The sequence below is a fragment of the Nomascus leucogenys genome, chromosome 17 (assembly GCF_006542625.1).
Source record: "Nomascus leucogenys isolate Asia chromosome 17, Asia_NLE_v1, whole genome shotgun sequence".
In the NCBI taxonomy this organism is placed as follows: domain Eukaryota; kingdom Metazoa; phylum Chordata; class Mammalia; order Primates; family Hylobatidae; genus Nomascus; species Nomascus leucogenys.
The window spans coordinates 87,588,104-87,706,055 of record NC_044397.1 but is presented as its reverse complement, the minus strand read 5'-3'; the positions used below and the strand labels follow the sequence as shown (position 1 = coordinate 87,706,055).

Here is a 117,952-nt window from a genome sequence, read left to right as displayed (position 1 = left end):
TCACACAGCCGTTCACAGGGGCTTTCTGCCAGTTTTTGGAGGCACCAGCTCAGGGGCTTTGCATGAGCCATTCCCTCTCCTTAGAACCTTACTCATGTAATCTCAAAGTTGACTGTATCTTATTATTTTGGCTTAATTCACACACTTCACCACATCAAAAAGGCCTTTTTTTTTTTTTTTTTTTTTTTTTTTTTTTTTTTGTGACAGAGTCTTGCTCTGTCGCCCAGGCTGGAGTGCACTGGCGCAATCTCGGCTCACTGCAAGCTCCGCCTCCCGGGTTCACGCCATTCTACTGCCTCATCCTCTCCGAGTAGCTGGGACTACAGGCGCCCGCCACCACGCCGGGCTAATTTTTTTGTATTTTTAGTAGAGACGGGGTTTCACCGTGGTCTCGATCTCCTGACCTCGTGATCTGCCCGCCTCGGCCTCCCAAAGTGCTGGGATTACAAGCGTGAGCCACCGTGCCCAGCCCAAAAAGGCCTTTCTTAATGCCTGCTGCAACTCAGTTCCCCACCTCTTTGCTAGCAAGCCACACTGTTTTGTTTTCGTTACATCATTTACCGCTATTTTAGATGATTTATTTATTTGTCCACTTGTGTTATCTGTCTCTCTCTCCTTAGTTCCACCTCTCTAACTTGAATATCAGATCCAGGAGGGCAGGGATGTTGTCTGTCCCTAATGACAACAGTGCCTTGCACATAACAGGTGCTCAATACATGTTTTTGTTTTTGAGACGGGGTCTCACTCTGTCAGCCAGGCTGGAGTGCAGTGGCACGGTCATAGCTCACTGCAGCTTCAACCTTCTGGATTCAAGCAATAATCCTGTCTCAGTCTCCTGAGTAGCTGGGACTACAGTCTCACACTACCATTCCAAGCTAATTAAAAATTTTTTTTTGTAGAAGTAGAGTTTCACTATATTACCCAGGCTGGTCTCAAACTTCTGGGCTCAAGTGATCCTCCTGCCTCAGCCTCCCAGAGTGCTGGGATTACAGGCATGAACCACCTAGCCAGCCTACATGTTTTCTTTTTAGTGAATAAATGAATGAAGAGCAAGTGAGTGAAATGGGAGTGTTCAGACTTGAACTCAGATCTTTCTGACTTAGAAGCTCATGCTTTTCCCTCCCGGAGAGGTTCAGGTTCCACCCAGGGGTTAAGGTTCACCCATGAGTCTCTAATAATAGTCGTTATCAGGTGACACAGTTATTTCTTTATTAGCATTTGCTAAAGTGCCTCTTTTATGGTTGGTCTGAAGGCCTCTGCTGGAGTGATTAGCTAGGTCAGGAGACCACTGTAGGCAAAAAGTAAATATTTGCAATGCAATTAATAACCATTATGTTGTAAGGATTCCGGGGTTTCTACCCAGCCGGCACTCTCTTTTATCCAGGTAACAGCACCTGGAGTTCTCTTTTGGAAACCAACCTCCTCATGGCCCCAGGGAGGTGAGGGGCCCAGGACTGGTCAATCAGAGCACTTCATCCCCTGACAACAGTAATTTCTGGAGACCTGGGCGTGGCACCCAGAACAGGCCAAGGAGAAGCAATCTCTTAGGGATTTTATTGGAACTCTGGGGAATAAAGCAATTTTTCTTTTTTCTGTTTTTAAAATTTTATTTATTTATTTAGAGACAGAGTCTTGCTCTGTTGCTCAAGCTGGAGTGCAGTGCCGTGATCTCTGCTCACTGCAACCTCCACCTCTTGGGTTTAAGAGATTCTCATGCCTCAGCCTCTGGATTACAGGCATGTGCCACCATGCCCAGCTAATTTTTTCATATTTTAAGTAGAGACAGTCTTTCACTATGTTGCCCAGGCTGGTCTTGAACTCCTGGCCTCCAGTGACCCACCTGCCTCGGCCTCCCAAAGTGGTGGGATTATAGGCATGAGACACGGCACCCAGCTTAAAAGCATTTTTTCTTGCTTCTGGGTTTGCTGAGATGAAGAGATCTCAGTGTGCAGCTGCCGGGGGCAATCTTTCTATCATGAATAGAGAGGTTGCCTAAAAACAAGGCCAGCACATATGAAAGCATAGTCAGTGCACAGAAAGAGAGATTTCTAACGGCATCATTTAAACACCTAAATTCAGCTGTGCCTTCTGCTGATCCTTCATGTCCATATTGATCCTTCAGCTTGTGTGCTGTGCTGGTCTGTGTATTCTCATTGTTTCCCCTGAAGTCAGTTTGTTTTGGGATTCAGTTACTTTAAATCCCAAAAGAACTTTGATTGAGGTCGGGCACGGTGGCTCATACCTGTAATCCCAGCACTTTGGGAGCCCGAGGCCGCGGATCACTTGAGGTCAGGAGTTCTGGACCAGACTGACCAACATGGAGAAACCCTGTCTCTACTAAAAATACAAAATTAGCTGGGCGTGGTGGTGCATGCCAGCTACTCGGGAGGGTGAGGCAGGAGAACCACTTGAACCTGGGAGGCGGAGGTTGTGGTGAGCCGAGATCACGCCATTATACTCCAGCCCGGGCAACAGGAGTGAAACTCGGTCTCAAGAAAAAAAGAAAAAGAAAAAAAGAAAAAAAAGAACTTTGATGGAAAGGAAAGATGAAAAACAAAGCTTTATTTTTTTTTTTGAGACGGAGTCTTGCTCTGTCACCCAGGCTGGAGTGCAGTGGCACGATCTCAGCTCGCCGCAACCTACGCCTCCCGGATTCAAGTGATTCTCCTGCCTCAGCCTCCTGAGTAGCTAGGATTACAGGCATGCACCACCACGCCTGGCTAATTTTTGTATTTTTAGTAGAGATGGGGTTTCACCATGTTGGTCAGATTGGTCTCGAACTCCTGACCTTGTGATCTGCCCACCTCAGCCTCCCAAAGTGCTGGGATTACAGGCATGAGCCACCATGCCTGGCCGGAAATTCTTTTTTTTTTTTTTTTCGAGACAGAGTCTTGCTCTGTTGCCCAGGCTGGAGTGCAGTGGCACAACCTTGGTTTCACTGCAACCTCCACCTACTGGGTTCAAACAATTCTCCTGCCTCAGCCTCCTGAGTAGCTGGGACTACAGGTGCGTGCCGTGCCACCACACCCGGCTAATTTTTGTATTTTTAGTATACACAGGGTTTCGCCATGTTAGCCAGGACGGTCTCAATCTCCTGACCTCATGATCCGCCCGCCTCCGCCTCCCAAAGTGCTGGGATTACAGGCATGAGCCACCGCACCTGGCCACGAAATTCTTAACACTTGGGACCCTGCCTTCATCCTTAACACCTGCATCATTAGATCCACCACCCATCACATATTTAATAAATGCGGGCTGAACCAGATCCTGCTCCAGGAGTTACAGTGTGATTATGTAGCAGGACAATCTGGTTCAACTTTTATGTAACAAAGTCGTAAGCTGTTTTTAGGTTGCCATGGGCCCTCAGGTCACATAAACTGAGCATGCCCAGATGAACCAAGTATACAACCACAGGGGAACCTAAGCGTTTGGACCAAGGAGCAAGGACAGAATTACGAAGTAGACATAACATGGCAGGATCCAGGAGCCAATCAGATCAAGCCCTGGCATCACCCCATCATGGCAGGATCCAGTCAGATCATGCCTCCTGGCATCACCTCATTGCAAGATCCAATCAGATCATGCCTCCTTACCCTATGCTTATAAAAATCCTGACCCGGCCCCCAGTGTTGGGAGCTGAAAAGGCCAAAGGGATCGTGACCAACTCAGCATTCCACTGGAGGCTATATGATCAAATAGCAAACTGTTTATCACGAATGCAGGATGTGGGCAGACTCACACTGCCCTGCCACCAAAAGGTTTGCTGAGGGACATCACTGCCTGGCGCCGGGCTCCTTGAAGGTATCTACTGAGAATATTACTGCCTATTGCTCAAATGATGCAGTCTCGAAAGCCTGCTGTGAACCAAATGCCCGACTGACAATTACGTGACAATCACCCCCACTTTCTTGCTGTCTCTTTTGCCTAATAAATACGGAGGGCTGTGTAAAGCTCAGGGCCCTTGTCCACTAGAGGCAAGGTGCCCCCTGATCCCTTCTTCCAAATATACTCCTTTGTCTCTTGTCTTTTATTCCCATGTTTGCCCCCCTTTGTTCAGTCCAATAGGTCCGCGGCACCCCAGCTCAGAGAGGTTACTGCTTTGGGAACTATCCCTAGTATGCTCTTTACTTGTTGCAAGTAATAAAATCCCCATGCTAAATCCTCTTTGGTTGCAGTCATTGGGTTGATACCTGCCAAGTGACTGAACCCACCTGATGCGTGGGTAGTAACAACTGTTGTCAAATGTGTGAGTCTCTTGGGAAGAGCAGGGAACACTGAGCTGGTGGGCAGTGGTTGCCTGACTTTATCTTCTCACCCCTGAAATCCACCCCCTCACTTATTTCAGTGATTTGAAGTGTCATGAGCCTCCCACCACTGGGCCTTTGCTTACACTCTTCTCTCCATCTGCAACACTCTTTATGTCAGGTGGGGATTTGGTTCAGCTGCATAAAATAGAAACTCAAATAACAGTGGTTTAGTTAATAAAGGAGTGTAGTTCTCTCTCATGTAAAATAAGTTGTGGTTGGTTGATCACAGACATGGCTCTGATTCTCTGCTCTCTGTATCCAAGCACCTTGTAATGTGACTTTACAGCTTCTCCCACAAACAGGTGGAGCCTGTTTTCCTGTACCCTTGAATCTTGGTTAACCTCATGACTTGCTTTGACCAAAACAATGAGGTAGAAATAATAAAGTGGTAGTCCTGAGCCCAGGCCCCAACAAGCCTTGTGCATTTTTGTCTGTCTCTTGAAGTTCCTAGGTTTTAGAGAGGTTTGTTACATGGTGATAGGTAACTGATACAGACATCTCAGTGTGGTCTGGTGTGGTCACTGGGTACCCATGCTGCGGGATAATTAAGGAATCAGAGAGACTAAGGGGTTGAGGGGGAGTTATTTATTCAGGTGCACCAACCCAGTCGGATTAACATCCAAAGGAGTGAGCCCTGAACAAAGAGTCAAGCTACCTTTTAAGCATTTCGTGAGGTAGGGGGAGTTCTGTGCAGGGGGAAGCATATTAGAGAAACAAGAAACAAAGACAGTTATTCAATTAAGACACGCATTACATTATTTCTTACTTTTCAAGGAACAACATGTTTTACGACTTGAGATTATCTGTCTAATGACCTTGCAGCTGCACAGCTAGAGAAACAAGAGTCTTCACAATGCCTGGGAAAGGGAGAGATAAGGCTCACTAGCCACAGACAGAAAAACAGGCAGTTAATTTTAAAGGACTCCAGCTGTTTCTCTTCCTCAAGGGGAATCAGGTTTTCTTACATACAACTGAGTTTTTGCTTACACAGTCTTTAATTTCCTTTATTCCTGTTCCACCCAAGCTCCTTCTATGTTTCTGTTCCATTGTACCACACATAGCTTGCTTCCTTAAGTCAGTTCATCCTTCAGAATGGCTGCTGGAGCTCCAGTCATTACACTCTTCCTCACTCTGTCTACTCAATTCTCACCCATCCTTTAGGTCACAGATGAAACATCAGATCTTCGGAAGAACATCTCCAATTCTCATAGCATGATGTATTTTTCCTACATACCACTTATCCTTGAAACCAGGGTAACTTGCAGGGTGACTGGCTCTGTCATTTACTAACTGTATGACTTGAACAAATGACTCTCCTTCTCTGAGGGTCAGTTTTTCTATCTATAAAATGGGGACAGCAAGAGATCCTGCTTCATGGAGTGAGAATTAACTGAGATAATTCAGTGCATGCCCGGCAACAGTAAGTGCTGAACAACTGGCAGGTAGAATAATGTTTCCAAATTTGAGAGGTAAAACAGTGGAATGGGAAGGAGCGTGAACAGTGAATCCAGCCTGCAAAGGTTCAAATCCTGATTCTGCCTCTGTACCAGCCATGTGACTCTAGGCCAGTGATTCTGTGTCTCAACTTCTCTATATGATAAATGGAGATGATGATAGTTGTATCTAACTTCTAGGACCGTGGGAAAGATAAAACGCATTCACCATGTAACAGAGCAACACCTGGTCATTGGTGAGCAGTTCTGTTGTTGTATTATATATATATATATACACCCACACACACACACACACACGTATATACACACACACACAGAGAATAGATTGCTTCTGTTTCTCTGTAGAACAGAATATATGTTGTTTCCACTTTATTTCCTGCTATAAACAATGCTGTCATGATTATCCCAGAAGTAAATATGTTCACATATCTATAATGATTGTCTTAAGATAAATGTAAGAGGAACGGTGGGGCCAAAGAGAGTGTACATGTGTATGTTTTTTGATGCATCTTGCAAAACTGTTCTCCAGAAATTGCTAGCACTGGGTGTCGTCATTTAAAAATTCTAGGTCGGTGGTTTTCAAACTTCTGTTTTCTTTGTTTCTTCCATATTCATCAAGCAGTACATATTTGTCAACTCTCTCTGCCCCTGTACCTTGCTTTCTAAGTGGACTGCAGACTTTGAAGACCAAGGATCAAGGTGATTACCAAGTGTCCCTTCAGGAGGTTGCTTTCCTTGTTCATTTTGGGCCTTTGGACCCTGCTGGTGGAAATTGCTGCCATGCAGAATCTGAGGCAAAGAGGCTACTTTGATCTTTTATCTTGCTGTCACTTGTTCTGATAAGCTCATGTCCACGTCCTTCAAGGCTGTGCAATATCAACCCCTCCACACTGGGCTGCAGGCCCTTAACAAAAATTAACCTGGAGACCAGGCTGGTGTCAATACCTCTGTAACCCCACCTAGGACCAGCACTGCATGCCTGGCGTCTCAGGTGGCAGAGGGAACCTCTGGAACCAGCGGAGGCTGCCTCACCCACCTCTGGGATAAACACAGGCCACGCTCCTTGTCAGCAAATGCATTGCCAAGCATTCTTTCTGGCCAAAGCAGCACTGGGGCTGGACCTCCTGTGATGGCAGAGCCTGGAGGAATCTGTAGGATTGGTTAAGACCCAAACTGGTGCCAGTGGACCCTGCCCCAAACTCTCAGTGTGGAATCAGGGGTGAATGGGAATGGGATCCAGGGAGCAGTACTGATGGGCTGTCTTCAGGGAGGAGGTAGAACCAAAGACCCTACAGAGGGCGGGGCTTCTCAGACACTGTTGAACTTCCCCTAGGCCTGGCCTCCAGCTGGGAGGAGGCAGAAGGACAGCTAGACTGGTGAGGCATCAAAGAACCATAGCTGGCCCCTTGGAAGGTCCCTGCAGAGGTGGTGGGCTTTGGACATGGCTTTGTCTTGCAGGTGACAGTTACAGATCATAATTTCTGATTTTCTTCCCCACTGATATCTCTCGCCTGGATTGTTGCAGTCACCTCCTAAATGGTGTCTCCTGCTTCTGCCTTGCCTGGGGTCACCACGTATAGCTGTATGGGTTGTGTACTGCACAGTTGCTGAAAATAGCATCTGCATTAACTGCAATGTGAATGGCCGCTCACTTCGTGGAGCCGAGCAATGTTCCAACTCTATGCTTGAGCTCCAAAATCAATGAAATCTGCCGCCAGAATGATCAGAATATGAGGTACATCGTGTTAATCTTTAACTCGAAAGTCTCCAGTGGTTCTCTGGCTCCCTCAGAATACAATGAAAAGTCCCTTACAGGCTGGTGCGGTGGCTCATGCCTATAATCCCAGCACTTTGGGAAGCCGAGGCAGAAGGATCACTTGAGCCCAGGAGTTCAAGACCAGCCTGGTCAACGTGGCGAAACCCTGCCTCTACAAAAAAATATAAACATTAGCTGCGCATGGTGGCGCATGCCTGTGGTCCCAGCTACTCGGGAGGCTGAGGCACTACAATCACTTGAACCCAGGAGGTGGAGATTGCAGTGAACCATGATCGTGCTGGCACACTCCAGCCTGAGTGACAGAGTGAGACTACGTGGCAAAAAAAAAAAAAAAAAAAAAAAAAAAAAGCTCGTATAATCATCTACAAGAGCCTGCATGATGTTCCAAACCAGAGCTAATACTGCCCCCTAGCGGGTACTTGGCAATGTGTGGGAATGTTCTCTGGTTGTCTCAATGCCTGGAGGGAGCTGCTGCTGCTGTAGTAGGGAGAGCAAGTGGTGTTAAACTCCTTGCAATGCACAGGACGGATCCACAAGATGAATAATTGTCTTGCCAAAAATGTCAGTGCCAGTTGTAAGTGTGATCTGTCTCTCTTACCTCTCTGACTTTATCTCTTACCTCTTTCATTTTCACTTACTCAACTCCAACCACACTGGCTTCCCTGCTTTCCCCTCAAAAACAGTGATCTTCCTCCTGCCTCGGGGCCTTTGCACATGCTCTTCCCACTCCCACGGTTTAACTCCGATGAGTGAGACTCTAGCAGTGGCTGAGTCTACTGTTGAATGCTGCTAAGTGGCCTCTGTGATAGTGCTCTTTGCTTCCTCCCTTAGCCTTCTTCCTGAGCCTCTGCAAGAAGCAGGTGTCTGCTCAGCTGACGATCACATCCATCCCTCCCTGGGCCATCGAGGGGGGCAATGTCACCCTGTCTGTCCAGGGGATCTCTCAGAATTTCATCTCCTATTGGCTCCGAGGAGCAACCACCAATCAGGTTACCCGGATCCTCAATTTTAACTTCTTCAGCCGTGGCTACACCCCAGGACCAGCCCGCACTGGGAGGGAAACAGGCAGTGCTGATGGTTCCCTGACCATTATTGATGTGCGTGCATCTGACAGTGGCATCTACACCCTGCATCTCATCTCTTCTGGTGAAAACAGTTGCCAGCATGCTATGCTACTTGTCTCTGGTAAGGATCACCCTTGGGAGGCAGTGGGGAGGCTCTCTGGTAGCAAAATTAATAATAGCATTTAGAAAGTGCTTTCTGTGTACCAAGTATTGTTTATCCTTTGCAGATAGAATGTCATGGGCTCTTCACTACAACTTTTAGATAAGATTTATGAGTAGGGGAGCTGAGGCTCAGAGAGTGTAACAACATGGCCAGTGGCACCTATGGAGCTGGGATTTGAACCCAGTCTCTGCTTAACCCTAAAGTCCATGTTCTTGAGTACTACATTAGAGTGTTACTACATTTAAGTATTTAAATATTATCACCTCCACCTCATTATTAAAGTGACAATGCTCAAAGCATCCTTCTTCTGAGTAATTATTCTGTTTCCTTCCCTGTACTAATCCTTTTATTTAATTATCATGTAAAATCCTTGTATAATATATACAATATATAAAGAGTTTTTACAAATCAATAAGAAAAAATACTTCAGTAGAAAAAAACAGGAGAAAGATTTGGAAATCAGTTTGCAGAGGAAGAAATATAAATGGTCAATAATGATATGAAAAGAAGTTCAATCTCACTAATAATAAAGGCAATCCCTTACTCATAAGCCTGTTAAAACTTTTCAAGTGTGATTCTAATCAGTGTTGCCAAGGGTGTGGGAAGTGAGCACTCCCAAGTGGTTGATGGGAGTGTAGGGGAAAAACATTTTCTGAGGGCTACTTTGTCTTTTCTATAATAACATTTTGAAACAGTTTATTTGGAAATAATTTCAAATTTTAAAAAAGTTGCAAAAATAAAGAGTACAAAGAACACCCATATGCCCTTTATTCAGATTCGTCTAGTGTTAATATTTGTTCTCATTTACTTTATCATTTGTTTTCTCTCTCCCCCTTCTGTCTCCCCCTCCCTCTCTCCTTCCTTCCCTCCATTTGATAGTACATTACAAACTTCATGGCTCTTTACCCCTAAATACATCAATGTGTATTTCCTAAGAACAGAGATATTCTCTTACATACCCACAGTTATCACCTTCATAAATGTCCAGGGATAAAATACTTTTATGTACTCTATCATCCATATTCCAACTTTGTCAATTGGCACAATAAAATCCTTCATAGCCTATTCCCCCATCCAGTACAGGATCCAGTCTCTAGTCAGATACTGGATTTTGTGTCCTCTTTACCCTCTTTTCATCTGAAACTTTCCCACAGTTTTTCTTGTTTAAAATTAATCTTTTTAATTTTTTGTTTTTGTTTAGAGATAGGGTCTTGTTCTGTCAGCTGGGCTGGAGTGCAGTGGTACGATCACAGCACATTGCAGCCTCCAACTTCTGAGCTCAAGAGATCCTCCTGCCTCAGCCTCCTGAGTAGCTGGGACCACAGGCATGCACCACCACACTCATCTAATTTTTAAAAGTTTTCTTTTTTCAAATAATTTTTATGTTTGAGACGGAGTCTTGCTCTGTCACCCAGGCTGGAGTGTAGTGGTGCTATCTTGGCTCACTGCAATCTCCACCTCCTGGGTTCAAGAGATTCTCCTGCCTAAGCCTCCTGAGTAGCTGGGATTGCAGGTGCCCACCACCACATCCAGCTAATTTTTGTATTTTTAGTAGAGACGGGGTTTTGCCACGTTGGCCAGGCTGGTCTTGAACTCCCGACCTCAGGTGATCCACCTGCCTCAGCCTCCTAAAGTGTTGGGATTACAGGCATGAGCCACTGTGCCCAGCCAAAATTTTATTTTTCATTGACATGTGGTCTCGCTATATTTCCCAGGTTGGTTTCAATCTACTGGTCTCAAGTGATCCTCCTGCCTCAGCCTCCCAAAGTGCTGGGATTACAGGCGTGAGCCACCATGCCTCTACAGCCTCTACGGCCTTTCTTTATCTTTAATGGTGTTGCCATTTTTAAAGAATATAACTCCCCATTTAAAAATTAAAACTATCTATCATCATCTACCTATTATCTATCTATTATCAGTAAGGACTCGTTACTTTCTATTTTCTAATGGTTTATAACTTGTTACTGTACTTAATATATGGGTGCTTAAATTATTCTGAAGTTGACTAGTGGGAGCCCTTTTCATCTCCCTTAGGACATGCTCATTTTTTAAAAGCACTCCGTGCTTGGCATAATAAGATATTCAGGGCTCATGTTGTACATATTCTGCTCCTCTCCTGGAATAAGTCATTTCTCTGGAGAGCACTGCTTCCTTTTAGATGGAATGGTATTAGAGACCAAACATCTAGGAGCTAGGTGCTACTTGCGTGTCTTTGCTTTTAGTCTCTTTCAGTGGACAGAACTAGAAAAATGTGTGCATGTGTACACACAGACATACACATATGCCCACATATGCACATAATTATGCATATTTTAGAAATCATGCATTTACACCACCACTCCTAATTCCAGGTTCTTTTTTGCTTTTCCCATTTGCATGTCCCTTCTTCCACAGTGAGAATCCTGGCTCCCAACATTAACACATTTACTCATTTGCTTAATATAATAATTTGATATATCTATATACATTATAACAATATAATACATTTAACATAGTCTTACAATTGCATCACCCATACCGCTACAAAAAACAGTTCTACTAAAATGAATTCAGGATTTGTTTGCAGTTCCCATCCTCCAACCCTGTTAAAGACTGTGGGTATATAGTAAAATATACACAAATTACTAGAGTTAGTCCTTTTATTACCCTCTCCTTCCCTGTTTCCCTCCCTCTCACATTTCCTTCCTTCCTTCCTTCCTTCCTTCCTTCCTTCCTTCCTTCCTTCCTTCCTTCCCTCCTTCCCCTTCAGTGTAATTATAATATTCATTTGAAATACAATTAGGTTAATTTGCTTTAGTTTGTTTTTCTGTTTAATTTTATTTTTTGAACATTTAGAATATTAACGTGCTTTCAAAAGTCAAACCTCGTTATAAAGACATTTCAGAGAAGGGTCACTCCCTCCCATATTCCTTCCACCTTATTTTCCTCTCACCTCTTACGGGTAACCAACTTCATTTCTTCCTGGTTTATCCTTCGTGTGTGTGTGTAAAGATAAATAGATATGTGTATGTTTCATTGTTCCTTCTTACACAACAGATAGCATACTGTATATGCTCTTTTGCAATTTGCTTTTTTCGCTTGACAGAATGTCCTGCAAAGCACTTCTTATCAGGCCATGGAGATCTTCCTCATTCTTTTGTTACAGCAGCATTCCATTGTGTAGAGGTACCATAATTCATTCAGCTACTCTCCTATGCTGGGCATGTTGGTGGTTTCCAATATTCTGCAGTGACAAACAGTGTTGTAATGAATAACTTCGTGGACATGTGTTTTCATATTGCCAGAGGTGTTTCTTCAGGTGAACTTCCTAGAAATAGGGTAACTGGTTTGAAAAGCAGATCCATACATAAATTGTTAGATATTCCCCATCCCCGCTGCATTGTGATGATACCATTTTGCATTCCTACCAGCATTGTGAATAAGTGTCTGTTTCTCATGGTTTTTTTTTTTATTGTTGTTGTTGCAAATGGTTGATGCTTGCCGCATGACTCAGAAGTCCCTAGCTAGGAGATGCTCTGCTCTCCCCACTTCCTTCACCTGTGAGGCCATCCTCCTAGGGCTATCTTAGGAGAGGCCATCCCCTGTGCCATCACTGGAGGGGAACATGTAAGCAGCTGAGTAGACCTCTCATGACCATGGTTTGAGGAAGATTTTTTTTTTTAAATTACTGTGATAAAAACAAAGTAACATATATGTTCATTGTAGAAAATACTTGCATGCAAAACAGAAAAATCTCATGTACTTCCACCTCCCCAAGAGGCAATTATTAACACTTAGTTTATTTCCTTTCAGATTTAATTTGTAAAATCTTTAATTTTGCTTTTCTTTTTAAAATTTGAAATAATTATAGATTCACAGGAAGTTGCAAAGAAATTGTATCATGGAGAGATCCCATGTGCCCTTCATCCAGTTTCCCCCAGTGAATACATCTTATATAACTATAGTTCAACATCACAATCAGGAATGATACTGGTACAATGTGTGTGCGTGTAGTTCCAACTGATCACATGATCATGTAAACGCCACTGCAGTCAAGTTACAAAACTATTTTATTGCCACAAAATTCTCCCTGGTGCCACCTTTTCATAGTCACACCCACTTCCCTCTTTTCCCCCATCCTTAACCCCTGTCAGCCACCAATTTGTTTTCCATCTCTATAATTTTGTCATTTCAAGGATGTTATATAGATGGAATTGTACAGTGTGTGACCTTTTGAGAGTGACTTTAATATTTTTCTCATGCATAATGCCCTTGAAATCCATTCAAATACAGTTGGTGCTTGCACAATGTGGGGATTAGTGGTGCTGAACTCTGCCCAGTTGAAATTAATTTTTGAGCCCCCAAAATTTAATTACTAATAGCTTATTGTTGAATGGAAGCCATATTTTGCATGTTCTATGTATTATGTACTGTATTCTTACAATAAAGTAAGCTGAAAAATGTATTAAAATCATAAAAAAGAGAAAATATGTTTACTATTCATTAGGTGGAAGTGGATCATTATGAAGGTCTTCATCCCCGTTGTTTTCATGCAGAGGAGAAGGAGGAAGAGGAGGGGTTAGTTTGGTTGTCTCAGGGGTGGTAGAGACAGAAGAAAATCTGCTTATAAGTGGACCTGCACAGTTAAAGCCTATGTCGTTCAAGGGTCAAATGTAGTTACATATCAATAGTTTGCTCCTTTTTATTACTGAGCACTTTTCCATGTACTATAGTTTGTTTAATCATTCAGTTATTGAAAGACAACTTGGTTGCTTTTGTTTTTTAGGTATTACAAATAAAGCTATTATAAACATTCACCTATAGGATTTTGTGTGGACCTGCTTTTTTTTTTTTTTTTTTTTTTTTTGAGACAGAGTCTCACTCAGTCACCCAAGCTGGAGTGCAGTGGTGCGATCTCTACTCACTGCAACCTCTGCCTGCCGAGTTCAAGCGATTCTCCTGCCTCAGTCTCCTGAGTAGCTGAGATTACAGGCACCTGCCACTATGCCTGGCTAATTTTTTGTATTTTTAGTAGAGATAGGGTTTTGTCATATTGGCCAGGCTGGTCTTGAACTCCTGAGCTCAGGTGATCCACTGCCTCGGCCTCCCAAAGTGCTGGGATTTCAGGCGTGAGCCACCGTGCCTGGCTTGAGTTTCTATTTCTTTGAGATAATGCTCCGGGGTGCAATGGTGCAATATGCTAAGTGCCTGTTTAGTGTTTTAAAGAAATTGCCAAACTGTTTTCCCTAGTGGCTGCACCATTTTACATCTCCATCAGCAAGGTGTGGGAGATGAGGTGTCCCTGCGTCCTCGGCAGTGTTTCGTATTGTCGCTGTGATTGTTTTCAAGTTTAGTCATTCTAATAGGTATGTAGCTAGTATTTTATCGTGATCTTACTTTGCTTTTCCCTAATGGCTAATGATGTCGATTAAATATCTCTTCCTGTGCCTATTTGCCATTTGTGTATCTTTTTCAGTGAAATCTCTCTTCGATGAAGAGAGATTGTGTGCAAAGGAAAAGAACTGAATAACTAAAACAATTTTGAAAAAAAAGAATAAAGTAGAAGGTAGCACTCTCCCTGATTTCAAAATTTATTATATAGCTATAGTAATCATGACTGTGTGGTACCGTGAAGAGAGATTTCACTGAAAAATATGGATTGTTGTTGTCGTTTGGTTTTGTTTTTGCTGTTGAGTTTTGAGAGTTATTTGCATATTCTAGATAGGTGTCCTTTATCAGATTTATGATTTGCAAATATTTTCTCCTAGTCTGTAGCTTATATTTTCACATTTAATTTTTTTCTTTTCTTAATTTTTTTGTTTCCGTAGGTTTTTGGGGAACAGGTAGTATAAGTTCTTTAGTGGTGATTTGTGAGATTTTGGTGGACTCATTACCGGAGCAGTATATACTGAACCCACTTTGTAGTATTTTATCCCTCATCCCCTTCCCACCTTTCCCCCATCCAAGTCCCCAAAGTCCATTGTATCATTCTTATGCCTTTGCATCCTCATAGCTTAGCCCCCATATATCAATGAGAACATACGATGTTTGGTTTTCCATTCCTGAGTTATTTCACTTAGAATAATAGTCTTCAATCCCATCCAGGTTGCTGCGAATGCATTAATTCATTTTTTGTGGCTCAGTAGTATTCCATCACATATATATATATATCACAGTTTCCTTATCTACTCGTTGATTGATGAGTATTTGGGTTGGTTCCACATTTTTGCAATTGGGAATTGTGCTGCTATAAACATGTGTGTGCAAGTGTCTTCTTTGTCTAATGACTTCTTTTCCTCTTGGTAGATACCCAGTAGTGGGATTGCTGGATCAAGTGGTAGTTCTCATATGAAACTATTGAGGCCTGGAGATTTCCTTTTCAGGAATTTTAAAATTTAAAAACCAGTTTCCTTAATAGTTGTAGGGTTATTCAGATTCTCTATTTCATACTGGGTTAGTGGTGGTAGTTTTTGCTTTTTTGAGGAATTAGTTCTTTTTACGTAAATTATCAAATTTATGTGTGTAGAGCTGTTTGTCGCAATCCCTTATTATCATTTTGTTGTCAGCAAGGCTTGTAATGATATCCACTGTTTCTTTCCTGACATTGGCAATTGATTAATTTTCTGATAAATTGGTGATAAGTAATTTCATTATTTTCTTTCTCAATAATGCTAGAGGTTCATCAATTTTGATTGTTGTGTAAGAACCATCTTTTTTAGGGGGAGGGGATCTTACTCCGTTACCCAGGATGGAGTTCAGTGGTGCAATCACTGCTCACTGCAGCCTCAGCTTCCCAGGCTCAAGTGATCCTCCCACCTCGGCCTCCCGACTAGCTGGGACTACAGGTGTGAGCCACCGTGACTGGCCAGAACCAACTTTTTGTTTCATTGGTTTTCTCTATTCAAATTTATTGATTTTTGCCATTTATGATTTTATTTCTTTTGTTTGATTTGGGTTTCTTTTGCTTTTTTTCTAATATCTTGAGTTGGGAGCTTAGATGATCAATTTGACACTTTCCCTCTTGTCTACCGTAAGCATTTTTGTGCTATAAACTTCTCTCTAAGCACTGCTTTAGTTCCATCCTACAAAATTTGATGTGTTGTCTTTTCTTTTTCATTCAGTTCAATGTATTTTTGTTTTCCCCCAAGACTTTTTCTTTGACCTGTGGCTTAGTTAAAAGTGTGGTGTTCAGCTTCCAAGTATCTGGAGATTTTGTTCTTATCTTCCTGTTAGTTATTTCTAGTTGGATTCCACTGTGGTCAGAGAACACACTGTATGGTTTCAATTCTTTTAAGTTTGTTGAGGTTTTCTAGCCCAGGACACGGCTTATTTAGTCTATGTTCTGTGAATGTTTGGAAAGAATGTGTATTTCGCTGTTGTTGGGTGAAATGTCCTATCAATGTCGATTAGATCTTGATTGCTGGTGGTGCTGAGTTCTTCTGTCCTTGCTGATTTGTTTTTTGTCTAGTTATTCTATCAATAGTTGAGAGTAGTGCTGATGTCCCAAACCGTAATTGTCAGTTTATGCATTTCTCACTTCAGTTCTGTCCATTTTTCCTTCCCATATTCTGTAGTTCCGTTGTTTGGTGTGTACACATTTGGGATTGCCACGTCTTCTTGGTGGAGCGATTCTTCTACCATTATGTTCCTCTCCGTCCCTGCTAATTTTCTTTGCTCTGTTCTTTATCTGATGCGAATATAACCATTCTTGCTTTCCTTTTATTAATATTGACATAGTATATCTTTTTTTATCCTTTTCAACCTATGTGTATGAGTATATTTGAAGTAATTTTGTTGCAGCTATCATTTAACCGGCTCATTTAAAAAATACAATCTGTAAATATAAGTCCTTTAATTGGTATATTTAGGCTATTAAATTTAATGTAATTATTGTTATGTTAGGACTTAGGTCTGCCAATTCATTTTTTTTTGTCTTCTATTTGTTTTTTGGTTTTTTGCTTTTCTGTTTCCTTTTTCCTGCCTACTTATGGGTCACATCAACATTTTTTTAGAATCTCATTTTATTTATCTGTAATGTTTTTGAGTGTGTCTCTTTGTATAGACTTTTTAGCAATGGCTGTAGGTATTACGTATAGAGTTTATCACAGCCTATTGGTTTTGACATTTTACCAGTTCAAACGAAATATAGAAGCCTTACCTCAGGGCCAGGCCCAGCACAGTGGCTCACACGTCTAATCCCAGCACGTTGGGAGATCGAGGCAGGCAGACCACTTGAGGCCAGGAGTTCCAGACCAGCCTGGCCAACATGGTGAAACCCCGTCTCTACTAAAAATACAAAAATTAGCCAGACACGGGGGCGCGTGCCTGTAGTCCCAGCTACTCAGGAGGCTGAGGCACGAGAATCTCTTGAACCCGGGAAGCAGAGGTTGTAGTGAGCTGAGATCGTGCCACTGCACTCCAGCCTGGGCAACAGAACAAGACTCAGTTAAAAAAAAAAAAAAAAAAGAAACCTTACCTCCCTTTAATACCATTATCTTCTCCCATTTATAATCATTTATAATATTATTGTCTTAATATTTTCTTTACATACATTGAGAATTACATCAGACAGTGTTACAATTTTTCCTTTAACTATTAAATGTAATTTAGAAAATTCAGTTAGAGGCGTGAAGATCCTCTGGAAAAAAAGGGAAAGAAAACTCAAGAAGTAAAAGAAAACCCCTTCCTCTCTCCTCTCCTCTTTTTCTGTCCTCTCCTCCTTACCCCCTTTCTCCTTTTCTTCTTTGCTTCCTTCTCTTTCTTTTCTCCTAATGTTCCAGATTCCTTCTTTTACCATTCTTTTCTGTTTTAATAACTCCCTTTCTCTATTCTTTAAGGGTAGGTCTGCTGGCAACAAATTCTCTTAGTTTTCCTTCATCTGAGAATGTGTTAGTTTCTCCTGAATTCTTTTATTTTATTTTTAAAAATTTGTTTATTTTAATTTTTATGGGTACATAGTAGGTGTATATATTTATGGGGTGCATGAGATGTTTTGATACAGGCGTGCAATGTGGAATAATCACATCATGGAGAATGGGGTGCTCATTCCCTAGAGCCTTTATCATTTGTATAACAAACAATCCAGTTACTCTTGGATCCAATTTACAATTAGATCCAATTTCCAATCCAAATGCAATTACAATTCAATAACTCTTTTAGTTATTTTATTTTATTTTATTTATTTTTCGAGATGGAGTCTTGCTCTGTTACCCAGGCTGGAGTGCAGTGGCTCGATCTTGGCTCACTGCACCTCCGCCTCCCAGGTTCAGGCAATTCTCCTGCCTCAGCCTCCATGCCTGCCTAATTTTTGTATTTTTAGTAGAGACAGGGTTTTGCCATTTTGGCCAGGCCAGTCTCGAACTCCTGACCGCAAGTGATCTGCCCGCCTCAGCCTCTCAAAGTGCTAGGATTATAGGAGTGAGTCACCTGACCCAGCCTCTTTTAATTATTTTAAAATGTACATCTCTCTCATTCTTGAATGGTTATATACGTAATATACACATATAATAGTATATACATTTATATACATATTTTATATGTATACATATAAATGTACATCTTTTTCATTCGCTGGTTATAGAATCCTGGGTTGACAGTTCTTTAGCACTTATAAAATGTTGAGCTTCTTTCTTCTGGCTTTCATAGTTTCTGATGAGAAATCTACTTTCATTAAAATTGTTTTCTTCCTATGGGTAAGGTATCATGCGTCTTTCACTGCTTTCAAGATTTTAAATTCATCTTTAGCTTTCAACAGTTTGATTATGATATGTCCTGGAATAGATTCATTTGGGTTTATTCTGTTTGGGTGTATTAGTTTTTTTTTTTATTTATTGCTGCCTAACAAAATTATCACAAATTTGGAGGCTTAAAATAACATTTATTTTACTATTATTTCTTAATATATCAACTATTTTCAATCATAAAGGTATATCACAAAATCAGTTATTACATCAAACACATATTTTCCATCTATACTCTGTCCTGTAGATGAGAGCCCAAATGAGATTTTCACTGAGACATTTATTTTTTGTTTTTTTTTTTATTTTTTCTTGTTGGTCTTTAATGAAGGCTAGGCATAAACTGAATTGACTTTCATGCAGTTGATTTTCATTTTTCATTTATCATTTTCTTTTTGAGACGGAGTCTCAATCTATCGCCCAGGCTGGAGTGCAGTGGCACGATCTCGGCTCACTGCAGCCTCTGCCTCCTGGGTTCAAGCGACTCTCCTGCCTGAGCCTCCCCTGTAGCTGGGATTACAGGCATGCGCCACTGTGCCTGGCTAATTTTTGTGCTTTTTAGTAGAGATGGGATTTCGCCATGTTGGCCAGCTTGGTCTCGAACTCCTGACCTCAGGTGATCTGCCCACCTCTGCCTCTCAATGTGCTGGGATTACAGGCATGAACCATTGCGCCTTACCATGATTTTTATTTTTCGTTAGTGCTCATGGTATGTGCTGCCCAGTGAGTTGTACCAACTGCATTATTGTAACATCTGAATCAACTGTGGGCTACATTGTTTGATCAAGATTGATAGATTGCTTTATTTATTTATTCTTCTTTTACAACTATAGCCTACAGGTAAACAACCATTATTATAGAGATTAAACTTGATTATGCTACATGTCATATTACATGAATCACTCTGTGTCTACAAAGGCAAACTGATTGGATAAAATTCATTAAGATGTAATGCCAAATAATTGCTTTATTATGATACAATACAATACTCATGTCTCACTTCCTTTTTTTTTTTTTTTTTTGAGATAGAGCCTTGCTCTGTCACTCAGGCTGGAGTGCAGTGGCAGGATCTCAGCTCACTACAAGGTCCGCCTCCTGGGTTCAAGCAATTTTCCTGCCTCAGCCTACTGAGTAGCTGGGATTACAGGCACACACCACCACGCTTGACTGATTTTTGTATTTTTAGTAGAGACGGGGTTTCACCATATTGGCCAGGCTGGTCTCGAACTCCTGACCTTGTGATCCACCCACCTTGACCTCCCAAAGTGCTGGGATTACAGGTGTGAGCCACCGTGCCTGGTGTTTTTTTTTTTTTTTTTTTTTTTTTTTTGAGACAGAGTCTCCCTTTGTTGCCTAGGCTGGAGCGCAGTGGTGCAATCTCAGCTCACTGCAACCTCCGCCTCCAGGCTCAAATAATTTTCATGCTTCAGCCTTCTGACGAGCTGAAATTACAGGCATGCACCACCCCACCCAGCTAATTTTTGTATTTTTAGTAGAGACGGGGTTTGGCCGTGTCAGCCAGGCTGGTCTCAAACTCCTAGCCTCAAGCAATCCACCTGTCTCGCCCTCCCAAAGTGATGGGATTACAGGTGTAAGCCACCGTGCCTGGCCAGGTCTTACTTTTAAATTGGTTAAAATAACTCATTTATAGTATGTAACATACTATAAATGGGAAAATCATGCTTCTGCATTTTTGGGTTTTACTGAACACTAAATTAGCTGCTTAGGAGTTGATCTTTGACAACTCAGTTATCATATTTTGTCCTGTCTTTTTTTTTTCCTATAATTTTTCTACTAAAATTATACCAGACTAATCATTCAATTATAATTTGGTGAGGGTTTACCTTGAGAAAATATATTTCTTGAGATTCTGTTTTTTCTTTGATCTTACTTTGATATGCCCTGACTGCTACAAAACAAGTAAGTGCTGTTGCTATACCGATAACAGAGATTTATTTGGTCCCTCAAGCTGATCAACTGAGGGATTTAGGTCTGTAACCGTGTCTAGAAAAAATGCAAATGTGGGTATTTGATAATTTTTTCTTATTGTCAGTATGCATTTGGAAAGCATTCAGCATTACTTCTTTGAGTTAATTGTTGTATAGAACTAATTATTAAGGTTTTAAGACCTCTTTGCGTAGATGTTGTTTTATTTTTTAGAATAAATTTATTCCTACACCTATTTTCCAGAAAGACACTGGTAGAATCATTCTAATAATAAGATGGAGTGGAATGAAGGGGACAGTAATAGAAAATGAAAGGCCATGAAATGGAAATGTACGCCTTCCTTTCAGTGGGTGTAATTTAATATTGACACACAGGACTTTTAGGATGACTGAATGAGGAAAGAAGATAAATTCTCAAAATGACTGAAAGAGAGCGGTGAGTACTTCCCCAACCCCCTCCATGAGTGTCTGTGCCTCTCTGATTTCTCTGAGTACAAGAGGATGCAAGCCCCAACTGAGGGCAGGCCAAAAATGTCAGAGAAATTAACATCCTGGGAGTGACCACTAACTAACACCAAGAAGGAATTGGTAGATACATTCCCCTGAACTTAGGGAGAACAACTCAGAGGTGGTTTTTTGTTGTTGTTGTTGTTTTGTTTCGAGATGGAGTTTCGCTCTTGTTGCCCAAGTTGGAATGCAATGGCACGATCTTGGCTCACTGCAACCTCCGCCTCCCAGGTTCAAGTGATTCTCCTGCCTCAGCCTCCTGATTAGCTGGGATTACAGGCATGTGCCACCACGCCGGGCTAATTTTGTATTTTTGGTAGAGAGAGGGTTTCTCCATGTTGGTCAGGCTGGTCTCAAACTCCCGACCTCAGGTGATCTGCCTGCCTCGGCCTCCTAAAGTGCTGAGATTACAGGCGTGAGCCACTGCGCCTGGCCCTCAGAGGTGTGTTTACCAGTTTTCAGAGGTGAGCTCCAGTTTTCTATAGAGCTAATTTTTCTGTATGGCTTCCTTCTTTTCCCTTACTTACTTTCCCACACCTCTGCCAATGCTTTCTCCAAAATAAACTAATTGCACTCAGGCGCGGTGGCTCACGCCTGTAATCCCAGCACTTTTGGAGACTGAGGCAGGTGGATCACGAGGTCAGTACGTCAAGACCATCCTGGCTAACACGGTGAAATCCCGTCTCTACTAAAAATACAAAAAATTAGCCGGGCGTGGTGGCGGGCACCTATAGTCCCAGCTACTCGGGAGGCTGAGGCAGGAGAATAGCATGAACCCAGGAGGTCGGGGTTACAGTGAGTGGAGATCACACCACTGCACTCCAGCCTGGGCGACAGAGCGAGACTCTGTCTCCAAAAAGCTAAATAAATAAATACATAAATAATAAACGAATTGCACTTACATTCTAGTGCAGAGTCTGGGTGAACTAAGACAGTGAATAACATTTACTATTTCAGTTTCTGTACCTCAGATGTCCAAGTGTCCTCAACTGGGTTCTCTCACCAGGCCAAAATCAAGGTGTGATGTGAGTTGGCTGGGGTTTACCTGTAGGCTTCGGGAAAGAACCCATGTCCAAGCTCATTCAGATGGTGGCAGAATCCTGGTTCTTTTTTTTTGAGACAGAGTCTCGCTCTGTCACCCAGGCTGGAGTGCAGTGGGGCGATCTCAGCTCACTGCAAGCTCTGGCACCCGCCAGCATGCCTGGCTAATTTTTTGTATTTTTAGTAGAGACGGGGTTTCACCATGTTAGCCAGAATGATCTCAATCTTCTGACCTCATGATCCATCTGCCTCGGCCTCCCAAAGTGCTGGGATTACAGGCGTGAGCCACCATGCCTGGCCAGAATCCAGGTTCTTACAGTTGTAGGACTGAGGTCCGTTTCCTTGCTGGCTGTCATCTGCGGGTGCTCTAAGCTCTTGCAGGCCACTCTACCCTGCTCACACATTGACCCCTGCATCTTCAAAGACAGCAAGGAGGCATTGAATCCTCCTTGTGTTTTGATTCTCTGATTTTCTCATCTGCTCTGCTTTTAAAAGACTCACCTAATCAGGTCAGGCCCACCCAGATGATCTGTATCTTAAGATCAGCTGACTTTGGGCTTTAATTACAAAATCCCTTCAAAGCAATACCTAGATTAGCATTTGATTGAACAATCAGGAACAGAAATCTGGAAGGACTATATTTAGAATCCTGATTACCACATTGGCATTGGGGTTTACTCAGTTTCTTGATTCCATAGATATATGTCTTTTACCAGATTTGGGAAATCAACCATTATAGCCGCTTCCCCCTTTCCTTCTGGGTCTCCGATGACATGAATGTTGGCTCTTTTGTTAAAGTCCCACAGGTCCCAAAGTTCTGTTCTTCATTTCTTATCAGTCTATTTTCTTTCTGTTGTTCAGATTTGGTAACTTTTATCTGTACCCATTTTTCTCTCTGTCATCTCCATTCTGCAGCTGGGCTCAAACATTAAATTTTTTAAAAATTTCTGTTATTGTGCTTTTCCATTCTAAAATTTCCATCTGGTTCTTTTTCATATCTTCTATTTCTTTGCTGAGACTTTCTGGTTTTACACTTATTTCAAGTGTTTGTAACTGTTCATTGAAGCATTTTTATGTTGGCTGCTCTAAGATTCTTTTAAGACAATTCTAACATCAGTGTAGTAAATTCTTATAATTTTATAGAAAATCAGTATCCATTTTTGAAATTTTATTGTTTTGAGACAGGGTCACACTCTGTCACTCAGGCTGGAGCGCAGTGGTGCAATCACGGCTCACTGCAGCCTCGAACTCCTGGGCTCAAGTGAACCTCTCATCTCAGTCCCCCGAGTAGCTGGGACTATAGGCACGTGCAACCACACCCAGCTAATTTTTTGAAATTTTATTTGTAGAGACGGAGGTCTCACTATGTTGCCCAGGCGGATCTCAAACTCCTGAGCCCAAGCAATCCTCTTGTCTCAGCCTCCCAAAGTGTTGGGATTACAGGTGTGAGCCACTGTGCCTGGCTCAGTATCTATTTTGAATATAAGCTGGACTCTCTCATACCGTAAGAAAAGCTTAGTCACCCTTGACACAGTTTCCAGGTCTCCACCTCCCCCCAGATCCTTAATGTGGCAGATCCAGATATCTGCCTTACACTACCACTTCCTGTTAACCACCTCCTTACGCAACAGCTAGATACAACTCACCTGACTGTCCCCCCGACCCCCAGACCCTGCATAGGCTGTGCGGATATGCCACAGTGATCACCTCCCAGTCAGTGTGACTCCATGCAACTTGTGCCTGCTGGCTCTAAACCCAGTTAGAATTCTCTGTGGAAAACTGCCTGAGCAGTTTCCTTAGACCCCAATAAAAGCATCAGCCCACAGGTCTCTCACTTTCTGTTTCTTGCTCCCTACCCGCTGGTTGAGTGTGGGTGTCCCAGACAACTCCCTTCTTCCTGTTGGCTCTGTGAGATGTGCTGCTCTGTCTTCTCCGGAATCTGTGAGTAATAAACTGCCCCTGTTATTTCATGTGTTTTGTTGTGCTGCCTCCTGTGTGTCTCACCTGACTGACACATCCAAACCTAACGTCTTTCCTGGTCAGGGCTGTCCTAAAGCATGGCTCTCTTTGTAGAAATAAACTGGTCACAGGTCAGACAAAAGCCTTAAGAATGTCTGCCATTATAAACAAGTGTACTGTGGGCCAGGTGTGATGGCTTATGCCTGTAATCCCAGCATTATGGGAGGTTGGGGTGGGAGGATCCCATGAGGCTAGGAGTTCAAGATCAGCCTGGCCAACATGGTGAAACCCCATCTGTACTAAAAAAAAAAAAAAATTAGTTGGGTGTAGTGGCACACGTCTGTAATCCCAGCTACTCAGGAGGCTGAGGCATGAGAATTGCTTGAACCTGGGAGGTGGAGGTTGCAGTGAGCCAAGACCATACCACTGCACTCCAACCTGGGTGACAGAGTGAGACTCTGTCTCAAAAACAAACAAACACACAAAAAATAAACAAGTGTACTGTGAGAGGGACACCTGGTCACAGGTCAGACATGTAGGCATTAGGCCGACCACCAAGATAAAGAAGTAACCAGTGAAAATTACACTTTAAACATCTACAACTAAATCCCCTAGAAAACTCAAGACCAAGTTAGAAAACATCAACAACAATCCGTGTCATCTCTATTAATTGTCTTTCCTCATTTAATTTCAGGAATGTCTTTCTCATTCAGTCAATTTTTTTTTTTTTTTGTAGAGATGGAGTCTCACTATGTTGCCCAGGCTGGTCTCGAACTTCTGAGCTCAAGCAATCCTCCCGCCTTGGCCTCCCAAAGTATTGGGATTACATGTAGGTGTATGACAAGTGATTTTCAACGACACCGTGGACATTTTGGATATTATGAGACACTGGATCTCATTTAAATCGTCTGTTATAGCAGGTCTCCTCTGACATCTTGCTGCAAAAGGGGTACCATCTTGTTACAGCCAGTGGAGGTGGAGGTCCAGGTTCCCCATTTGGCCTCTGTTGACATTCCAGGTGGGGCGGGGCAACTGTTACTCTGGGCAGTTAGGAGAGTTCAGGCTTCCCACTGAGACATCCTCTGATACCATCTTGCCCAGAAGGGGCAGAGACGCCTCGTTACTGCTCCCTAGTGGCCTCAATGGACACTGCAGGGTCGGTGCTCATTAATGCTGGGCAAGGATGACAGTTCCAGCTGCTTATTCAGCCTGGTGGAGGGGATGGGTGTCTCCGTACAGCTGGCAAGGGTAAATGTCCAGGCTTTTCTGTGGGGTATTACAGCAGCAAAGTGATTATCTTCTAAAGATTTGGTGTCTTTAGCAAATCTTGTCAGGCTGCCTCTTCCTGTCCTTTGGCTAGAGCAGGCTTTGCTTGAGCCTTTTTTGGATCTACACTCATTGGCATTTCTAGATTGCCAGGTTCTCCAGCTCCCAGTCTGGCATCTGTGAGGCGCAAAGAAAGTCTAGAAAACTCACCACCATGTCCTTTCTCCGGTCTTGAGATCCGCAGCCAGTCTGCCATATTCTCTCCTCCTTTCCGAGTCATCTATTTGTTTGTTTGTATTTATTTATTTATTTATTTATTTATTTATTTATTCTTTAGTTACACCTGTGATAGACTGCTTTATATTAATCCCATAGAACAATGATGTTCTGTTCATATTTTTGAGACTTTTTCTCTATTGCTTTATTTTATTTTATTTTTCCATAGGTTATTGGGGTACAGGTCGTGTTTGGTTACATGAGTAAGTTCTTTGGGGTTGATTTGTGAGATTTGGGTGCACCCATCACCTGAACGGTATACACTGCACCCTATTTGTAGTATTTCATCCCTTGCTCCCCTCCCACTCTTCACCCCAAGTCCCCAAAGTCCATTGTATCATTCTTATGCCTTTGTGTCCTCATAGCTTAGCTCCCACATATCAGTGAGAACATACGATGTTTGGTTTTCCATTCCTGAGTTACTTCACTTAGAATGATAGTCCCCAGTCTCACCCAGGTCATTGCAAATGTTGTTAATTCATTCCTTTTTATGACTGAGTAGTATTCCATCATTCATATATATATATATATATATATATATATATATATATACACACACACACACACACACACACATATATCACAGTTTCGTTATCCACTCATTGATTGATGGGCATTTGGGTTGGTGCCACGATTTTGCAATTGTGAATTGTGCTGCTATAAACATGTGTGTGCAAGTATCTTTTTTGTATAATGACTTCTTTTTCTCTGGGTAGATACCCAGTAGTGGGATTGCTGGATCAAATGGTAGTTCTACTTTTAGTTCTTTAAGGAATCTCCACACTGTTTTCCATAATGGCTGTACTAGTTTACATTCCCACCAGCAGTGTAGAAGTGATAATATCCAAGGTTTTTAACTGTGCTCAGGGAATGGAATAGGGAAAACTGTGCCTGCTTCATTTTCTGAGATTTTTTAAAAATAGATTTTTCTACATAATATTTATTTCACAGTGGTTATGAAGTTTGGAGTCATATAGCCCTGAGTTTAAAAATGATTCACCCACTTACAACTTGGTTTTTCACAACTCACTTACCCAACATAAACCTCAGTTTACCTATTGTAAAATGGGATATTAATAGTCTTTACAGCACAGGGTGGTACCAGTAGTACATGAGATAAAGCTTGCAGTGCAAGCAACGCAAGCAGGCATCCAGCAGTTTTTTTTTCTTTCTTCCTCTTTTTTTTTTTTTTTTTTTTTGAGATGGAGTCTCACTCTGTTGTCCATGCTGGAGTGTAGTGGTATGATCTCGGCTCACTGCAACCCCCACCACCCAGGTTCGAGAGATCCTCCCACCTCAGCCTCCCAAGTAGCTGGAATTACAAGCGCATGCCACCACCCCTGGCTAATTTTTGTATTTTTTAGTAAAGACGGGGTTTCACCATGTTGGCCAGGCTGGTCTCAAACTCCTGACCTCAGGTGATCCACCTTCCTCAGCCTCCCAAAGAGCTGGGATTACAGGCATGAGCTACCACACCCAGCCTGTGATGGATATATTAATTACCTTGATTGCAGAGATCAACTATCAAAGCATCAAGTTGTACACTTTGAACATATAACATTTTTATTTGCTTATTATACCTCAATAAAACTTTAAAAAAGTGTACCGTTGGGTCAAAAGTCATATAAACATGTGTAACTTTCAACCTGTATTTCTAAGTTGACTTCAAGAAAGATATTTACTGCCTGTCATCCCAGCACTTTGGGAGGTCAAGACAGGAGGATCACTTGAGCCCAGGAGTTTGAGACCAGCCTGGACAGCACAGCAAGACCCCACTCTACAAAAGTTTTTCAAAAGTAGCTGAGCATGGTGACATGCATCGATCTCAGCTACTCAGGAGGCTGAGGCGGGAGGATCGCTTGAGCCTGGGAGGTCGAGACTACAGTGAGCCGTGTTAGTGCCACTGCACTGAAGCCTGGGCAACAACAGAGCAAGACCCTGTCTCAAAAAAGAAAGATATTTACTAATTTGTAATCTAGGTAAAAGATTCCTCACTTGAAATCTAAAGTTGGTCTTTAGAGTGACCCATAACCCCTTGAAATTATATACCAATGTCTAGGTGTTCGTGTGGTGTGCGTGTTATTGGGTGTGTTTCTGGGGAGAGGATCTGGGATCTCTAGACACTTAAGAACTTCTGGAAGTAGAGCTGTTGGCTGTGTGTGTGTGTGTGTGCGCGCACGCTCTAATTGGTCATCTTGGAAACAGCAAAGCCAACAATGGTGTTTCCAAGGTCCCCAGCCTATTCCTGCTGCTGATGACTCCTAGGGTTCCAGATCCTGCCTTGTCCTATAACCCATTCTTTCTCTTTCCTTCTCACCAGAGAAGCTGCACCAGCCCCCGGTGGAAGCCTAGAACTTGGCCCCTGTGGAGCATACGGACTCCTTGAATTTGACATGCATTTCTCCAAACAATGACGGGACATTCCAGTGGTTTCTGAACCTTGATGTGATTCAGGAAGGGGATGGACCAGTAATCTCCAGAGATGGCAGGGTCCTCACCATCCCCACAGTCACATGCAATGACTCCGGCACCTACCACTGTGAGATCAGGAACCACCTGGGATCCAGGCTCAGTGAAGCCCTTGTGGTTGGCGTGGCTTGTAAGTCTGGGTTTCTCTGCTCCGACTCACCTCTGATCCACACAGAACCTCCAGCCCAACCATCTACTGGTTCATCCATGATTTATAGCTTAGCGTTTAAATCAGGGACTCTACAGACTGTCTTGGTTCAAATCCTAGTGCTGCTATTTCTTTTATTTATTTATTTATTGAGTCATGGTCTCACTCTGTTGTCCAGGCTGGAGTGCAGTGGCTGGATCATAGCTCACTGCAGCCTTGCCCCTGTGGGCTCAAGCAATCCTCCTGCCTCAGCCACCCGAGTGGCTGGGATCACAGGCACATGCCTCTATGCCTGGCTAATTTTTAAAAGTTTTGGTAGAGACAAAGTCTCACTGTGTTGCTCAGCCTAGTCTCGAACTCCTGAGCTCAAGCAATCCTCCTGCCTCAGCCTTCCAAAGTGCCAGAATTACAGGCGTGAGCCACTGTGCCCAGCCGTCCCTGCTATTTCTTAGCTAGGTGTCCTTGGGCAAGTCACTTCACTTTTCTACGTCCTCAGTTCTCTCATCTGCAAAGTGAGAATCATAATATTATCTATCTCATTGGGCGATTATGAGGATTAAGTGAGTTGGTTCATTTAAAGAACTTAGAATAGTGCCTGGAACATAGCAAGGACTTCTTTTTTTCTCTTTTTTTCTTTATTCTTTTCCACTACTCTGCACACTAAGTGCTTAATAGACGTTTACAATGACTATTCTCTCAAAAGTTCATCATCATTTATTTATTTAAGGGGCATTTATTGAGTTTCTACTATGTACCCAATTAAGGACTTTCAGACCCATTCAATCTCAGGTACAAAGGTAGATGGAGATTGTAGGAAGCCAAGATCCCAGAAATTCCAGACTGGACAACATAAATATTTGCAGGACTGGAAGGACTTTCAGAGACACCACATTTTACAAACAAGAAAACTGAGATTAAGAAAGGGGAAGGGCTCACCCAAGATCTCACCGTGGTCGAGAAGAAAGATAAGAACTTGAACCCACGTGTTTTTCTCTCTCTGCCCTCCTGTCTCTCTACTTTTGGGAAAGCATCTACTGAGCATCCACTGTGTGCTGTGCGTGTTGGGTGTTATTTCTAGTCAAAGCAGTTAACATAACTGACAAGCATATCCCTGTCCTCATGGAGCTGACAGTCTTCAAAGATCAAGGAGGGTAATAGACACAAGAGGGAGGCTACCACCAGCCTGGTTCGTTCCTTCCTTCCTTCCCTCCCTCCCCCCTCCCTCCCCCCTCCTCCCTCCTCCCTCCCTCCTCCCTTCCGCCCTCCCCCCTCCCCCCCTTCCTTCCTTCCACAAACTTTTACATTGTGGTGCTGTGTGCTTCCCTCAACGTGTCAGGCTTCCAACACTGAGCTGAAATGCACAATCTAGGGCGGTGGTCCTTACTTCTCATGCTCTTCCTAATTAGGAAGTCTTTCTCCTTGTTCAGACGGCCCAGATACCCCCATTGTGACCGCACTGGACCCAGATTTTGTGATTGGTTCCAACCTCACTCTGGTCGGCTTAGCCTCCTCCCACCCTCTTGCCCAGTACACATGGAGCTTCAGTGGGGTCGCCATGTGGGAGGGCCAGACCCTCTTCATGCCCAGTCTCTCCAGGGCACACTCAGGGGTCTACACCTGCAAGGCCTCCAACTCCATTTCCGGCTTGCACAGCAGTGTGGACACCATCATCACTGTCTCAGGTATGAAGCCAGAGTTGAGGGTTATTGGTTAATGGTAAAATCCTCAAAATCAAAAAAAAAAAAAAAAAAAAAAGAAAAAGAAAAAAATAAGAGAAAAATTCTTCTCTGCCCCAGGACTTCATTGGTGAATTTGGGTTTGGTTTTGTTTTTTAGAATTCTTTTCTTTGCTGTTTCACTTCTTTATATATTCAGCAAGATTTTTCTAACCTGTGTTATGCAGAATAAATTTTTACATTCTTTAACCAACAAAATGACTTTTCATTGATAGGATTGCTTTAAAAATATTATATGCCACCTTTTTCATATTTTAAATAAATTTCACAACAATTGTAGAAAAAGTAAATCATATAGATGGGCAAGAAGGCAAAAAATGTTGTCCACAGTAAGCCTCCCAGAAAAAGTCACAGGGCTTCTGTAATTCCTCTGTTTTTGTATATACATTCAAATATATGTGTGTGGTCTTTTTTTTTTTTTTTCTGAGACAGGCTCTCACTCTGTCTGCCAGGCTGGAGTGCAGTGGTTTGATCTTTGCTCTCTGCAGCCTCAACCTCCTGGGATCAATTGATCCTCCCACCTCAGCCTCCCAAGCAGCTGGCACTACAGGCACATGCCACCATGCTGGGCTAATTTTTGTCCTTTTTGTAGAGCCAGGGTCTTGCTGTGCTGCCCAGACTGGTCTCAAACTCCTGGGCTTAAGTGATCCGTCCACCTCGGCCTCCAAAAGTGCTAGGATTACAGGTGTCAGCCGTTGTGGCCGGCCAAATATATGTATTTTTAAACAACAAATAGTATTAGACTATACTTATTATTGTTTAAACTGTTTAAATTTCATCTTTTAATCTTTAATATCTTTCTGTTAATTAATATAGAGCCATATTACATCCTACATTCTGGTTATTTCTTTATTGAACACATACTGTATATCCAGTGTAAGAGAAATTACCAATACAAATATTTTTTAAAAGGAAAAGGGTAAAAACTCTACATTCAAATGACCACTGCTAATATTTTATTATACCCTCTTACAGGTTCATTCCTAGTACCTATTTTTCTTTTTTTCCTTCTCTCTTTTTTTTTTTTTTTTTTTTAAGACAAAGTCTCACTCTGCCACCCAGGCTGGAGTGCAATGGCACGATCTTGGCTCACTGCAACCTCCGCCTCCTGGGTTCAAGTGATTCTTCTGCCTCAGCCGCCTGGGATAACAGGCATGCACCAGCACATCTGGCTAATTTCTGTGTTTTTAGTAGAGACAGGGTTTTGCCATGTTGGCCAGGCTGGTCTCGAACTCCTGACCTCAGGTAATCCACCCGCCTTGGCTTCCCAAAGTGCTGGGATTACAGGCATGAGCCACTGTGCCTGGCCCCCAGTATCTATTTCTTATAAATTACTGCATACGTATTTTCCTTTAAAAGGAAGAGTTGTGCTATCTTGCTCCAAATTTTTTTTTTTTTTTTTTTTTTTTTTGAGACAGAGTCTCGCTCTGTCGCCCAGGCTGGAGTGCAGTGGCGCAAGCTCCGCCTCCCGGGTTCACGCCATTCTCCTGCCTCAGCCTCTCCGAGTAGTATCTTGCTCCAAATTTTTAAAAATATTGGTATAAAAGTTATTTAGGGATGAAAATTTTTGCTTTCAATGGTTACCCTTCTGAGATCCTTTTCTTATTTGTATGGTGTGATTATGACTTAGGAGAATAAAAGGATGTTATAGCACAGTGCATCTCAACACCAAGGTGATTCATAGGAGCTACAGAGGGTACAACTCAGCTGTGCGGGAGATCACCCTGGGTGTAATGCAGGTCAGGGAGAAAGGAAAGAGGCAGGCAGATGGGCAGCGTGAATCCCATTTGCCCCAATTGATCAATGTCCTCATCTTGGGTTAGTCATGGATCACCCCTGAGCCTCAGGTTATTCATTTTCCAAATGGGGATTTACAGGGTTGTTGTGAAGTCTAATGAATCACACACATAAAACATCTACTACAAAGTAAGTGCTCAATTGATGAAGGTTCTTCTTATTGTTTGCTCAGTTTTATCACCTGTGAAACGGGTTAAAATCCACTCTTCTCTTGAAATATAAGCATGAGAATATAAGATTGTGTCTGTAAAGCATTTAGCACAAAGCCTGGAGCATATTTGGTGCTCCAGAAGTGTTAATTTATTAAGTAAACAAACAGAAGGGAAGATCAATGGATGGATTGGTGGATGAATGAATAGGTGATTGGGTAAACGAAGGGATAGATGGATGAGTGAATTTAGGTGGGTGGTAAGTGATTGGAAAAGATGATTGGGTGGATGAATGAGTGAAAAAAATGTGAATGATTGAGAAGATGGGTGCATGTATGCACCCTGGGCGGGTAGGTAGATGGGAAGATAGATTTATGGATAGGATGGATGGATGGATGGATGGATGATGGATGGATAGATGGGTGGATTGAAGGACAAATGCGTGGTTGGATCAATAGAAGGGTGACTGGAAGAGTGAACAATTGGGTGAATGAATGTAGGAAAGGCTGAGTTGGTGGAGAGTAGATGGACTTATGGACAGGTGCATGGATGGGTGATTGGCAAGTGTGCTGAATTCCTTAAGCCCTAAGGGTGTTCCCTAAGGGTGTTCTTCTCTAAGCCCACGATCTGGGCAGGACTCAGCATTTCTACCTCTTTCTAACTTTCCTGCAGAGACACTTCCTCAGCCCAATGTCACAGCCAGTAATTTAGCCCCAGTGGAGCATGTGGCTTCCATCAGTCTGCATTGCCTTTCTCTAAGGAGCACTGTGGCCATCCACCGGTACGTCAATGGCCAGAAGCTCTTCGTTGGTGGCCACAGGGAGGTGTCCCTGGACTGCAGAACACTGACTCTGTGGAACATCACCAGGAATGACACGGGGGTCTATCAGTGTGAGAGCTGGAACTCAGCCACCAGCAGCATCAGCAACCCCACTCTCGTCAAAGTTATATGTGAGTCCAGGGCCTGATAAAGGATGGGTGGAGATGTGCACAGGAATGTGGTTGAGGGGTGAAGCAGGGGCTGAAGTTTAGCTGGTTCTGTTGGCAAAGCTGGAAGTGTCTGCCCTGGACAAAGTGAGGGAGGGCACCAAGGGGAGATTTTGTGGAAGGGAGACTGCAAATGCCAAGCCTGGGGTGGGAGTGTGCTTTTCAGAGAGGAGGTCATAGTGGCTGAAGTAAAGGGAAGGAGAGTGAGGAAGAAGAGGACTGTCTTGCCCCAAGAGAGGTAATGGGACAGGTTGTGCAGGGCCTGTGGGCCACGGTGAGGGCTTTGGCTTTTACTCTGCATGAGACAGCAGCCAAAAAAGGGTTTGTGCAGAGAAGGGACATGATGTGACGCAGGTTGAACAAGCTTTGAAAAGGATACCTCTAGCTGCACAGTAGAAGTTGAGAATATGGTATGGGGAGGTGGTGGTGGTGGTAGAGGGCAAGAAAGCAACTAGAAGGGAGATGGCCAACAGCGTCGAATGCAGTTATGCACTGGAGGGGGATGGAAGAGTGTCATCCGAGACAATGGCCAATGCGTTGTGATACGGACAAAGGCCTTTCCTCTTCCCTCTGGCCTGACCTTCTCGATTCTCTGCAGATGGCTCAGACCCTCACATGGTCAACCCTCCAGACCCAGAGGTCACAGCTGGGGCAGCCCTCACCCTGTCCTGCTTTGCTGACTCAAACCCCCCTGCCCAGTACCACTGGGAGATGGACAGAAGGCCAGGCCCTGCCACCCAGCACCTGGTCATTTCTGAGGTCACTCTGGACCAGGAGGGCAGGTACACGTGTGAGGCCTCCAACAGCCTCACTCACCTCCGCGGCTCAGTCAATGGGAAGATCTGGATCTCAGGTGGGTGTCGAGATGCTATGGTGACAGTGGCTCAGAGTCTCTTGCCTGATATAAGTGGGTTCTGGGGCTTGGGTCAATCATATAGTACCTCAACAAAGTTGCATAAAATGACCCCCCCAGACCCAGTGGCTCAAGACAATAAGAATTTGTTATAGCTTGTAAGTCTGCAGGTCAGTCGGGTGGTCCTTCTGAACTTGGCTGTATGTTTTTTATTAGAGACGGGGTTTTGCCATGTTGGCCAGTCTGGTCTTGAACTCCTGACCTCAGGTGATCCACTGGCCTTGGCCTCCCAAAATGCTGGGATTACAGGTGTGAGCCACCATGCCAGGCCCTAATTATTACATTGAATATTCATCATCAATCTCTCCATCTAGGGGGCCAGATCTATGAGGGTTGAGACCTTGTCTGTTTTGTTGACTGCTGTGTCATCAGTGCCTAGAACAGTTTGCTGAGTGAATAAATGAATGAATGAATGCTGGCCACTTTGCTCAGGAGACTCACCCCTCTACTAGCTGATCCTGGACTTGTCTTCTGGATCTCAGCTTAAATGTCACTTCCTCCAGGATGTGTTCCCTGATTTCCCCAGACCAAGTCTGGTCCTCCTGTGAGATCCTCGAATAGCATCTTATTCTACTCCTTTATAATGCTTGTCATCACTTTATATATTTGCTCCATTGTGTGTGTGTGTGTGTGTGTGTGTGTGTGTGTGTGTGTGTGTGTGTTTTGACAGAGTCTCGCTCTGTTGCCCATGCTGGAGTGCAGTGGTGAGATCTTGGCCCACTGCAACCTCTGCTTCCTGGGTTCAAACGATTTTCTTGCCTCAGTCTCCCAAGCAGCTGGGACAACAGGCGCGTGCCACCACGCCTGACTAATTTTTTGTATTTTTAGTAAAGACAGGGTTTCACTGTGTTAGCCAGGATGGTCTCGATCTCCTGACCTCGTGATCTGCCTGCCTCGGCCTCCCAAAGTGCTGGGATTACAGGTGTGAGTCACCACACCTGGCCTTTGTGTGTTTTATGTCTCAGTTCCCTCCTAAAGTGTAAGCTCTAGGACATCAGGAATTTTGTCTGTTCTGTTTTCTGCAATATCCCTCGAGTGCCTAAAAAGGTGTCTGGCACACACAGTATGTGCTAAATAAATGTTTGTTGAATGAGGAATGGATGAATATGATCCTCAGAGGCCACATAGTGCAGAGGTTCAGAGTGTAAGCTCTGGCATCAACATGTTTCAAACTCTAACTCTACCCCATGTGTGATGGTGGAGGGGTAGTTTAACCTCTCAGTGCCTGTTTCTTTAATGGGGATATTAACAATGCCTACCTCATAGGGTTGTCTTGAGGAATAAATGAGATAATATAGTTTACCAGACATTATTCCTGTCATCTGTGAGTGTTATATTTATTATCTGGTCCAGACTCTTCCTTTCCCTGGGCCTCAGTTTCCCAATCTGTAAAATGGGGGGAGAGGAGGGTTCGAATTGAGCACATGGAGGGAACAGCTCTGAGGACCTGAAACCCAGAGCCCCAGCACTGACACCTCTCTCTTCCTCTCCCTCCCTCTGTCTCTCTTTCTAGCTCTCTCTTTCTCCCTCTCTCTCTCTTTCCTGCAGAGGTTCCTGGGGATGGCCTGCAGCCGGCCTTACTCAGGGCCACCATTCCTGCTGGAGGCATCGCAGGGATTGCTTTGGGTGTCCTGATCAGCGTGGTGCTCACAGGGACTGCCGGCTACTTTGTTGGGGTCATAAGGTCCCAGGTACCAGCTCTGGGCCCCTCAGAGGTCATGGAGCCAGGACTGAGTGTCTGGGGATCCCAGAGGGAGCCACTTATCTGGGAGCTGCAAGCTTCACTGGCAGGGACCAGGGGCACTGAGGACGAGTGGGTGGGTCTGCAGGGGAAGAACCTGCTCAGGAACTGGTGGTCAGCACTGGTGCTGGGGCACCACCCATTTGTCCTGAGTTCGATCCTGGGCTCTCGAGTCAGATGGAAGTGAGTTCAAACCCCTCTGTCACCAGCTCCTTGCAGTGGCAACCTTGGAAGGGTGTGACTTGCTCCTCCTTGCCTTCTGCCATGATTGTGAGGCCTCCCCCGTCATGTGGAACTGTAAGTCCATTAAATCTCTTCCTTTTGTAAGCTGCCCAGTTTATCAGCAGTGTGAAAACGGACTAATACAGTTACAAACTTCAAAATAAGGAGATTATCCTGGATTATCCAGGTGGGTCCAGCCTAGTCACTCAAGCCCTTCAAAGCAGATAACTTTCCCCAGCTGGAAGCAGAAGAGAGACGCCGCAGACAGGGGGCCTGGCGCAGTGGCTCATGCCTGTAATCCCAGTGCTTTGGGAGGCCAAGGCAGGAGGATTTCTTCAGCCCAGGAGTTCAAGGCTGCAGTGAGCTATGATTGCACCATTGCCTGGGCGACAGAGGGAGACCCTGTTTCTAAAAAGAAAAAAAAAATTGTGAAGAGATGTAGCAGACAGGGAATCCAGAGAGATTCCAAGCCCGAGAAGGATTTGTTGTGGCGTTGCTGGCTCTGACATGTACAGGCTCAAAGGCAAGGACAGGAGAGAGGCCTCCGGAGCTAAGGGCAGCTGGCAACCATTGCAGAAACAGGTTTCCAGCCTCATAATACTGAGGACTTGGATTCTGCCAACCACAGCCTGAATGACAGCTTGGAGCAGATTCTTCCCGAAGCCCCCCCATTAAGAGCTCAGCTGCCAACACCTTGATTTTAGCTTTATAAAGCCCAGAGCAGAGAAGTCATTTAGCCATCCTGGACTTCTATCTACAGAACTGCAAGAGGATAAACTTATGTTGTTTTAAGCTGTCAAGTCTGGAGGAATTTATTGTGGCAGCAAATAGGAAACTCGGTTATTTAAATGCAGGAAGCAGGGAGTGGCTCCTTGGGAAGCTGCGTGCATTTTTTTTTTTCAGAAGTGAATTAATTTTTAGAAACCTCCAAATGTATGTATATTTTGCCCCCTCACCTCCTTCAAGTCATTGCTTAAAACCCCATGGGGCTACCCAGACTGCCTGCTTTAGCATTGAATCCTGTGTGCCCCTGACGCTGCCTGCCCTCATCCCCCATGGCACCCATCACTTTCCAACATCATAGATAGTTTAGTAATTTGCCACTTATTTATTCATTTATTTATATTAGAGACAAAGTCCAAGCTACTCTGTCACCCAGGCTGGAGTGCAGTGGCATGATCATAGCTCACTGCAGCCTCAAACTCCTGGGCTCAAGTGATCCTCCTGTCTCATCCTCCCCAGTAGCTGGGAGTACAGGCACACATCACCATACCCAGCTAACTTTTTGATCTTGTGTTGAAATGGGATCTCCCTATGTTGCCCAGGCTGGTCTTGAACTCCTGGGTTCAAGCAATTCTCCCGCCTCAACCTCCCAAAGTGCTGGAATTACAGTCATGAGCCACTGTGCCTGGCCACATTTCCTAATTATTATTATTATTTTTTAATGTTTTTGCATTCTTAAATTTTTTAAAAGCATTTATTTATTTACTTTGAGGTGGGATCCTGCTATGTTGCCCAGGCTGGTCTTAAACTCCAGGCAGGGATCCTCCTGCCTCAGCCTCCTGAGTAGCTGGGAGTACAGGCACACACCACCATACCCAGCTAACTTTTTGATCTTATGTAGAGATGGGGGTCTCCCTATGTTGTCCAGGCTGGTCTTGAGCTCCTGGGCTCAAGTGATTCTTCCACCTCAGCCTCCCAAAGTGCTGGGATTACAGGCATGAGCCACTGTGGCTGCCTACGTTTTCTAATTTTTTTTTAAATTATTTTTAATATTTTCACATTTTAAAATGTTTAAAAAAGCACATTTATTTATTTACTTTGAGATGGGATCTTGCTATGTTGCCCAGGCTGGTCTTAAACTCCTGGGTTCAAGTGATCCTCCTGCCTCAGCCTCCCGAAATGTGAGATTACAGGCTTGAGCCACTGATCCCAGCCAGTTATTTTCCACATATGTCAATTATTATCTGTCTCCCTCTTCCCCTCCCAGCACTCATAACACGTCCTTCCTATAAAGGCAGAGATCTCTATTTGTTTCATTTGCTGGCATGCCCTGATACCTGAAACAGTGGCTGGCACATAGTAGGGCCATACAAATCTTTGCTGAGTGAATGGACTCAGTGAGGGCACAGTCACAGGGTAGCAGCCTGGGCTGGGAGGTCAGTCCCACCTGAGAAGACACCATTTTGAGCCAGCCTGCATGGCTGAGACCTGGTAGGTGAGGGTGGGAAGTGGAGAGGAACTGGTTTATTTTCACCTGTTGGAAATAATTGGAAGTTGTGCTACAGGGAGGGGCCCAGAAAGTCCCTTTCTTTCCTTGGGGCAGCAAAAGACAGAATCTGCCCTGGTGGCTGAGTGGGTGAGTTGGTGGGAATTTCAGGGAGGAAACCCTGCCTTTGCATGAAGGGGCAGATTTGGGAAGTCCATTCCAGCAGCAGCTCTGTTGTCTTGGGTGGGGAGGAGGGGAAGAGGGGAGAGTGCCTCAGGGGGGAGGTGGTGGGGAGGGAAGCTGGCTTAGGAGAAGGTGGGTGGTCAGAAGGTTCAGACATTCTGGGAAGAACGAGGTGGGTGGCAGAGGCCTTGAATGCTGGGCTGGTCTGGGTCAGGCGCCTTCAGTACAGGGACCTATAGAGTCTGAAGGCGTGGTGGGGTGATGTAGCCACATTGGTGTTCACTGATCTGGGTGTACAGAAAGGTGGGGCTGGGGGAAGTGAAGGGTCCTTGGAAAAAGGCACACGCACACGGAGGTTGAGGGCCAGGGCCTGAGATGCCCTGTGATTTTATCCAAGTCATCTCACCTCTGTGAGCTTCCGTGCTTTTAACTATGGGATGGAATAATCATATTCCTTACCCCACTCTTTTTTTTTTCCTTCCTTCCTTCCCGTCCTCCCTCCCTCCTTTCTCTCTCTCTCTTTCTTTCCTTTCTTTCTTTCTTTCTTTCTTTCTTTCTTTCTTTCTTTCTTTCTTTCTTTCTTTCTTTCTTTCTTTCTTTCTCTTTCTTTCCTTTCTTTCCCTCTCTTTCTTTCTCTCTCTCTCTTTCTTTCTTTCTTTCTTTCTTTTCTTTATTCTTTCTTTCTCTCTCTCTTTCTCTCTTTCTTTTTTTTTTTCAGAGTCTTGCTCCATCACCCAGGCTGGACTGCAGTGGTGCGATCAGGGCTCACTGCAGCCTTGAACTCCCAGACCCAAGCAATCCTCCCTCTTCAGCCTTCTGAGTAGCTGCAACTACAGACACGTACCGCTATGCCTGCTATTTTTTTATTTTAATTTTTTTGTAGAGATGGGGGCCCAGGCTGGTCTCAAACTCCTGGGCTCAAGCAATCATCCCACCTTGGCCTCCCAAAGTGTTGGATTTACAGGCGTGAGCCACTGCACCCGGCCTCGTCTGATGGTCTTGTTACCTGCTATGTCCCCAGCACCTAGAACAGGCACAGTAGGCACTCAGGAAATATATGTTGAATGGCTCTCAGTCAGTTCGGGCTGCTAGAACAGACCACAGAGTGGGTGATTTGTAAAGAACAGAAAGCTATTTCATGCAGTTCTGGAGGCTGGAAGGCCTATATGAGGGTGCTAGCTTTGTCAGGTTCTGGTGGGGGTTCTCTTCTCGGGTGACAGACTGCCGTCTTCTTGTTGCATTCCCCACATGGTGGAAAGTGAACAAGAGATCTCTCTGAGGTCCCTTTTATAAGGGCACTAATCCCATTGGGAGGGACCTGATTACCTCCCAAAGTTTCTGCTTCCTAAAACCATCACATGAAGGGTCAGGATTTCTTCAACATCTGAATGGCAGAGGGACAAACATTCAGTCCACAGCAGTGACAGAGTGAGTGGATGCGTACCCCCTCACAGGGCTGCAGTGAGATTACGATGCAGGGCAGTCATGACATCCAGTGGGAATTCGCATTTGTTGATGGCTTATGCTGTGCCAGGCGTTGCTCTGAGCACTTTCCTGACACTGACTCATTCGATCCTCACAACCGTCTTGTGCAGGGAGACTGTGATTTCTCCCAGTCTGCAGATAGAGCACACGGAAGCATGCAAGGGTGACAAATTTTTCCCAATGAACCATGGCTGGGATGTAAAGGACTGTCCTGCCAGCACAGGCAGTCAGCCTTGTGCTTGTAACTGGTGCTACAAGCCAGGATGACAGATGGCCTGGCACACTGAAGTCAGGTGCTCATAACCACAGAGCTTCCTAGGAGGCAAAAGCATCATCATCTACTTTGCTGTATTATTTTATTTTAATTGAGATGGAGTCTCACTGTGTTGCCCAGGCTGGTCTTGAACTCCTGGGCTCAAGGGATCCTCCCACCTTAGCCTTCCAAAGTGCTGGGATTACAGGTGTGAGCCACTGTGCCTGGGCATCATCTCCATTTTAGAGCTCAGGAAAGTGGTCCCTAGAGAGGCGAGCTGACCTGCTGACCACTTAGCAAGATGGGGAGTCAGGATTTGAACCCATGCACTCTGGCTCCAGAGCCAGCTGGCTCAGCCTTATGCTTTATCAGGGCAGATACTCTGTGACTGCCCGTAGCAGGACTAAGACGCAAGCAGGGCAGCAAAACGAGGCAGCGGAGTGAGTCACGATCTCTTTCTTGCAATGTCAAGCTGCCCCTTATACCCTAAGTAACAGTTCCAGAGTTTTCTAAGCCTCCTGTTGAATCACCCATCCTCTCTCACTTCCTCTATTCTAGACCCATCTGACCTTCCTTCTGTGCCCCAATTTCAAAAACTTTTCACATGCTGCTCCCCCTGGCTCACCCCTATGCCGTTCAGGTCTCAGCTACCATGTCCCCTCCTGCAGGAAGCTCTCCCTGATCCTGAAGCTGAGCCAGGTGAACCCTTTGAATTCCTCCATCCCAGCCCTGCCCACTCTGGGTTGTCACTGTCTGGGGACAGGTCTGTCTCCCCCACTGGACTGTGAGCCTTTGTGAGAACAGGGTTGGGGCTGTCTTAGTCAGTGCGGTATCCCCAGTACCACCAGGAGCAGGGGTCAGCACACAAGAGAATTCAGGACTGGGCGTGATGGCTCACGCCTATAATCCCAGCACTTTGGGAGGCTGAGGCGGGCAGATCGCTTGAGCTCATGAGTTCAAGACTAGCCTGGGCTGCATGGTGAAATTCTTTTTTTTTTTTTTTTTTTCCTTGAGACAGAGTCTCGCTCTGTTGCCCAGGCTGGAGTGCAGTGGCACAATCTCGGCTCACTGCAAGCTCCGCCTCCCGGGTTCACGCCATTCTCCTGCCTCAGCCTCTCTGAGTAGCTGGGACTACAGGCGCCCGCCACCTCGCCCGGCTAATTTTTTGCATTTTTAGTAGAGACGGGGTTTCACTGTGGTCTCGATCTCCTGACCTCGTGATCCGCCCGCCTAGGCCTCCCAAAGTGCTGGGATTACAAGCGTGAGCCACTGCGCCCGGCTACATGGTGAAATTCTGTCTCTACTAAAAATACAAAAATTAGCTGGGTGTGGAGGCGCACGCCTGTAGTCACAGCTACTAGGCAGGCTGAGGCAGGAGAATTACTTGAGCCTGGGAGGTGGAGGTTGCAGGGGGTGGGAAATCGTGCCACTGCACTCCAGCCTGGGCAACAGAGCAAGACTCCATCTCAAAAAAAAAAAAAAAAAAAAAAGGAAGAGAATTCAGGAAGTATTTGTTAAATAAATTAATGGATGGATACACGGATTAGCTTCTGTAAAATCTTCTAGGTCTGGGTCTATATACTCTCAAAGACCAATAGCTTGTCTTGCTCATAGATATTTTTTTAAAAGTAACTTTTATATATGGAACCTTCTCCAAGTTTCAGCTCAGATGTCCACTCCTCCAGGAAGCCCTCCCTGCCCCTTCTTCCAAGACCACGTCAGGCTTCTCCTGGAGTTCTCCCAGTCCTGCTCAGTCTGTGATTCCTGCCGGTCTGACTCCAGAGCTTTTGTTTATGACCAGGATCTATATCACAAGCATGATTCCAGCTCATTTAATATTTATTGGCTGCTTATAATGAACTTGGCACTGGGCCTGGTTATTAAGCTCTCGGGGACAAGGAGCTGGTCATTGTTGTTTTTTATTATCATTGCTATCGACCATCGTAATCTCAGTTCCCGGTCTCCAGGGTTCCTGGACTTCCCGCTCTCTGTGCTGGGCAGGGAAGGAAAGTGAGCCCTGGGGGTGGAGGGCAGAGGTGGGGTCAAAGTTACTTCCCTGCCACCACCGCTGTCTGTCCTGGAAGCCGCAGTTACTGCAGTGTGTGTGAGTTTGTAGCAGGGTGGGAGAGGAGAGAAGGGAGGTGGAGGGGCTGCAGCTGGAGTGAGGACTGTATCTGTGTGTGCAAGCTGGGGTGACAGACGGCCTGGCACACTGAAGTCAGGTGCCAGGACCCATGGGGCCTGCTGACTTATGGGGACACCACTGGATGGGAATCCTGCTCTCAGGTGAGTGCCCTGCTTCTTTCAGATGGGGGAGGAGGGAGGTTGTATGCATCTATTTGTCAGTGGTGCGTGTGTGTGTGTGTGTGTGCACTCGAGGAAAGAGATGGAGGCAGAGGAAAAAAATAGAGACACAGAGACAGAGACAGAAATAAAGACAGATACAGATATAAAGATAGGGCCGGGTGTGGTGGCTCACATCTGTAATCCCAGCACTTTGGGAGGCCGAGGTGGGCAGATCACTTGGGGCCAGGAGTTCGAGACCAGCCTGGCTAGCATGGCAAACCCCGTCTCTACTAAAAATACAAAAATTAGCTGGGTGTGGTGGCACACTCCTATAGTCCCAACTATTTGGGAGGCTGAGGTAGGAGCATAACTTGAACCTTGAACTCGGAGGTGGAGGCTGCAGTGAGCTGAGATCACACCATAGCACTCTAGTTTGAGTGACACAGCAAGACCCTGTCTCAAAAAAAAAAAAAAAAGAAAGAAAGAAAAAGAAATAAAGAGAAATACAGAAATAAAGATACAAAAGAGATTGACAGAAGGAGACATAAACAGACCAGAGACAAAGAGAGAGACAAAGATATATGTATATTTGTCAGTGGTGTGTGTGTGTGTGTGTGTACACTTGAGGAAAGAGAGACAGAGGCAGAGAGAGAAACAGACAGAGAGACAGAGACAGAAAAAAATACAAATGCAAGAGACTGACAGGAGACATAAACAGAGACCACAGACAAGAGAAAAAGACAAAGACGTGTGTTTGTGTGTCTGGGTACACAGAGAAAGAGAGAGAGAGAGAAAGATGGAGTCACAGCCACAGAACCAGAGACCCAGGGAGAAGAGATACACAGAGAGACAGAGACAAAAGGTGAAAAAATAACCTTAGAAATGATACCAGTGGGGGCCAGGCACAGTGGCTCATGCCTGTAATCCCAGCACTTTGGGGGACCGAGGTGGGTAGATCACACAGTCAGGAGTTCAAGACCAGCCTGGCCAAGATGGTGAAACCCCATCTCTACTAAAAATACAAAAATTAGCTGGGTATGGTGGGTGGGCACCTGTAATCCCAGCTACTCGGGAGGCTGAGGCAGATAATTGCTTGAACCTGGGAGGCAGAAGTTGCAGTGAGCCGAGATTGTGCCATTACACTCCAGCCTGGGTGACAGAGTAAGACTCTGTCAAAAAAAAAAAAAATGAAAAAAAAGAAAAAAGAAAGAAAGAAAGGATACCAGTGGGAAAAACAGGGAGGGGCAGAAAGAGAGGGAGACAGAGGACAAAGAGACAGGGAGAGAATTGTGTAAAGACACATCCAGAAATAGATTCAGAGACACAGGGAGAGAGTTGGAGTATCACAGAGATTCAGACAAGCAGATGAGAGACAGGTGGAGGGAGGCTGTGCCAGCCCTGAGCAGCCAGGTCCACCGATCAGGATGGGGATGGATGTGAAATTTCTGCCTAAAAGGCATCTGAGACAAAAGGCAGAAACTAGAATATTTTGGTGAAAAAAGTATTTTGGAAGTGAGGACATGATTTTGAAACAGGTCATGTGCAGAGGTGAGGGCTCAGCCCAGCCTTGCTCTGTGTCTCTGAGACCAGCTTCTCATTCTCTGGGTCGGAGCTTCCTGGCTAACCCTGGAAGGGTGCAGGGGCTGTGTAGTCCTGGGAGGCTGAGAGTTATCAGCCGCATCCACAGTGAGTCTATAAGCGTTGCCTCTTCCTGGTGGGACAAAGGCAGGACCCTGTGAGAAGAAAGCCAGAGGGAAGGGGCCGTGGCAGGCTTTCCACAGAGGCTTCCTGTCTCGGGTGGGTATGATGAGGCCCCCATCAATGCTTTTGCTCACATCATTTCATTTATCCTTATGACAGTTAAGTGAGGCTGGAACTGTTACTACTGCCGTTTTTCAAATGGGGAAACTGAGGCTCAGATAGGGAACATCACTTGCCCAAATAAATGGCAAAGATGAGATTCAAACCCAGGTGGTCAGGCTCTGAGGCTGTGAGCCTAACCTCTAATAGGATTTGAGGCAGAGAAACCACAGACACAAGAACTCATCATCAAGACCACCATCATCATCATCATCGTTGCCATCATGGTGGCTGAATATTTGCTCTGAACTGTGTTAAGCATGTCACATTTGATATCTCACTCAGACTTCACAACCACCAGATGAGCTGAGTTCTACTATTATCTCCATTTTTCAGTTGAAGAAACTGAGGCTCACAAAGAGAAAGTCCCTTACCCATGATAGTAGGGCTAGTAAGTGACAGAGTTCATATTTGTTCCTAAGAGCTCGTGCCCTTATTCACTCACTGGGCAGGGAATTGGGCAGTGTTTGGGCCACATTGGGGCCCTTTTGAGAGGTGCAGAGGGACTGTGTTAATTGAGCTCATGGGAGAGATGAGGTCAGTTGCGTGTGAGCACAGCTGCTGGCGTTGGGCCCCAGCAAAGTCTTGTTTTTTTTTTTTTTTGAGACAAGGTCTAGCTCTGTCACCCAGGCTGGAGTGCAGTGGCAAAATCTCGGCTCACGACAACCTCTGCCTCCTGGGTTCAAGAGATTCTTGTGCCTCAGCTTCCCAAGTAGCTGAGGTTACATGTGCACGTCACCACACCCGGCTAATTTTTGTATTTTTTTGTAGAGACGGGGTTTCACCATGTTGACCAGGCTGGTCTCGAACTCTTGGCCTCAAATGATCCACCCACCTCGGCCTTCCAAAGTGCTGGGATTACAAGCATGAGCCACCGCGTCAGGTCCCATAGTCTCTTGCAGCCCCCGTAGTGGTGTGCAGAATGATCAAATGGAAAACTGGGAACTCATTTTTTTGTGTGTTTGTATTTTTTTTTTAAGACAGGATCTTGCTCTGTCACCCAGGCTGGAGTGCAATAGTGCAATCATAGCTCACTGCAGCCTCAAACTCCCAGGCTCAAGTGATCTTCCCATTTCAGACTGTAGCTGGGACTACAGATGTGGGCCAACACCCCCAGCTAATTTTAAAAATTTTTAGTAGAGACAGAGCTTCACTATGTTGCCCAGGCTGGTCTCAAATTCCTTCGCTCAAGTGATCCTCCCACTTCAGCCTCCGAAAGTCCTGAGATTACAGGCATGAGCCTCCACACCCCCCTGAAAACTGGAAACTTCTGCTATCTTGTTCTCCTTTCCTCCCCATGCAAGTGAAATCTTGCCTAAGGGCACATCAGAGGAAATACCAAAAGTCAGTATTTTTCACCAAGATCACAGTAGAAGTACCCATTAATCAAGGGTTGGCTCTGTGGCCATCTCTGGTCTGACAGGAGGAATTACAGTGTTGAGAGCACAGTCTTCAGGGCCTGGCAGGCCAGGTTCAAGTTCAGCTTCTGCCATTGCTAATACCATCTTGGTGAGTGACATCACCTCTCTGAGCATCGGTTTTTCCTCTATGTGGAATACAGGGACCATCACGTGTCTCCAGTAGAGGGCGCATGACTGGAGAGAACACAGTGACTATCAGGGGGCCCAGTCAAAGTTTGCCAATATTCATTACCACCCCCACAACAACCCTAGGAAGCAGGTGATAGTATGCCCATTTTACAGTTGAGATTGAGGCTCAGAGAGGACAAAAACACGCTGCAGCTGGGCACAGTGGCTCACGCCTGTAATTCCAGCACTTTGGGAGGCCGAGGAGGGCCGATCACTTGAGGTCAGGAGTTTGAGACCAGCCTGGCCAACACAGTGAAACCTGGTCTCTACTAAAAATACAAAAATTAGCCAGGCATGGTGGCCTGTGCCTGTAATCCCAGCTACTTGGGAGGCTGAGGTTGGAGAATCTCTTGAACCTGGGAAGCCGTGATTGCAGTGAGCTGAGATTGTGCCACTGCATGCCAGCCTGGGTGACAGAGCCAGACTCTGCCTCAAAAAAACAAAAACACATACACAAACAAAAACCAAACAAACAAGAAAACATGCTGCAGGTCACATAGCTGTAAGTAACGAGTAGGACTCAGGTCTCTATGGGTGGAATGCCAGCCCTATGGCCTCAGAGCTCCCTGTGCTTCTGAAGACCCTAGCCAGGCACCCCCCAACACACCTCTCCCTCCATGAATGCCTCCTCTCTCCCCTTCTAGCCTCGCTTTGGACCATATGGAGTCCTCCAGCTGCAGCCCAGCTCACCCTCAATGCCAACCCACTTGACGCCACCCAAAGTGAGGACGTTGTTCTGCCTGTGTTTGGGACCCCCAGGACACCCCAGATTCATGGCATATCCAGAGGTGGGGGCCAGAAAACAAGACGGTCATTCTGATCTCTGCCTCCATGGAGATCCTCTATCCGAGCCTCACCCCCAAAGTCCCCAGAGGACGAATCTGATTGGCTCAGCCAGGGTCCGGCAATAACTGGTCCAGTCAGCTGTGCCAGGGGTCAGGGGTAAAGAGGGAGGGCTGTGGCTGTCATGGCTGGGGTGGGCAAAGTTGGCTAAAAGGTGGGTAGGGGGGCTGGGTGCCGTTCCTTACACCTGTCATTCGAGCACTTTGGGAGGTTGAGGTGGGTGGATTACTTGAGCCCAGGAGTTTGAGACCCACCTGGGCAACATAGGGGGACCCCATGTCTACAAAAAAAAAAATTCTCCAGGTATGGTGGTGCACACCTGTAGTCCCAGCTATTTGGGAGGCTGAGGTGGGAGGATCGCTTGAGCCCATGAGGTCAAGGTTGCAGTGAGCCGTGATTGCACCACTGCACTCCAGCCTGGGTGACAGAATGAAACCCTGTTTCAATAAGGAAAAAGAGTGGGTAGGGGGCCCTTGCTGGCACTCATGTCATAAGCTTGATTGTCATTGCAGCTGACATTGATTGACTCCTTGTCAGGTCGCAGATCCTCTGCTTCACTTGCGCAATCACTTTCAATGGGGCTTGGAGAGGGGAAGTAACTTGCCCAAGATGACACCTAGAATGAGCAGTAGATCCAGCATCCAAGCCCCAGCATCCAACTCCAGAGTGTCTTCTGGCAATTCCAATCCAGTCCTGTTTCTCTGGGTCCCTCTGTGACTATGTCTTGTTTGTTCTTCCTCTCCCTGTGTCTCTGCCTCTGTCTCCCTTGCTCGCTTTCAGAGCTGGCCAAGCCCTCCATTGCAGTCAGCCCAGGCACTGCCATAGAGCAGAAGGACATGGTGACCTTCTACTGCAACACCAAGGACGTCAACATTACCATCCACTGGGTTTCCAACAACCTCTCCGTCGTGTTCCATGAGCGCATGCAGCTGTCCAAGGATGGCAAGATCCTCACCATCCTCATTGTCCAGCGGGAGGACTCGGGGACTTACCAATGTGAAGCCCGAAATGCCCTTCTGAGCCAGAGCAGTGACCCCATCTTCCTGGACGTGAACTGTGAGTCCCTTTCCATTCTCTCCAACCCCTCACTGACACTCACCTCCTTAGTGCCTCGTTCAGTCTCACAGCTTGAAATACCATCCAGATGTGGACTTGTCTACCTTTGAACTTCAGACATAACTGTTTGACATCTCTACTTGGATTCTACTGGAAACCTCCAACTTAATGTGTCTAAAATTGAGCTCCCAAACCTCAGACATTTGATCCAAAACCTTGCCTGGATAGGGGTGAGCAAAGAGCATTAGCTGGCTGACTTCATTCATTCATTCATTCATTCATTTGAGACAAGATTTCACTCTACTGTCCAGGCTGGAGTGCAGTGGTGCAATCATAGCTCAATGCAGCCTCGACTTCCTGGGCTCAAGCTATCCTCCTGCCTCAGCCTCCCGAGTAGCTGGGACTACAGGCATGAGCCATTGCACCTGGCTAATTTTTAAATTTTTTGTAGAGATGGGATCTTGGTATGTTGCCCTGACTGGTTTTAAACTCCTCGCTCCAAGCAATCCTCTTGCCTCAGCCTCCCAAAGTGCTGGGATTACAGGTGTGAGCTACAATAACCATTCAGCTGGCATACTTTAGACGTGTCTTTCAATCTTGCTTTACCCAGGGATGAGGCTGAAGTTTCATCTCCATCTGACTACTGTACCTCGTTTGCAACTGATCTAGCCTTTGAGTGGGGAGGAGGGAAACAAAGTATTTATTGATCTGTTAAAGACCTCCGTAAGAGACCTGTTGCTGATGCTATTGTTACTGCTGTCATTGTTTCTGTCCTCTCAGATGGTCCTGATCCTGTTGAAATCAAACTGGAGTCTGGTGTTGCCAGTGGGGAGGTGGTTGAGGTGATGGAGGGCTCCAATGTGACCTTCTTGGCGGAAACAAAATCTCACCCACCCTCTGCCTATACCTGGTTTCTCCTTGACTCCATTCTGTCTCACACCACGAGGACATTCACCATCCATGCTGTGTCCAGAGAACATGAGGGCCTGTACAGGTGCTTGGTGTCCAACAGTGCCACCCACCTGTCCCGCCTGGGTACTCTGAAGGTCCAAGTCCTTGGTGAGTCTCCTTTCCCGGTTCCTCTCCTTCGTTCTTCTGAGAGTCAGATGCTGGCCATGTCAGAAGGAACCAGGAGTTCTTAATCCGGGGCCTTTGGATACTGTGTGAGGGAGAAATCCCTGCATGACATTGAGTTGCATGCAAAATGTTTGTGCTGTGTTCTGGAGGAAGCGTCTAGGGTTATCATCAGAGTTTTGAAGGGATCTTGGAAAAAAACCTTAAGAGGCCAGGCGTGGTGGCTCACGCCTGTAATCCCAGCACTTTGGGAGGCCGAGGTGTGCAGATCACAAGGTCAGGAGATTGAGACCACCCTGGCTAACACGGAGAAACCCCGTCTCTACTAAAAATACAAAAAATTAGCCAGGCGTGGTGGTGGGCGCCTGTAGTCCTAACTACTCAGGAGGCTGAGGCAGGAGAATGGGGTGAACCCGGGAGGCGGAGCTTGCAGTGAGCCGAGATCGAGCCACTGCACTCCAGCCTGGGCAACAGAGCAAGACTCCATCTGAAAAAAAAAAAAATCTTAAGAGCCAGTGAGCTACACCAATACCCCAGAGTTTGAGGAGGACCCAGGGGGATTTCCAATGCAGCAGGGCTCTGACTGCTGGGAAGGCTGGGCACACTGGCTCCTTTGCCTGGCTTGGCACATCCAGCACGAGGCCCCGGTGGCTCTCTAGGGGTTGCCCATGATTTGATTATCTGGAGGTGGGGGGTTTAACTGTCTACATTTAAAAACACTAACACAACATTCACACACTCCATACACACACAGATAATATCCCCACAGGCACAGCACACTCACGCACATGTACAACACACACAGTAAACACAACTCATATATAACATGTACACAACTGTGCAATACCACAGACATACAACACACACTCACACAAAACATACACACATATAGCATGCACACAACAGAGGTGTACAACTCACTCATCACAAAGTACATAACACATCAGACATACAAGACATACACACAAACCCACAACACATACAAACCCACAGCACATACACACATACACACAGCATATACATACAAACCCACAACACATGTACACAAACTCATAACACACACACAAAATGCTCACACATACAACACATATACAACACACATGACATACAAAACACAGACATACATATCTCACATACATCTACACAACAAACAAGATCACATATACATGACACACTCACATAAAATATATATACACCTAATATGCACTAATAGACACACACAACACATATCATTGACATTCAGCACCCACTAAACATTACAACCATTCAACATCACAGACACTCAAGATGGACAACGTGGAAAACACACCATATACCATACAGTCAACACCCTCAACACATATATACAACAGACACACAATGCACACACAAAATGCATACACATGCCACATGCAGCACATACTCAGAGCATATGCACACATCACACAACACAAACACATAACGCAATACCACAGACACAGAACACACACTCATATACAACAAATATATACACATAGCATATACCCACATACAAAGTGCATATGAGTCCCACACACATACTTCATATTCAACACATACACCCAACACACACAAGAGACACAAAACGCACACACATCACACGCTCTCCATACACACAAAACTCATTGCGTATTCACATAATAATCACACAACACACATTCATCCACAAAAGACATACACGTACCCCACACACCAGCATTATGCAAATCATATACACATATACACCACCCACAACACACACACAGACACACACACACACACACACACACACTCCTGGAAAAACTTGTGGGCCCCACAAGGGTAGGAGATGGGGGAAATCTCCCTGAACCTGACTGTGTATCTCTACGTGTTTCCAGAAACACTGACCACGCCTCAAGTCGTGCCTTCAAGCCTGAACCTTGTGGAGAATGCTAGGTCCGTGGATCTGACCTGCCAAACCATCAATCAGAGTGTGAATGTCCAGTGGTTCCTGAGTGGCCAGCCCCTCCTGCCCAGTGAGCACCTGCAGCTGTCAGCTGACAACAGGACCCTAATCATCCACGGCCTCCAGCGGAATGACACGGGGCCCTATGCCTGTGAGGTCTGGAACTGGGGCAGCCGGGCCCGGAGTGAGCCCCTTGAGCTGACCATCAACTGTGAGTCACCTGGGGCCTGGACCTTCCCCTTCTCCCTGCTTCCCTCCTTCTCTTTAAATTCTTCCTTCTGGTCATTCATGCTATGATTATTGAGCTCCTGCTCTGTGTTGGGCATGAATCTGGGCACTGGACAAGGCCAAGTGCCTGCCCTCAGGGGGCTTATGTTCTAGGGGAGAAGCCAGACCATAAACAGAGAAGCAGGTGATAAGGCTTAGGGACACCACCAGATTTAGGCTTTCACAGGGTCTCACTGGCCTTTGTCTACAGGGAGGCAAACATAGAAGCGGGGGAGAGGGGGAGTGAGAGAAGGAGTTGTGTTTGTCCGGATCCTTGGAGAAGCAGACCCCTAGGTGGGATTAACGGGATTATTCATGCAAGGGTTTTATTAGGGGAAATGCTTCTGTGAGGATAACTAGGGAGGCAGCTGCAGGGAGGCTGGGAGAGCCATTAGACTGAGGGACTGAGATGCAAGTGTGACCCCGAGTGACAGGGAGAGGGACAGAGACTTGAATGGAAGCACCTGGATAACGATGCACTTGAAGGAACACCCATCAAGGCTGTTGGGACCTTCCATGTCTCCCAGGAAGAACCCTGCCTTAGTTTCCTGGATGCACTCAGGGACTGGCAGGGTGCAGCCTGTGGAAGGGCTGGGAGTAGATTTGGGGGCACAGCAATTGGGCCCTTGGTCAATTACATTTCTGCCATTGGAGGTCTTTGAAGAGCTTCTCCTGGTGGCCACAATTGCACAGCAAGAGATGATAGGGCTGGACCAGAATGGCAACTGTCGGGTGTTGAGAAATGGTTGCACCGTGGATGTATTTTGAATATGCTGCTGACTGATATTAGGTGAAAGAGAAAGAAAGGAGTCACGAATTACTCTAGGGTTTATTGCCTGAGCCACTGAAAGGATGTAGGAGTCATGAACCAAGATGGAGAAGCTTGGGGGAAAAGAGGTTTCTACAGGGAGAGAAAGGAGGGGTGCACTTTTGCACATGCAAAGTAGCAGGGAACACAGAGGTAGGGGTTAAGTACATGTCTTTGCTCCTCTTTACACTTCTCTGTTGCTCTCTCCTCTTTCCTTCTCAATTCAGTCATTAAACCAAAAATATATACTTTGTGCTCTCTCTGTGCTAAGCAATATGTTGGGCATTTGATACTTGCCATGATTTTCAGCTTTCACAGCTGCTGGGGATGGGGAGGTCACTAAGCAGGCAAATAAAACACAGCACGATAAATGGGACCTCGGGGGACAAAGGGAGGGTATGGGGAGCCCAAAGGAAGCCTCCATCAGGGGAATGTTGCAAAGGGTCATCATGAATGGGGATGTCCGCCCTAAGAGCTGAAGGATGAGAAGGAGTAGGCTGCTTAGAGCAGAGTCAGGGAAGAGCATTCCAGGCAGAGGGAAGAGAGCGTGCGATGGCTTTGAGGCAAGAGATAGTGTAACAAGGATAGAATCTCTGAGTGGGATTTAATTCCTGAGTGAGAGCAAGAGGTGTGGAAAGGTGGGGCTGGAGGAGGTCTGTAAGAATCAAATTGTAAATGGCCTCATCAGCCATAGGCTTTGTCCCAAGGGCACTGGGGAGCCACAGAGGGTTCTGAACACAGGAGGGACAGTGACAGTTTAGTACTTAGGAAGACTTCTCTGGCTGCTGTGTGGAGGATGAGACTGGGATGGGGAGACGAGGAGGGGCTGGGATGCAGGTGAGGGATCCAAGTGGCCATGGGGTCAGGATGGGGAGAAATGAACAGGTTCAAATGATGCTTAGGAGGGAGCAGAGTCGGAGTATTCCTCCCCTCCTAGAATGTCTCGATTAGCAACCTTTTGCATCCTTTCCAGTATTTTACATTAATTTAAATAAAGTATGACTCTTAAACTCTTTTAGGTTTTTTTAAAAATAGAGACAAGGTCTTACTATGTTGCCTAGGCTGGTCTTGAACCCCTGAGCTCAAGTGATCTCCCTGCCTCAGCCTCCCAAAGTACTGGGATTACAGGCATGAGCCTCGGCCCCAGGCCTAAACTCTTTTAATTTATATGAGAAATCCAACAACTACTTTCATTTATTTCCTTCTTATATGTGGTGGAAGAGAAAAGTGACAATGATCCCCTCTGACATTACAAAGAAAATTTGCACGTGTTTATACCATTGAGAATACACAGTACTAGAAGTTAGGGATTATATACACAGGACACAGCCACAATTTCCTTCCTTTCCTTTCTTTCTTTCCTTCCTTCCTTCCTTCCTTCCTTCCTTCCTTCCTTCCTTCCTTCCTTCCTTCCTTCTCTTTCTCTCTCTTTCTTTCTTTCTTTCTTTCTTTCGCCTCACTCTGTCACCTAGGCCGGAGTGCAGTGGCACAATCTTGGCCCACTGCTACTTCTGCCTCCCAGGTTCAAGTGATTCTTAGCCACTCGAGTAGCTGCAATTACAGGCATGTGCTACCACATCCAGCTAGTTTTTATTTTTATTTTTCAGTAGAGACATGATTCGCCACATTGGTCAGGCTGGTTTTGTACTCCTGGTCTCCAGAGTTCCACTCACATCCACCTACCTCGGCTTCCCAGAGTGCTGGGATTACAGGTGTGAGCCACTGCACTTGGCCTAGCAACAATTTCTGATGCCTGGGTGACCTAAAACACTTCTTTGAATTAACTTTTGCAAAGGCAGTTTTTTTTTTCTTTTTTTGCTTTTTTGAGATGGAATCTTGCTCTGTCACCCAGGCTGGAGTGCAGTGGCATGATCTTGGCTCACTGCAACTTCCACCACCCAGGTTCAAGCAATTCTGCAGCCTCAGCCTCCCGAGTAGCTGGGACTACAGGTGCGTGCCACCACGCCCGGCTGATTTTTTGTATTTTTAGTAGATACGGGGTTTCACCGTGTTAGCCAGGATGGTCTGGATCTCCTGACCTCGTGATCTGCCCACCCTGGCCTCCCAAAGTGCTGGGATTATAGGCACGAGCCACCGTGCCCAGCCCTTGTTTTTGTTTTGATCTCCCCCACCCCCAGTGTTGTGGACCACACTCTGCTTGTCAGACAGCTAAGGAGGAAAAAGGAGCATGTTCTGTTTATTTTACTGAAATTCCAGGGTGAAAGTGAACGGGGCAGAATGGGATAACTCGCTGATGGGGGCCACGGTGCATCATGTTTGGCTTTCACACAGATGGTCCTGACCAAGTGAACATCACCAGGGAGTTAGCATCTGAGATGATCAGCACCATCGAGGCAGAGCTCAACTCCAGCCTGACCCTGCAGTGCTGGGCCGAGTCCAAGCCAGGCGCTGAGTATCGCTGGACTCTTGAACATTCCACCGCAGAGCACCTGGGTGAGCAGCTGATCATCAGGGCTCTGACCTGGGAACATGACGGGATCTACAACTGCACAGCCTCCAACTCTCTCACCGGCCTGGCCCGCTCCGCTTCAGTCCTGGTCAAGGTGGTGGGTGAGTCTCTCAGGGTTGCCTTCTCCTAGGACCTGAGGGGCCTTTCCTGGTGCTGGTCCCAGCTACCTAGTCTACCCCTACCGAGGGCTGGAGTGTGGCAGGCTCCACACTGCCTGAGCAGGTTCTCAGTCCACAGCTGTTGAATCCCAACCCCTAATGCTCAGGGGAATGTAGAACCTGTACTTCCTGCTGTGTTCCCTGGAAAACTCTCCAAGCTGTTCTGAGTCTCGGTTTGTTTGCCTGTAAATTGGGCTTGTGATGTGTATTAGTCTGTTTTCACGCTGCTGATAGAGACATGCCCAAGACTGGGTCATTTATAAAGAAAAAGAGGTTTAATGGACTCACAGTTCCACGTGGCTAGGGAGGCCTCACAATCATGGTGGAAGGCGAAAGGCATGTCTTACGTGGTGGCAGACAAGAGAGAATGAAAACCAAGCAAAAGGGGAAACCCTTTGTAAAACCGTCAGATCTCATGAGACTTATTCACTACCATGCGAACAGTATGAGGGAAACCGTCCCCGTGATTCAATTATCTCCCACCAGGTCCCTCCCACAACACTTGGGAATTATGGGAGCTATAATTCAAGATGAGATTTGGGTGGGGACGTGATGCCTATCTTCCAGAGTTGTTTAGAAGGACAATGAGTCAGAGACATACTCAGTGAGGGAAGGAATGAGCTATATGGGGAATCAGAAATGATGTTAATAACAACTGGACATGACTGGCAGGGAGTCCCCATATCTCTGTCTTCAATTCTTGAGAAGGCAACAGTGTCACTGTTCACTGGGATTCACATCCTTCTCCAATGCTTGTTAGCTGTGTGACCTTGGGCAAGTTACTTACCCTCTCTGGGCCTCTGATTTATTAGCTGTAAAACATAATAATTCTGCCTATTTCTTAGTGTTGTTGAAGATTGTTAACATTTGTAAAGTTCTTAGGGCAGTGCTTGGCATATTGTGTTTGTTAAACAAATAAAATTATTCATTTTTTTGTGTGTGGCATGATCATGGGTCACTGAAGCCTCGACCTCCCAGGCTCAAGCCATCCTCTCACCTCAGCCTCCTGAGAAGCTGGGACTACAGGTGTGCACCACCACACCTAGCTAATTTTTTGTTTATATTTTTTTGTAGAGACGGGGCCTCCCTATGTTGCATAGGCTGGTCTCAAACTCCTGGGCTCAAGTGATTGTCCCGCTTCAGCCTCCCAAAGTGCTGAGATTACAGGCTTGAGCCACCAAGCTCAGCCTAAAATTATTATTTATTGAGCCTGTACCACATGTCTGAATCCAACTTTCCCATATATAATATCAGCAAACACTTCGTGGGTACTCTCTGTCAGCCAGTTTTGAGGTGAGCCTGTTGGTTTCTTCATTGTACCAGAAGGGAAACTGAGACCTATAGACTCAAATCCTGTCACTGGGGTTTGAAACCAGGCTGGCCTCCTCAAGTTGTTCACTAAGCCTAGGACACCATTTATATCAACTTCCAAATTACCTCATTTAGTCTTCGGAACAATCTTGTGGTCTTGTTAAGACCATTTGATGGATGGAGCAACAGGCTCAGGGAGGGAAGCAGTGAGTCCAGTTGATGCTCATGGGGATATTGTAGGATTTGAATGAGATCATGTATGGAGGTCTCTTGGTGCTTAGAGCTTGCTAGATAGCAGCTTCTATCATCATCATCATCATCATCATCATCATCATCATCATCATCACCATTTGTCAAGCATCTGGTATGTATCAGGCACTGTGCTGGTAGTTTTATACATGATCTCATTAATCCCTTCAAAAGTCTACAGAGGCCGGGCACAGTGGCTCAAGTCTGTAATCCCAGCACTTTGGGAGGTTGAGGCAGGTGGATCACATATGGTCAGGAGTTGAAGACCAGCCGGAGCAACATGGTGAAACCCAATCTCTACTAAAAATACAAAAATTAGCCGGGCGTGGTGGTGGGTACCTGTAATCACACCACTTGGGAGGCTGAGACAGGAGAATCACTTGGGAGGCAGCGAGATTGCAGTGGTTGCAGAGGAGGGAGAGGTTGCAGTGAGCCAAGATTGTGCCACTGCACTCCAGCCTGGGTGATAGAGTGAGACTCCGTCCCCAAAATTTTTTTAAAAAGTCTATAGAGTTTGGAATTCTTATCCTTGCTTGACATATAAAGAAATGGAGATGCGGCCAGGTGTGGTGGCTCACGCCTGTAATCTGACCAGTTTGGGAGGTCGAGGCGGGTGGATAACCTGAGGTCAGGAGTTTGAGACCAGCCTGGCCGACATGGTGAAACCCCATCTCTGCTAAAAATACACACACACACGCACACAAATTAGCCAGGCATGGCAGTGCACACGTGTAATTCCAGCTACTTGGGAGGGTGAAGCAGAAGAATTGCTTGAACCCGGCAGGTGGAGGTTGCAGTGAGCTGAGATCGCACCATTGCACTCCAGCCTGGGCAACAGAGCGAGACTCCATCTCAAAAAAAAAAAAAAGGACATGCAGAGAATGAAACTAAGAATCCCTGAAGCACCCTGGGAAGTTCCCTCGCACCCCTCTGAAGCAGAGCTCCTTCCTCAGCCTCCTGATCCTTGTAGCTGTGTTCTTAACTCAGAGGCACAATTTCACCCTTTTGAGAAAGGTTCAGCCAGAAGTGAGATGGGCAATCGGCGGGCCAATATTAATGAAAACAATTGCTGTTTATTAATCACCTAGTATGTGCCAGGTGTTAACATTCATGATTTCATCTCATCTTTGCAAACATCCTGTGCTATTTACGGATGAAGAAATAAGACTCAGAAATGAATTCACTTGTCCAGGGTCACACGGCCCCAGCGAGTCAAGTGGCTCTAAGTGAAAGCCGGGTTTCTGGTGGCCAAAGCTCTTTTCTCTGGTCTGTGCCTCTTTTCTGGGAGGAATAAAAGGCAAAGCCATATTTGATCCATTATCCTAATTGGCGTTGTCATAATGGCCAACATTTACTGATCACTTTCCATGGTTCCAAAGAAACACTATGTATACGCAAAATGAATACGTATATGTTTAATCTTTCCAGAAGCCCTGTAAACCCTGTTGTTCCCATTTTACAAAAGAGACAACTGAAGCCTAGAGAGGTTAAGTAGCATGCCAAAAGTCACGCTGCTGAAATTTGGACCCAGAAACTGGATATTTTAGTTTACAAATGATGCCGTTAATACCAGAGACTGAGGTCAGGTGCGGTGGCTCCCACCTGTAATCCCAGCACTTTGGGAGGCTGAGGCGGGCGGATCACTTGAGGTCAGGAGGTCCAGACCAGCCTGGCCAACATGGTGAAACTCCCCCTCTCTACCAAATAATACCAAAAATTAGCCTGCATGGTGGCTGGTACCTGTAGTCCCAGCTACTAGGGGAGGCTGAGGTGGGCAGATCACTTGAACCTGGAGGTTGCAGTGAGTTGAGGTCACGCCACTTCACTCCAGTCTGGGTGACAGAGCAAGACCCTGTCTGGAAAAAAAAAAAAGCAAAACCAAAAACCAAAAACCACAATCTGATGTCTCCCAACGACTGGAAAACAAGTGCTCACAATATATCAGTAGAGAAAAAGCTGCAAGCTTGGGAATGGGCTGGGGACAGGGATGAGGGTGTGTCAAGCCTGGGTCTTGATTCTCTCTCCTTGTCCAGGTCCCCAGTCCTCCTCCCTGTCCTCAAGGGCCATCGCTGGTATTGTCATCGGGATCCTGGCTGTCATTGCTGTGGCCTCAGAACTGGGCTATTTTCTCTACATCAGAAATGCCAGACGGTAATACAGGGATACAGGGTGGGGGGGGGAAATGGGAGTGTAGCCAGCAGGGGGCGCTTGCCAGGTGTGTTGCTGACCATGGCGCTGAGTCTTGTGTGGCACCTGGGGAATTCAGGGGGTTGTGGGCATTGTTCAAGAATGGACATGGGATATGGACAGAACCTGTGGAGATGGGCAAGGACTAGAGGCACAGAAGAATGAGGGCTTTGGGGTTTCAGGCCCTCAAGGAAAACAACAGAGGACCCCAGTCATGAGACCTCACAACCCACCCCGGAGGAGGAGCACCCCACAGAGCCCAGTTCAGGTGAGTGACCCTATGGTGGCTGATGCCTGGGGCAGGGGTGAGGGCTGGGGAAGAGGCTGGTGCTGGGGGCTCCCAGCTTCGCCATCAGGTCACTGTATGATCAGGGCAAGCCCTGTCCACTCTGAGCCTCTGTGTTCCCATCTGGAATATGGATGAGATTGTAGTCAAGCCCTCTGACGGGTTCTGCCTGTTCCAACAGTCACAGCAAAAGCAGGACAACATGCTGGACTTCTCTCCTTTCTCAGTCTCAGAAAACTTTGTTAACTAATTGTTGTAGACAGAATGAATCAATCACAACACTCCTTCCTGCTGAATCCAAATCTAGCCTCATAACATATCTCAATAGAGTGCCTCGAGTTATGGGTTAGAGTTAACCAAAGACAAAATGAAACATACTTGCCATCTCTGGGTCTGGGATTCTGGAAGGATAGGCCTTTTGATATGGAAGGCTTTTTAGAAACTGTCCAATCCAGCCCCATTTTACAGAGAGGAAAACCAAGGCCATTAGGGATAAAGGGCTAAACCCAGGCTACAGAGGATCCAGTGTCAAAACTGGGGCTAAAATTTAGATTTCTCACCTCTTCTGTGTCACCAAACAGCCTTACCTAACCCAGAACTTGATTTCCAGGACATTCCTGGTCAAGCTCACTGGAAATATGACAGGGAGTCCTGGGAAGGGAGATTTCTGCACTTCCTTCCTGGGGCCAGGGGTCCTGGAAAAACAGCCCCTTGCCCCATATCTCTTTCGAACTCCAGCTCCTGACTGAGATTCACTTTTTCTAGAAAGCCTGAGTCCTGAGTATTGCAATATATCCCAGCTTCAGGGACGGATCAGAGTGGAAATGGTGAGTGATGCTGCAGAGGGACCCTCCTTGATCCTCTGACCAGGCCGCTGTAGGCTTACTTCTTAGGGTGGGGGCTATCATGATCTTTTGAGAAAACCCAGTGCCAGGTTAAGTCTCTCCGCATCTCCTCCTCTGACTTCTCTGAGGATCTCAAGCCTCTCCCGGGTTTTTTCATCTCTTCTCCTCGTCTTCTTACTCTTTGGCATGACAATTCCTAGCTTGGAGCCCTCTGGGAATCAGAAGCGCTATAACTGCCTCTGAGGCCAAAGCTATTTCTGAGAATCTCTTGCGGTAGCCCCTGTTCCAAGCCCTATGACCTCTCTGTAACTTTGTTTTTCCCCAGATGCGACCACCAGACCTTCCAGAGGAGACCTATGAGGTACCTTGGCCCTGCTGGGTTTGGTTAAATAATCTATGGAGGAAAGATAATCTGAGAATTTTATATGTGATAAGCCTGAGAGATCATCTTGTCTAAACCTTTCATGGCACATCACAGGGCCAGGGATGGGAAGAGAGTAGCCTAAGGCCTCACAGGGAGCTGGGTCAGATGCCAAGACCCTGGATCCTCTTTTGTTCCTTCCACCTCCAGGGCTTGGAATTGGATTGCCAATGAGGTGGTACTGGACCAGCACATGCTGGGGTGAAAAGGAAGCTGGGAGTAAAGGTTGCAGATCCAGCAGGAAAAAGGAGAGTTCTGGGTCAGGGCAAGGGCCTGGGTTCTAACCCTGCTTCCACCTCTGATTCTCTGCAAGAACCTGAACAGATTCCTTCCACTCTCTGGGTCCCTGAAGAGTATAAGTTGGTACATTCCTGGCAATCTGTGTCTGTGGGCCCTGCCTAATTTCTCTGCTTACTTGCAGACAAAGCTGCCTTCAGCAAGCCCTGGAGGCAATTCTTTCAGCCCCTGGAAGCCACCACCCAAACCTCTGATGCCCCCACTCAAATTGCTCTCCACTGTGCCAAAAAACATGGAGTCAATCTATGAGGTATGTTTATGCCACATTGAGTCTTTGGACAGGTGGAAATCTGTCACCAATCTGCTTTTTCTTCCCTACTAAAGAGTCTGTAGGATGAACTATGAAGAAAATTTCCCTTTAAAAATCTTCTTAATTCCATCCTATCCATTTCCATCGTGTCATTTTCTGGTTAGTTTTACTTCATTCCTTTCCAATGCACTCCGTTTTATTGCATTCCATGTTTCACTCCACCCATTTCCTTTCTATCCATTTAGCTTTATTCATTTTCTGTATTTCTATATCACTTCACTCTGCCATTTTCTTTCCATCCCATTGGGTTTTATTTCCTTCCACTCTATTTCCCCCCATCCCATCTCTTCCCATTCACTCTATTCCATGCCTTTTATTTTCTTTCTTCTTTCTTTCTCTCTTTCCTTTCTTTCTTTCTTTCCTTCTTTCTTTCTTTCTTTCTTTCCTTCCTTCCTTTCTTCCTTCCTTCTTCTTTTTTTTTTTTGGATACACGGTCTTGCTCCATCACCCAGACTGGAGTGCAGTGACTCAATCTCTGATCACTGCAACCTCCGCCTCCCAGGTTCAAGGGATTCTCCCACTTCCGCTTCCCGAGTAGCTAGGACTGCAGGCATGAGCCATCACACCCAGCTAATTTTTGTATTTTTTGGTAGATACGGGATTTCACCATGTTGGCCAGGCTGATCTTGAACTGCTGACCTCAACTGATCTGCCCGCCTTGGCCTCCCGAAGTGCTGAGATTACAGGAATGAGCCACCCTGCCTGGCTCGTTCTATGCCTTTTCATTCCATTCCACTCAGCTCTGTTTGATCCCTTTACATTCCTTTCCATCGCTTTCTTATTTCATTCCTTTTCATTCTTTTCCTTTCTTTTTATTACATTTTATCCATTTTTATTTTTTCTTTTAATTCTTTTCAATTCATTTATTTTACATTCCGTTCACTCTATTTTATTCCAGCCCACTCAATTCCCATCCCATGACTTTATTTCATTTCCACTCTTATTCTTCCTATCCCATTTCAGTCCTCTTATTTCCATCCATATATTTAATCCATTTCATCCGTTCTATTTCCCACCTCTCCATTCCTTCCTGGTCAATGTCCCTATTTACATTCATTTCCATTTGATTGGTTTTCATTTCATTCCACTGCATTCCAGTTCTTATTCTTTATATTTCTTTTCAATTCACTTTTTCTTTTTTCCCATTCCCTTCTTTCTTTTCCATTCACTTTCTCTTCTCCATCCCCTCCCCTTTCATTCAATTCTATTTCACTGTTTTCCATTCCTCTCCATCTGTTCTCTTCAATTCCTTTCCCTTTTCATTTCTCTCCAATCCACCCCACTCTATTCTATTCCATTCCATTCTACTCCATGTTTTCTCACTTCATCCTCTCCCTTCATGCCCTTTATGGCACTTCATTCCTTTGTCTTTATTACTTTCCTTTTCAAGCTTTCCATTTAATTTCTTCTTTTCAAGTCATTCCATTCCACTCCTTTTCATTTCATTTAAGTTCTTTCCATCTCTTTCCAGTGCTTTGCATTTCCTACTCTTCATACCATTGATTTCAGTTTCATTTCATTTCATCATTTTATATTCCATGGCATTCCATTTCACCTCTTTTCTGTTTTTTTAATTTTGTTGCTTTATTTTTATTCTTTAATGTTATACTTTCCTTCTACTATATTACTTTTCTCTCATTTCCTCTCCATTTCTGTCCCCTCATTACCTTATTTTATTACTCTCTTTTCTGCTTCATTTTATTTCTTTTCTGCTTTTTTAATTTTTTAAAAAATTGCCTTATTTTATTACTCTCTTTTCTGCTTCATTTTATTTCTTTTCTGCTTTTTTAATTTTTTAAAAAATTGCCTTATTTTATTACTCTCTTTTCTGCTTCATTTTATTTCTTTCTCTCCATTACAATTTTCCTTTTCATTTAATTTCTTTCATTTGCCCTTCTTTGGACATCATGCCATTTTATTTCACTCCATTCTCTGCCTTTAATTTTTATTGTATTCCTTCCTGTCCTATTCAGTTTCCCTCCATTTCATTTATGCCTTTGCCATCTCTTTCAGTTACATTCCTAAAGTCTATTCCTTTTCATTCATTTCCTTTCCTTTCCAATCTTTCATTTCATTCATGATATTTACTTCCCCACATTTTTCTCATGGGAGATTTGAAGCAGTTTTTCTCATGGAAGATTTGAAGCAGTTTATATACAACACTACAAAATGGTGTTAAATTAGAAATAGAAATTACAATCAGAAAAAATATTTTTAACAATAGCAAGAAGTCAATATATGGGTAAAAAGTAAAAATATATGCTGTACCTACATGATATCTGCCACGATATCTCTTATATGTCTCTAAGCTTCCTGGTAACAATAAAACAGAGAGGTATGATTAGTTACATCATTCAAAAAGAAGAAAACTGGGCCAGGTGCAGTGGCTTACCCCTGTAATCCCAACACTTTGGGAGGTGGAGGCAAGCAGATCACTTGAGGTCAGGAGTTCGAGCCCAGCCTGGCCAACATGGTGAAACCCTGTCTCTACTGAAAATACAAACATTAGCTGGGCATGGTGGCAGGCACCTGTAATCCCAGCTACTCGGGAGGCTGAGGCAGGAGAATCACTTGAATCTGGGAGGCAGAGGTTGCAGTGAGCTGAGGTCGAGCTACTGCACTCCAGCCTGGGCAACGGAACAAGACCTTGTCTCAGAAAGAAAAAAATAAAAAAGAAGAAAACTATTAGTTCATCCAGGCATAAGCAAAATTCCAATAACAAGTTTAGAGCAGTCAAGTGATGGCTCCATAGTTCTAAGGACTAGTAGAATTACTTTAGAGAATGCAAGTGATCTCAACCCTGTCATCAGGACAGCCAGGTTACTCCAATTCCAAGAATGGACTTCAGATTCTATATTCTGAACAAGGCAGTGACCAGTCAGAGTTTATCCAGAGGAGGAATAAGAGAGAGGCCAGAACAGGGGCTCAAATCCATGTCCTACTGACAGGATTTTATTGGGTTTGGAAAAGAGAAAGTTTAGGGACAGAGAACTCCAATATTTTAGTGTCTGACAGGCTTCAAGTAGAGGGATAAATGTGTTCCTTCTTGTTCCAGAGGGCACATAAATTACCATGGAGGATAGGTAAAAGAGGGGTAGATTTTAGCCTAACAGACAGATGAACTATTCTTGAAAAATGTGAATATCCTATATACCTTTTTATTTTTTTGAGACAAGGTATTATTTCTCTTTCGCCCAGGTTGTGTGCAGTAGTGCGATCATGGCCAACTGCAGCCTCAGATTCCTGGGCTCAGGTGATCATCCTACCTTGGCCTCCCAGAGTGTTGGGATTACAGATGTGAGCAACTGCACCTGGCTGAATGTTTCATATACTAATATCTTAGTCAAGAAATTTTAATGTTAAGAAAGTTAAACCCTTTGAATGTAGTTCAAATGGGGATTAATTGAGAGAACACTGAGAAATATCAGATAACTCAATTTCAGAAATTACTCCTGGGCCTCTTGGCGACTCGAATGCTATCAAGAAGCTGTTTCTCTCTTATTATACAGTTTCTCGTTTTCACTAATCTATGAATTCATCTCATCCTTCTCAATCCAGATTGAATTTCTATGTAAGTCTCCTGGTCATTTCTTCTCTATAACTTCAGAGTATATATAACAAGATCTTCTGCTGCCCTTTAAGCGTTTCTAGGTTCAAATTCTCCATAGGAGAATCAGATTGGTTCAGGCCACGGTATGGATCATGTTTAGGTTTGTCAGCTCTCTAATCAGCTTTGAACTGGTAAAAACTTAGACACCTAAGTCCCTCTCTTCACCAGTGTCTGCGTAGGGAAGCCATGTTTGTTTCCTATTATTAGTCGGTCAAAAGGTCTTCCCAGAAATCCCAACCAGTAAGCTTCCTCTTATATCTTATTAGCCAGAATAAAGTCATATGGTGCTCCTTGTAGCAACAGAGGCTGAGAAAGTGGTACATTAACATTCCCAGTCTCTTCAATAGAAGCAAGCAAGGGAGGTGGTGTGGGGAAGAAGGTTAGGTCAGTCATCTCAGTGTCTGCTACATTCTGGAGGGATTAGAAGGAGCAAACCATGCAAACAGTATGGAAGGAAACATTCCAACTTGAGAGGCATCAGTAGAAAAGGCCCTGAAGTTGGTGTAGAGTTATCAGTTGCTGTATAATGAATTACCACAGACTTTGCAGCTTAAAACAACGTGAATTTATTATCTCACAGTTTGTGTGGGTCAGGAGTTCAGGCATTGCTTAGACAGCTCTTCTGCAAGGCTCTATAATCAAGGTGTCAGTCAAAGCCCAGGTCTCATCTGAGGCTTAACTGGGGATGGATCCACTTCCAAGCTCATGTGGTCATTAGCAACATTCAGTTCCTTGAAGGCTGTCATAATGAGGGCCTCAGTTTCTTACTGCCAGCTGGAGGTCATCCTCAGTTCTTTGCCATGTGGCCCTCTCCATAGGCAGCTCACGACATTGCATCTTGCTTCTTCAAAGCCAAGACAGAAGTCATAATCTTATGTAACAGGATCACATACATGCAATCATGTATATCCTTCCACCTTTGCCATATTCTATTGGTTAGATGCAAGTCACAGATCTTGCCCTCAAGGGGAGGAAATTACATAAAGGAAAGAATACCAGGAGGCAGGGATTATGGGGACCACTTTAGAGTCTGTTTACCACAGTGGGGAAGTACATGGGCCATTCCAGGAACAGAGATGTGCCAGTGTTACTAAAGTGTGATGAGAATGGAGGAAGACTTTTGGAATTTCCAAAGAAAGGAAAGTTCCAGTCTGTTTGGGCCCCAGACTACAGTGAGTAGACTGGGGGGTCCACCTAGAAACTGGAGCTCACATTTTCTCTTTGTTTAACAGGAGCTTGTGAATCCAGAGCCCAACACTTACGTCCAAATCAACCCCTCGGTCTAACGGAAGCAGAGATCTTTTCTCCAGGAGTCCTAGAGAAACCATGCTTGATCATGTATTTAATGACATTTATTAAGTGCATATTATAAGCCAGTCATTCTCTGTCATCTCTGTAGACCTTGTGATGTTCTACTGCAATGGGTTGGTCAGGCCCTGGTTCCCATAGAATCTTAGATTTTTGACTCAGATTTTTTTTCAAAGCGACAGTCACGGTAAAAATGACAGCCCGTGGATCTAGAGTTGGAGGACCAAGGTTTGAGACTGAACAGCTTAGGATATCATAGTTGCAGGCTGAGGATGAGCAAACACTGGACTCCAGAGAGAAGAGTGAGTCTGAGTCAGCCAGAGAGGAGCAGGGGACAAAGGCAGGGGTCAGAGAAGTGGCTTTTCAAATCATGATAGAAGATAAGGAACAAGGAGCTGTTAGGAAATTAAGACCTCTTAATAAAAGGAGAAAACACGTAGTGAAGTGAGGGATTGAGGCTCCTGAGGAGAGGTAGGCATGAAATGCTTAGAATCCTGAGAATTGCAGGGGTGGAGAGAGTCAGAATGAGATTTGCTGAAGGTAAAGAGAGTGAGGAGACAAGGATATCTCCATGGTTTCTTGCCAGGGCAACTGGATGATTGGCAGGTCACTTTCTGAGCAACTTTGGGATAAGGAGAGAAATAAAGAATTCGCTTCATGTCAAGAATTTAGACATGTCAAGAATCAGTTGGAGAATCAAGTAGGCAATTGTTCATAACAATCTAGACAGGTCATGGCTGGAGATACACATTTGAGAGTTGTCAGTGGGACTTAAAATTATGGGGCTGGATGAGCTCCTCTGTCAGGGGGGTCCCCAAGACCACCTCATGCTCAAAGATTTTCTAGAGGAATTCATAGGACCCAATTGTTATACTCATGGTTATAGTTTATTACAGCAAAAGTACGGAGAATAAAATTAGCAAAGGGAAAAGGCGCATGGGGTGAAGTCTGGAGGATACCCTGCACCAGCTTCCAAGTGTTCTCTTTCAGTGGAGTCACATGGTGTATTAGTCTGCTTTCTTTTGCCTATAACAGAGTATCTAAATCTGGGTAATTTGTTTTAAAAAGCAAATTTATTTCTTACAGTTATGGAGGCTTAGAAGTCTAAGGTCAAGGAGTTGCATCTGGTGAGAGCCTTCTTGCTGGTGGGGACTCTCTGTAGAGTCCTGAAGTGGTGCAGGGAATCACATGCCAAGGGGACTGAGTGTGGTAACATCTTAGTTCATGTTTCTCTTTCTCTTCTTATGAAGCTACCAGTTCCACTCCCGTGATAACCCGTTAATCCGTTAGTCCATGAATGGATTAATCCATTCATGAAGGCAAAGCCCTCATGAGCCAATCACCTCTTAATATTGCCCCACCTCTCAATATTGCCACACTGGGGATTAAGTTTCAACATGAGTTTTGGAGGAGACAAATATCCAAACCATAGCACAAGGGAACCCCCCCAGCAATGATGTGTGACAACGTGTGTGAAGCATTGCCATCGAGGGAAGCTCACCTAAACCTGGGTGTCCATGGTTTTTATAAAGGGTCAGTCACTGAACCTCCAGACTCCTAGAAGGAAAGCAGATGTTCCTAGATAAATTACATTGTTAGTATAAACCATCTGGATAAACTGGTACAGTATGGCTCAAGGCCTCAGGCAAACAAAAGCATTCTTACCAGATAGAACATTATGAAGCTCAGTTCCCAGAGCTGCCCAAAGTCTAGTCAGGAAAACAGGACCTTCTGGGGAAATTACAAGGTTTGAGCAATAGGCCTGTTATGTCAACACCAAGCAGAGTGGATGAAGACAAGGCAAGGGACAGGCTGACAGCTGATTCCTGGGTTCCTCCGATGTTTACAGGAGAGATCAAGCAAAGGAGACAAAAAAGGACTGTTAACACAGGGGGGAAACCAACACTGAAAACTCCTGGAAATGAAGACAGAGTTTTCAGAATGGGTTGTTGCTATCCTTGGAGCTGAATGGCTATCATAATGATGATAACGTTAATTCAGATTTTAAAAATTAATCATTAGATGTGATACAAGAGACCGGAATTAGGATCTTAAGGGTTGCACTCAGTAGTACCAGAAACACCACCCTATTTGAACCCTGGGAACTTTCCTTTTCCCTGCCAAGAAATGTCCCCCTCCAGATCATGCCCTTCTACCCTCTCGTGACTCTTACTTTTGTTTTCTAGTATTTATAGTAAATGGATTCATAATCTTCTTGCTCTTCACTGTATCTTGAGCCCTTACCCAATTCATGGCCAATAAACAGAACCTTAATATAAACTTTGGTCTCAGCTCTTCCTGACAGTTGACAGATAAATCTCTAGATTAGATGGGCATCTTTCTAGAATGTTCCTGAGTGGTAACTCTTTTTTTAAATTTTTATTTATTTATTCATTCGTGTATTTATTTATTTTGAGACAGGGTCTGGCTCTGTCGCTGAGGCTGGAGTGTAGTAGCGTGATCTTGGTTCACTGCAACCTCCGCCTCCTGGGCTCAAGCAATCCTTCCTGCCTCAGCCTCCTGAGTAGCTGGGACTACAGGCTTGTGCCACCAGGCCCAGCTAATATTTGTATTTTTTGTAGAGACGGAGTTTCACCATGTTGCCCAGGCTGGTCTCAAACTCCTGGGCTCAAGTAATCCTCCTGCTCCGGCTTCCCAAAGTGCGGGGATTACAGGCGTGAGCCACTGCGCCCAGCAGTGGTAACTCTAAAGTCCCTGTAATATTCAGGTTAAGTCAGGATTTATAGGTTCCTGGAAGTAAACATTACCACCTTGTTCATTCTGAAAGAAAATGAGACAGACTAAACAAAAGACAGATAAACAAAGTCAGTTTTACATTATATAGTACTAATGCTTTATTTTCTGAAAGTTTTTTTTTTTTTTTTTGAGATGGAGTCTCACTCAGTTGCCCAGGATGGAGTGCAGCAGCATGATCTTGGCTCTTTGCAGCCTCCGCCTCCCAGGTTCAAGCGATTCTTCTGCCTCAGACTCCTGAGTAGCTGGGATTACAGGCGTGCATCACCATGCTTGTCTAATTTTTGTATTTTTTAAGTAGACACAGAGTTTTGCCATGTTGGCCAGACTGGTCTCGAACTCTTGACCTCGTGATTGGCCCGCCTTAGCCTCCCAAAGTACTGGGATTGCAGGTGTGAGCCACTGCACCTGGCCTATTTTCTGAGTATCTTAGACAATTAGCAGAAAAATAAATGAAGTGAAAAAAGGAAGATGACCTAACACTCAAAGCATCCCATTCTGATTTTGTCATATATGTATTTGCAGATCAACCTGCAAGATTTTACATCTTTACACAACACAGCTAGTAACATGGCATTTCTATTTGTCCATTTTCTCTCTCAGTAAGGTTTTGAGGGTTTCTTCAGATTACTTATATTTATCTTCCTAAATTTATTTATAAGGGTTTTTTTTTTTGCTTTTTTGTGAATACATATGAACTTTTTCTGTTTTGTTTGCAAACTTAGTATTGCTTGCATGTAGAGGAAAGATATTGATGTGTAGACAAGGGGCAACGTAATTTAAAAGTTAAGAGCATGGACTCTAGAGTTGAACTTCTTGGTCTCAAATTCCAACTCTATCCTAATACAGTCTAGGGTAAGTTACTTATCTCTAGGCTTCAGTTTTATCTTCTGTAAAATGTAAATAACACTCTCATTTCACAAGAGTTGTGGTGAGGACTAAATGAGAAAAAAATATATATGTTATATATATTAAATATATAATACGTATTATATATTATATATAAAATATATATATCTCACAAGACTGCTTAGCACAGAGTTTCACATAAAAGTTTATTATTATTAACATAGAGTGTTACATAAATGTTTATTATTACTTGTTTCACATTTAATTACTTTTAAACTCTCCTTGATGTTAATTGCTTTTAGTTAACTCTCTCGAGTCTTCTGCTAATATCTGGAAATAATTTTGTATTCGCTGTATCCAATAGTTATAACATATATCTATTTTGTATTGAAGTTTTCTTTTTAAAACCAGTTCTTGTTAGACATACGCTGAAATGTAGCATTTCATAGACAAAATAATATGTAGAATTTGCTTCAAAATCACTGGGAGATGAAGAGAGTGGAAAGCACAACATAAGTGGAAATACAGATGAAACAAGACTGACTGAAAATATTTAAGTTGGATGACATAGGTCATGGGCGGTCATTGAGTCCCTACTTTTGTTTTGAAATTTACAAAATAAAAGGTTAAAAAATAAGCTACTTACTTCAATTTAGAAACCAGTGTCACATTTAACCCTCAAACTTCAGAGATATGCCCATTAAAAGAAAACAAACAAGAATGCCTCTTAGTAATACTCTTTTGGAAATGGTAGCCAATATAATCCAACATGAAAGAGAACGTCTAATTTAAAATACTGGTATGGAGAAGATGAAATTGTAGATAACTGTCTCAACAGAAAAGCCAAGAGAGTCAACTGGAATATTATAAGAATTAGTAACATTGCAGTAGGTTAACCAGATACAAAATAAGTATTTTTTAAAAGATCAACCACAATAACCAATAAAAGAAACTTTGGGGATAGAGATTACATTTCAAATAGTAATAATTCGTTGTTGTTAAAGGTCAGAATTTACGTGAAGAAAACTACAGGAGTGCTTTCACAAGCATTTTTAAAAACTGGAAAAGTATGTATTTTCATACAGCAGGGCTCCAATTTTCAGCTACCTGCCTGGTAGGATGAAAATTAACACAACTACCTCATAGGGTTATTGGGCTGGGTAATGAGATATTAAAGTGTTTAATACAGAGACAGGAACCTTTATTTAGTCAACGAATATTTATTGAGCATCTATTATGTGCCAGGTCTCTCTCTTTTTTTTTTTTTTTTTTTTTTTTTAGGTGTTGGGCATGCAGCAGTGACCAACATCGATCGATACAAATGCTTTTCCTTGTGGAATTGACATTGTAGTGGTGAAGGCAGACAGTAGACCAAATAAATACTTAAAATATATAGTGTGCTAGATAGTGAAAAGTTATTTAGAGGAAAAAAATAAAAGATGAAGCGGGAGGCACGGAGCATGAGGGGAGGGAAGGGTTTGCTTGCAAGTTCACAACGGGTGGTGGGGCAATGCCTCATGAGAAGATGATATTCCCCTAATGACCACACGGTGAGAGCCAAATGAATCCCTCAGGAGTGGCTGCCAGGGAGTGCGAACAGCACAGGCAAACGCCCGGGGGCTGGAGTCTGCTGGATCTGTTGCAGAATGGGGAAAATGTGCCAAGCAAATGGGCAAGAAATGAGGGCAAAGAGAAAAGGGGGCTGAGCGCGGTGGCTCACGCCTGTAATCCCAGCACTTTGGGAGACCGAGGAGGGCGGATCACCTGAGGTCAGGAGTTGGAGACCAACCTGGCCAACGTGGTGAACCCCGTCTCTACTAAAAATACAAAAATTAGCTGGGCGTGGTGGCGGGCGCCTGTAATCCCAGCTACTCAGGAGGCTGAGGCAGGAGAATCGCTTGAATCCGGGAGGTGGAGGTTGCAGTGAGCCGAGATCGCGCTATTGTCCTCCAGCCTGGGAGACAAGAGCGAAATTCCGTCTCAACAACAACAACAACAACAACAAAAACAGAAAAGGGGAGAGGTGGGGGGAACAGATCCTTCAGGCCTCATAGGCAGAGAAAGAACTCAAAATTTAAAAATAAAATGATTCTTTATATTTATTATTAAATGTAAAAACATAGATTCCTGAAGGGTTCGGTAGACGCTCCCTCCACCGTAAAATGGGGATGTCGCAACTGTCTCACAGGTTTCCCCCAGGACTAGAGGAGACAAGGGGTCGCGCGCAGCGTCTGACGGGCAGAGGGCACCCAGGAAGGGTCCCCGCCATTTCTGTTGGACTCTGACGACACGCCAGAGCGACTCCCCATGCGTCGCTGCACGGCCTTGGTCTCCCGGTCCCGCAGCTGGTCTCAGTGCTTCCCCTAGGCCTGCACATGCACAGGTGCGGCGCCCCGCCAGGCCCCGGACCGAACGCCCACTTAGCTTCTGCCGGGTCCTCCGCCCCGCTTCCTCGGAGGAGCCGGAACCCTGCCCACTCACCGCCCGCGGCGCGGAGGCTTCTGGGAATTGTAGTTCTGGCTCTCCGAGCCCAAGTGCACTTCCGGGTTCGGCAACAAGCGCAGCCATTGTCCCGCGCGCGGACGCTTGCTGTCTCCGAGCAGCTCGGCCCTTTAGAGTTAACCCCCAGCAGCCTTGCGAATGCTGACTAGGAGAGGGGACCGAACTAGCTTAACCCGAGTCGGCCGTGTTGTAGAATCGGGCAGTGGGTTGCTTAACCCGAGTTCGTCCTGCCGCAGAGCCGTGCCAGGCACTGAAGCGGTGACAGGCCCAGCCTGGGCTGCGGGCCAGCGGACGCTCAGGTTGGTAGGGGCGTGGGGCAGTGCTTGGTGTCCGAAGCGCGCATGCGCAGGGTCTACGCGGGAAGCTGGAAGCGGTGGTGAGTGTAGTGGGGAGACCTGGTATCTGTGCGGGTGGCGCTTTAGCCTCGGGTCATCGGGGTTGATGGAGTTACTGATACAGCTGTATATTCCGCGACTGTCCTCTGCGTGCATGCGCGGGTGCTTGGTCAGGTGGTGCTCTTGTCTGGGGCCTGAGGATGCCCAGGTTGCTGGAACACAGGGCACATGCATTGATGTAAGGGGACATCTTGAGAACTCCCCTCCTCCAATGCCAGGCTTATTTAGTGGAGGCCTGAGGATGGCCGGTTTGATGGAGTGCTCCATTGCAGATTGTGGTTTCTGGAGAAGAGGGGCTGTGCCACTGTCCCTTTGCTCTTGATCAGGTATTTGGGTAGGAAGCAAAAGGTTGTAGGTAAGATTCCGAGCAGGTGGCTCTGGGCTCCTGGAGCAGACAACGCGCTTCTCCAAGGTCTGGGGACGCTGTGGTTGGTGGAGAGACCAGATTGGAGTTGTAGATTCTTGTCCCAGAAGAGGCAGTGTTGCTAGTGAACCCTTGGTGGGAATCACCCATGGGCAGCAAACTCCCAGGCTGAAGGAGGGTATCAGGGCCTAGAAACAGGTTCTGGGCAGAGGGTCCCCTGCACGTCCTGGGGGTGTCTGAATGGAAAACAGAACCTTGAACTGATAGTAGGGACCTATGTAGGATAGTGTAGAGCTCTAGGGCATTCAAGATGGGCAGAGACTCCGGGTTGGAGATACAGAATTTGAGTCCAGGAAGGACAGAGCTGCAACAGCTGCCATCAAATTGGTAGCTGGGGAGGAAGCAGTATGTTGCCAGCATCGTTATGAAGCAGGTGTTGCTGAGACCTTTACTTGGGTACGCTATTTGCAGGCGTGAGAATGTGCAGGTTAGTAGAGGGACAGAGTGTGCTGCAGATTTAGTCCTGGGAAGAGCTGACTGCACGACACCCAGGCCCTCATGTTTGGGCAAGAGAAGGCCAAAGGGCCGAGTTCCCATTGAGCTGCTGTATCGTGGGCTTGAGAACCCCCACGCTGGCGAGTGCCCAAGTCCTGGGGCTGATTGTGGAGCTGTATGCTCAAGCTACTGTTTAGTTGTTGTAGTGTCCTGGCTGCAGGCAAATAGTGGGGCAGTTGACCCCAGAATCCACACAGAGGCTGTGGGTGCCTGAGATGCCCCGGGCAGGTTGAGACACAGGGTGAGGGATGTAGATTCTTGTCTCAGGAGCAGGGTGTGCCCCCAGACTGGCAGAGGAGCCAGGTCCTGGATGCAGATTGTGAGCACGAACCTGCTCTGTGGCTGTGTCAGTAGGAGGAGGGAGCCTAGGTGGGTGGCCCATGTGCAGTGGCTGTGGAATAGAGGCCTGGGGGCTCCAGTTGGGATCTGGTCTTAGGAGGCACTGGGCTGCTCCAGCAGCACTCTGCACATTTGCTGGCATTTGGGCATGGGCAGTCCTAGGACCCTGGTTCTGCCTGAGGATGCCCAGGTGTGTGGAGGGAGCAGTTGCAGGGGGGCGGGACTGTGTCAGGCACCTCTTATGCACACACCGGTGTTTGGTTGGGAAACAGGAGGCCGGAGATGAGTTTTAGACAGAGGGTGCTGGGGTCTTTGTGTGATTGGAATCCTGATCACAGCCTGATGGTGCCCAGGTTGGTGGAGAGACAGGAGCTTCCTGAGCCACAGGTGCCCTGAAAGATGTTTGGTCAGAATCTGGGCAGGTGTGCCTCAAGCAGGGGGCTGTGGAGTAAGGTGGAGGAAACAGTTTGAGTGCAATTTCAGGAAACAGCTGCATTGTGAACCTACACTATGCTGCGTGAGAATATGGTGGGAGCAGGGGAGAGAGTATGTAGGAGAGATGGGGTGCAGGGAGTGGGGTGCCTAGGGTAGGATTTGCCAGGGGCCGCTCTAGCCTTGGATCCAAAAACACCTAGTTGGTACAGAGGCACCTGAGCTTCTGAGACATGTATTTAGAACCTAGGTAGGGCTGCTTTTGTCTGGCTTGTGCTGTTGTCTGTTGGAGGCCCCCAGTCCTGTGCAGGCCTTGTTGTAGTTTCAGGCCTGAGTAAACCCAAGTTGGTGGAGGGACTGGTTTAGAGCTACAAATTCAGGGCCTAGGAAGGTGTTAGGGTGGGAATCTGGCTGGCACTGTTCAAGTAGGAGCCAGTGGACCCCAGAAGTGTGGAGGGAACAGGATGTGGGTACAGCTGAGCTCTGTGCATATATGCTTGGCTACTTGAGCAGGAAGTAGGTGGCCCTCTGCACTGGGTTGCTGGAGGGACAGGCCTGGCTGATGGAAGGGTAGGATCAGTCTTAGTTGTTGAATCAGTTCCTGGGAGCAGTGGAACTGTGTCACCAGCTTCATGCAGTTAGGCAGTGAGTGTGATTCTGGCCCTAGGAAGAAGTGCTGGTTTGGGGCTGTAGATTGAGGTTGGTAGGGGTAGGATGGGGTGAACACCAGGGGGTCCTCGATATGCCTGGTATTTGTGGGGATCCCAGGGCCCAGTGGAATAGGAGAGGGATGGACTGGTGCTGCAGACTTTGGTGGTGGGCAGAAGGCCATGTTGGGCATAAGCTGGGCTTGCAGGTAGATAGTCCATGGGCCCAAGATAGTGGAGGAACCAGGTTGGAGCTGTAGAAGCTTGGCCTGGGACAGGGACTGAGGGACTCTCAGTACATACACAGGTATTTGGGCAGGAAGCTGGCAGGAACCTCCAGAAGTGCATTTGCTATGGGAATGCATCCTGCATCCTGGGAGCAGGGGCTAATGGGGGTGGCGGCCCAGCAGTTCCAGCAGACCTGCGTCTTCATGCTGTACTTGGGGCTTCTCTCAGTGCAGCTCAGGACCTCAGCACCCTGCTGTGCCTGGAGGAGAGCATGGAAGAGCAGGATGAGAAGCCCCCAGAGCCCCCGAAGGCCTGTGCACAGGTGAGTGGAGCCACCTTTCCCAGAGAGACCCAGAGCTTGGGTCTGTCTGCAGCCTGACCCTCTGGGCTTGGGAGGCTGTGGCTCCTCCCTGACTCTCTTTGCAGCCTTTTAGGGGGTTTGGGGCCCTCATGGCCATCAGGCTTCTAACACTATATATTTTATGAATCTCCCTGCTAGTTGCCTCACCTTTTTAGCCCAGATAACTCTTTCTGGAAGGAATTTGGCATCCTGAATCAAAAGCCCTTAAAATACTGATTCCGTTTTGGCCAGCAATTCACAGCTTTTTTTGAGAATGAACAATTGGAAATATACTAAATGTGCGATGCAAGAGGATAGCTGAATGAATTACGATAAGACCATGAAATAGAATACACTGTAGCCATTGAAACTGATATGATAATGCAAATTTAATGACAGAAAAACTTATTTATTACCTATGTTAAGTAAATCGCACTTAGAAATCATCACCTTTTAAAAAGGGATACAGTTTTTGGGTATATAGAAAATATGTTAGAAGACTAAATATAGAAATCAGTTAACAAACATTATCTGTAGTTACTTTATAAGTGACTTTATCATTTATTTATCTGTATTTTCTTTTTCTTTTCTTTCTTCTTCTTTTTTTTTTTTTTTTTTTGAGGCAGGGTCTTGCTCTCTCGTCCAGGTTGGAGTGCAATGACACAATCCTAGCTCACTGCAGCCTCAAACTCCTGGGCTCAAGCCATCCTCCTGCTTCAGCCTCCTGAATAGCTGGGACTACAGGTGGGCACCACCAAGCCTGGCTAATATTTTTTTTGTGTGTATTTTAAAAATTTCTTGTAGAAACGATATCTCACTATGTTTTCCAGGCTGGTCTTGAACTCCTGGCTTCAAGCCATCCTCCTACCTCAACCTCCCAAAGTGCTAGGATTACAGATATAAGCTACCACACCTGGCTTGTATTTTCATATTTTTGTACAGTGCACTTTAAGGTAAAAATATTAACAATTCGCCAAGCACAGTGGTTCACACCTATAATCCCTTTTGGAGGCTGAGGTGGGAGGATTGCTTGAGGCCGGGAGTACAGGACCAGCCTGGGCAACATAGTGAGACCCTGTCTCTATAAAAATTTTTAAAAATTAGCCAGGATAGTGGTGCCCACCTATAGTCCCAGATACTTGGGTGGGTGAGGTGGGAGGATCGCCTGAGCCCAGGAGGTCTAGGATGTAGTAAGCTATGATTGTGTCACTGCACTCCAGCCTGGACAACAGAGTGAGACTCTGTCTCTAAAAAAAAAGTTAACAATTTGGAACATTTCCTACCACAAATATTCTTTGAAAACTCTTAATTTCTTAAAACCGTAACATTAGAGCTTCTCCTTTCTCTTCCTGAACAAGTCAGCCCTGAAGCCGTGAGGTGGGGCAGTGCTAGTGGGCACCTACAGTTGTCGGGGCTGCCTGCTGTGAAGAGAGTGTCCATGTGCAGGGTGTCAGTGACCAAGCAGGGCGAGGAGTGCATCTGCACAGGATGACATCCCAGCATAGTCAGAGCCCAAGTGGAATGAAGAAGTCGCTTGTACACGTGGGGCAGCCCATTGTGGGTGTCAGAGCCCAAGTGAGTGAGGCCAGTGTCCATAGATGGAGATCTGGTGTGGGGTGACGGGGTCAGAGCAGGTGAGCAAGGCATCCAGAGAGGGGGTGCTTCATTGGGGGCAGTTGGAGCCCAAGTGCAGTGAGTAGGTGTCCATGGTAGATGGGGTGTTGGAGCCAGAGTGGGGTGAGATGTGCACCTGTGTTGGGGGTCAGGTGCAGCCTGGTGTGGCATGACAGCATGAGCATGTTGAGGGTATCATGCATGAGGGTGGCCTGCAGGGGTGTCAGAGCCCAGCAGCATGTGGAGGGTACCGACACAGTGGGGTGGCCTGACGTGGGCTGTCCAAGTCCAAGTGGCAGAGGAGTGAGTCTGAGAGATGGGGCAGCCTAGCCCGGGGAGCCAAAGCCTAAGCAGGGTGAGGAGGTCCCCTTGGCAGAGCCCAGGGCAGAGCATCCATAGGGAGAGGGCGTCATTGTGGAAATGGGAGAGGAGCTACCTACGGGGGCTAAATCATAAGTACGTGTATGTAATAAGGGACTGGAGCCAGGCGCCTTGCCATCAACTCAGGGAGGTACAGATATGGCAAGAAAGAACATTTGAGTGGACTCTGGTGTGCAGTGGGAACTGGAGGTTTTATTTTGGGCTCATGGTTTTCAGTACACATTAATCTAGAAATATATAGAGATGTGTGCCTGTATCTGTGTGGGTATGTGTGCACACAGATTCCCTGTCTGTCCATGGAGGGCTGGGAGCAGTGACATCCTAATACCACTACGCATACCTGGTGCCCACATTTCACCTTCTAAATATGTTACAGGTTTTATGGGTTTATTGTTAATGGCTCTTTAGTGTTAAATTTTTTTGCTGTTACAAATAGCATTGATATAAATGTTTTGTATGGGATTCCATGGATACATGTGCAATTGTTTTAGAAAGAGTTAAGCAAATATAAGTTTACATTTATATCTTAATCAAAACTACAGGTAAAATGTGTGGGTTTTTGTTATTTTGTTGTTGTTTTTTGAGAGACAGGGTCTCACTCTGTCACCCAGTCTGGAGTACATGGCACACCAACATAGATCACTGCAGCCTGCAATTTCTGCGCTCAAGTGATCCTCCCACCTCAACCTCCTGAGTATGTGGGACTACAGGTGCACACCACCATGCCCAGCTAATTTTTTTATTTTTTTTGTAGAGACAGGGTCTCGCTGTGTTGCTCAGGCTGGTCTCGAACTCCTGGGATCACGCCATCCTCCCACCTTGGCCTCCCAAAGTGCTGGGATTACAGGGTGAGCCGCAGTGCCTGGCTGGTAGAACGTGTTTTGATGTGGCCATTGGTGTTCTAATTTAAGCGAGGCACTAGGTGTTTGCTGGGACTCTTAATGGTCCTTTTACCATTTTCTTTTTTGTGAGCTGAATTAGAAGTCTGTTCATTATATGGCTTTGGTCACATATTTATTGACTGCCTAACCAGTGTAAGGCCCTGTGCAAAGCACTGTGGGGAAAGATGAGGCAGACAGCACTGCCCTGCACGACTTAGTTCTCACAACCAGAAATGCGCTTCTTATACTTTCCAAGGCTACACAGGGAAAGCAAAAACGTCCTCTTTGTTGTATTAGTTATCTGTTATTACATACCCCAAAATTTTGCATCTTAAAATAGCCAGTGTTTATTTTGTCACACAATTTCTGAGGGTCAGGAATCCAGGTCAGCTTAACTGGTTGTTTCTGGTGCTCAGGGTCCCTGATGAGGTTGCAGGCAAGTTGTTGTCTGGGCTGCTGACTTCTGAAGGCTTGACTAGGTGGGAGGATATTGTTGCAAACTCACTCAGATGGCTGTTGGCAAGAGGTGCTGTACACCAGAGAGGCCTCTTTCCAGGGCTCTTCACAGCATAGCAGTGGGTTTCTGCCAGAGCAAATGATCTCAGTGAGAGAGGGAGAGAGAGCAAGAGCACTTAGCTGCACACAGTCAAGATGAAGCCACAATGTCTTTTATCATCTGATTTCAGAAGTGACACACCATCACTTCTTCCATATTCTGTTGGTCACACAGACCCACCTTGGTACCATTGGGCAAGGACTACACAAAGGCATGAATATTAGGTAGTAAGGGTCTTTGGGCGCCATCTCAGAGTCTGGCTACCACGCTTCTCAACTCTGAATGTCCTCTAGTTAATTTTAATTATTATCAGAAGATGAACAAGTACTTGATTTGGACCTGAAGGATATTAGAACCCTGGAAGGGAGAGAAAAATCAGGGGAGCCAAAGTCTTTGCTTTGAACGAAGGCCGTGAGTCCAGTGAGCCGATCTAGGAAGAAACCATCTGGGTATTGGGGCATCACCTTAGAGATTTTAGTGGCTCATACACAGGGAAGTAGCAGCTGATCCAGCGAAGGCCTTGAGCCAACTCTGAACCCTACCTGCCTTCAGGGACTGAGACCAAAACTGCTGCCAAGTAGGTGGTAGAATCTCACCCATCCACTATCATTCTCAACATTCGAAGTTGTGCAGGTTGTTGGTGGCCCTATGTGGATGGTCTATTCTGTATATTTCAGGACTGTGAGAATTATTCATGGATGATAAGGTGGGGCCAGAGAGGGAATTTTCTTGTGCAAGAGGACTAAAGGGATCCTCTTATCGGATGATTTCTGAGAAAATCAGGGAAGGGAACCTGGAAGGTGAGCTCCACCTTCCAGCTCCCAGGGCAGGAAGAGATGGAAACACACCAAGAAGTCTGCCTGTGTGACGCCTTGTGTTTTCTAAATGTCCTCACAGATATAGAGGGTTTCCTGCCAGTAGACCCCCAAAGCAAAGCTCTGAGAATTGAGTCCAGTAATACTTCTGTGATTTGATTAGAAACTTCATTTTATTGCCCCAAGAATGCCTCAGATTGGGAAAGGAATATTTGGTCATCTCTATTTATAGGTGAGCAAATAGCCCTAGCCCCAGGTCTGATTTGACCACTGTCTCACTATGAAGTGGACAGGTCACTCCGTGATAGCTCTGCTTGTCTCTTTCCCCCTGCTTTGGGTCCCATGGGGTCCCACCTGTGTTACAGAAGGAACAGTTATTATCCCCTGCCCACAACCCTTTTCTCTGTGCAAGTCAACAGTCTAATTCCTGTTTCCATTTTGTAAAGTCTGCAAAGAAAAAGGGAAATGCTCCTTTATGACGTAGAGAGGTGACTGTTGAACAAGAGGGTAATTTAAAGATGCTCCAGAGCATACAGAAAGTAGAGTAAAGGTTTTTAATTCTATTCCGATGTCCCAAACTCTGCACGTGTCTGTAGTCTTGTCAAATGCAGAGAACTTTTATTGTGCTCCTACTCAATACTGAGGAGAATACAAAGATAAAAAATATACAGTGCTTTCTAATATAGAACCCAGGACCCAGGGGAGAGGTATATAGAAATAGTAGTAATATGAAGAGAATAATTTTACTGGTATAGTAAAGGGCCAGCAAAGCTAAGAAGTCCTGAGAAAAGAAGAGTTGAAGCTTTCTGCTATCTGGGAATGCTTCACGGAGGAGGTGGCATTTGATCTGGGCCTTGGGTGATTAGACAGACTTCGGTAAGACAATGGAAAGCAGAAGAGTTTGTGTCAGGCAATCAGTGGACTTAAATGAGCTTACTAAACCGTATTACCATTAATTTCTGCACTGGTGAAATAGACATATTACTCTTTTCTTCAAAAAAAAGTTGAGGCCAGGTAAAGTGGCTCACACCTGTAATCCCAGCACTTTGGGGGGCCAGCATGGCAGGATCACTTGAGGCCAGGAGTTCAAGACCAGCCTGAGCAACATAGTGACACTCCCACCTCTACAAAAAATAAAAACAAAAAAATTAGCCAGCTGTGGTGGCGTGCCTCTGTAGTCCCACCTTCTTGGGAGGCTGAGGCAGTAGGATAGCTTGAGTCCAGGAGTTCAAGACTATAGTAGGCTATGATGGTGCCACTGCACTCCAGCTTAGGCAACAAAATGAGACCCTAGCTCTTAAAGAAAAAAAAAAAAAAGTTTAGATGATTTTGTGAGATGGAAATTCTGTGTTGAAGTACTCTACGTATTACTAAAAATACTAGGCAAATGATAGATTACATTGACATTATCTGAAGGAAACTGAGGAAGCTAAGATGTAAATTCAGGAGATATTCCTAAAATGGTCAGTAATCCAAAGTGAGTAGGACCTAGGGAAGAAGTCAGGGTGTGTGGGTGTGCATGCATGCACGGGCTCACATGCATTTGTTGCAAGCTTGTTTCTGAGCATTTAGTTTGTAAGAGTAAGTTGGGAGCAGGTTCTGGATACTGACACTTTGAATTTTCTGCGAAGAAAAGGCACCTAACAAAGGTTTCCTCTAACCAAGGGAGGGGCTTGAGCTCAGCTTTGCTTTAGTGCCTCCAGGAACCCCAGGGACAAATGCAAAGTTACAGGTAGCACATTCCATGTCCCTTCTCCTAGTGGCTGTTTATAGTCAGCATACATTTATGAAGAGCCTACTATGTGTCAGTAGTGATCTAAGCACGGTGGAGCCACGGTAAACAGGACAGACAAGATCTCAGCTCTTATGAAACTCACTCTAGTGGAAGAGTTAAATAAAAAGCCAAAGGTAGAAGAATATATGTGATGTGAAGATATGAAAGCAGGGTAAAGTGATAGAGTTGACTGCTGGGGTCAGGGCAAGGAAGGACATTTCATCCAGAGTCTACCTTGAGGAAAGATGAGCTTTCTTTTGTTTTCTTGTGAAAACTTTTAAACAAAAAGGTGCTAAGGACAGTTTTCATTCAAGAGGAGGTGCAACCATATTCTCCAAATAAAATAGTTTCAGCAGTTATGGCAGATAGTAACATTTTGGAATTTTGTTTCTGCCAAGTACCTGCTGAGAAAAACATGAAGTTGTCCATTTCTTGGTATTATTTCTTAACTGATATTAGCTTTTTCTTTAAAAAAAAATTAACTGACAGAGTGTGATATTAGCTGAAGGAGTCTGTAATAACTTAAAATACAGGTTAGCGTTTACGAATTTTCCTTTCTTGAGTAACTTTTCTCATTTCCCAGGCATTTTTTAAGAAAAGATGTGTTTGTCACGGGTGTGTATCAGGAATGGAATTTTTCTTTCAGGCCAGATAAGATTGAATCTATTAACAGTTTGGGGTCAAAACTTGTGGCTCCCTTGTACCATCTGTAGTTTGGTTGTGGCTATTTTTTGGCATTGTGAGTTTTATTTTTGTTTTCTGGTATTTTGGGCTATTTTGTAATGTTTATGCAGCAATTTCAAGGCAGTTTAGGCCAGTTGTGGTGGCTCACGCCTGTAATCCCACTTTGGGAGGCTGAGGCGAGAGGATCGCTTAAGACCAGTAGTTTTTTTTGTATTGTCTTTTCTTTTCTCTTTTTCTGTCCTTCCTTCCTTCCTCCCTCCCTCCCTTCCTTCCTTCCTTCCTTCCTCCCTCCCTCCCTCCCTTCCTTCTCCTATTTCTTTCCTTTTTCCCTTCCCTTTCCTACCCTTTCTTTCCCTTCCCTTCCCTCTTTCTTTCCCTTCCCTTCCCTCTTTCTTTCCTGTCTTTCTTTCTTTCTCTTTCTTTTCTTTTTTCTTTCTTTTCCCTCTTTCTTTCCTCTTTCTTTCTTTTCTTTTCTTTCTCTTTCTTTTCTTTTTTCTTTCTTTCTTTTCCCTCTTTCTTTCCTGTCTTTCTCTCTCTCTTTCTTTCTTTCTTTTCTTTTCCTCTTTATTTCTTTCTCTCTTTCTCTCTCTCTCTTCCTTGTTCTCTTCTCTTCTTTTCTTTTCTTTCTTTTCTTTCAGGCAAGTTTATTTTAAAAAGTAGGCTGGGCATGGTGGCTCACGCCTGTAATCCCAGCACTTTGGGAGGCCAAGGTGGGCAGATCACAAGGTCAAGAGATCAAGACCATCCTGGCCAACATGGTGAAACCCCATCTCTACTAAAAATACAAAAATTAGCTGGGCGTGGTGATGTACGCCTGTAGTCCCAGCTACTCAGGAGGCTGAGGCAGGAGAGTCACTTGAACCCAGGAGGCGGAGGTTGCAGTGAGCTGAGATCGCGCCACTGCACTCCAGCCTGGGGACAGCGCGAGACTCTGTCTCAAAACAAAAACAAAAACAAACACATAAAGAAGTAAAGGAATAAGGAATGGCTACTCCATAGGCAGAGCAGCCCCAGGGGCTTCTGGTTGCCCATTTTTATGGTTATTTCTTGATTTTCTGCTAAACAAGGGGTGGATTATTCATGAGTTTTCCAGGAATGGGGTGGGCAATTCCTAGAACTGAGGGTTCCTCTCCTTTTTAGACCATATAGGGTAACTTCCTGACAAAACTGTCATGGCGCTGAGACCAGCAGTTTGACACCAGTCTGGGCAACATGACGAGACCCTGTCTTCTACAAAAAATAAAAAGGTAGTGTAACTGTTGTAGTATGTGTGGTAGTAATGCAAGCAACACAACCTCTTGGCTTTCACATTGGGCCTTCTTTACATTGCAGCAGCTCTGGCTCTTTGATACTTATTGTGAACCTCACAATCTACCCAGTAAATATACAGTGGTGTTTTCAGGTTTGGAGAATCCTTTCCTACCTTTAAATACATTAATGCTAGCCATTTTTAATAACTATTCCTACTGTAATAGTAAAATATTTTCAGATAGATAAGGAGAAAAAATTGACACACTTATACCTTGGCCTCTCAGCATCAAGTGATCCTCCCACCTTTGCCTCCCAAGTAGCTGGGACTGTAGGCACGTACCACCATGCCTGGCTTATTTATTTATTTATTTATTTATTTATTATTTTTTTGAGATGGAGTCTCACTCTGTCGCCCAGGCTGGAGTGAAGTGGCATGGTCTCAGCTCACTGCAAACTCTGACTCCCGGGTTCAGATGATTCTTATGCCTTAGCCTCCCAAGTAGCTGGGACTACAGGTATACCATACCTAGCTAATTTGTTTTTTTTTTGTATTTTTAGTAGAGATGGGGTTTTGCCATGTTGACCAGGCTGGTCTCGAACTCCTGAGCTCAGGCAATCTGCCCACCTTGGCCTCCCAAAGTGCTAGAATTACAGGTGTGAGCCACCATGCCCAGCCTATTTTATATATTTTGTATAGACAGGGGAGCCTCACTGTGTTGCAGAGGCTGGTCTCGAATGCCTGGGCTCAAGTGATCCTCCCACCTCAGCCTCCCAAAGCACTGTGATTACAGGTATGAGCTGCTACACCTGGCCACTTTTATTTTCTTTTAGTTTTTGATCCAATGGCTTCTAAAGAAATGAGTTATCAAAAATTAGCAGTAGTTGCTTTTCAGTGTTTGATATGAGGAGGAGTAAAGTATCCTTGAATGGGCTATCATTTAACAGACTGAATTATTATATCCTGTAGGAAAAAACCTGAGGACACTACAAAGGAATTGTGTTGTTTCAGGGTGATTTTTAAAGAGAGAAGCACCTTTCCTGGTTTCCAAATATTTAATTAAAATAAGTGCTTTTGAAAAACATGGATGCAGCATTAAAAGAGAGACAGTGAACCTGCTCCTCAGTTCTACCCCTTCAAAGAATAACTCCTTTTAATGCTTTTGAGAACACCTTTCCAGATTTTTCCGTGCATATTTATATTTTATAGAAATCTATTCATCTTCTGTGTAATGTTCTTAATTTTTTCACTCAGCAATATATTATAGACATTTTTCTATTATTTATATGTATCAGCACATGCAAATTTATTTCTTCTTCTCTTGGCTGCTAAATGGTATTCAGTCATCTGAATAAAGCATAATTTATTTAACCAGGCACTTCCTAGTGGACATTTAATCTCCCTTCCCATCTTGCTATGATAATGTAACTTGCTAATGAGATTTCTTGTACATGCATCCTGAGGTACTTTATGTTATTTCCTAAGGATAAGTGCTTACAAGTAGACTTAATGGATGTTACATTACACTTTCAAAAATATTGCCTTTAAAAAACAAAAATAAAAGAATGTACATAAAAATGGAATAAACTCTGTACATGAATTAATAATATTGTACCAAAATTTCAGTGTCCTGGTTTTGACAATGTACTGTGGTTATATATGATATTACCAGGGAAAGCTGAGTGTGGCTCTATTTTTGCTACTTCTTGTGAATCTTTAAGGATTTCAAAATAAAGCATTATTTGTAAATACAGATATTTAATATATAGCCAATACAGGAGGGTTGTGTCAATTTATACTTCTTCTAAGAATATATGAAGCTCTTGGCCAGTGGGCTGCCAGAGCCGGAGTCATTAGCAACAGACTAATGACTGTGACTGTCACAAAAACACTCGATATGGTCAGGATGTTGGTTATGTACAGGGCTTGAGCAAATAAGTAAATATAAAGAGGAAAATGGGAGCCAGAGAAAGAAAGTATACATAAAGAAAGGAGAAAAGCTAGATAGAATAAAATGTGTTATTGAATTGTAATTGGAGGTATCCATGTGAACTTATGGTCTCTAATATCTACAGATAAGGATTCCCTATTTAATAAATGGTGCTGGGAAAACTGGCTAGCCATATGTAGAAAGCTGAAACTGGATCCCTTCCTTACACCTTATACAAAAATTAATTCAAGATGGATTAAAGACTTAAATGTTAGACCTAAAACCATTAAAATCCTACAAGAAAATTTAGGCAATACCATTCAGGACATAGCCGTGGGCAAGGACTTCATGTCTAAAACACCAAAAGCAATGGCAACAAAAGCCAAAATTGACAAATGGGATCTCATTAAACTAAAGAGCTTCTGCACAGCAAAAGAAACTACCATCAGAGTGAACAGGCAACCTACAGAATGGGAGAAAATTTTTGCAACCTACTCATCTGACAAATGGCTAATATCCAGAATCTACAATGAACTCAAACAAATTTACAAGAAAAAAACAACCCCATCAAAAAGTGGGCGAAGGATATGAACAGACACTTCTCAAAAGAAGACATCTATGCAGCCAAAAAACACATGAAAAAATGCTTATCATCACTGGCCATCAGAGAAATGCAAATCAAAACCACAGTGAGATACCATCTCACACCAGTTAGAATGGCCATCATTAAAAAGTCAGGAAACAACAGGTGCTAGAGAGGATGTAGAGAAATAGGAACACTTTTATACTGTTGGTGGGACTGTAAACTAGTTCAACCATTGTGGAAGTCAGTGTGGCGATTCCTCAGGGATCTAGAACTAGAAATACCATTTGACCCAGCCATCCCATTACTGGGTATATACCCAAAGGACTATAAATCGTGCTGCTATAAAGACACATGCATACGTATGTTTATTGCGGCACTATTCACAATAGCAAAGACTTGGAACCAACCCAAATGTCCAACAACGATAGACTGGATTAAGAAAATGTGGCACATATACACCATGGAATACTACGCAGCCATAAAAAATGATGAGTTCATGTCCTTTGTAGGGACATGGATGAAACTGGAAAATATCATTCTCAGTAAACTGTCTCAAGGACAAAAAACCAAACACCGCATGTTCTCACTCATAGGTGGGAATTGAACAATGAGAACTCATGGACACAGGAAGGGGAACATCACAATCCGGGGACTGTTGTGGGGTGGGGGAGGGACAGCATTAGGAGATATACCTAATGCTAAATGACGAGTTAATGGGTGCAGCACACCAACGTGGCACATGGATACATATGTAACAAACCTGCACATTGTGCACATGTACCCTAAAACCTAAAGTATAAAAAAAAAAAAAAGAAATAGATGTTTGATTTTGATGTAAAGAGGTGAGCATCTGTTTGTATATTCACAGCAGTTTTTTCATAGTTGCATGTGCACTTTTCTTTGTTTTTCTGTTGAGGCTACCTTTTACTGATTTGGAAGAAGTCTTAGTAGTATAGATTCTTATTGATCATGTGGCACCTTTTGCTAAACTTTTCTTTTTTTTGAGATGGAGTCTTGCTCTGTTGCCTAGGCTGGAGTACAGTGGCATGATCTTGGCTCACTGCAACCTCTGCCTCCTGTATTCAAGTGATTCTCCTGCCTCAGCCTCCCAAGTAGCTGGGACTACAAGTGTGTGTCACCATGCCCGGCTAGTTTTTGTATATTTAGTAGAGACGGGTTTCACCATGTTGGCCAGGCTGGTCTCAAACTCCTGACCTCAAGTGAACTCCCTGCCTCAGCCTTCCAAAGTGTTGGGATTACAGGTGTGAGCCACCGCACCTGGCCTGCTAAACATCTTATGAAATTCATCTGTTGATCTTTTTCTTTATGATTCTGGCATTGGTCATTGTAGGGACCAGCTCCACAGGGTCGGTGGGTCTCTCCCCATGTGCGGAGATGAGAGATTGTAGAAATAAAGACACAAGACAAAGAGATAAAAGAAAAGGCAGCTGGGTGCGGGGGACCACTACCACCAAGTCATGGAGACCGGTAGTGGCCCCAAATGCCAGGCTGCACTGATATTTATTGGATACAAGACAAAGGGGCAGGATAAGGAGAGTGAGTCATCTCCAATGATAGGTAAGGCCACATGGGTCACGTGTCCACTGGACAGGGGGCCCTTCAGTGCCTGGCAGCTGAGGCAGAGAGAGAGAGGAGACAGAGAGAAACAACTTACACCATTATTAGAGACTTTTAGCACTTTCACTAATTTGCTACTGCTATCTAATAGAAGGCAGAGCCAGGTGTACAGGATGGAACATGAAGGCGGACCGGGAGCATCACCACTGAAGCACAGCATCACAGGGAGACAGGCCTCCGGATAACTGCAGGTGAGCCTGACTAATGTCAGGCCCTCCACAACAGGTGGAGTAGAGTCTTCTCTAAACTCCCCCAGGGAAAGGGAGACTAGTAGTGGGTGTTTTTCCTTGACACTTACGCTACCGCTAGACCACGGTCCGCCTGGCAATGGGTGTCTTCCCAGACGCTGGTGTTACTGCTAAACCAAGGAGCCCTCTGGTGGCCCTGTCTGGGCATAACAGAAGGCTCGCACTCCTGTCTTCTGGTCACACCTCACTGTGTCCCCTCAGCTCCTATCTCTGTATGGCCTGGTTTTTCCTAGGTTATGATTATAGAGTGAGGATTATTATAATATTGGAAGAAAGAGTAATTGCTACAAACTAATGATTAATGATATTCATATATAATCACATCTAAGATCTATATCTGGTATAACTATTCTTGTTTTATATTTTACTATACTGGAACAGCTCTTGTCCTCGTCTCTTGCCTTGGCACTTGGGTGGCTTGCCGCCCACAGGTCATGCTGTATTCCATTTTATTTGCTTATAATTTTGTGACCCAGGAATTTTGGCAGGTCCCACTGGACAGTTCTTAGTGTCTTAGTGCTCCTTAGTGTCTTGGATCACTCAGTCAGCTGTATTTAGCTGCAACTGGGCTGGCCCAGAAGACCCACAAGGCCCAGGTCTCTGTGGGCCTTGGTGCTCCTCCAGGTATCTCCTCTCTCTCTCCACATGGTTAGCTGAGCTTACTACTGGGAGGAAAGAGGAGAAGTATGTTGGGAGGGATGCATTAAAATAGGTGGTATGTCAAATCTTAGCCTACTGACAGGAGGAGATTTGAGCTGCCACTTAGCTCCCTGATTATTTTCCTTTTTCTCATCTGTTTTGCCGTTTCAGGATTCTTTCCTTCCTCAAGAGATTATCATCAAAGTTGAGGGAGAAGACACTGGGTCTCTGACCATCCCATCTAAGGTAGGTTGGGCAAGGCCTCTGTCTTTACACTGAGAAATGTGCGTGGCTGGGAAGTGAGTAGAAAGTGAGGAAATAGGCTGGGCACAGTGGCTCATCCCTGTAATCCCAGCACTTTGGGAGGCTGAGGCAGGTGGATCATGAGGTGAGGAGATCGAGACCATCCTGGCTAACATGGTGAAACCCCGTCTCTACTAAAAAAATACAAAAAATTTAGCCAGGCATGGTGGCGGGTGCCTGTAGTCCCAGCTACTCAGGAGGCTGAGGCAGGAGAATGGCGTGAACCTGGGAGGTGGAGCTTGCAGTGAGCTGTGTTTGCGCCACTGCACTCCAGCCTGGGTGACAGAGCGAGACTCCATTTCAAAAAAAAAGAAAGTGAGGAAATGGAGATAAGAGTGGACAACTTTTTCAAGAAGTTTGGTTATTGTGTGAAAGGTAGAAGAAAGTGAAAACTTCAAGGACTTTTGAGATTGAGGGTTTTTTTTAAAGGGATTTAAAAGATTCAATTCAGTTTAAATGATTATAGGAAGGAGTTAGTAGAGGAAAAAAAGTTATTCATCAGGTGACAAGAGAGAAACTATAAGCAGAGTCCTTGGTTAGCACCAGAGAAATTAATTCAGAGGAGAAGGATTTATATAGGAACAGTGAGGTTGAGGGAATTATTTTAAAGGTTGATTTTTCACTGTGAAAAATCAGATGAGCATGATCTCTCACAAGGGTAGAGAAGGCTTAAAATAGCAATTTTGGATTATGAGAGGAAACAGGCTGCTCCAGTAAATGTAATAGGATTGCTGGTCAATCTGAAAGGTTCATTCAGAGATAGTGGCCATTAATTTATAATACTCTATCCTGCTGTTTTTGTGTATTTTTCCCTGCAGTGGCAATTTGTAGCCCACTTTCCACAGATAGCAGATTGACATTCAGATTCATTTAGTTTTTGTAATTTGCCAGGTCCACTTCCTATGGAGTGGACACTCCAAAGGTCAAGGGAATACTTGAAAGAGAATTTAAAAATATGTCAAGTAGAGAGATTAAAAAGAATGATCCATGGACCTTAAATTGAGTAATTAATACGGAAGGGATAAAGAGCCCACTAAGTAGAAATGAAAAAGAATATAGGCTGGTAGTGGTAACTGTAGACATTTCAGTAGCATAATGGCCCTGAACTTTCAAGGAACAAGAGTAAAGGGAGAAAATTGAGCCAGTGCAGTGGAGCAATCTGACATTGTAGTGAAACGTGGGCAGTTTTGTATTTGTGAGTCAAAAGGTGGAGTGTTTTATGACAATTTCAAGGTCTGGGGTGTCCCCCGAAGAGTGAGCTGATGAAGAGCAGCTTCAGGATATGAGACTTGGGTTAGCCATATGAATTGATGACTGAGAACACAGTCATCAATGTGCAAGCTTGAGGTTGTATCCCTCTACTACTAACCTTAGGCATATGTCTTAATTTCTCTGACTCCCTTGGTCTTCATAAGAAAAAAATAGTACTGCTAATAGTGTTTTCTCACAGGAGCCCTGTGAGAATTAAATGAATAATCCATGTGACATGTTAGCACAATGCCTGACACCATGGTGGTGCTTCATGCAAACTCATAAGTGCTTCATTCAAGTCAGTTATTTTGATTTTCTCATCAGCTGACTATACAAGTGGATGCTACAGACAATCTGAGACAAGACAGTACAAGTTTTTTATTAGAGGATAAATCCCAAGTATGAATCTTCAGTGAATGGGGGTGGGGGTGGTGTTCAGGAGGTGGGTAGGACAGAGCTCCAAGAAGTGAGGTAAACGGCATGAGTTTCAGAGTAACTGGGAGGACATGCACTCCTTCTTTGATGCTGAGATCTAGGATGGGAGAGTATGAGCCTTCTTAGCCTCTGAGGACTGAGGAGGAGGGAAGTTGTCAGCAGGAAGTATAAGTCTCTATTAACACAGGGATGTATAGGGAATGTTTGGTGAGGGATATTGAAACTACAGTATTTTATTATTATTATTATTTTGAGACAGGGTCTCACTCCAGTCATCCAGGCTGGAGTGCAGTGGTGTGATCACGGCTCACTGCAGCCTTGACTTCCCAGGCTCAGGTGATTCTCCAAACCTCAGCCTCTGAGTAGCTGGGACTATGGGCATGCACCAGCACGCCTGGCTAACTTTTTGTGTTTTTAGTAGAGACAGGGTTTCACCATGTTGCCCAGGCTGGTCTTGAACTCCTGGGCTGAAATGATCCATCCACCTTGGTCTCCCAAAGTGCTGGGGTTATAGGCATGAGCCACCACACCTGTCCTATTTTATTGTTACAAAAGATGAGTTTCAAGGGCAGTTGAAGATTTTGGGAAGGAGTTTTCAGGCATGAGGAATTTGGCAGAAGTGAGAAGAATAGAATAAGTGGGATAGAAGTCCAGAAAAGCTAGTATCTACACACTGAGGGGCCTTTTCAAATGGGTATGTGGTACAGCTTGTGAGATTCAGGTGAGGGGAGATGACTTAAATCAATTTGGGTGAGGGTTATTTTGATATCTTAGAATGTTTATTGATCGTGTACATTCACTTACTGAAATAATTTGTTAAATATAAATGTAATATCTACTATATATAAACACTATGCTAAACATTGGAGTTACATTTGCAAACTGTAAATACCTTGTCCCTGCCTTCATGGATCATGGCCTAGTGACAGAGATGACCATTATGCAAATAATGGAACTTTGAGACTATATAGTTGGGAGTGGAGTGGGGGTGCTAATTTAGTTTAGTATTATCTGTTTGACAGGTGAACAAGCTTTATACTAAAGAGACCTATATTAAACAGAAAGGGAGAGTGTTTATTAAAAAGAAGCATGCATTACAGATTGAAAGACAATACCTTAAAAATTAATGTTAAATATAGGTGGCAGTTGGCAAGTTATTTTTTGAATTTCACGTTGGGCTAATCATGAAAACATTTGAGGTTTCAGTGAAATTTTTAGGCTCAAACTTAGAGGCATATACAGCAGTATTTTGCATGTGTTTTCATGGTATTCAGGACCCTGTATCCTATTCATGAACTGCAGCTCAAGAATGCCTGGTCTATTTAAAGAGCCTTTAGTGGCAAGAGGCATTTGACTTCCCCTTGCCTTTGCTGTGCCTGGGTAAGGACAGATCACCTTTAGCACTTCTTTTTTTTTTTTTTCTTAAGTTCCTAGAAGTTTTCTTTTATTATTAATTTTTGCACACAAAACAATAAACATTTTCTAAAAATACATACAAACAAAAAGATGTGTATCAAACATATTAGGAAGGTTGCACATGGGAAGACGGGGAATAGAAATGGGGAGTGGGAATTAAAGAAAATAAATGAGAGAGGGACTTTATATGGATCAATGATAATAACTCAATCCTCTATTTGACAAAGAAGAAGGAGAAGGAAGAGGAAGAAAAAGAAAGTGGGATAAAGGATCAGAAAGGGAGGAAAATAGAAAAAATTAGAGTATGACTCCAGGGTAGACCTGTTTTGTTGTCACTGGGTTGGTTGGTTGGTTTGTCTGTTGTATTTTTCATATGTTTCGCCATGTTGGCCAGGCTGATCTCGAACTCCTAGCATGAAGTGATCAACTCGCCTCGGCCTCCCAGAGTGCTGGGACTACAGGCGTGAGCCACCACGTCCAGCCCCCACATTGCTTCTGGCCTCCATGGTAGACCTCCCAGATGGGGCGGCCGGGCAGAGGTGCTCCTCACTTCTTCCCAGACGGGGCAGCCAGGCAGAGGCGCTCCTCACTTCTTCCCAGAGGGGGCGGCCAGGCAGAGGCGCTCCTCACTTCTTCCCAGACGGGGCGGCCGGGCAGAGGCGCTCCTCACTTCCTCCCAGACGGGGCGGCCGGGCAGAGGCGCTCCTCACTTCCCAGACGGGGCGGCTGGGCAGAGGCGCTCCTCACTTCCCAGACGATGGGTGGCCGGGCAGAGGCGCTCCTCACTTCCCAGACGATGGGTGGCCGGGCAGAGGCGCTCCTCACTTCCCAGATGATGGGTGGCCGGGCAGAGGCGCTCCTCACTTCCCAGACGATGGGTGGCCAGGCAGAGGCGCTCCTCACTTCCCAGATGATGGGTGGCCGGGCAGAGGCGCTCCTCACTTCTTCCCAGACGGGGCGGCCGGGCAGAGGCGCTCCTCACTTCCCAGACGGGGCGGCCGGGCAGAGGCGCTCCTCACTTCCCAGACGATGGGTGGCCGGGCAGAGGTGCTCCTCACTTCCCAGACGATGGGTGGCCGGGCAGAGGCGCTCCTCACTTCCCAGACGATGGGTGGCCGGGCAGAGGCGCTCCTCACTTCCCAGATGATGGGTGGCCGGGCAGAGGCGCTCCTCACTTCCCAGATGGGGTGGCCGGGCAGAGACGCTCCCCACCTCCCAGACGGGGTGGCGGCTAGGCAGGGGCTGCAATCCCAGCACCCTGGGAGGCCAAGGCAGGCGGCTGGGAGGCGGAGGCTGCAGCGAGCCAAGACCATGCCACCGCACTCCAGCCCGGGCAACACCGAGCACCGAGTGAGCGAGACTCCGTCTGTAGTCCCAGCACCTTGGGAGGCCGAGGCGGGCAGAGCACTTGGGGTCAGGAGCTGGAGACCAGCCTGGCCAGCATGGCAAAACCGCGCCTCCAGCCAAAGGAGAAAAAGCAGGCAGTGGTGGTGGCGCACGCCGGCAATCCCAGGCAGCCCGCAGGCAGGGGTAGGAGAATCACGGGAGCCGGAGGCAGGGAGTGCGCAGCGAGCCGACTAGATTCCAGCCTGGGCCACAGAGGGAAGAAAAGAAAAGAAAAGAAAGAAGGAGGGAGGGAAGGAAGGAAGGACGGACGGATGGACGGACGGACTTCTTTTTTGGATTAAAATTCCTGCCCAGTTATCTTAAGCACAGGCCCTTTCCTGCTTAGAGGAGGCAGCCCAAGAGACCCCATTTATATGGCAGTAATAACAGTGAATGCCTCCTAAAAGGCTCTGCTATGCAGCTGGATATGGATAGAAACAGAACTGTTATTTGAAGACTGAGTGTTCAGAACAAAGGTCACTTTGGCTCTCAGTTAATCTTTCAGTATCCTGAGACCTACTAATCATAACAGTACAAGCTAAGCACACCTAATCCAAAAATCTGAAATTGTCCAAAATTTGAAGGTTCTGGAGCCCCGACATAATGCCACAAGTAGAAAATTCTACACTTGACCTCATGTGACCAGTCACAGTCAAAACAGTCAAAACTGTTTCATACACAAAAATTTTTTTTAAATTGCATAAAATTACCATTAGGCTATATGTTTCAGGTGTATATGAAACATAAATGAATTTGTGTTTAGACTTGGATCCCATCTTCAAGGCATCTCATCATGTAAATGCAAATATTTCAAAATCTGAAATCCAAAATTCTTCCAGTCCGAAGTATTTTGGCTATGGGATACTCAGCCTGTAATTGCTGGCCTTTGTTGTTTCATCAGTAAACTCTGATAGTGGCTTTTCATAGATCATCGTAATTATTCATTCAACCCAATGATTTAGGTATTATTAGGCCTAATAAATAGAAATGGAGTAAACTCACCACTAAAAGACAATTGGGTCCGATGTGGTGGCTCATCCCTGTAATTCCAGCACTGTGGGAGTCTGAGATGGGAAGATTCCTTGAATACAGGAGTCTGAGACCAGCCTAGGCAATATAATGAGGGTCTGTCTCTACAAAATTTTAAAAATTAGCCAGGCACGGTGATGCACACCTGTAGTCCCAGCTACTTGGGAGACTAGGTGGGAGGATCACTTGAGCCCAGAAGATGGAGGCTGCAGTGAGCCATGATTATGCCACTGTACTCCAGCCTGGGCAACAGAATGAGGCCCTGTCTCAAAAAAAAAAAAAAGGACAGATTGTCAGATTAGATGTATTTCTTAAGCAGATATATGCCCTTTATAGGTGAGAAAGCCAAGTCTTTTTATCTTCTACATCCAGTGTTCTTCACCTATACGTACTGCTTTTCATTGAGGTCCACATTTCATTTTCTGTCTCATGCATTAGCAAAGTACAGCCTGTGGCTGTTTTTGTAAATAAAGATCTATTGTAATGTAGCCACACCCATTTGTTTATGTATTTTCTGTGGCTAATTTCTTGCTATAGCAGCAGAGTTGAGTAGTGTGATAGAGAGTGTATGGCTGGCAAAGTGTAAAATATTTACTGTCTGGCCTTTGACAGAAAAAAAATCAACCACCCCTGTTTCATTAGTTTCTTGGGAATTTGGAGGGAATTCCTAAGTGGGAATTCTGTATTCACCAGTGCAAAAGTCAGAATAAGCACCCTTTTTAAGGCAGACAAGATAAAATAGTTTATATCAGTCCTTATCTGGTGTTCCTCTTTGGAGTTGTAAAAACAGGTCTAGCATCCAAAACCCAAAGAGCTCACCCAGAGGGCACCTGTACATCTTGACTGGAATCTTTTGGGCACTGACAATTTCAGGACAACTCCCAGGTCACCAGATTTTCCTTTTTCCATCTGTCAGACTTTTCCTCCTCCATGAACTTTGGAAGGAAATGATGCCCAGCTGAGCAGGAATGTGTGTCCTTTTTTAGGAAGGAGTGAACTTCAAAATTGTGACTGTGGACTTCACACAGGAGGAAGAGGGTACTTGGAACCCTGCTCAGAGGACCCTGGACAGAGATGTGATCCTGGAGAACGACAGGGACCTAGTCTCCTGGGGTAAGAATACACTCCTTTTTAATGAAGATCCATCTACTGAAATGATTTCACATTCCGATTGATTAAGAACTGTGAAATTCAGCAGCCAGAATGATTTTGGCTGCATATAGATTGTGTTTGTGCTCTTTACCCCCCAGTGAAGATTAATTTTAGTTTGTAGAGTAGAAACAGTGCAGATTCTTGGGCTTGAGATTTTCAGTCTTCATGTTCCTAAAGACCAAAGGCTGGGACTAGATTCTGCAGTAATTTTCTTTTGTCCCCAGCTTTGAACACTCAAATTCCTATATCTTTCCTTATCAGCTTTTTGAACCAGATACAATCTCCTAGTTGGAGCAAGGGAAAGAATATAAAAAGAATTTTCCAATACATGTGTTCAAGTGAGAACCAGACACATAGGGGTCATTACAGGTGTAGAAGGTTCATTTGAAAAAATCCCCATAGAAGATGCCACATTTTTCTTCATTTCCCACCTCCTGGTGGACTGTATATATGACCACTTTTTCCATATATACTGTCTATTGCTTGACTTAGTAGCCACCCAGGCTACTAGGAGCAAACTTCTAGTCTCTCTCAGTTGGAATCACAGAAATTCGTGGGGCTCTATTAGCTCCTAAGGTATTTAGGGAACTGGATAATAATGCCCCATTCCTTTTCTTTTGTTCACAAACGTAGTTTCCTCATGTCTAACTGACACAGAGTAGAGTATTTAGCAAGTTTTAAGCCTTCAGAAATTCCTAGATATGTAGACACTAATCTCTTAGTGAATACCTGTGTAGCACTAAAGAGTGGAAAAGACTCTCTATTCTTTACATATTGCAAAATTGGGTTGCAATTCTGTAGGTTCTATGTAGATGATCTTATTTTGGAATATGCAGGTATTTGACATCCAGAGTCTTATTTATTCAGGCTAAGATTAAACCAAGATTACAGTAGTTCCATTTTAATGCTCTGTTGTAATATTGGGCTGTGGTAGTTCTGTACTTAATGTTTTATCTCACCCTTTTGCTTTTTCAACCTAGGTTATCGGTCAGTATTTGAAAACAAATCCATATATATTTTTCATACTTTCTTGTTAGCTTTATTGCATTTTTCCAGCTCTAATATTTTTTTGGCTAAGATGTCTTATATTGCTTTCTTTCAGACTTGGCAACTGCAGTTGGAAAAAAAGATTCAACTTCAAAGCAGAGGATTTTTGATGAAGAACCAGCTAATGGAGTGAAGATAGAAAGGTTTACAAGGGATGATCCTTGGTTATCTTCATGTGAAGAAGTTGGTGATTATAAAGACCAGTTGGAGAAGCAACAGGAAAAACAAGAGATACTTTTGCAGGAAGTGGCGTTCACTCAAAGGAAAACGGTTATTCATGAGAGAGTCTGCAAAAGTGATGAACCTGGGGAGAAGAGTGGTCTGAATTCCAGTCTATTTTCATCCCCGATTATACCCATAAGAAACCATTTTCATAAACGTGTATCACATGCTAAAAAATGGCATCTTAATTCTGCTGTAAACAGTCATCAGAACATTAATGAGAATGAGACACTATATGAAAATAATGAATGTGGAAAACCCCCTCAGAGCATTCACCTTATTCAGTTTACAAGAACTCAAACAAAAGATAAATCCTATGGATTTAGTGACAGTATTCAGTCTTTTTGCCATGGTACACCCCTATATATACATGAAAAAATCCATGGAGGAGGAAAAACCTTTGATTTTAAAGAATATGGGCAAGTTTTGAACCCCAACATATCCCATAATGAACAACAGAGAATTCCTTTTGAAGAGAGTCAATATAAATGTAGTAAAACCTCTCAGAGTTCCTCCCTTACTCAAAACATGAGAAATAATTCTGAAGAGAAACCTTTTGAATGTAATCAGTGTGGGAAATCCTTCAGCTGGAGCTCTCAGCTTGTTGCACATCAAAGAACTCACACTGGAGAGAAACCGTATGAATGTAGTGAATGTGGAAAATCTTTTAACCGCAGTTCTCACCTTGTTATGCATCAGAGAATTCACACTGGGGAAAAACCGTATGAATGTAATCAGTGTGGGAAATCCTTCAGCCAGAGTTATGTTCTTGTTGTACATCAGAGAACTCATACTGGAGAAAAGCCCTATGAATGCAGTCAGTGTGGGAAGTCCTTCAGACAGAGTTCATGTCTTACCCAACATCAGAGAACTCATACTGGAGAGAAACCGTTCGAATGTAATCAGTGTGGAAAAACATTTAGTTTGAGTGCTCGACTTATTGTGCATCAAAGAACTCATACTGGAGAGAAACCCTTTACATGTATTCAGTGTGGAAAAGCTTTCATTAATAGCTATAAACTTATTAGGCATCAGGCAACTCATACTGAAGAGAAACTCTATGAATGTAACTAGTTTGTAAATCCCCTGGGATTTATTCCTTTTTATTTCATTCTTTTAAAAAATGTATTTTAAGGTAGTACATGGGAAGAACTACTATAAAAACAATATATGCGGGAAAACTTCCAGTCCTCTGTTAATTATGTGTCTGAAATTTGTTCTGGAAAAGAAAGGGGGAAAATCTATGAATGACTTCTCAACCTAGCAATTCCATATACAAGATTTAAGATTCTTAGGACATATTCCTATGAAAATAATAAATACTGGCACTTTTCCTTGCAGAAAGCACTCAGACCTGAATCAGAGAATATCATATGCCAAAGCCAACTGCCAGTGTGTTAGACCTCTTTTTCAATAAAGAGTAAATGGAATGCTAACACTAGTGGGCTTATTGAGAAAATTGAAAGGTTGCAGTAGTGTTTAGAACGTAGGCTGGAAAACCATATTTTAGTGTATCATTTTACTACATGATCTTCCAATTAGATAGCTTGTAATCTGTTCCTTACAGTACTGGCTGTTGTTACATGTGAAGATTTTGTAAATTTTAGGAAAGTGTCTATGATATATAGTGAAAAATATGGGAAAGGAATATAGAAGTAATATTCACTTCTATAACCATTCTGATAAAATATTTGTGTATGGATTAGAATAGAAAGGGATTATGGATGTATCTATTCAATTTCTTGGTTTATGTTGGGCCTTCATTTTTGGAATGTATGCTGTTATGCTATGATAAATGATATAATGAGTAAAAATTATTCAAAAACAAAAACGAAATACAAAGATTTCCTTCTTTGACTAGGAAAGACTAAGCAACCAAATAGCAAAGATCCCTCAGGATAATGAGGTTTATGTTTGGAATAGCATGAGCAGATTACTACTCAGGACATAGATTCCTAGGAACGTTCCTCATTGAAAATAAAATAGATTCCTGGAAATAGGTAACTAGAAATTTTGGCCAGAAATGGTTTCATATGAAGAACTGAGAATGCGTGGGAAGTATAGAGGGCAAGTGGGCTTATTTTCATATATGCAAAGCAATATTAAGGAACTCTATTTTCATGTTTTTGTTCTTCCTCTCATGTAGTATTGTCTCTTTCCTCTGGGATATGTTCCCTGATGTCAGAGTCCTCTGAATAGAAGGGTGCTTCCCTGGCTCAGTGCTGAGCATCTAAATTATGCTTGCAAGAATGCTTTCATGAGTTTTAGTTACTCTTTGATATTTAAGATTTGATTAACTTGTCTTTCTGACCTTTCCCTTGAATCATGAATTTGAATCCTGTGGATTACCGTATATTGAAGCCTCTGATCCCAGAAAGGCAATAAGCTGAAAGTTGAACTGAGAGACCAGATAATAGAGGTTGATCTTGGGAAAGGAAAGAAAACTTAAAGGGTAACTGATGGGGTTATCCTTAGCAAAATTCTATCCCTATGAGATGGCCCTAAATGGAGCCATCTCTATGAGGATTAATCCAGAGATTGTTGCACACCTGGCAGTGTCAGGTCTGGGAAAACAGTTGCTGATGTTTTCATGGAGTGTGAAATACTGAAAGCTGCAGGCATCCCTTGGGGACCACTGACCCACACTTTGAAGAACCCTCAATGAATCTGAAAGAGGTTAAGTATCTTCTTGGGAAGGATGTATTCCAGGCTCCAGGCCTAGTCTTACATGGCCCAGTAGGGTTGAAAGACTGTGCCCATGCAATGGTCTTTTCCTAAGACAGTTGAACAAAGTTCCAAGTCTGTCTGTCTTATTTTACCCATCTTTAAGAAGCACAAAGGGGATATGAGAAAAACAAATGCTGAAATGAAAATTTTAACTGATATCTTACTTATCTCACAAGTCGTGTAAAGAAAGAAATGATATGGGTGAATATTAGATTAGATGGTTTAATGATCTTTTGAGTGTTATATATGAGCCATGATGAGACCTAGAAATTAAAGTAAAAATAAAAAATATATAAGCCATGAACATTCTTCATATTCAGTGACAGCCTGCCTGCCACACCCAGAATTACAGAGACACTCATAGGCCTCATAGGATGCTCCCCTATGTCTCCCATCTCTTCACCACCAGCCCTCAGGGAGTCTCATGTCTCCCAATTACTCTCCAATCATCCCTGGATTTCTGTAACAGTCAGGCCCTGACACCCATGTAACAACCAGAAACTCAGGGACCTCACAGGGCTCTGGCCCCATGTCTCCCAACTCTTTACTCCAGGCCCTCAGGTACTCTCCTGTGTCTCCCAGATTGTCTCTCATAATCCCCAGTTTACTGCAACATTCAGCTCCCCAAACCCAAGTATCACCTATAGACAAAAATCTCAGGGCGCTCTTCTATCATGTCTCCCATCTCTTCACCTGCAACCCTCAGGGACTTTCCTGTGTCTCCCAGCTCCTCTCCAGCCATCCCCAGCTTTCTCCTTGGGTAAGCCCCAAACACACAGGAGTCACCCAGAAACTCATAGATCTCACTGTGCTCCTCCCTTATCTCTGTCACCTCTATACCACCATTCCTTAGGGCCTCATCTGTGTCTCCCAGCTATTCTCCAGGCATCCTCAGTTTTCTGCAAGAGTCACCCCTCAGCATTCAGGAGAACCCTAGAGATTCACAGAGCTCACCAGATTATTCCCCAACTACCTCCATCTACACAGCAATGGCTCCCACATATTCCCCGGGGGCCCCACACCTATATTCCTTTACACTCAGAGACTCCCAGGGCCTCACAGTCACTCTTCATTATCATCATTCAGCTGTAAGTCCTTGCAAATCTCCTGGCCAACGTGATGCATTTACCTGCCCATTTCTCCACATTCCTGCTCAGGGTCCCACACCTAGCCACAGAAGAGTCCCTTCTGCATTCCAGCATCAAATACAGGCTTGTCCTTCTACTTGCTACTGCCACACACTTGCCAGCAGAAGAGGCGCATCTAATGGCCAACATCACCACCCAGGCAATCATCACCCCTCAGCTGTGCAGGGGGACCCTCCTGCCTGCCTGCCAATGTGGCTGCTGGCGCCTGTGCCAGTGCGAACCCCTGCCTGTCATGCTGACATCATCGATGGCGGCTTCCCTGTCTTTTGCTCCCCCAGCCCTCCCAAAGGCTGAGTTAGCCTCTATCATCTGGAATACAGTGTGGCTTCTGTTTTCCTAATTGAACCCTGACTTACTACGTTTATAATGTTTCTCTCTGCTCATGTAGTCTTTGATGAGTCAGAAGGTCCTTGCCACGCTCACAATGTGTGTACTGTGTCTCATCTACATGCACTCTCTGATGGGCAAGGAGGTACGAATTACGACTGAAGCCCTTACCACATGCCTTACACTTACAGGGCCTCTGTCCTGTGTGGACTCTGAGATGAACATGAAGATCTGAATTCCGACTGAAGCCTTTACCACACTCATCACATTTATATGGTCTCTGTCTGGTGTGATCTCTTTGATGTAAGTGAAAATATGAACTGTAACTAAAGCACTTTCCACACACTTCGCATTTATATGGTTTTTCTCGAGTGTGAACTCTGATGAGTGTGAAGAACACAGCTATACGCAAAATCCTTTCCACACACATTGCATTTGTATGGTTTCTCCCCTGTGTGGACTCTCTGGTGAATGTGAAGGTGTGTACTTTGGCTGAAGCCCTTTCTACACTCACCACACCTATAAGGTTTCTCCCATGTGAAACCTCCAGTGGACTTGAAGAACGGAGCTTGAACTAAAGCACTTGCCACACTCACTGCATTTGTAGTGCTTCTCTCCAGCGTGGACTCTCTGATGGACAAGAAATTTCGAGCTCCGATCAAAGCCCTTCCCACACTATTCACTTTTATAGGGCTTTTTCCCTGCGTGTACTCCCTGATGAATACAAAGAAGTGACCTAAATCCAAACCCTTTCCCACATGCATTGCATTTGTAGGGCATCTCCCCTGTGTGGACTCCGTGATGGTTGTGAAGGAAGGAGTTGCACCTGAAGCCCTTGCCACATTCTTTACATTTGTAGGGTTTGTCTCCTGAGGGGACTTTCTGATATCTGGGAAGGTCTGAGCTCTGTTTGCAGCCCATAGGCCATTCGTGGAATTCATAGGGAGTCTCGCCAGAGTGGGTTTTACAATGAACGATAAGATCTTGGCTCTGACTAAATTTCTTTCTATATGGGTCACATTTATAAGATTTTTCTCCTAGGTGAGTGCTGTGATGGACACGAGGATCTTTATCATCTGCAAAGGCTACCCCACAGTTATTACATGTGAAAGGCTGTGGTAATACATGGGCCACATTATGTTGTTCAACTGTCGATTTCATACTAAAGTTTTTCCTGCAGTTGGGATGTCTCCTTTACATTCTTGGGACTCATGATGATCACGTGAGGTCCAGTCGAGGCTGTCATGCCAAGCACATCTGTACAATTTCTCTTCCATGTAAATTCCCTTATATCTTCCCTGAGAGTTCTGGGGCTCGGTCATTATGTTGGCTTTCCTCCACAATTCTGGGGTAAGAACCTGTGTCAGGCCTTGCTATGCTGTGATATCCTGATTTTTGATAATGGCATTTACTACATAGTTTTCATTTTCAGAAATCTGAAGAGACATGCCTGCCCACTCTTCACAGAGGGAAACATTTCTAAATGTGGGGAACGCTCTTCTTGAAGGTTCATGATGTAATCCTGACTCCCAGTTAAATCCCGGATCCTTTGTTTCCAAATCTGCCAGCAATGAAGCACTTCTTGTGAAAGGTAACTTAACCCCTTTGCCTGAAGATTCAAAATGTTGTTTTTAATCCCATCTCTTATGAGAAGAAAGAGAACTTGGCTAAGAGAACAAGTCAATCATCTGTCCAGAGGTTTTGAGAAAACGAAATATGATGGGGTGGGAAGTTGTCCCTGCCTTCTATTGACATGTGAAACAATTAGAGCCACAGTAATTCTAACCAGTGAGCTGCCAATTGGAAATCAAGTGTTGTAGGGAAATTAAGAGAAATCTTGGCCAGGTGCAGTGGCTCATGCCTGTAATAGCAACACTTTGAGAGGCTGAGGTGGGGGGATCACTCAAGCCCAGGAGATCAAGACCAGGCTGGGCAATATGATGAGATCCCATCTCTACAAAAAAATTAAAAACTGGCTCAGTTTTGCCTATGATCCCAGCCACTGGAAATCTGAGGTTGGAGGATTGCTTAATCCTGGGAGACAGAGGCTGCAGTGAGCCAAGATTGTGCCACTGCATTCCGGCCTGGGTGACAGATCAAGACCTTTCCACCCCCACTTCTCAAAAAAGAAAAAAAGGCAATCTGAGGAAAAATTTTTGAAGGAAGAAATTCACCTCCCTGCTATAAGAGTAGTCGATAAAAAGCCTTTAATAATCTTGCTACAAAAGGTATGGGAAAGGCTCCCATTTTATGTAGTGTATGTGTGTATATAAATAATACATATTGATGGAGTGTTTTTTATATGTTGGGGAGAGTAAGGGACACAAAGGGTCACAAGAGGTTTCAGAAACAAGCAACAAGTCCTATCTCCTGATAACTTCTCTTCCTTCACATCACTGTCATATGGAGGACTATCACAAATGTTTGTGTACAACCTGCACAACTGTACGTGGTGAGCCTAAAGGGGATGGGGATAAAAAGGCAATGGGGATTGAAATGGGGATAAACACTGTGAAATATGGTCCTGGTGTTGTGCGGGGATGCATGTGTAAACCTCTGAGACAAGCTTTAAGAGACATCCTTTTTATTTTCCCCAAGATTCTTTGTCTTCATGAAAAGATAGAGACCACTCAGACCCTACAATCCATTTCCTGAAGTTCTGCTCTTTTAAGTTATCTCAGAATCTCAGACAGCCATGACTATGAGAATGGGGAACAGATACTGTGGCACTGTCAATGGCCTGGCACCCAGGGAAGCAAGACTATGGTATGTAACAAACAGGGGGCTGAGGCAGAAGAGGATGATCATATTCTTGGGACCCTAAGATGGGTTTCAAAATGGCATGATTATCAAGGTCAAGTCCCACTGGATACTGCTTCTGGTTCAAGGTCCTTTCTGGGTTGTTTTATTGAAAGTGACTTTAGTTTATAAGATAGTATCAGGGAAAGGGAGACCATGAGCTGCCCTGAATAGGGTTTAAGCAATGGTTTCCCAATTGTTTTGATTGTAACCCACAGTAAAATCAGCATTGTGACTCAGTAGGAATAGGCAGAAACATCAACACAGACTGCTTACTAAAACTTGCTCAGCTGATAGTTACATACTATGTGCAGTGTACTTTGATGAATTCTTTTGTTTTCTGTTCTATTAATCTATTTTGCTTTTTAAAAATTGCTAGTTATGACATAGTAATTTGATTTCAGGACTCACCAAGAGGGTTTTATCCTGCAGTTTGAGAAACAACTGCAGGGATATGCAGACTTATGCAAAAGGTCCTGTGTCTACAGTTTACGCTTTGGTTTCACGAGGTTATTTATTAAAAACACAGGACTTAGGACCAGATTAGGAGGGTTCAAATCCTAGTTCTTCTTATAAGCTGTGTGATTGTGGGCAAGTTATTAATTATGTGACTCAGTTGTTTCATCCATTGATATGGTTTGGCTGTGTCCCTACCCAAATCTCTTCTTGAATTGTAACTCCCATAATTCCCATGTGTCATGTCCCATAATTCCCACATGTCAGAGCCCCCACACAGAGTGCCTACCAGGGAACTGCCTAGTAGAGCTGTGAGAAGAGGGCCACTGTCCTTCAGACCCCAGAATGCTAGATCCACTGACAGCTTGTACCGTGTGCCTGGAAAAGCCACAAATACTCAACACCAGCCCATGAAAGCAGCCAGAAGGGAGGCTATACTCTGCAGAACCACAGGGGTGGAGCTGCCCAAGACCATGGAAACCCACCTCTTGCATCAGTGTGACCAGGATGCAAGACATGGAGTCAAAGGAAATCATTTTTGAGCTTTAAGATTTGACTGCCCTGCTGGATTTCAGACTTGCATGGGGCCTGTAGCCCCTTTGTTTTGGCCAATTTCTCCCATTTGGAACAGCTGTATTTAAACAATGCCTGTACCTGCACTGTGGCTAGGAAGTAACTACCTTGCTTTTGATGTTACAGTCTCATAGGTAGAAGAGATTTGGCTTGTCTCAGATGAGACACTGGACTGTGGACTTTTGAGTTAATGCTGAAATGAGTTAAAACTTTGGGGGACTGTTGGGAGGCATGATTCGTTTTGATGTGAGGACATGTCTAGCTGTCTGGCCGCAGGGGTTATTCAGGGATGCACCGAGAAGTAGTGAGGAGAATGATGAAAGAAAGACACAGAGAAGCGGGATTAGGAGGGACGGTCCCCTGATAGGGAAGCGACCCAAGCTCTGGTTTATTCAGTGCTTTTATACATGCCAGGGGTCAAAAGTCCACACAATAATTGTTTTTGTCTTCAATTGATGCGGCCTCCGCAGTCTGTCCTGTGCTAACCATTAACTATGAAAAGCCATTCACAGTGCTTCACTGATCTGGTAAGAACAGGAAGCTACCCATAACAGGATCTTCAGTGGTCAGGTCTTTGCCATGCCACCTACTTCCCTGTCTGCAGGCTTTGCCAATGCATGGGAATGTGAATTTGGCTCCCCACAGTTCCCCCTTTTCTTTCTAAAAGAAGCCGTTGATGATTTATCCGGAGCTGGGTGATGGCAGAGAAGGCTCCTCGGAGACAGACTGGGAAAACACAAAGAATTAATAAAACAATACCTGCAAGGGTGGCTAGACTGATAATTATAGCAGACAAATGAGATGTAGGGGATAACTTATGGAGAATAGACAAAATGCTATCAGCAACATCCTTTGGATTCACGATATCTAAATGTGCTTGTTGCATCTTTTGTATTTCATTATGTAGCGAGGCAACATCTAAAGAGAAGTTGTTAGCTGACCACACTCCATGAAGGTGTGCCTGCACTTCTTCCCAGCTCCATTGAGATTGATTGTACTCATGAGCTGTTATACAAATCCATTCATAGTCAGCATGACATTTTAGGGGGAGTCTAGTAGATAAGGCCTCTATCCTCATGCCTAGAAATTCAACAGCCTCTTCTAATGCATTCAATTTTGCATTGATTTTTAAATCAATTCGTTCTTGAGTTCCTAAAGCAGTACTAGTATTTTTTGCAAGATCGTTTACAAAGTGAGCAGTTTGAATAGATTTTGTGATAGCCACAGCTGCAGTTGCTGCAGTAGCTACAGCAGTAACAAGTGCTACTATTCCTGCAATGAAAAGTCCTAAAAATCGTTTGGTTCGGGTGAGAGACTCAACAACTATTTGTAATGCAGCAAAACCAGGATCAGTATACCAGGTCTCATTAAGATGAACAGGCAGCATCACAAAAGGAGGCTGCTGTAAAATAGCCAAAGTTAAGTTGAAATTGTCTCTAGTAACACAGTTGGTAAGGTTACAATGCAGGCAATGAATAATGTATTCCTTTTCACCTTGATGGGGAATGCTATGAGCTAAATGTGGGGACACCAACTTGCCCATGTGGACTTGTACAGTAATATTAAAAGGTCCAGAAAGGAACACATAGGGGGCACGCACACAGGCACGCAACCCAGTTCGAACTCGCTTGTGAGTGGTCTGTTCTGGATAGAGGAATTCTACCACTCCTAAAGCAGCGGCGGCTTGCCAAATGTGTTCTTGTACTCGTCCCTTCTGAGTGGTAATAATAGGCATCGTCCAATCTCCAGTAGCGACATTACGCGTCCCAGAAATGGGAGGAAGGTAAGCATATGGGCGAGACCAGTCAGTAAGATTAATGTCATAATGAGGAATTTGATGTTGAGTTCCAGGTAGATAGGCACAACTGCCATACAGGATATTTGGAGATAACATGTTGTCCAAGCCTGACAACAGGGCATGGGGGAAGGACATGAGGCGGATGTTGGCTGTTTGGGGCGACCGCCTCAGTGGAAAATCCCCAGAATGAGAGCTGCCACTGCACAATAGTATGTAACGCCGTAGGCAGATATCCTGCCACACGTCGAATTTCATGCCCAAGAGTAAGGCAGCCAGCCATTGGAGTAAAGGAAAGGCAAATAGGCAGTGTAGCAGTGGATCCTGTATAATTATATATGGTGGAAACAGGGATAATGAAGTCTCCATCTAAGCCCCCAAATAAGTCTGTGTTATTGGTATATACAGGCACATTAGCGTCATTCCACGTAACAGGACGCAAAAGAGGGGGTTCAGGCACATAAGCCCAGTAAATTTTCCCTTCAGTGGGCAATACCTGGAAGCTCAAGAGAGCCAGCATGGCCAGGAACAAATTTTCAGGAGTGAAGGGCTTGCCTTCAGTAGTAAGCATATCTTGTGCGGTAACGGCAAGACGCTTTATTTGACCCCAAGTTGGAAAGGGAGAGTTACGTGTTTCCAAGGCAAGACGGCGAGGGCGCTGACGACGGCAAAGAGCTCCGTGATGAACTCCCGGAGGGCTGCTCGGGGGAGTGTGCAGACTGAGGTTTCTCATCCGGCTCACCAGAAATCCGTTCCGCATGCCGGACGAGCCTTTCCGGAATCCACCGAGGTCCGCCATCAGACCCTTCAGGAAAAACACAAACACTCCCTCGTCCCCATATTAGCACAGGGTCAGGTCCATGCCATTGTCCAGTCAGTGGGTCCTTCCACCTCACAAGAGCTTTTGTAGATGCCTCCGGATGCCAAAACCGCTCAGCAGCAGAGCGTCCTGCGGCATCCAGGCGCAAAAAATTCAACACATATAAAGCATGATGCAAATAATTCGCAGGTGTGCGGGGGTAAAGTTCCCCCTTTTTAATTTTTTCAAGCTGATGTTTAATGGTGGAGTGTGCACGTTCAACAATACCCTGACCCTGTGGGTTATAAGGGATGCCAGTGCAATGTGAAATATGAAATTGTGCAAGGAAAGAGTGAAAAGCTTTAGCAACATAAGCTGGTGCATTATCTGTCTTGAGTTGCCGGGGAATTCCCAAAGTTTGAAAACAATAGAGTAAGTGAGCTTTAACATCTTTAACAGCCTCCCCAGAGCGTGCGGAGGCTAAAAGAAAACCTGAAAAGGTATCTACACAAACATGGATGTAACTAGATTTACCAAAAGGAGGGTAGTGAGTAACATCCATCTGCCACAAATGTAGGGGCTGCAAGCCTCGAGGATTAACTCCATAATGGGGAACAGGTTGCAGTTGAGGGCAGGTGGAGCAATGCTTTACAATAGCACGAGCAGCTTCACGAGTGATTTTGAACTGCAATCGTAAACTGAGCATTTTGATGATGTATGGCATGGGAATTAGCTGCTCGCTGGGCAGCATTTTCCGTGAGAAAACAAAGTTTATCAGCAGCTGCATTTCCGTCAGACAACGGTCCAGGCAACAGAGAATGACTCCGGATATGTCCTACAAAATAGGCAGCGGTACGCTGTCGACAACATGATTGTAGAAGTGAAAGTAACTGGTAAAGTTCATCATCAAGCAAGGAAGAAATAGTAGCAGATTCGATATGAGTGCTACTGCAAAAAACCCACTCACTGTCAGTATAGATGTTAGTGGGCTCAGAGGGGAACATTTGTAAGGCTTGGCACACGGCAAAAAGTTCAACTCGCTGCGGAGAAGAATAAGTAGTGGGAAACCGAAAAGGACGGTTGTCAGCGATGACGGCTGCAACACCTGTTTTTGAACCATCAGTGAACAAAAGGTGAGCATGGGCTAATGGTTGATGACAATGATGAAGAGGAAGAACAAGTGAAGTACGCTGAAAAAAGGTTAACAATTTATGTTTAGGGTAATGAGTTGACAATTGTCCAGTAAAATTGCTAAGTGCTATTTGCCAAGGAAGGTTGAATTGATAAAGAGAAACAATTTGCTGTTGAGTAAAGGGAACAGTGAGGATATCAGGGTCTTTTCCATATATCTGATGAGATCTGTTACGGCTGGCCATGATAAGTTGACTCACTAATTCTGCATAAGGCTGGATAGTCTTGTGACGGGTGGAGGGCAGATGTAACCACTCAAAAGGGGAGTGTTGCCAAAACACCACTGTGGGATATAAGTGAGGGGTAAGAATTAACAGAAGCAGAGGTTGAGTGTAATCTATGCGAGAAACATGAGCTTGCTGAATTGCAGACTCTACAAGTTGTAAGGCTAGTTTTGCTTCTGGAGTAAGAGTTTGGGGAGAAGTGGGATCACTGCTTCCTCTTAGAATATTGAACAAGGGTAATAAGTCAGCAGTAGTAAGGGACAGAAAAGGTCGAACCCAGTTTATGTCTCCAAGCAATTTTTGAAAATCATTGAGTGTTTGCAATTTGGAGAGGTTAAATTGTACCTTTTGAGGAGAAACAGTAGTTTCTGCAATCTTTTGACCAAGATAAATAAGAGGGAAGGTTTGCTGGATTTTTTCCTCTGCTATTTGCAGACCAAAGATAGGCAAATGCTGCTGTAAAAATAATAAGGCCTGTCGCAATTCTGCGAAAACCTCTCCTGCAATTAGAATGTCATCTATGTAATGTAAGCAATAAATGTGAGGAAACTGAGCCCTAAAAGATTGTAAAGCCATGGCCACATATTTTTGACATAAAGTAGGGCTATTAGCCATGCCTTGAGGCAAGACCTTCCACTGATACCTAGCCATTGGCTGTTGAAAATTAATAGAGGGTAGGCTAAAAGCAAATTGAACTTTATCACTTGAATGGAGAGGAATTGTAAAGAAGCAGTCCTTAAGATCTATGACAAAAGCTGGCCAATTTTTTGGTATAGCCGTAGCAGAGGGAATGCCAGGTTGCAATGCCCCCATGGGTAACATAGTGGCATTTACGGCCCGCAAATCCCATAGTAACCTCCATTTTCCGGATTTCTTTTTAATAACAAATATTGGTGTATTCCAAGGGCTAGTAGATGGTTCAATATGACCAGCAAGGAGCTGCTCCTGAATTAATTGAGTGGCTGCCAATAATTTCTCCTGAGTTAAAGGCCACTGATCTACCCAAACAGGTTCATTAGATTTCCACTGAATAGCATCTGCAGTTAAGGGGGCAGCTAGGATCAGTGGCCTTGGGGAAAACCCAAACCATGTCGATCATTTTTTGGTGTAACTTGTACTGGAGCAAGAATGCCAGTGTTATGTTTTCCTAATCCTTGGTTGGGGAGCAGTCCCTGCTGGAGCAACTGTTGGGACACAATGGGGTTTGGACTAAACAAATAAACGCCCATTTGTTGTAACACATCACGTCCCCATAAATTACAAGGTAAGTGGGGTAACACATAGGGTTGAAATTTTCCCTGGTGACCTTCTTGATCAGTCCAAGTTAATATTTGTGCACTTTGCTGGGGGTTTTGAGACATTCCAATACCTTGTAAATGAGTTATAGAGGCAGTAAGAGGCCATGAAGTGGGCCAAAATTGTAAACTGAATACAGAAACATCTGCTCCAGTATCAATTAAGCCTGAAAAAGTCTTTCCTTCTATTTGAAGTTGCAGGGTAGGTCTCTCGGCATCAACAGCCTGCAGCCAGTAGACATCAGAGGAACCAAAACCGCGACTGCCACACGCAGTAGAGGAAGCTGTTTGCCCTATTTGAGAAACATAGGGTAGAAGTAGAAGTTGGGCCACACGCTGACCTTTAGATACAGTGACCACAGCTTGAGAGGTGGAAGCCATAACTTGAAGCTCTAGGCAGGCTTTTGCTATGCCCTTCCAATCATTAGGAGGTAAAGCATCCTCTGCCAAAGTTTCCACCATGGCTAAAGTAAAGGGTGCTGTAGTTCCATATTGAACTACAGCAGCCTTAAGGTCCTTTAAAGTCTTAAAAGGCAGAGGCTTATGATATTGCTGATTTGTCTGTGGGTTAAGCCTGACGGGGAAAGCATGAAAACCCTCAAGAGTCTCCCCCAACATACGAGCTTGATGAAGAGCCCCTTCAAGGGGAGATATAACAGTTGCAGGCAAGGTGCTCAATTTTAAGGGAGGCAAGCAAGCATTAGGAGCCCCAGGGGGCTTTTTAATAAAGTTAGCTGCAAAAGCACGTACCAGGGCCTCTTCATCTTCCCCTGGTGAAAGCAGAGGTGAAGCAGGAGAAGTAGGCAATAGTAATTTTTCAGTCTCCTCACAAGACAATTTCTCATCTCTTGGAGACGGTTGATGACAAACAACCAACTTTTCCTCAGACATGATAGGGGCAGAAGGTTCCCCACTGGTTGTAGTCCCAAGGGGCTTGTAAGCCTCAGGGCAAGGCACAAGGCACTCCTGGACCAGGTTAAAAAGCCCAAAGGTATCTACAGGAATTCCATCAGGGCCATGCAGAGTATAATGCTTCCGCAGGCCTTCCCCCACCTTTGACCAGGTATCCATGTTAATAGTGCCTTCCTCAGGGAACCAAGGACATGCCTCTTGTACTGTCTCCAAGAATTTTTCTAACTGCTTAGTTTTTATAGAAGCCCCACAGGCATGCATCATAGATTGCAACACTTGAATGTAAAGAGCTCGTTCCTTAGAACCAGAATGTCCCATTTTTACTCCTAATGTATGACTATGCGCCCACAACTGTTTATACTCACAACTTCTGCAGAACTTACCAGAACTGGGCGTTCTTCTCACAGTATTTCTCAGGTCCCTGTTCGGGTGCCACCTCTAGCGGTCCGGCTGCAGGGGTTATTCAGGGATGCACCGAGAAGTAGTGAGGAGAATGATGAAAGAAAGACACAGAGAAGCGGGATTAGGAGGGACGGTCCCCTGATAGGGAAGCGACCCAAGCTCTGGTTTATTCAGTGCTTTTATACATGCCAGGGGTCAAAAGTCCACACAATAATTGTTTTTGTCTTCAATTGATGCGGCCTCCACAGTCTGTCCTGTGCTAACCATTAACTATGAAAAGCCATTCACAGCGCTTCACTGATCTGGTAAGAACAGGAAGCTACCCATAACAGGATCTTCAGTGGTCAGGTCTTTGCCATGCCACCTACTTCCCTGTCTGCAGGCTTTGCCAATGCGTGGGAATGTGAATTTGGCTCCCCACAGACATGAGATTTGGGAGGGGCCGGGGTGGAATGATATGGTTTGGCTGTGTCTCCACCCAAATCTCATCTTGAATTCTAACTCCCGCAATTCCCATGTGTCATGGGTGGAACCCAGTGGGAGGTGACTGAATTATGGGGGCGGGTCTTTCCTGTGTTGTTCTGATGATAGTGAATGAGTCTCATGAGATCTGATGGTTTTAAAAAGGCGAGTTTCTCTGCATAAGCTCTCTTCTCTTGTCTGCCACCATGTGAGACCTGCCTTTCACCTCCACTATGATTGTGAGGCATCCTCAGCCACGTGGAACTGTAAGTCCATTAAACCTCTATCTTTTCTAAATTGCCCAGTCTCGGCTATGTCTTTATCGGCACTGTGAAAATGGACTAATACATCCATAAAAGGTGGATAATAACAGCAACCATCTGTATTAGTCTGTTCTCACGTTGCTAATAAAGACATACGTGAGACTGGGTAATTTATAAATGAAAGAGGTTTAATTGACTTACAGTTCCATATGGCTGCGGAGGCCTCACAAACATGGTTGAAGGCAAAGGAAGAGCAAAGGGACGTCTCACATGGTGGCAGGCAAAGAGAAATCTTGTGCAGGAGAACAGCCATTTATAAAACCATCAGATCTCATGAGACTTATTCACTCTCATGAGAACAGCACGAGAAAGACCCCCCTGCATGATTCAGTTACCTCCTACCAGGCCCCTCCCACAACCTATGGGAAGTATGGGAGCTACAGTTCAAGATGAGACTTGAATAGGGACATAGCCAAACCATATTTCTATCTCATAAACTAAACTTAGATAATACCTAACTGTATATGAACCTCTGAGAAATGAAAATGAGGTTAGATATTTATAAAAAAGTAATCAGATAAGCCAACACTTAGATTACACTTACTATATACCCGTTAAGTGTTGACTATTGTAAGTTCCAACCAAACCAAAGTTCTCCCATGATTCCATTAACACTGGTTTATCCAAAACATTGGATAAACATTGACTTTTCCCCAGAAGCAACCAATAGATCAAGGTCTTTGGTGGTGTGTGAATTTTGTCAGTCTGATTCTGAGAAATATGAGGAAAGAATGAGAGCCTAAATATGTGAGGAGGGGAGGGAGGGCTTACTACCTGCATTGAATGCCCACGGGCTAGGGGTGCAAGATTTGAGGAGAGCTCCCTCACCAACCCATCACAAGAAGCCACATCCTCACACTGATCTGTAAAAGTTCATTAACTGCAGGGTCCTAACTTGTGCATGCAGCTCTTAGGAGTTTTCTCTCCAGTGGTCAACGTTCTCTTTGTGATCTGACTGGAATATTCTATCTGGTTTGAAATGATGATTTGAGGAAACAGGTCCAGTGGTCTGATGCTCAGTTACTCACTCACTGAGATGAGGTTCCTGAAGTTTTCCAGCATCACATCTTGGTACAGGTTTATCTGGGCTTTATCTAATAGTGCCAGCTCTTCCTTGGTGAAGACTGCAGCCACATCCTTGAATGTCACCCTTTCCTAAAACATCAACCACATGCCGCATCCTACACAAATGACAGGTGTTAGTCTGTTTGGGCTGCCTTAATAAAATACCATAGTCTGGGTTAGATTAAACAAACAAACAAAAACTTATTTCTCACAGTTCTGGAGATTGGAAAGTCTAAGATGAAGTACCACCAAGATAGGTTTCATTCAGGTTTCTTCTCTTGGCTTGTAGACAGCTGTCCTCTCACTGTGTCCTTAAATGGCAGAGAGAGAATGAGAGCAAGCTCTGTTGAGTCTCTTTTCATAAGGGCACTAATCCTATTGAATCAGGGATTCCCAAAGGACAATATTAATCAAATTATAAAATATGGCCCAGGACATAGGCGCAGATAAATCTATACTAAGGTGTTGTGCTGATACACAAGTCCAGTAGTGCTTCATGAGTTCATTTCCCATCACACAGCAAGGTCTGGTATTTTCACTTTTTCATGGCAGATTAATCTATTTTTATCATGTTAAAAGAAAGTAAGAAGACAGGGTAACTTAAAGCATTGGCTCCTAGATTCAAAAAAACAGAAAAGGGAAGAGGGAGATTATTAGGATAATTTAGAACATTTGGATATCCACCAAGTATTAAAAAATAATGGTATCAATGTGAAATTTTCTTGAGTATGTTAGCAGTAATGTGGAAATGTAGGAAAATGCTCTTATTCTTAGGAGATATAAGCTGACATATTTAGGGATGAATTATAATGATGCCTGCAATTTATCCCAACTGCGTCATCAAAATAAAATATAGAGATGTGTGTGTATATACATATATTATACATATGTTTGTGGGTGATTGTTAACAATTGGTGAATCTAGGTGAAGATTACACATTATGTTATTCTTTCATTTTCTCGATAAATTGAAATTTCTTAAAATAAAAGGATGCGGGGAATAATCTGATATTAATAACCATCTCCTAATCAAGAAACCAATTTTTACATGAAATATTTCTATTGCTGCATATATCACACTGCTCAGAGTTAAGTATTTCCAAATATGTTCTCTCAATAGACTCTGCATCTCTAAATAAAGGAGAGCTTTCAAACGAAAGTTGTAAGCAGTTACAAAGGACTGCACAAAGAATACGTTACTAACAATTGTCCAATTACCAAAATCTGACAATGATTAAAAACAAAATCTAGGGCAGTCAGCACTGTTGTCCTAATAGCACCACTCTCTCAGTAGCACTACTGTATGCCTTCTTCTGTGGGAGGCAACAAAATTGAATTGGAGTTAATCATTCAGGAAATACAGATATCCTGAAGCCCACTTGGGGTGTTCCAATGTAGGGAGAAGGGGTTAGGAATAGCGGTTCACCCAGCCTACTCCCCATTCTCCCTTCTCTGCCTCAACTGTAGAGCCTGGAAAAACAAAACACTCATTTCCCCACCACCCTTGTAGCTGGATGGATCCCTTGTAGGAATCCTAGGCAGTGACTGCCATAGGATGCAGGTATAAGGACAGCCCCCAAATATTAAGAAACCAAAATTTATAAGCCAATAAATACATGCAAAAAATCTTTAAATCTTTTCCTTTATGAAGTATTCTTGTAAAACCATTTCTGAAGAATTCTTGTAAAACCTTGAACCTGAATTTATTCAAGCATCTGGTGCTTCCACTTACAAGAAATACTGTGGATAGACTAACATATTGAAAGACACCAAAAGGAAGCAAACAAATGCATTCCAAATGTAGGAAAGAACACAGGACACCAAACTTGGTTTCTACAACAAGTCAATAGCAGGAGAGAATAAAGTAGAGGGGCAGATTTCTCTAGATTAAAAGAGATTATGAGATATAACAACCAACTATATGATAGTATAGACATTGTTAAGATCCCATTTGAACAAACCAACTGTTAAAATTTTTTTGAGATCATCAGGGAAGTTTGATTATTATCTGGGTATTAGATAATACCAAATAATTATTGATTATCTCATTAGTCCATTTTTAAGGAAATATATACTAAAATACATAGGGAGTGTGGTAAATTAGATTACTGTTTAGAAATATCCTCTTCCATGCTCACCAATCCCACTAAAGGACCAGAGTGTGTTTCCTTACCCCTTTAGTTTTGACTTGGCAATGTAACTTGCTCTGGCTACCAAAATGAAGCAGAAGGGATAATGTGCCAGTTCTAAGCCTGGGCCTTGAGAAATCTCACGGGTCCACTTGCTCTCTTGCCCCTCTGTCTTCACTATGAGGACACACCCAAGCTAACCAAAACCAGCAGAGTGCTACCAAATATTCATGGCATTGGCTTTAGGTCCAGGCCATAACCATTGAGGGCACTGTTACAGGAGGCTGGAAAAATGGTGACCTGGGTGATGTAGTGGTGAACATTTGGAAAACTGTTACTGTAATTTAGAAGATAGAATATGTACCTAATGAATCTTGGACTTGGGCAAGATGGTTTCCAGGCAGAAGGATAAAAGTGTGAGCTCATTCATTTTAGTTGCATATATAATAAGGTACTCTACGAAAGTGATATGCTCAGAGAAAAACCAATACCGTGTGAAATAACATGCCTCTTTCAAATACTTTGGGAAAGAAAAAAACTGAAAAAGAGATTAAGCAAATCTCTTTGGCAAAAAGTTAATTGTTGAAACTGCATGATGGGTACTGCAAATGGAGGATCATAATACCCTTTGCTGTCTTTTGTGTATTTTCATCATTAATTTTTTTCATGATTAAAAGAAAATCCTTCTGCTACACTGTGATGGCCTTTCTAATGTGTCAACTTGGCTAAGCTACAGTCCTCAGTTATTGAATCAAACACTAATCTAGGTATTGCTATGAAGATAATTTGTAGATGTGATTAAAGTCCATAATCAGTTGACTTCAAGGGAGATTATTCTAACTAATCTGAGTATGTCTGATTCAATAAACTGAAAGGTCTTATGAGCAGAGCTGAGGCTTCCCTGGGAGGGGGAGAAATTCCACCCACAGACAGTAGCTTCAGTCTGTGTCCAAGAGTTCCGGCCCACCCTTCCTGAGGGGCTGCCCTGTGGATTTTGGACTTGCCTAGTTAGCCCCCATAATCATATAAGTCAATTCCTTACAATAAATCTTTTAAAATATATCTCCTACTAGGTCTGCCTTGCTGGTTGAACTCTGACCAATACATACCCATTCAAATCTTGCTGCTTATGGAAGTAGACCAGCGACATTTAGAGTATGGTCATGTATATGCTGCCCATGCACTCGGATGCTGCGGCAACACCAAATTGCTATAAAAGTTTCTGAATTTACTCTTGATTCTTTTTCCCTCCTGGGGCAGTGACAAGGAGTTCATGGACTGGTACTGGTACGTGAACCACACTTAGAGTAGCACCAAAGTAGACGTCTTGAAATCTGTGAGTTTGTTTCTTCACTTCTATAAAGGGAGTCACATCACCTGCCTCACAAAGTCATTATGAGCAGATAAAGTACCTAATACACAGTAGTCGCTCAAAAAATGCTGACCTCCTTTCAGAAAACAGAAGTGTCTGGTTCCTCAGAATGAACAGTATATTTAAAGTGAAAGAAACCCTTAACTTACCTGGAACTTAATCATACCGTCTTCCTTTTAGAAAGGGCAGAATTCTGGAAAAGCTGAACTGCAAAGAAGAAAGCATCCATGAGATCATGGATCTAACAAGTTGTGAATGAACATTGATTCCTTCCTTATCTGTACAAGTTTCTCACACTTACTCCTGTCCCTAGATATCATCCCTTCTCCCTCTGAACAGACTGAACTCCTGCCTTCTCAAGACTTCCCTAGATTTGTCTCCAGTCCCTCAATCTCAGACCACTGTGTAACTCCTGTCTCTCTTCTCAAGCTTTTGGGTCAAAACATGCACATTCTTTTCCATTTCTCAGACTTGTGAATGAACTGACATAATCTACATCTGAATTCCGCTGGAAAAGAGGCTCTGGAATTGCTGATTAAGAGAGCAATGTCAGGGCTGGGCACAGTGGCTCATGCCTGTGATCCCAGCACTTTGGGAACCCCAAACGGGTGGATCACTTGAGGCCAGGAGTTTGAGACCAGCCTGGACAACATGGTGAAACCCTGTCTCTACTAAGAATACAAAATTAGCTGGGCATGGTGGCGGGCACCTGTAATCCCAGCTACTCAGGAGGCTGAGACAGGACAATCACTTGAACCTGGGAGGCGGAGGCTGCAGTGAGCTGTGATTGCATCACTGCACTCCAGCCTGGGCAACAGAGAGACACTTTGTCTCAAAAAAAAAAAAAAAGGAAAAAAAAAAGAGAGAGCAATCTCAGGATGACAGGGACCTTCTGCTATTTCCACTTTCACTTGCAAGACTTGATCTTGTATGGCCAGGCCTGTGGTCTGAAGGACTTGTAGTTAGCCAAGACATACAAATTAAATCCCAATTTTTATTATTATGTTAATCAATACAAATTTTGAAACATCTACAACTTGACTCTTGTCTTCCTAAACTCTCTCTCCAGCACCCATTCTATCCCCTGCTTTTGCAAGTATTGATGACACACCTATGACATATAAGACACATTCTCTGCTCTGGAAATGCTCACAGTATACTGAGCTATAAATGTCCTCAGACTGCAGGTAGACCAAAGTGGGTAGACAGAGGCCTTCTAAGCTTGCCACTTCATATACACTAAAGCCCCTTCCTGTTCTGCTTATGTCAGTGGATTCCCTTGCCAATTAGCTACCAGTTGGGTTCAGCCAATGGGGAAAGCCAGCAAGAGATCCAAGGAAGGGACAGGAGTGAAGTCAGAATATTTATTCCCCCAGGTTTTTCCCTAGAGGTTGCTGTGGAATGGCTATATTCCATATCCATTGACCAAAGGTCATGGCCTCCATCAGGCAGCTGTCATCCCATAAATCTTTCTTCAGGTTTTAGTGACTGCCTGCTCCCTTAGCCCTTCAGTCCTAAAGGCAGTAAGTTACCCTGCTATCACTAGCTCTGAAATATTGCAGTATCCTTTGTTGATTACCACAGCCTGCCTACAACTTTATAGACTGTCCCTTTATTAAGCTCTTCTCAAATTACCCAATTCGAGTGTTCTGTTTATTTTTTATTGGGATTCCATCTGATAAACCCTGTAAACACAATTGCCTCTGGCCTTTGTGGTGAAACTTACTGTATAAAATTGCCACTTTAGGCACAGTGGAAACTCCGAAGATTAAAAAAGAAAAGCCCAAAACCAGGTTCTGCCTTCTCAGATAGTGCTTCTCACACTAACTGTGATAAAGGACTAGTTTTTAAATTATTATTACGGTTACTTTCAGTCTGTCACAGACTGATATTTCGGTAAGATACAGTAAAAAGAAATTACTGGAAAAAGGAAATTAAGAAGGTAAGCAAATTAAAGCCCAATTGTTATGTTAATCAATAAGACAAAATTTTAAACATCTACACTCAAGTTCTCAAATTATCTGGTCACAGACCAATATCATTTATTGGCACTGGTCTGTGGGCTACCCTTTGAATTGCAGCTCACAGGGTTATAGAATCAGGTTGATAGAATATGAAATGTCTTTTTGGTAAATCCTTGGACTCTTTTTCTCTCCTTTCCTACCTTTAAGAGACATCATTAATCACTTCTTATTTTGGGCTCCAACAAAGGCCAAAATAAGGAGTGTTCAACTCATTAGTACAGCATGAATTACATCGTTTTACAATAGTTAAAACCTACCAAGAAAACACTCCTCCTTCCCCCATCAAAAAACTACAAATCCTAAAAAAAAAAAAAACAAAAAACCAAGCTGTAGTCTTTTATCCACTGTACTTGGTAAGGATCTTAT

General features: G+C 44.4%; 4 protein-coding genes across 10 annotated transcripts; 3 read left to right on the top strand and 1 right to left on the bottom strand.

Moving 5' to 3' along the window:
• Nucleotides 1–8,283: 8,283 nt before the first annotated feature.
• On the top strand, nucleotides 8,284–35,602 carry LOC100591379 (carcinoembryonic antigen-related cell adhesion molecule 5-like). Its single transcript, XM_003277628.3, has 7 exons — nucleotides 8,284–8,287; nucleotides 8,370–8,635; nucleotides 27,829–28,075; nucleotides 29,521–29,775; nucleotides 32,447–32,725; nucleotides 33,360–33,614; nucleotides 35,223–35,602. Exons 1-7 carry the CDS (start codon nucleotides 8,284–8,286, stop codon nucleotides 35,600–35,602), a joined length of 1,686 nt encoding a protein of 561 aa, XP_003277676.3.
• Nucleotides 35,603–41,724: 6,122 nt separating this feature from the next.
• CEACAM20 (CEA cell adhesion molecule 20) lies at nucleotides 41,725–69,916 on the top strand. Of its 5 annotated transcripts, none has more exons than XM_030796361.1 (12): nucleotides 41,725–42,053; nucleotides 46,147–46,290; nucleotides 47,126–47,401; nucleotides 48,182–48,460; nucleotides 50,329–50,607; nucleotides 53,764–54,042; nucleotides 57,693–57,810; nucleotides 58,029–58,114; nucleotides 58,898–58,959; nucleotides 59,303–59,338; nucleotides 59,820–59,945; nucleotides 69,808–69,916. In XM_030796361.1, exons 1-12 carry the CDS (start codon nucleotides 42,002–42,004, stop codon nucleotides 69,826–69,828), a joined length of 1,758 nt encoding a protein of 585 aa, XP_030652221.1. In that variant the 5' UTR covers nucleotides 41,725–42,001; the 3' UTR covers nucleotides 69,829–69,916. The 5 variants fall into 5 exon arrangements, with proteins under 5 accessions (XP_030652221.1, XP_030652220.1, XP_030652223.1 ...); XM_030796360.1 differs by lacking the exon at nucleotides 69,808–69,916 and adding an exon at nucleotides 64,848–64,901 and having other exon boundaries at nucleotides 41,838–42,053; XM_030796363.1 differs by lacking the exons at nucleotides 53,764–54,042; nucleotides 69,808–69,916 and adding an exon at nucleotides 64,848–64,901 and having other exon boundaries at nucleotides 41,838–42,053.
• A 1,164-nt stretch (nucleotides 69,917–71,080) lies between these two features.
• On the top strand, nucleotides 71,081–97,387 carry ZNF180 (zinc finger protein 180). 3 transcript variants are annotated; one of them, XM_030796421.1, is made up of 5 exons: nucleotides 71,081–71,327; nucleotides 74,217–74,310; nucleotides 87,495–87,569; nucleotides 94,130–94,256; nucleotides 95,398–97,387. In XM_030796421.1, the coding sequence occupies exons 1-5, from the start codon at nucleotides 71,167–71,169 to the stop codon at nucleotides 96,636–96,638; spliced, it is 1,698 nt and encodes a 565-aa protein (XP_030652281.1). In that variant the 5' UTR covers nucleotides 71,081–71,166; the 3' UTR covers nucleotides 96,639–97,387. The 3 variants fall into 3 exon arrangements, with proteins under 3 accessions (XP_030652281.1, XP_003277606.3, XP_030652282.1); XM_003277558.4 differs by having other exon boundaries at nucleotides 71,081–71,404; XM_030796422.1 differs by lacking the exon at nucleotides 87,495–87,569 and having other exon boundaries at nucleotides 71,089–71,327.
• A 2,413-nt stretch (nucleotides 97,388–99,800) lies between these two features.
• ZNF285 (zinc finger protein 285) lies at nucleotides 99,801–115,726 on the bottom strand. Its single transcript, XM_012496750.2, is given in 7 exon segments — nucleotides 99,801–100,149; nucleotides 100,151–100,297; nucleotides 100,299–100,956; nucleotides 100,959–101,243; nucleotides 101,246–101,428; nucleotides 112,026–112,152; nucleotides 115,712–115,726. Coding segments are annotated over 7 exon segments (1,764 nt in total).
• Between the last annotated feature and the right edge of the window lie 2,226 nt (nucleotides 115,727–117,952).

Excerpts from the sequence above, each read along its gene's own strand:
- LOC100591379 (XM_003277628.3), top strand. Across the intron at positions 8,636-27,828 it reads GTTCCCTGACCATTATTGAT|AACTTGGCCCCTGTGGAGCA; the intron begins GTGCGTGCATCT and ends GTGGAAGCCTAG. Across the intron at positions 29,776-32,446 it reads CACCATCATCACTGTCTCAG|AGACACTTCCTCAGCCCAAT; the intron begins GTATGAAGCCAG and ends ACTTTCCTGCAG.
- CEACAM20 (XM_030796360.1), top strand. The coding sequence starts at position 42,002 with ATGGGGCCTGCTGACTTATGGGGACACCACTGGATGGGAATCCTGCTC. Across the intron at positions 42,054-46,146 it reads GATGGGAATCCTGCTCTCAG|CCTCGCTTTGGACCATATGG; the intron begins GTGAGTGCCCTG and ends CTCCCCTTCTAG. Across the intron at positions 58,960-59,302 it reads GACGGATCAGAGTGGAAATG|ATGCGACCACCAGACCTTCC; the intron begins GTGAGTGATGCT and ends GTTTTTCCCCAG.
- ZNF180 (XM_030796421.1), top strand. The coding sequence starts at position 71,167 with ATGCTGACTAGGAGAGGGGACCGAACTAGCTTAACCCGAGTCGGCCGT. Across the intron at positions 71,328-74,216 it reads GCGGGCCAGCGGACGCTCAG|TGCAGCTCAGGACCTCAGCA; the intron begins GTTGGTAGGGGC and ends GGCTTCTCTCAG. Across the intron at positions 74,311-87,494 it reads CCCCGAAGGCCTGTGCACAG|GATTCTTTCCTTCCTCAAGA; the intron begins GTGAGTGGAGCC and ends TTGCCGTTTCAG.